Below are 140,791 nucleotides of genomic sequence, written 5' to 3'. Positions count from 1 at the left end.
CTCTTGAATCTTTTCTCTGACTTTCAATGAACTTAAGAAATTTAGATCACAGAACATGCATGACTATAAGGAAAAGAAATTGAAAGGAAGTGATCATAGCAAATTTAAAAGTCTTTTCTACAGAGAAAGTCAACTAAGGTTATGAAACCCAGTGTTCCCTCAAAATACTGAATAAGTAGGATTTTTACTCAAGGAAATACTTCACCTATAATAACACCATTAAATGCAAATCTCTTCTGACAGTAGCATTCAGTGTAATTTATTTCCTGGACTTCTTCAGCCACTGCTATGGGCTGGTGGAAGAATGGACTCTACTGTTTGGCTACAAAAGAAACCTAGGCCTCTCAGACTACTGAACCAGCCAGGGCCCTGGAAACACAGCTCATTTTAATGAAGTACATTATCAACCAGCCCTACTTTGCCCAACATTTTAAAAACAGAACCACTAAACTCATGTGACCTTCCTTAGGCCATTATTTTAAGTCAAGGAAAAGCTAGGGAAAAAATGAAGTTATGTTGAGGAAAGATGTGTCTAGGCCATCCAGAAATGATATGAGAAATACTAATGTTTTAAAGTTGACAACATCATCTATTGAAGTGAGTCTATATTAAGTGTTATTTTAACTGGGCTGTGATTAATACCATTCAGATAGAATTAGTCTTCTTAACTATAATTCTGTTATATTTTGCTTTTTAAAAAAAAATCTGACAATATCTGTTGTAAGAAAGTAAGAAGGAAAAAAATCCTTCAGCTCCTTTTGGCCAGAAAAGTGTAATAGGAAATAAATTGCCACTTTCAATTTGAATGTGTACTTAAGTGTTTATTATATTTGTTTTGTTTTGTTTTGTTTTTTTGGCCACACAGCTTGTGGGATCTTAGCTCCCCAACCAGGGATCGAACCCGAGCCTACGGCAGTGAAAGCACCAAGTCTTAACTACTGGACCACCAGGGAATTCCCAAAGTCTTTATTATATTTAGAATTAAATTTTTTTCAATTTCAAAAGCTCTATGAAGAAGACTTAGGTTACTAACCTAGTTCAAAATGAAATTATTTAGATACCAATTTTTAAAATACTGAAGAGAGAAATTATATCCCTTTTATCAGAATTCTGATGATAAGCTTTTGGAGTATATTTATTCCTCCAGAGAATTAAATGTATATTCAAGAAGTTTCTGTGTTTTTAAGACATTGGTAGAGCCTTCAATAATATTAAACACAAAACGAGGCAAAAATAACATTGCCTGCCTTGGTATCTGTGTATATCTGACTTATTTGTGTATCTTAGTGTATGTGGTATGATTGACATGACATAAATTCAACTTTAATTACTAAGGGTTTAATACTTTGTAATTGCTGTATTTCTTCCCTAATTAGTCCTAAATTCTTTACCAGGAAACACTTCCTATAAGAAAGACAGGACTAGCTAGTGACTAAAACATGTAAAAATGGAGAAACATACAAATCTAGGTATTGCTAGATTTCAGTAAATTGAGTGGGTCTGTGACCATGAAAAGATAGACTATGCTTGATCCCCATGTCCTGCTTTGTCCCTTTGTTCAAAAACCTCACTTCTTTACTTTCTATGAACACTTCTGAGGGAGGTCCTTATGCAGTTGAATATCACTTTTTTTTAATAAATTTATTTTATTTATATTTATTTTTGGCTGCGTTGGGTCTTCGTTGCTGTGCGCAGGCTTTCTCTAGTTGTGGTGAGCGGGGCCTACTCTTTGTTGCAGTGTGAGGGTTTCTCATTGCGGTGTCTTCTCTTGTTGCAGAGCACAGGCTCTAGGTGCGCGGGCTTCAGCAGTTGTGGCCCTTGGGCTCAGTAGTTGTGGCTCACGGTCTTAGTTGCTCTGCAGCATGTGGGATCCTCCCGGACCAGGGCTTGAACCCGTGTCCCCTGCATTAGCAGGTGGATTCTTAACCACTGTGCCACCAGGGAAGCGCCCTGAATATCACTTTTTTTTTTTTTTTTTTTTGGTACGCGGGCCTCTCACTCCTGTGGCCTCTCCCGTTGCGGATCACAGACTCGGGATGCGCAGGCTCAGCAGCCATGGCTCACGGGTCCAGCCGCTCCGCGGCACGTGGGATCTTCCCGGACCGGGGCACAAACCTGTGTCCCCTGCGTCGGCAGGCGGACTCTCAACCACTGCGCCACCAGGGAAGCCCCCTGAATATCACTTTTGATCACAGGTATATACACAAAGCTTTTTTGCTTTTCTATGTGTCCCACACTGTACCCATGTCATCAAAGGAACAAAGGGATTGAGCTGGGACTCTGCATGCATTTGTGTTAAGAGATCTAAAGGCCTTGCTGCCTTGTCAAGAATTCTTAGTGATCTTCTGGAATATGGGAGGTTGCTGCCCTGGATTTCTATCAAATGAAAAACATTTTATACCAGATGGAAAAAAAACCAAAGGGTTATCTGATAAGATAAAGAGGGGATTAACAGGTCAAATGGGAAAATAAGCAGCATGAGTAGATAAACCACTTTAAAACCAATTTTATCACCCTATGAAGAAGCAATCCCTTAGAAGAAAGAAGGAAATGCTGGGGGAGAAATATATATATATATACACACACATATATATATGTTTAAATATATAAATATGTATTTTAATATATATTGAAACGTGTATATATATGTAATTTATATACTATAGTTACAAATGAAATTTCATCTGAATAAAATATATAATGAAGGCACTGCATTGGAATGAGGAGGACTTCAGTACATGTGTACTTTGAACAAAGTTGCAGAAGACTTGAATCACAGAATCTGAGGATTAAGAGGGGATTTAGAGGGCATCTGGTCAAGTCCTCTTTAGAGTATCTTCTTGTATCATAAAAGACTCAGTTCTTATTAAAGTAACAGAGAAGAAAAACATGCAATCATTCATTCAACTAGTGCCTGACATGACCCTGTAACTGGCCTGTCTTCAGATTCAGTAACTGTTGCATTTCAATGTATTCGTTGTGGAAGTGAAAAAAGATTAAAAGGAAACAAACTCTTCAACACAAAGCTCAGCTTTAGATTTAATGTTTTATTTATAGTGGAAATGACAGTTTCATCTCTTATGAGATAAACTTCAACCCTTTAAGAACTGTAACTGAAAGGAAAACTCTCTTTTTATGATCTATTCAGAAAGAGAGACCAAAATGCCACACATTGGCATAGAAGTTGTTTAAAATATGTTAAGGGAGGGGCTTCCCTGGTGGCGCAGTGGTTGAGAGTCCGCCTGCTGATGCAGGGGACACGGGTTCGTGCCCCGGTCCGGGAAGATCCCACATGCCGTGGAGCGGCTGGGCCCGTGAGCCATGGCCGCTGAGCCTGCGCGTCCGGAGCCTGTGCTCCACACCGGGAGAGGCCACAACAGTGAGAGGCCCGCGTACCGCAAAAAAAAAAAAAAAATATATATATATATATATATATATATATATATATATATATATATATATGTTAAGGGAAAGCATTTTGAAAGTCATAGGGAGACACGAAGAACCCAGCAATATCCAGCCTGGAGGAAGGGTGTCGTGTTACCTGTCTTTAAATATCTGAGAGACCACGGCATAGAAGATGACACAGTCTTCCTCTGACAGAGTAGAGGACAGACCAGGGTCAGTAGGCAGAGGCTTGTGTGACTGGCTTTGACTGAACAAGAGTGGACATTTGTTGAGTACTTCTCACAGCCTCCTCATGAAGTATGTACTTCTTTTTTTTTTTTTTTTTAATACATGTTACACATGAAAATAACCTGAAGCAGAGAAAGGTTAGGTCACATTCCAAAGCTGCATAGCTAGAAAGTACAGAGGGGCCATGTAAACCCAGGTGGGATGGCTTCTCTCTGGGGTCCCTGGGAGGCAAGAATGCAAGACTCAGGTCTCTGTGCTGGGGAAACTTGGGGCTCTCTTTGGCTTGTCTCTTGGTGAGTTAAGAGGATAGTCTGATATAATGGTTAAGAGGATTGATTCTAGGACCAGCCAGCCTGAGCTCAAATTGTGACTGTTCTACTTACTGGGAGGGTAAGGGTAAAGGTTAGGGTTAAGGTTAGGGTTAGTTGGGGGAAGTTTCTCACTTCTCAGATAGGTTGGTTCAGTTAAAAGCCCGACCTTCCCCCCAGCCATGCATTTTGTACACCCACACATACACATACTGATCCATCCCTCAGAAGGCCAGGTAGAAATGAGGAAAATAAATATGGCCCAGACAAGTGTTGCTGAAAGTCTGTTCTTCAGAACACAAGTTCTTTGGGAGTATTTATAAGTGTTATGTGAAAAGAAATATCCCATACTTGAAGTCTGAAAAGGGCTGAGTTATACAAATATTGAAAGAATCTGGATTACAAGACTTCTCAGAGCCCCTAATATGCAGGGTACATTGTGAAATCTCCAAAAGGGGCTAGAGTATGCTGCATGTCACAAACCTTTGGTTGAATCAATTAACCCCTTTTTTCCTAGATGATTCTTGAAGCTGTGCTTCTGTTGTAAACACTGTGACCAGCAGTGATCTGAGCCATAGTCAAGAGGAAAAAAGGCATTTATCTTGTTCACAGTCTAGCCCAGTTCATCTTGCTAAAGCCTGGACTACTAGTAAACCATACCTGGGCTTAGTCATGATTTAGTAAAATCTGAAAATCAGTGACTTCAATAGATTTAGGGCTAGTTCCTGAACATTTTGTCTCATTCCCACCTGGAGTGCTGCAACTGTGGATGGGAAGGTAACTCAGGAGGTACGTATTAGCCCAGAGAAGCAGGTTGAGACAGTGATAAACATTCTTACATCTGGCTGATCAGACCTCCTCTTAAATCCCACTTCAAGAAGCAGTTAAATCTCTCAGAAGCCTGAACTTTGCTTGTAAACTGCTAACACACATCTGGCAAGGAAAAAAAATCAAGTCCAAATTGTTGCAGATTTTCTCAGAACCATTGCAGTATGTTCTTCCCAGTAACAGTGTTTTGGGTGTTTTCTTGTTTTGGATGTTTTCTTGTTTTGGAAAGGAAGTTAGGGGTATCCATTTTTAATTAGGGTATCTTTCAACATACATGTATTGAGCACTTGTTCCTGGAGCTGAGGACCAGTGAGATGTACCTTTCTGAGGAAGCACTCACAGCTCTTCGTGAAACTGACTTCACTGTGACAGTTTCACAGTTTACAGTGCCCTTTGCTTCACCTGGGAAATGAAAAGTCATCAACTGTGTGGTGAGGGTTAAGGCGCTCTAGAACTACACAGGTCTTCTGGAATAGATCTCTCTCATAAAACAAAAAATGGTTAGAGTGAGAAGCAGAGAATTATTAAGAAAATACCTTTGTTTTTAGCCAGAAGGGGTTAAGTCAGAATTGACACTCCTGTAATAAGAGTGCATGAAAATTCTAATATTTTGAAAATTGACAAAATTTATTTTCCTCAGGAACTTGTTTCTTGTACTCCTTGCTCTAATTAGAGATTTTTGCAGTCCTAAATTTAAAAGACATAAGTAATCTACTTTAGTGGTACTGTCAAAACAGCTTTTTTAAAAAGAATTAGGTGTGAACATATTAAATAGCATATTAACATACTCCAACTTTTGGTGGCTCATCTCTAAAATGACCCAATTCTTCATCTCATGTTGTGTTTCTCCTGTTTTAGTTTCTGTTTTAGTTTATCACTTAAGATGCTTCATTTGCAGTTGAGTAAGAAGAAAGTCCAACTCAAAATGGCTTAGGCAATAAATGATTTTTGCCTAAGGAACAGGAACATCAGGTTTAGGCTCAGGTTTGGTTATTTCAGCAGTTCATTGAGGTCATCAAGAACTCAGATTCTGGGACTTCCCTGGTGGTCCTGTGGGTAAGACTCTGCTCTCCCAATGAGGGGGGCTTGGGTTTGATCCCCAGTCAGGGAACTAGACCCCGCAGGCATACCAAAACTAAAGATCCCGCATGCTGCAACTAGGACCGGGCACAGCCAAAATAAATAAATGAATTTTTTTTTTAAAAAGAGAGAATTCAGATTCCTTTAATCTTTCTGCTGTCATCCTCACCATATTAGGTTTTGTCTCCAGGTTGATTTCTTCATGTTGACAAAATGGTTGCAGCAACTCCAAACATCTCATCTTCACAGAGCCATGTCCAAAGGCCAGAAAAGTAAACATTCCTTTCTTGCATCCTTTTTTTTTAAAACAAAGAAAAATTTCCCAGAAGCTTCCATCAGACATCCCTCATTTCATATTGCCCAGAATTACATCACACATCCATTCCTAAATCAATTCCTGGTGAGAAAAATGAAACTACTATTCCTTTCTCTTTTTTATAAATTTATTAGTTTTTTAAATATTTATTTATTTGGCTGTGCCAGGTCTTAGTTGCAGCACACGTGATCTTTTCTGTGGCATGCAAGATCTTTAGTTCTGGCATACGGGATCTTTTAGTTGCGGCATGCGGGATCTAGTTCCCTGACCAGGGAACGGAACCCCGGCCCCCTGCATTGGGAACGTGGAGTCTTAACCGCTGGATCACCAGGGAAGTCCCTACTATTCCTTTCTTAAACCAATCATATTTCACCGAAGGCAGGGGCTACCTTCCCTGAGACTCATGAATGGTGAATACTTGAACAAAGTCAGTGTATAATTGAGCAAGGAAAAAGGGGGCTGCAGAATAATCAACCAACATTGCCTGCCCTATGTAGAGACACTCAAAGAAAAAAGAATTAAACATTTTTTAGCAAACTGATTTCATTTGACTTATAAGACAACTGTTCTTTCAAATGCTGCAGATAAAAGAGCAAGTTTATCTACTATGGCTGTTGCATTGCATTTAGGACAAAGTCCTTGAAAGTTTATGGTTAAAGAATGATAGGAGAGGGCTTCCCTGGTGGCGCAGTGGTTGAGAGTCCGCCTGCCGATGCAGGGGACGCGGGTTCGTGCCCTGGTCCGGGAGGATCCCAAATGCCGTGGAGCGGCTGGGCCCGTGAGCCATGGCCCTTGGACCTGCGCGTCCGGAGCCTGTGCTCCGCAACGGGAGAGGCCGCAACAGTGAGAGGCCCGCGTACCGAAGAAAAAAAAAAAAAAAAAGAATGATAGGAGAACTGTAGTTAAGCAAATAATCATGATTTCAAGGAGAACAATAAAAGATGATGCTCAATTGAACTATAGAGGTAGAATAAAATCATTTCAGAAACGACTGTGCCTCTTTTTCATTCTCTCCTTTTTTTTTTTCATTCTCTCCTTTTCTTGACATATACTATTCCTCACCTTTAACTGCTAATTATGGAACAGAAGTTGTACCTTCATTGACCGAATTACCTTGGAAGAAAGTTGGCTTGAGCTTGAGGTGTTTGGATAACCTCCAGTTACTCCAATGAGACATTAGTTTAGCTGAGTAGAAGGAATTGGGTTTGGATTCTGACTACTTCTCAATGGCTCTGTGACTCCGGGGAGTTACTTTAACTTCCTGAGTGTCAATTTTACCTCATTGGTAAATGGAGTTGAAAATTATTGATTATAGGATTGTTGAGGGGATAAACTGAGATGATGTTTTCAAAATGACTGGCTCCTAGTGATTACTTCCTTTTTGTAGATCTGGCTGCTGCCCAGAGGTCCCCAGGCTTCAGTTTCTGCCTTCAGTTTTATTCCTCTGCTTTTCGGTGTCCCAGGGATCATCTTAAAGCAGAAAGCAAACTCCATAGTGGTAAAACAGGAAATGATAGAGGCGGGAAAACCTGTGTGTTGAATTTCCTTGCCCCCTCCAGCCCTTCCTCATGCCACCAGGTTTTGCTCACTGTTCTTCTGCTGACCTGAGATCCACAACCCCACAGTCCCTTATCCTGCCCATTTTTATACCAAACTCCATCCTCCTGAAGAATTCAAATCAGGGGAAACTTCGAGGGGCACAAAGTGAAACAATTCCCCTTTTTGCTGCTTAGGGGTGCAGCAGGAGACAATGTGTTCTCGCTAACCTAGGTGGAAATACTGAATACGTTTTTCTGTTAAAATAATTTGTTCTACCCAAGGTAAATAATGTGTCAGTTCAGCCAAATAGTGAAACTTAATTTCCTTTTCTGAAAAAATTGATTTTGCGAGGAGAGTATTCAGATAACCTTCAAGAGTAACTGTTTGTATGAAAGTTGGGTATGGCATAGACTTGACTTTTAACAGGACACATAGTGCCCAGCATAAAGACTACATTTCTCTGCCTCACTTGCAACTGAGTAAAGTCATATGACTAAGTGTTAGCCAGTGGGATGTAGGTGAAGTGTAACCCAACAGCTCCTCAAAACCTTCCTTAAGAGACAGTGGGCATGTGCCCTTTGCTCTTTTTGTCGCCTTTATCCATTCTTCCTGGAATGCTCACGATACCCACCTGGACCACGGGATGAAGGCCACGCTCTGGTATGGCAGCACGGTGACCTGAGTGGAGCCTGGTCACACTAGCTCTAGACCACTTATTTCAGACATTGCACACAAGAGAGAGAAATAAAATTTTATTGGGTTTATGCTATTATTATCTTAGTTTTTATAACTCACGATCAAACTTAATCCTAACTATTGCTTCTTGACACCATTATCTAGCACAAAATCAAATTTTTTTTTTTTTTTTTTTTTTTTTTTTTTTTTGCTGTACGCGGGCCTCTCACTGCTGTGGCCTCTCCCGTTGCGGAGCACAGGCTCCGGACACACAGGCTCCGCGGCCATGGCCCGCGGGCCCAGCCGCTCCGCGGCATGTGGGATCCTCCGGGATCGGGGCACGAACCCGTGTCCCCTGCATCGGCAGGCGGACTCTCAACCACTGCGCCACCAGGGAAGCCCCACAAAATCAAATTTTAAAAAAGTTTCAAACCAGAAGATATCAATACAATGCCTCTGTCCTAGATCAAAATGCAAACTACACAGTTAAACTGTTAGCAAGAATACAGAGAAAGGGAAGATAATTCAGTGAGTTAATTTTGGACGTCAGATCCCTTTAACCTGTTGATAACGTTCTTTATTTACAAAGCAGTCTTCAGCCGTGTTGTGGAATTAATTCTACTCAATGGAAAAATAAATAATGGTATCAGATTTCCTCAGAGAAGCATGTTCTGGAGCATATCGCCTAGGGGGGGTGAAAAGTAGTAGCTGAAATACAGTACATAAAGCTATGTGACTATAAAAGCTTATTTTCTATGATATATTTGCTGACAAATGTCAGGAGAAAATAATTTCTATGCAAAGAAAAGAGACTTAAGTAGACACCTAACTTAGGTCATAAACGTTTTTAAAATGTCAACTGGAAAACCATCGACAATTGTCTAATACCATGTGTCACACAGGGGCTCTGTTTGACAAAAGGCATCCAATATCTGACCTACATATCATGGTATTTAGGAAACATTACCAAGTCATGATAAATCGACCTATATAGATTTGTGGAATTTTTGCTTCACGGATCTTGTCTTTGGGCACTTAGCACCCACTCCCACCTTTTCTGAATTCCCTCCTGTGCCATAGGGGCTAGAAGGCAAAAAACTACATTTTTCAGACTGTCTTACAGCTGGGGTTTTAGATGCAGCTTAGGCTCCTCAAGGATGACACAGTTGGGTATGAATGTGGAGACCATTTTCCAGCTGCTGTTGTGTTTGGGAAGCGAGTCCCAACAGATATAAGTGTGCCAGTGTCCAGTTACCAGCTTTGTGAGATGTCAGCCGCGTCAGTGACACATGTGACAGCAGGAATAGCAGCAGCTGGCCTCCTGATTTCTGCTCCTCCAACTCTTTCACAAGTATGTAAACACCCAAATTCCTGTGTTAAGTCATCTCTACTCAAATATCTAGAGTGAATTCTGTTTTCTTCACTGAACCCCAATATGGTATTCCAGTCGCTTATGTTTTCTAGGGATTAGGGAAATTAGTTTCCCAGAAGAGCCTAATTTTGTTTGTTAACCGAGTTGTTTAATGTTAAAAAGGGATCTTTGGCATATCATAAATATTTGTATTTCTTAAACATAAGCGTAATTTAAATATCTGAATATCTGGTCGTTTTCAGTATAAATCTAGTAATTTTTCTATAAACCTTTTACTTGATCTTTGATTACTATTTTAATAACTGATAAGTTTAACAGAATAATTAATCCCAAATTAATTAACACCATCATTAATTATAAGCAGTTTAAACTACACTCACAAAATGTCAGTGTATCTCAGGGCCTTCATAGATCTAACAGGGTAGACCTAGACATTTAGCAAACTAAAAGCTATTGATTTGTTCTGTCTTTAGCTACTGGAAATTACATTGAAGGTCAAGGTTTCCTGTAGGAATTTCTTCTGCATCAGGAAAACGATTAGAGAAAGGTCATTTCCAGAAATGTTGTGCTTGGCAAATTAATCTTGTTTGAAAAGCTATTCACCACATTAGTACAATATGAAAACCCAAGCAATTAGCAGAATTCTTCATTCTTAGAGTTGTGGGCTTAAGTTCAACATTTCTTGATTCACTGCCCATGATTCATTATTTTGAATAGCTGTGTTCCAGGCTAAGACCCCATGTTTGACAATCACAGCAATAAAACTGAGAAATGATGTTCAGTATTATTCATGACGTGCCCATACACAAAATTTGTTTCTATATACCACAGTTATTTACTGACTCCTGGTTAACCTTTTGATCTCATTTTTTAAAATGAGACATCTTTTTTAAAGATGGTATTCCTGAATATAGTCTTTCAACTGTAAAGTCACAAAATGTTGAATTTTATAATGTTAGCTGTGCCCTGACAAAAATCAACCATCCTTTGTGGGTCAACAGAGTCTGATTAGGTGGTATAAGGAAGATATTTCTATCAAAATAAAAGGTTCCTACTTGAATAAGATATTTACATCTAGTTTGTCACAGTACTTGGAAGTCAACAATTAGAGATTAAGGCTTTGGTTACATTGGAAGCTCTTAAAATACAAATTCTCATAGGAAAGGTAGCACCAATAAAAAAATTTTTTTAATTAAAAAAATTTTTTAAATAAAAAGGAAAAAATTTAAAAAGGATGTCTATATGTGGATAACTGAGTCACTTTGCTGTACAGCAGAGATTGCCACAACATTGTAAATCAACTATACTTCCATTAAAATTTAAAAAAAAGAAAGGAAAGGTAGCCCCAAAAGTCCAACGAACAACAGAAGACCATATAAAAAAAATCAGTGGCATTACATAATAAATCATCATACAGTGAGATGATATACAGTAAAGAAGAATGAGCTACAGCTACAAGCATCCATAAAAATAAACCTAAATTAGATCATGTTAAGCAGAAAAAGGCAATATAAAGTGGGGTGATTCCATTTATATAAAGTTCTTAAACAAAACTAAACTAAAAAATATATTGATTAGGAATAGATACTTATAATGGCTTTAAAAAGCTATAAAAAAAGAGAATGGACTTGAGGACACAGGGAGGGGGAAGGGTAAGCTGGGACAAAGTGAGAGAGTGGCACTGACATAGGTACACTACCAAATGTAAAACCGATAGCTAGTGGGAAGCAGCTGCATAGCACAGGGAGGTCAGCTCAGTGCTTTGTGACCACCTAGAGGGGTGGGATAGGGAGGGTGGAAGGGAGGGAGACGCAAGAGGGAAGAGATACGGGGTTATATGTATATGTATAGCTGATTCACTTTGTTATAAAGCAGAAACTAACACACCATTGTAAAGCAATTATACTCCAATAAAAATGTTAAACAGAGTAGTGAAAACCAAAAAAACCCAAAAAGTTATAAAAAGAAAGCATGCAGAGAAGCTTTTAAGAACACATATAAGAAAGATGCTTGTAAGAGTGCTACTTGCTTGCCATGTTGAGAACAATCAGTACTGTATCAGTGAATGCATGAGGCAGCCTTTCTGTAATGCATGTACAGAAGGACTTAAGAACACATGTGGACTTCCGTGGTAGCACAGTGGTTAAGAATCCGCCTGTCGGGCCTCCCTGGTGGCGCAGTGGTTGAGAGTCCGCCTGCCGATGCAGGGGATACGGGTTCGTGCCCCGGTCTGGGAGGATCCCATATGCCGCGGAGCGGCTGGGCCCGTGAGCCATGGCCGCTGAGCCTGCGCGTCCGGAGCCTGCGCGTCCGGAGCCTGTGCTCCGCAGCGGGAGAGGCCACAGCAGTGAGAGGCCCGCATACCGAAAAAAGAAAAAAAAAAAAAGAATCCGCCTGTCAGTGCAGGGGACATAGGTTCGATCCCTGGTCTGTGAAGATCCCACATGCTGTGGAGCAACTAAGCCCATTCGTCACAACTACTGAGCCCACATGCCACAACTAGTGAAGCCCGCGCACCTAGAGCCTATGCTCCGCAGCAAGAGAAGCCACCGCAATGAGAAGCCCATCCACCACAATGAAAAGTAGCCCTCCTCGCCGCAACTAGAGAAAGCCCATGTGCAGCAAAAAGACCCAATGCAGCCAAAAAGGAAGGAAGGAAGGAAGGAAGGAAGGAAGGAAGAGAAGGAAGGAGGAAGGAAGGATTATTAACAAACAAACAAAAAAAAGAGCAGGCTTCCCTGGTGGCGCAGTGGTTGAGAATCTGCCTGCCAATGCAGGGGACACGGGTTCGAGCCCTGGTCTGGGAGGATCCCACATGCCGCGGAGCGGCTGGGCCCGTGAGCCACAACTACTGAGCCTGCGCATCTGGAGCCTGTGCTCCGCAATGAGAGGCCACGACAGTGAGAGGCCCGCGCACCGCGATGAAGAGTGGCCCCCACTTGCCACAACTAGAGATAGCCCTCGCATAGAAACAAAGACCCAACACAGCAAAAATAAATTAATTAATAAAAAAAGAGCACTTGTAATAAAGATGTTTGTAAGGAAAAAACAATCTTGTTATAGACTGAACTGTGTAGCCTAACCCAATCTGCCTGATGTTCCTTTTTTTTGTTTTTACAAATTTTTTATTAGTTTCTGCTATATAACAAAATGAATCAGTCATACATATACATCTGTTCCCACATCCCTTCCCTCTTGTGTCTCCCTCCCTCCCACCCTCCCTATCCCATCCCTCCAGGTGGTCACAAAGCACCGAGCTGATCTCCCTGTGCTTTGCGGCTGCTTCCCACTATCTATCTACCTTACGTTTGGTACTGTATATATGTCCATGTCCATGTCACAGCTTACCCTTCCCCCTCCCCATATACTCAAGTCCATTCTCAAGTAGGTCTGTGTCTTTATTCCTGTTTTACCCCTAGGTTCTTCATGACATTTTTTTTCTTAAATTCCATATATATGTGTTAGCATATGGTATTTGTCTTTCTCTTTCTGACTTACTTCACTCTGTATGACAGACTCTAGGTCTATCCAGCTCATTACAAATAGCTCAGTTTCGTTTCTTTTTATGGCTGAGTAATATTCCATTGTATATATGTGCCACATCTTCTTTATCCATTCATCGGATGATGGACACTTAGGTTGTTTCCATCTCCGGGCTATTGTGAATAGAGCTACAATGAACATTTTGGTACATGTCTCTTTCCGAATTATGGTTTTCTCAGGGTATATGCCTAGTAGTGTGATTACTGGGTCATATGGTAGTTCTATTTTTAGTTTTTTAAGGAACCTCCATACTGTTCTCCATAGGGGCTATACCAATTCACATTCCCACCAGCAGTGCAAGAGTGTTCCCTTTTCTCCACACCCTCTCCAGCATTTATTGTTTCTAGATTTTTTGATGATGGCCATTCTGACTGCTATGAGATGACATCTCATTGTAGTTTTGATTTGCATTTCTCTAATGATTAATGATGTTGAGCATTCTTTCATGTGTTTGTTGGCAGTCTGTATATCTTCTTTGGAGAAATGCCTATTTAAGTCTTCTGCCCATTTTTGGATTGGGTTGTTAGTTTTTTTGCTATTGAGCTGCATGAGCTGCTTATAAATTATGGAGATTAATCCTTTGTCAGTTGCTTCATTTGCAAATATTTTCCCCCATTCTGAGGTTTGTCTTTTGGTCTTGTTTATGGTTTCCTTTGCTGTGCAAAAGCTTTGAAGTTTCATTAGGTCCCATTTGTTTATCTTTGTTTTTATTTCCATTTCTCTAGGAGGTGGGTACCATACTGTCTTGATTACTGTAGCTTTGTAGTAGAGTCTGAAGTCAGGGACCCTAATTCCTCCAGCTCCGTTTCTCGTTCTCAAGATTGCTTTGGCTATTCAGGGTCTTTTTTGTTTCCATACAAATTCTGAAATTTTTTGTTCTAGTTCTGTGAAAAATGCCAGGGGTAGTTTGATAAGGATTGCATTGAATCTGTAGATTGCTTTGGGTAGTATATTATTCCTAGATATTTTATTCTTTTTGTTGCAGTGGTAAATGGGAGTGTTTTCTTAATTTCACTTTCAGATTTTTCATCATTAGTGTATAGGAATGCAAGAGATTTCTGTGCATTAATTTTGTATCCTGCTGCTGTACCAAATTCATTGATTAGCTCTAGTAGTTTTCTGGTTACATCTTTAGGACTCTGTAGGTATAGTGTCATGTCATCTGCAAAAGGTGACAGCTTTACTTCTTCTTTTCTGATTTGGATTCCTTTTATTTCTTTTTCTTCTCTGATTCCTGTGGTCAAAACTTCCAAAACTATGTTGAATTATAGTGGTGAGAGTAGGCAACCTTTTCTTGTTCCTGATCTTAGTGGAAATGCTTTCAGTTTTTCACCATTGAGGATGATGTTGGCTGTGGGTTTGTCATATACGGCCTTTATTATGTTGAGGAAAGTTCCCTCTGTGCCTACTTTCTGGAGGGTTTTTATCATAAATTGTGTTGAATTTTGTTGAAAGCTTTCTCTGAATCTATTGAGATCATCATATGTTTTTTCTTCTTCAATTTGTTAATATAGTGTATCACATTCATTGATTTGCATATATTGAAGAATCTTTGCATTCCTGGGATAAACCCCACTTGATCATGGTGTATGATCCTTTTAATGTGCTGTTGGATTCTGTTTGGTAGTATATTGTTGAGGATTTTTGCGTCTATGTTCATCAGTGATATTGGCCTGTGGTTTTCTTTCTTTGTGACATCTTTGTCTGGTTTTGGTACCAGGGTGATGGTGGCCTCATAGAATGAGTTTGGGAGTGTTCCTCCCTCTGCTATATTTTGGAAGAGTTTGAGAAGGATAGGTGTTAGCTCTTCACTAAAAGTTTGATAGAAGTCCCCTGTGAAGCCATCTGGTCCTGGGCTTTTGTTTGTTGGAAGATTTTTTTTTTTTTTTTTTTTTTTGTGGTACGCAGGCCTCTCACTGTTTGTGCTGCTCCCATTGTGGAGCACAGGCTCTGGACGTGCCAGCTCATCAGCCAAGGCTCACGGTCCCAGCCGCTCCGTGGCATGTGGCATCCTCCCAGACTTGGGCACGAACTCGCGTTCCGTGCATCGGCAGGTGGACTCTCAACCACTGCGCCACCAGGGAAGCCCTGTTGGAAGAATTTTAATCACAGTTTCAATTTCAGTGCTTGTGATCGGTGTACTTTTTTTGTGTGTGTGTGGTTTTGGGCCTCTCACTGTTGTGGCCGCTCCCGTTGCGGAGCACAGGCTCTGGACGCGCCAGCTCAGCAGCCATGGCTCACGGGCCTAGCCACTCCACGGCATGTGGGATCTTCCCAGAAGAGGGCACGTACCCACGTCCCCTGCATCGGCAGGCGGACTCTCAACCACTGCGCCACCAGGAAAGCCCTGGTGTGTTCTTATTTTCTATTTCTTCCTGGTTCAGTCTCGGAATGTTGTTCATTTCTAAGAATTTGTCCATTTCTTCCAGGTTGTCCATTTTATTGACATATAGTTGCTTGTAGTAATCTCTCATGATCCTTTGTATTTCTGCAGTGTCAATTGTTACTTCTCCTTTTTCATTTCTAATTCTATTGATTTGAGTCTTCTCCCTTTTTTTCTTGATGAATCTGGCTAATGGTTTATCAATTTTATCTCTCAAATAACCAGCTTTTAGGTTTATTGATCTTTGCTATAGTTTCTTTCATTTCTTTTTCGTTTATTTCTGATCTTATCTTCATGATTTCGTTCCTTCTGCTAATTTGGGGTTTTTTTTGTTGTTGTTCTTCTTTCTGTAATTGCTTTAGGTGTAAGGTTAGGTTGTTTATTTGAGATGTTTCTTGTTTCTTAAGGTATGACTGTATTGCTATAAACTTCCCTCTTAGAACTGCTTTTGCTGCATTCCATAATTTTTGGGTCATCGTGTTTTCATTGTCATTTGTTTCTAGCTATTTTTTGATTTCCTCTGTGATTTCTTCAGTGATGTCTTGGTTATTAAGTAGTGTATTGTTTAGCCTCCATGTGTTTGTATTTTTTACAGATCTTTTCCTGTAATTGATATCTAGTCTCATAGCATTGTGGTCAGAAAAGATACTTGATACAATTTCAATTTTCGTAAGCCTTTTACCAAGGCTTGATTTTTGACCCAAGATATGATCTATCCTGGACAATGTTCCATGAACACTTGAGAAGAAAGTGTATTCTGTTGTTTTTGGATGGAATGTACTGTAAATATCAATTAAGTCCATCTTGTTTAATGTATCATTTAAAGCTTGTGTTTCCTTATTTACTTTCATTTTGGATGATCTGTTCATTGGTGAAAGTGGGGTGTTAAAGTCCCATGCTATGATTGTGTTACTGTCGATTTCCCCTTTTATGGCTGTTAGTATTTGCCTTATGTACTGAGGTGCTCCTATGTTGGGTGCATAAATATTTACCATTGTCGTATCTTCTTCTTGGATTGATCCCTTGATCATTATGTAGTGTCCTTCTTTGTCTCCTGTAATAGTGTTTATTTTAAAGTCTATTTTGTCTGATATGAAAATTGCCACTCCAGCTTTCTTTTGATTTCCCTTTGCGTGGAATATCTTTTTCCATCCCCTCCCTCACTTTCAGTCTGTATGTGGCCCTAGGTCTGAAGTGGGTCTCTTGTAGACAGCATATATACGGGTCTTGTTTTTGTATCCGTTCAGCCAGTCTGTGTCTTTTGGTGGGATCATTTAATCCATTTACATTTAAGGTAATTATCGATATGTATTTTCCTATTACCATTTTCTTAATTGTTTTGGGTTTGTTATTGTACGTCTTTTCCTTCTCTTTGTCTCCTGCCTAGAGACGTTCCTTTAGCATTTGTTGTAAAGCTGATTTGGTGGTGCTTAATTCTCTTAGCTTTTGCTTGTCTTTAAAGGTTTTAATTTCTCCATCAAATCTGAATGAGATCCTTGCTGGGTAGCATGTATCTCTTCATATTAGAGTTTTCATCTTTTCTGGATATATGCCTAGGAGTGGTATTAGTGTATCATATGGTAACTTTATTTTTAGTTTTTTGAGAAACCTCCTTACTGTTCTCCATAGTGGCTGCAGTAATTTACATTCCCACCAACAGTGTAGGAGGGTTCCCTTTTCTCCACACTCTCTCTAACATTTATTATTTGCAGACTTTTTGATGATGGCCATTCTGACGAGTGTGAGGTGTATCACACCTCATTGTAGTTTTACTTTGCATCTCTCTAATGATTAGCAATGTTGAACATCTTTTCATGTGCGTGTTGGCCATCTGTATGTCTTCTTTGGAGAAATGTCTATTTAGGTCGTCTTCCCCCCCCCTTTTTTTTGTGGTACGTGGGCCTTTGACTGCCATGGCCTCTCCCATCGTGGAGCACAGGCTCCAGATGCGCAGGCCTAGTGGCCATGGCCCACGGGCCCAGCCACTACGTGGCATGTGGGATCCTCCTGGGCCGGGGCACGAACCTGTGTCCCCTGCTTCGGCAGGCAGACTCCCAACCACTGTGCCACCAGGGAAGCCCAATCTGTCCCTTTTTTGATTGCATTGTTTTTTTTTTTTTTTGATATTGAGGTGTATGGGCTGTTTATATGTTTTGGAAATCAATCTCTTGTCGGTTGCATCATTTGCAAATATTTTCTCCTGTCCCATAGGTTGTCTTTTTGTTGCCAATAAGTGGTGCCAGACAGTTACATAGAGAAGAATGAAACTAGAACATTCTCTAACACCATATACAAAATAAACTCAAAACCGATTAAAGACATAAATGTAAGACAGATACTATTAAAAACTCCTAGAGGAAAACACAGGTAGAACACTCTTTGACATCAATCACAGCAATATTTTTTTTCAATCTGTCTCCCATAATAATGGAAAAAATGCAAAAATAAACAAATGGGACCTAATTAAACTTAAGAGCTTTTGCACAACAAAGGAAACTAAACAAAATGAAGACAACTTTTGTTTTGTTTGGGAATGGGAGAAAATATATGTACTTCAATTTTGTGGGTGATATTGAGTCACCTGGAACCATCCTTGTCAGTCCAAATCCTTCTTTCAGAGTACTTTTGAGAGTAGATTTTCTTTTTTTAAATTTTTGTAGCACTCTAGGCCAAATAGCAAATATATGGATTTATAGCTTTCTTGGTCTGGCCATAAGTGTACATTCTGCATCTGCAGCTGTGCTACCAGGTTCTTCAGGTAGAAACTAATAAGAATGCTGCACCCACTTTAAAGGCTTAAGAGAGAGTTTTTCATTGAAATAGTTTTAGAACAAAGAAAAGGAAATTCTACTTTACATAGTGGGCAAATAATAAGTATGTGAAGCTTTTTACCAGTTAATGTTATATGGTGACTGCCAATTCTCAGTGAAATCACAGACCCTTGTAAGCCCCACAAGAGCTGGGTCATCTTCATCTTTTCATCATATCCCTAGTGCTGAGCACTGTATCTGACACATCACAGGCACCAAATAAATATCTGTTGAATAAATGAATGAAGGATGAATAGTATTGAAAAGGTTTAGGTATGCTCAAAGATGGCAGAGCCTTAACATAATCCGAGGGAAAGTTGATAAGTATATTTTGGGTATACCGGCTTGTTTATGTTGACACTGATGTAATAACTGTCATACTATCTCAGTAAATATTCCTTAGTACCATTTTCAGAGAGAGAATGTTTTGCTGGATGAATCCTTGAGCAGATGAAATTCTTGAGAATTCCAGGTGGGTAGGTTTAGAGACTTCATATCTGAATGGACATTGTTATACAAACAGACTGAAGAAAGGAATCAAAATGCTAATGAAGTTTTTACATTCCACTTTTAACCTGAAATCTAGGAGCCTTCAGATGATTTCTGTACTCTTTTGCATTTTAAGCCACAATAGATTCTTTCTGCCTCACTCAAAATTTCCCACTTGTTCTGTCATTTAGGAGGCCCCTTCAGAGCTTACCTTGTTGTTAAGCAGAACTGACCAAAGGTGATGTTTTTCTGTTTAATGCAGACCTTAGAAGTTACCACCTGATTCTCAAACAGGGCTGAAAGACAAATGCTGGTATCGTGTTCAAGATGCATTGTCCCTTAAATTCCTGTCTCTAAATATATCAGCCTTTCAACAGCAGCATGGTGATAACTAACATGGGATTACTTACATTGGTAATATTTCCTTAGAAGGCAAAATTACGCTTTTATATTTTGTTTTCATTACATTTAAGGAAGAGTCTCTCACATCCATATAAAGTAAAACTGGAAATTCCATTTTGGAGTTTTGTATTCAAAATGGTACAGCACCTTTGTTACTATAAGAGGTTTCTGATGAAAAACACCTCCTCAAGTTAAAGAGGTTCTGGACAGTATGCAACTTTGATAACTTGTCATTTTATAGAATGATACCTGTTTTCAATAATATGTAACTGGCATATTTTCTCAACGAACCTCAAATATTTCTAATGTTTTACATAACGATTTAGAGCATGTTTATGTCATCACATTTAAATTTTCTGAGGAAAAAAAGGAGCTAGACCTTTATAATCTCAATTTAACCGATCTGTGGATATGGGCTTTCCCTGGGAAGGGGATTTATGTATATATATGGCTGTCTCCAGCCAAAGTCAAGTCCCAAAGAGGGACTCGGCTGAGAGATGGTTGTCGACAACACTCCAAGGAGCTGGAAGTGTGTGTTTCAGACCCAGGGTAAGGGATCTTGGTGGTACACAATGGCCTCTACTAGAGATGGAGGTGCAAAAAGTGTGTGTGACTGCCCATAGCTCGGGCTTCCTCCATTTTTTAATCATGGAAGCCCATATTTAACTTTAAAATTAGTTTTAAACTTTTTAATCATGACATATATCATACTAGAGAACTTATAATACATGTATTACAAATAGACCATTTTCAATAACTTGGAAGCCCCCACATGAATCTCCTTAATTGTATTCTCTCCAGAGGTAACTGCTGACCTAAGTTTAATGGTTATCATTTACTGGCTACTCTTCACAGCTTTTTTTTTTTTTCTTAATAAGAACATCAGGAAGCAATTAGAGAAAGAAGAACAAAAAACACACAAAGTTAGCAGAAGGAAAGAGATCATAAAGATCAGAGCAGAATAAATGAAAAAGAAATGAAGGAAACAATAGCAAAGATCAATAAAACTAAAAGCTGGTTCCGTGAGAAGATAAATGAAATTGATAAACCATTAGGCAGACTCATCAAGAAAAAAAGGGAGAAGACCCAAATCAATAGAATTAGAAATGAAAACGGAGAAGTAACAACTGACACTGCAGAAATACAAAAGATCATGAGAGATTACTACAAGCAACTCTATGCCAATAAAATGGACAACCTGGAAGAAATGGACAAGTTCTTAGAAAAGCACAACCTGCCAAGACTGAATCAGGAAGAAATAGACAATATGAGCAGACCAATCGCAAGCATTGAAATTGAAACTGTGATTAAAAATCTTCCAACAAACAAATGTCAAGGAACAGATGGCCTCACAGGCAAATTCTATCAAACATTTAGAGAAGAGCTAACACATATCCTTCTCAAACTCTTCCAAAATATAGCAGAGGAAGGAACACTCCCAAACTCATTCTATGAGGCCACCATCACCCTGATACCAAAACCAGGCAAGGATGTCACAAAGAAAGAAAACTACAGGCCAATATCACTGATGAACATAGATGCAAAAATCCTCAACAAAATACTAGCAAACAGAATCCAACAGCACCTTAAAAGGATCATACACCATGATCAAGTGGGGTTTATTCCAGGAATGCAAGGATTCTTCAATATATGCAAATCAATCAATGTGATACACCATATTAACAAATTGAAGGAGAAAAACCATATGATCATCTCAATAGATGCAGAGAAAGCTTTCGACAAACTTCAACACCCATTTATGATAAAAACCCTCCAGAAAGTAGGCATAGAGGGAAGTTTCCTCAACATAATAAAGACCATATATGACAAACCCACAGCCAACATCGTCCTCAATGGTGAAAAACTGAAACCATTTCCACTAAAATGAGGAACAAGACAAGGCTGCCCACTCTCACCACTCTTGTTCAACTTAGTTTTGGAAGTTTTAGCCACAGCAATCAGAGAAGAAAAGGAAATAAAAGCAATCCAAATTGGAAAAGAAGAAGTAAAGCTGTCACTGTTTGCAGATGACATGATACTATACATAGAGAATCCTAAGGATGCTACCAGAAAACTACTAGAGCTAATTAATGAATTCAGTAAAGTAGCAGGATACAAAATTAATGCACAGAAATCTCTGGCATTCCTGTACACTAATGATGAAAAATCTGAAAGTGAAATCAAGAAAACACTCCCATTGACCATTGCAACACAAAGAATAAAATATCTAGGAATAAACCTACCTAAGGAGACAAAAGACCTGTATGCAGAAAATTATAAGACACTGATGAAAGAAATTAAAGATGATACAAATAGATGGAGAGATATACCATGTTCCCGGATTGGAAGAATCAATATTGTGAAAATGACTGTACTACCCAAAGCAATCTACAGATTCAATGCAATCCCTATCAAACTACCACTGGCATTTTTCACAGAACTAGAACAAAAAATTTCAAAATTTGTTTAGAAAAACAAAAGACCCCGAATAGCCAAAGCAATCTTGAGAACGAAAAACGGAGCTGGAGGAATCAGGCTCCCTGACTTCAGACTATACTATAAAACTACAGTAATCAAGACAATGTGGTACTGGCACAGAAACAGAAAGATAGATCAATGGAACAGGATAGAAAGCCCAGAGATAAACCCACACACATATGGTCAACTTATCTTTGATAAAGGAGGCAGGAACGTACAGTGGAGAAAGGACAGCCTCTTCAATAAGTGGTGCTGGGAAAACTGGACAGGGACATGTAAAAGTATGAGATTAGATCATTCCCTAACACCATACACAAAAATAAGCTCAAAATGGACTAAAGACCTAAATGTAAGGCCAGAAACTATCAAACTCTTAGAGGAAAACATAGGCAGAACACTCTATGACATAAATCACAGCAAGATCCTTTTGGACCCACCTCCTAGAGAAATGGAAATAAAAACAAAGATAAACAAATGGGACGTAATGAAACTTAAATCCTTTTGCACAGCAAAGGAAACCATAAACAAGACCAAAAGACAACCCTCAGAATGGGAGAAAATATTTCCAAATGAAGCTACTGAGAAAGGATTAATCTCCAAAATTTACAAGCAGCTCATGCAGCTCAATATCAAAAAAACAAACAACCCTATCCACAAATGGGCAGAAGACTTAAATAGACATTTCTCCAAAGAAGATATACAGATTGCCAGCAAACACATGAAAGAATGCTCAACATCATTATTCATTAGAGAAATGCAAATTAAAACTACAATGAGATATCATCTCACACTGGTCAGAATGGCCATCATCAAAAAATCTACAAACAATAAATGCTGGAGAGGGTGTGGAGAAAAGGGAACCCTCCTGCGCTGTTGATGGGAATGTAAATTGATACAGGCACTATGGAGAACAATATGGAAGTTCCTTAAAAAACTAAAAATAGAACTACCATACGACCCAGCAATCCCATTACTGGGCATATACCCTGAGAAAACCATAATTCAAAAAGAGTCATGTACCAAAATGTTCATTGCAGCTCTATTTACAATACAGGACATGGAAGCAACCTAAGTATCCATCAACAGACGAATGGATAAAGAAGATGTGGCACATATATACAATGGAATATTACTCAGCCATTAAAAGAAATGAAATTGTGTTAATTGCAGTGAGGTGGATGGACATCAAGTCTGTCATACACAGTGAAGTAAGTCAGAAAGAGAAAAACAAATACCGTATGCTAACACATATATATGGAATCTAAAAAACAAAAACATGGTCATGAAGAACCTAGGGGCCAGACGGGAATAAAGACACAGACCTACTAGAGAATGGTCTTGAGGATACAGGGAGGGGGAAGGGTAAGCTGGGACAAAGTGAGAGAGTGGCATGGACATACATACACTACCAAACGTAAAATAGATAGCTAGTGAGAAGCAGCCGCATAGCACAGGGAGATCAGCTCGGTGCTTTGTGACCACCTAGAGGGGTAGGATAGGGAGGGTGGGAGGGAGGGAGGAAGACGCTAGAGGGAAGAGATATGGGGACATATGTATATGTATAACTTATTCACTTTGCTGTAAAGCAGAAACTAACACACCATTTTAAATCAATTATACTCCAATAAAGATGTTTAAAAAAAAGACAGAGATACATGCACCCCAATGTTCATAGCAGCACTATTTACAATACCCAAGGCATGGAAGCAACCTAAATGTCCATGGACAGATGAATAGATAAAAAGAGATGTAGTTTATATATATAATGGAATATTAGTCAGCCATAAAAAAGAATGAAGTAATGTCATTTGTAGCAATGTGGGTGGACCTAGAGAATATCATACTAAGTGAAATACATCAGAGAAAGATAAATATCATATGCTATCACTTATAAGTGGAATCTAAAAAAATTATACAAGGAAACTTACTTACAAAACATAAATATACTCACAGACATAGAAAACAAACTTATGAATACCAAAGGGGAAATGGGGAGCAGATAAATTAGGAGTTTGGGATTAACAGATACACACTACTATAGTAAAATTGATAAGCAACGTGGACCTACTGTATAGCACAGGGAACTATATTCAATATCTTGTAATAAGCTATAATAGAAAAGAATCTGAAAAAGAATATGTATATTCTTTTTCATATATATATGAAAAAGAATTTATATATATTTGTATATATGTATACATATATATATATATACAACTTTGCTGTATACCTGAAACTAACAGAACATTGTCAATCAACTTTACTTCAATTTTTAAATATATATATATATTTATTTATTTATTTATTTGGTTGTACCAGGTCTTAGTTTTGCAGCAGGTGAGTTCCTTAGTTGCGGTTCAAGGGCTCCTTAGTTGTGGCATGTGAAATCTTTGTTGTGGCAAGCATATGGTATCTAGTTCCCTGACCAGTGATTGAACCCAGGCCCCCTGCATTGGGAGTGCAGAGTCTTAACCATTGGGCCACCAGGGAGGTGCCAACTTTACTTCAACTTTTTTTTTTTTTAAAGTGAAGTACAAACAAATACTTGTAGAGACCTTAGGTCAAAGCATTAATCGACACTGAACCCCAATTTTCAACACATGTATTCATCCCAATTTCATTCATATTTGCTCACCTATCCACAGACATATACCCTACAAATACAACCTTCCCACACAGATGGTTCATGGTGAATATAGCTTATTCCAAAGGGTTTACTCTATAGTTTTTTGAAGAAGACAGCAACTTCAGTCATGCCAGAGCAGTACCCCTGAGATCACAGCAATAATAACTCTCATGTTGGGAGTTCACATTGTGTGCCAAACACTGTGCTACATCTTTCACTGCATTATCTCTGCAAGGCACCTCTTTTTTTTTTTTAACATCTTTATTGGAGTATAATTGCTTTACAAGGTGTGTTAGTTTCTGCTTTATAACAAAGTGAATCAGCTCTACATATACATATATCCCCATATCTCTTCCCTCTTGTTGCTCCCTCCCTCTGACCCTCCCTATCCCACCCCTCTAGGTGGTCACAAAGCACCGAGCTGATCTCCCTGTGCTATGGGGCTACTTCCCACTAGCTATCGGTTTTACATTTTGTGGTGTAAATATGTCCATGCAATTGGATTCTTCCAATCCAAGAACATGACATATCTCTCCACCTATTTGTATCATCTTTAATTTCTTTCATCAGTGTCTTATAGTTTCCTGCATACAGGTCTTTTGTCTCCTTAGGTAGGTTTATTCCTAGGTATTTTATTCTTTTTGTTGCAATGGTAAATGGGAGTGTTTTCTTGATTTCACTTTCAGATTTTTCATCATTAGTGTATAGGAATGCCAGAGATTTCTGTGCATTAATTTTGTATCCTGCTACTTTACCAAATTCATTGATTAGCTCTAGTAGTTTTCTGGTGACATCTTTAGGATTCTCCATGTACAGTATCATGTCATCTGCAAACAGTGACAGCTTTAGTTTTCTTTTCCAATTTGGATTCCTTTTGTTTCTTTTTCTTCTCTGATTGCTGTGGCTAAAATTTCCAAAACAATGTTGAATAATAGTGCTGAGAGTGGGCAACCTTGTCTTGTTCCTGATCATAGTGGAAATGGTTTCAGTTTTTCACCATTGAGGATGATGTTGGCTGTGGGTTTGTCATATATGGCCTTTATTATGTTGCGGTAGGTTCCCTCTATACCGAATTTCTGGAGGGTTTTTATCATAAATGGTGTTGAATTTTGTCGAAAGCTTTCTCTGCATCTATTGAAATGATCATATGGTTTTTCTCCTTCAATTTGTTAATATGGTTTATCACACTGATTGATTTGCATATATTGAAGAATCCTTGCATTCCTGGGATAAACCCCACTTGATCATGGTGTATGATCCTTTTAAGGTGCTGTTGGATTCTGTTTGCTAGTATATCGTTGAGGATTTTTGCATCTATGTTCATCAGTGATATTGGCCTGTAGTTTTCTTTCTTTGTGACATCTTTGGTTTTGCTATCAGGTTTATGGTGGCCTCATAGAATGAGTTTGGGAGTGTTCCTCCCTGTGCTATATTTTGGAAGAGTTTGAGAAGGATAGGTGTTAGCTCTTCTCTAAATGTTTGATAGAATTTGCCTGTGAAGCCATCTGTTCCTTGGCTTTTGTTTGCTGGAAGATTTTTTTTTTTTTTTTTTTTTTTGCTGTACGCGGGCCTCTCACTGCTGTGGCCTCTCCCGTTGCGGAGCACAGGCTCCAGACACACAGGCTCCGCGGCCATGGCTCGCGGGCCCAGCCGCTCCGCGGCATGTGGGATCTTCTGGGATAGGGGCACGAACCCGTGTCCCCTGCATCGGCAGGCGGACTCTCAACCACTGCGCCACCATGGAAGCCCTGCTGGAAGATTTTTAATCACAGTTTCAATTTCAGTGCTTGTGATTGGTCTGTTTATATTTTCCCTTTCTTCCTCGTTCAGTTTCAGAAGGTTGTGTTTTTCTAAGAATTTTTCCATTTCTTCAAGATTGTCCATTTTATTGGCATATACTTGCTTGTAGTAATCTCTCATGATCCTTTGTATTTCTGCAGGGTCAGTTGTTACTTCTCCTTTTTCATTTCTAATTCTATTGATTTGAGTCTTCTCCCTTTTTTTTCTTGATGAGTCTGGCTAATGGCTTATCAATTTTGTTTATCTTCTCAAAGAACCAGGTTTTAGTTTTATTGATCTTTGCTATTGTTTCCTTCATTCTTTTTCATTTATTTCTAACCTGATCTTTAGATTTCTTTCCTTCTGCTAACTTTGGGGAGGGTTTTTTTCTTCTTTCTCTAATTGCTTTAGGTGTAAGGTTAGGTTGTTTATTTGAGATTCTTCTTGTTTCTTGAGGTAGGCCTCCATTCCTATAAACTTCCCTCTTAGAACTCCTTTTACTGCATCCCATAGGTTTTGGATCATCGTGTTTTCATTCTCATTTGTCTCCAGGTATTTTTTTATTTCCTCTTTGAATTCTCCAGTGATCTCTTGGTTATTTAGTAGTGTATTGTTTAGCCTCCATATGTTTGTTTTTGTTTTTTTTTTTTCTTTTTGCGGTATGTGGGCCTCTCACTGTTGTGGCCTCTCCCGTTGCGGAGCACAGGCTCCGGATGCGCAGGCCCAGCGGCCATGGCTCACGGGCCCAGCCGCTCCGCGGCATATGGGATCCTCCCAGACCGGGGCACGAACCCGTATCCCCTGCATCGGCAGGCGGACTCTTAACCACTGCGCCACCAGGGAGGCCCCCATATGTTTGTATTTTTTACAGTTTTTTCCTGTAATTGATATCTAGTCTCATAGCATTGTGGTCAGAAAAGATATTTGATAACAATTTTAATTTTCTTAAATTAACCAACACTTGATTTGAGACCCAAGATATGATCTGTCTTGGAGAATATTCCATGAGCACTTGAGAAGAAAGTGTAATCTGTTGTTTTTGGATGGAATATTCTACAAATATCAATTAAGTTCATCTTGTCTAATGTGTCATTTAAAACTTGTGTTTCCTTATTTATTTTCATTTTGGATGATCTGTCCATTGGTGAAAGGGGTGTGTTCCCTAGTGTTATTGTGTTACTGTTGATTTCCCCTCTTATGGCTGTTAGCATTTGCCTTATGTATTGAGGTGCTCTTATGTTGAGTGCATAAATATTTACAATTGTCATGTCTTTTTCTCAGATTGATCCCTTGATCATTAGGTAGTGTCCTTCTTTGTCTCTTGTAATAGTCTTTATTTTAAAGTCTATTTTGTCTGATATAAGAATTGCTACTCCAGCTTTCTTTTGATTTCCACTTGCATGGAATATCTTTTTCCATCCCCTCACTTTCAGTCTGTATGTGTCCTTAGGTGTGAAGTGCATCTCTTGAAGATAGCATATATACCGGGTCTTGTTTTTGTATCCATTCAGCCACTCTATGTCTTTTGGTTGGAGCATTTAATCCATGTGCATTTAAGGTAATTATAGATATGTATGCTCCTATTACCATTTTCTTAATTGTTTTGGGTTTGTTACTGTAGGTCTTTTCCTTCTCTTTGTTTCCTGACAAGAGAAGTTCCTTTAGCATTTGTTTTAAAGCTGGTTTTGTGGTGCTGAATTCTCTTAACTTTTGCTTGTCTGTAAAAGTTTCAATTTCTCCATTAAATCTGAATGAGATCCTTGCTGGGTGGAGTAATCTTGGTTGTAGGTTTTTCCCTTTCAGCACTTTAAGTATGTCCTGCCACTCCCTTCTGGCTTGCAGAGTTTCTGCTGAAAGATCTGCTGTTAACCTTATGGGGATTCCCTTGTATGTTATTTGCTGCTTTTCCCTTGCTTCTTTTAATATTTTTTCTTCATTTTTAATTTTTGATAGTTTGATTAATATGTGTCTTGGTGTGTTTCTCCTTGGCTTTATCCTGTATGGGACTCTCTGTGCTTCCTGGACTTGATTGACTATTTCCTTTCCCATGTTAGGGATATTTTCACCTATAATCTCTTCAAATATTTTCTCAGTCCCTTTCTTTTTCTCTTCATCTTCTGGGGCCCCTATAATTCGAATGTTGGTGCATTTAATGTTGTCCCAGAGGTCTCTGAGACTGTCCTCGATTCTTTTCATTCTTTTTCTTTATTCTGCTCTGCAGTAGTTATTTCCACTATTTTATCTTCCAGGTCACTTATTCACTCTTCTGCCTCATTTATTCTGCTATTGATTCCTTCTAGAGAATTTTCAGTTTCATTTATTCTGTTGTTCATCATTGTTTGCTCTTTAGTTCTTCTAGGTCTTTGTTAAACATTTCTTGTATTTTCTCCATTCTATTTCCAAGATTTTGGATAATCTTTACTAACATTACTCTGAATTCTTTTTTAGGTAGACTGCCTATTTCCTCTTCATTTGTTTGGTCTGGTGGGTTTTTACCTTGTTCCTTCATCTACTGCATATTTCTCTGTCTTCTTTTTTTGTTTAATTTACTGTGGTTGGGTTCTCCTTTCCCCAGGCTGTAGGTTCGTAGTTCCCATTGTTTTTGGTGTCTTTCCCCAGTGGGTGAGGTTGGTTCAGTGGCTTGTGTATTTTTCCTGGTGGAGGGGACTGTGCCTCTATTCTGGTGGGTGGGTCTGGATCTTGTCTTTCTGGTGGGCAGGACCGTGTCCAGTGGTGTGTTTTGGAGTATCTGTGAACTTAGTATGATTTTATGCAGCCTCTCTGCTAATGGAGGGGGGTTGTGTTCCTGTCTTGCTAGTTGTTTGGCATAGGTTGTCCAGCACTGGAGCTTGCTGGCCATGGGGTGGAGCTGGGTGTTAGCTTTGAGGCAGAGATCTCTGGGAGAACTCTCATCGTTTGATATTATGTGGGGCTTGGAGGTCTCTGGTGGTCCAATGTCCTGAACTTGGCTGTCCTACGTCAGAAGCTCAGGTCTGACACCACGCTGGAGCACCAAGACCCTGTCAGCCACACAGCAACAACAACTCTGTCAATATATCTTCATCCACCAAATGAGCAATGTCAATATGGGACCCAGGACCACTCACTCAGTGGAAGAATCTCAGGTTCAGGCAGGGGACAGGCAGAATGCAGGTAATATCTGGATATTGCTTGACATCATTCCTTCATTCATTCAGTCAGTATTTGTTGAGAACAAAGTGTTGGATTCTTTTCTAGGATGTTTACAGACTGTTCTCAATGGATTTACCTTCTTTGCTGAGCTTCAAAGCTTCCAAGATCTTGGCAGCTGGGAAGTGAAAGGCAGAGGGAGGGAGTGCAGGGCAGGAGCAACTCCTGGCCCTATGTCCACAGGGGTGGCTGCCTGAGGGACCCTCTTGCCCAATAGTTGCAACCACCGTCCACTCTTTAGCCTTTGTATATTTTCAGTTCAGAGCTCTGGACATACTGTTGCCATCATCCCTGCCAATAGGACTTCATTTAAACCCTAAATGTTTTCAACTGGAGAGAACACTGAACTATATCTTTGCTCAGTAGGTTGACTTCATTTGAGGCATTAACAGGAATATCTTTAAATCCAAAGAAGCACACCTGGAAGCTTTGTTCTTCATCTGAACAAACAAGTCCTATGAAAATGACTTATTCTTGCTTTTTGGTTTATAAAACCTAACATTACTCTTCTATCTTAAAGTGAATGTATTTTGAAGCCAAAGCCATTGCACTTAGTATGATCCAAGCTTATAGGCTTAGAGTGAAGTTTAGATGGAAGGCTCACTTCTGTTATCTCACTGTGCCCAGGCAAGGACAAGGAAGCAATAAATCCATAAATTCATTTGTCTAACAGGAGCTGATTTTGAATTTATTATTCAGAATAATCATAAAGCTTTAGTCTTAAAGATTATATATTTCACATTTCCACCACATATACTGCTTTATGTGGTTTTACAAAGGTTAGTTGGAGGTTAACTGAATCAACAAATGAATATGTGAGTTCCTCCTAACTATAAAGCACAATACCCAGTATCATTAAGGATGCATTATTCACTCTCATATTCCCGGGAAAAATTGCCAATACCTATAAAAGTTAAAATTACATATCCTTTGATCAGCAATTGAATTCCTAGGAATTCATACTACAGATGCATTAGTACATATATCAAATAGTGTGTGTGAGATGATTCATGTAGCAGGATTTGTACTAGCTAAAGATTAGTGCTATTAATCATCAGTAAGTATTGGTTAAACAAATTAAACAAAAGACAAGACATGGAAGCAACCTAAATGTCCATCAATAGATGAATGGATAAAGAAAATGTGGTATATATACACAATAGGATAATATTCAGCCATAAGAAAAAGAATGAGGTACTTCTCTGGTGGTCCAGTGGTTAAGACTCCATGCTTCTACTGCAGGGAGCACAGGTTTGATCCCTGGTCAGGTAACTAAGATCCCACATGCCATATGGTGTGGCCAAATTAAAAATAATAATAATAATAAAATAAAATAAATAAGTCATGGGAATATAATGTTCAGCAAGTGACTATAGTTAATAATACTGTATTGTGGGGACTTCCCTGGTGGTCCAGTGGTAAAGAATCCACCTTCCAATGCAGGGGATGCAGGTTCAATCCCTAGTCAGGGAACTAGATCCCCCATGCCGCGGGGAAACTAAGCCTGAGCACCACAACTACTGAGCTCGCACACCTCAACAAGAGAACACACCTGCCACTAACTGCAGAGCCCACGTGCCCTGGAGCCCATGCACCACAACTAGACAGAAGCCCACGCACCACAACAAAAAATATCCCGCGTGCCTCAATGAAGATTCCAAGTGCCTCAACTAAGACCTGGTGCAGCCAAAAAAAAGAAAAGAAAATTTAAAAAAGAAAAAAGAAAAACTATCACAAACAATTTTTTAATTAAAAAAATACTGTATTGCATATTTGAAATTTGCTAAGTAAGTAGATCTTGAGTTCTCATCACAAGAAAAAAACTTTGTAACTATGGTGATGGATGCTAACTAAACTTATTGTGGTAATCATGTCACAATATACAAATATCAAAACATTATGTGTACACCTGAAACTAATATAAAGTTATATGTCAATTATATTTCAACTAAAACAGAAAATAAATAAATTAAGTTACAGCTTTTCATGAGATTATAAAAAAGAATGAGGGTGCTCTTCCTGTACTGACTAGTAACTTTGCCAAGATATAATGTTAAATAAGAAAGAAAGATGCAGAACAGTCTGTATAGCATGTCATTATTAGTGTTATATATGATATATTTGAAAAGATAGGAAAGAAACTTATAGCAATGGTTGTCTTCTGGAAGAAAACTGGACCTATCTAAATGTCTCAAGTTTGATCCATAGGCTTTTGATGTTGATACTAGGATATGAGGGCCAAATAGCTGAGGTCATAGGTCTCATTATGTATTAAAGAGTTATCTTTCTCGTTCTCAGAGTTCCTGGTATGTGCCTCTTCCCTTGGGTGGATTCTTGGCTTCTCTCTCAGCATGGTCCCCAAACACGAGTCTTCACTTCCACCCCAAGCAAAGAAACCGAGACTGACTCCTGCCTCCAGGCCAGAGGAAACGTCTGCTTCTCTGAACTTGCTGATGGAAGAAAAAGAATGGCAAGAAGCAATTGAACGCATTGATGAAGTACAAAATGAAACAGACAGACTTAACGAACAAGCCAATGAGGAGATTTTGAAAGTAGAACAGTAATATAACACACTCTACCTACCATTTTTTCAGAAGAGGTCAAAATTGATCGGCAAAATCCCAAATTTGGGGGTAATGACATTTGTTAACCATCCACAAGTGTCTGCACTGCTTGGGGAGGAGGATGAAGTTTAAAATGACACTTTTAAAATAAAATTCTCTCCTAGTGAAAAAAGTAAAAATAATAGCTATGTTTCTAGTGAAAAGCAATAGATGTCTTATTTCTATTCATGTCTCTTTAATATTTTTTACATGTGGGAAATCCCAATTTACTTTCCAATGTTCCAGCCAATTGGCAATTTATCCAGTCTTTGAATGGCTTCCAGGTCCTTTCCATCTTGTGCTGAATCCCGGTGGTGTCTAAAAGAAATCATTCCCTTCTTGTTTGCATGTGCATCCTGTCAATTTTTCTGAGAACAATATTTTGTAAAACCAATGTAAGTGCAGGAATTCCCTGGCTGTCCAGTGGTTAGGACTCCACGCTTTCACTGCCAAGGGCCCAGGTTCAATCCCTGGTCGGGGAACTAAGATCCTGCAAGAGATGGCACGTGGCCAAAAAAAATCAATGTAAATCCATGTCCTTAAATGTTAAAATGTGATGGAAAATAGACTGCCTGAGAGAAAATAAGACTGCAAATAAGAAGACATACAGATGGCCAACAAACACATGAAAGGATGCTCAACGTCACTAATCATTAGAGAAATGAAAATCAAAACTACAATGAGGTATCACCTCACACCAGTCAGAATGGCCATCGTCAAAAAATCTACAAACAGTAAATGCTGGAGAGGGTGTGGAGAAAAGGGAACCCTCTTGCACTGTTGGTGGGAATGTAAATTGATACAGCCACTATGGAGAACAGTACAGAGGTTCCTTAAAAAACTACAAATAGAACTACCATACAACCCAGCAATCCCACTACTGGGCATATATCCTGAAAAAAACATAATTCAAAAAGAGTCATGTACCACAATGTTCATTGCAGCTCTATGCACAATAGCCAGGACATGGAAGCAACCTAAGTGTCTATCGACAGAGGTATGGATAAAGATGTGGCACATATATACAATGGAATATTACTCAGCCATAAAAGGAAATGAAATTGAGTTATCTGTAGTGAGATGGATGGACCTAGAGTCAGTCATACAGAGTGAAGTAAGTCAGAAAGAGAAAAACAAATAACGTATGCTAACACATATATATGGAATCTAAAAATAAAAAAGGTTATGAAGAACCTAGGAGCAGGACAGGAATAAATACGCAGGCGTAAAGAATGGACTTGAGGACACAGGGAGGGGGAAGCGTAAGCTGGGACGAAGTGAAAGAGTGGCATGGACTTATATATACTACCAAATGTAAAATAGATAGCTAGTGGGAAGCAGCCACATAGCACAGGGAGATCAGCTCAGTGCTTTGTGACCACCTAGAAGGGTGGGATAGGGAGGGTGGGAGGGAAATGCAAGAGGGAGGAGATATGGGGTTATATGTATATGTATAACTGATTCACTTTGTTATAAAGCAGAAACTAGCACACCATTGTAAAGCAATTATATTCCAATAAAGATGTTAAAAAAAAGTAGATTGCTAATAAGAAGAGTGAGCAAAAGAAAAGAAGTCAAAAAAGAATGAGAAAAATCAAGGATTAAGGTAGTTAAGGCTTGAAGTAAGAAGGATTACATGTATGCCTTAAGAAACTAAAAAGCCATTAAAAACTACCATGTGTGGTAAATTTAAAATTGTTTTTATCCTAAGAAACTTAGTGTCATCCTGGTGGTGATTTGGGATCCAAGACCTGCAGGGAAAAGATCAAAGGGACAAGAACTATAATCTTGACATTTTAGACCCAAAGGAAGAGCCATCTTCAGTGCCTGAGGAACCACAAAAGAAATTTGGTAGAAAAAAACAGAGATTATGTTCTAATAATTCCTCTCACATTTTATGATTCAATCAAAAATATTTATAGAGGCACTTCTACTTCCACCAAGATGAAATAACTGGTAGCAGACTTGTCTTCCCACTGTAAACAACTAGAAAACTAAACAAAAATATGTGAAACAACTGGCTTTAGACCTGAGACAACAGACATTCCAGGACTTTGATCACTGAGAGAAGAGAATAAAATGAAGCGAGCCCTACAATCACCTCAGCTTTCTGCTTGGAGACATTTTCCAATCCACAGCATAGTGAGGGGGGTCCAACCAGAGAACAGCAGTTGTCACCAGGTAAAGAGAGAAAATTATTCAGGAAAGTTGAGAAAATATCATCATCAGTTGAGCAGTGAGAAAATGGAAATGTGTAAAAGTTTGTGAATCAGTTTGCTTTTATTTAACAAATTATAGCATAAATTACAAATACATATATACATAGATGTATTGCAATAACCATGTCATCTTTGCTCATGTGAATTCTAACATGCTTTCTGGAATGAGAGGTAAAAGCAAAGGTCATGTGGTTTTCATGCATGTGAATGTCACCCATTTTGTATGTTGTGGAAAATTGTTCTAAAAATTATTTTAACGACTACAAAATATATCATCTTACAGATATATAGTAACAGTGATGTCTAAGAACAGGGCTTTGATTAGGTCATGAGGGCCTGTCCTCTGCTTTGAGAGTCCAAAGAAAGTGTGTGAAAGTCAGACACACATTAGTAATATCAACAACAATAACAATAGGAATAACACAACTGTCATTTATCAACTTTTATTATGTACAAAGCACTTATACAAGGTGGCATTTAATCTCCGTGACAACACTGTGAGGTACATTAGCATCACTATTAATATTTTACAGTAAGGAAACAGACTCCTAAAAGTTAAGTGACTTGCCTATGATCATTGCAGAAGATCTGATCCCAAATCTGATTCCAGAGATTATACTTAGCCATTACACAGACTGCCTATTAAATTATGATAGGATGGCTGCTAAGGGAGCATGAAACTAGAACCAGGAGAGTGAAGTGAGTCAAATGAGAATTGAGATGTCAGTCAATATTCAGTGCAGGAAACAAACAACTCCAGGTATTGAAGACAAGGGATTTAATAAGGAATCATGACTGCTGGAAGGAACAAAGGGGTAGGAGAAAAGGGCCTGTCACTGGAGCTTCCGTGGTTCAGTAATAGGGGGATCAGAAAGCTGGAACCAGCAAACTATAGCTGCTTCTACTACTTCCATAACTGCCTCTCAACACTAGACACCAAAACACTGAGTCTGGCCCCTACAGTCACCCTTTTCACCTCTTCACACATTTCCATGGCTTGTTTGCCAGCAGAAACAGCATCAGAAAGATGGCTTCGAAGACTAGACAATGGGGAAAGGATAATCTCTTTAATAAATGGTACTGGGAAAACTGGACAGCCACATGCACAAAAACTAAACTGGACCATTATCTTACACCATATGCAAAAATCAACTTAAAAATGGATTAAAGACTTTTTATGAATTGAAGCTCTATAAGGACAAGAGTCATCTGTCTTCCCCTCTGTTAAATTCTCATGAACCTAATACAGGTCTAATACATATCTCTTGAGTGAAAAACTACTTAAAAATATTATATGTTCTTTGTTGTCAGAAAGATCTGGATTCAAGTACTGATGTCTCTTCATCTGTGAACTAAATACAAATAATGAAATTTCTCTCAAGAGTTTTTGGTGAGAATTTAAAAATGCATGTAAAGCACTTACCACAAGGCCTAGCACATACCATTCAATGTTTGTTGTTAGTATTGGTATATCATTATTATTATTCCTGCCCCTTTTATATAACTCTACATTATGGATCAACTTGCCAGTCATCACCATGGATATATTCTAAGTCAGAAGGCTACATCTCCCTCTCTTCCCTGGACAGTGGCTGAGTGAGCATTACCAAGGTTCTTGTGGATCTTTTACTCTGTGCTTGCAAGGCTGCCCAATCCCTCATCTGAATAGTATTGCAGACTTATTTATATAGAGATATGCTTTAAATCTTCTATATCTTTAGTTTTATAAGATCAACTCCTGCTGCCTTATAAGTCAGTCAGTCACTTCAAACACTAAAACATTTTATGAGGAAAATATGGCTTTAAACTACAGTTCTTTGATAACTGGTGAGCCTGAGCATTTTCTAAATTTTTTTATTGGCCACTGGGCTTTCTGTGTATGTGTGTTGTGATTTCCTTGTTCATTTACCTATTAGAGTATTTGTCTTCTTCTCATTAATTACTAAGCATTCTTTACATATCTCAGATATGCTTAATAAGTTAGATGTTTCTTGTATGCATTATATTTTTATTTTTACCATTGTATTTTTTTACAAACATAAATTCTTAATCTCTTCATGTATGTTCCCACCATTATTTTTAATCTTAGAGAATTCATTCCCACCTTAATATGAAATATGTATACTTTTTTCTTTTGTCCGCACCACGCATGGCGTGCAGGATCTTAGTTCCCCGACAAAGGATCAAACCCATGCCCCCTGCAAAGGAAGCGCAGAATCTTAACCACTGAACATCCGAAGTCCCGAAATAGGTATACTTTTGTTTCTGATCTTACTTAACTTTTTTTTTTTACATCTTTATTGGAGTATAATTGCTTTACAATGGTGTGCTAGTTTCTGCTTTATGACAAAGTGAATCAGTTATACATATACATATATTCCCATATCTCTTCCCTCTTGCGTCTCCCTCACTCCCACCCTCCCTATCCCACCTCTCTAGGTGGTCACAAAGCACTGAGCTGATCTCCCTGTGCTACGCGGCTGCTTCCCACTAGCTATCTATTTTACGTTTGGTAGTGGATATATGTCCATGCCTCTCTCTCGCTTTGTCACAGCTTACCCTTCCCCCTTCTCATATCCTCAAGTCCATTCTCTAGTAGGTCTGTGTCTTTATTTCTGTCTTACCCATAGGTTCTTCATGACATAATTTTTTCTTAAATTCCATATATATGTGTTAGCATACAGTATTTGTCTTTCCCTTTCTGACTTACTTCACTCTGTGTGACAGACTCTAGGTCCATCCACCTCATTACAAATAGCTCAATTTCATTTCTTTTTATGGCTGAGTAATATTCCATTGTATATATGTGCCACATCTTCTTTATCCATTCATCTGTTGATGGACACTTAGGTTGTTTCCATCTCCTGGCTATTGTAAATAGAGCTACAATGAACATTTTGGAACATGACTCTTTTGGAATTATGGTTTTCTCAGGGTATATGCCCAGTAGTGGGATTGCTGGGTCATACGGTAGTTCTATTTGTAGTTTTTTAAGGAACTTCCATAATGTTCTCCATAGTGGCTGTACCAATTCACATTGCCACCAGCAGTGCAAGAGTGTTCCCTTTTCTCCACACCCTCTCCAGCATTTATTGTTTCTAGATTTTTTGATGATGGCCATTCTGACTGCTATGAGATGACATCTCATTGTAGTTTTGATTTGCATTTCTCTAATGATTAATAACATTGAGCACTCCTTTATGTGCTGGTTGGCAGTCTGTATACCTTCTTTGGAGAAATGTCTATTTAGGTCTTCTGCCCATTTTTGGATTGGGTTGTTTGTTTTTTTGTTATTGAGCTGCATGAGATGCTTGTAAATTTTGGAGATTAATCCTTTCTCAGTAGCTTCATTTGGAAATATTTTCTCCCATTCTGAGGGTTGTCTTTTGGTCTTGTTTATGGTTTCCTTTGCTGTGCAAAAGATTTGAAGTTTCATTAGGTCCCATTTGTTTATTTTTGTTTTTATTTCCATTTCTCTGGGAGGGGGGTCCAAAAGGATCTTGCTGTGATTTATATCATAGAGTGTTCTGCCTATGTTTTCCTCTAAGAGTTTGATAGTTTCTGGCCTTACATTTAGGTCTTTAATTCATTTTGAGCTTATTTTTGTGTATGGTGTTGGGGAGTGATCTAATCTCATACTTTTACAAGTACCTGTCCAGTTTTCCCAGCACCACTTATTGAAGAGGCTGTCCTTTCTCCACTGTACATTCCTGCCTCCTTTATCAAAGATAAGGTGACCATATGTGCGTGGGCTTATCTCTGGGCTTCCTATCCTGTTCCATTGATCTATATTTCTGTTTTTGGGCCAGTACCATACTCTCTTGATTATTATAGCTTTGTAGTTTAGTCTGAAGTCAGGGAGCCTGATTCCTCCAGCTCCGTTTTTCTTTCTCAAGATTGCTTTGGCTATTCGGGGTCTTTTGTGTTTCCATACAAATCGTGAAATTTTTTGTTCTAGGTCTGGATCGGGATTGCATTGAATCTGTAGATTGCTCTGGGTAGTAGAATCATTTTCACAATATTACTTCTTCCCATCCAAGAACATGGTATATCTCTTCATCTATTTGTATCATCTTTAATTTCTTTCATCAGTGTCTTATAATTTTCTGCATACAGGTCTTTTGTCTCCTTAGGTAGGTTTATTCCTAGATATTTTATTCTTTGTGTTGCAATGGTCAATGGGAGTGTTTTCTTGATTTCACTTTCAGATTTTTCATCATTAGTGTATAGGAATGTCAGAGACTTCTGTGCATTAATTTTGTATCCTGCTACTTTACCGAATTCATTGATTAGCTCTAGTAGTTTTCTGGTAGCATCTTTAGGATTCTCTCTATATAGTATCATATCATCTGCAAACAGTGACAGCAATATTTCTTCTTTTCCGATTTGGATTCCTTTTATTTCCTTTTCTTCTCTGATTGTCGTGGCTAAAACTTCCAAAACTATGTTGAATAAGAGTGGTGAGAGTGGACAACCTTGTGTTGCTCCTGATCTTAGGGGAAATGCTTTCACTTTTTCACCATTGAGGACAATGTTGGCTGTGGGTTTGTCATATATGGCCTTTATTATGTTGAGGAAACTTCCCTCTATGCCTACTTTCTGGAGGGTTTTTATCATAAATGGGTGTTGAATTTTGTCAAAAGATTTCTCTGCATCTATTGAGATAATCATATGGTTTTTCTCCTTCAATTTGTTAATATCATGTATCACGTTGATTGATTTGCATATATTGAAGAATCCTTGCATTCCTGGAATAAACCCCACTTGATCATGGTGTATGATCCTTTTAAGGTGCTGTTGGATTCTGTCTGCTAGTATTTTGTTGAAGATTTTTGCATCTATGTTCATCAGTGATATTGGCCTGTACTTTTCTTTCTTTGTGACATCCTTGTCTGGTTTTGGTATCAGGGTGATGGTGGCCTCGTAGAATGAGTTTGGGAGTGTTCCTCACTCTGCTATATTTTGGAAGAGTTTGAGAAGGATAGGTGTTAGCTCTTCTCTAAATGTTTGATAGAATTTGCCTGTGAGGCCATCTGTTCCTTGACATTTGTTTGTTGGAAGATTTTTAATCACAGTTGCAATTTCAATGCTTGCGATTGGTCTGCTCATATTGTCTATTTCTTCCTGATTCAGTCTTGGCAGGTTGTGCTTTTCTAAGAATTTGTCCATTTCTTCCAGGTTGTCCATTTTATTGGCATAGAGTTGCTTGTAGTAATCTCTCATGATCTTTTGTATTTCTGCAGTGTCAGTTGTTACTTCTCCGTTTTCATTTCTAATTCTATTGATTTGAGTCTTCTCCCTTTTTTTCTTGATGAGTCTGGCTAATGGTTTATCAATTTCATTTATCTTCTCAAAGAACCAGCTTTTAGTTTTATTGATCTTTGCTATTGTTTCCTTCATTTCTTTTTCATTTATTTCTGATCTGATCTTTATGATTTCTTTCCTTCTGCTAACTTTGGGATTTCTTTTGTTCTTCTTTCTCTAATTGCTTTAGGTGCAAGGTTAGGCTGTTTATTCGAGATGTTTCCTATTTCTTAAGGTAGTATCGTATTGCTATATACTTCCCTCTTAGAACTGCTTTTGCTGCATCCCATAGGTTTTGGGTCGTCGTGTCTCCATTGTCATTTGTTTCTAGGTATTTTTTGATTTCCTCTTTGATTTCTTCAGTGATCACTTCGTTATTAAGTAGTGTATTGTTTAGCCCCCATGTGTTAGTATTTTTTACAGTTCTTTTCCTGTAATTGTTATCTAGTCTCATAGCATTGTGGGCGGAAAAGTTACTTGATACAATTTCAATTTTCTTAAATTTACCAAGGCTTGATTTGTGACCCAAGATATGATCTATCCTGGAGAATGTTCCATGAGCACTTGAGAAAAATGTGTATTCTGTTGTTTTTGGATGGAATGTCCTATAAATATCAATTAAGTCCATCTTGTTTAATGTATCATTTAAAGCTTGTGTCTCCTTATTTATTTTCATTTTGGATGATCTGTTCATTGGTGAAAGTGGGTGTTAGAGTCTCCTACTATGAATGTGCTACTGTCGATTTCTCATTTTATGGCTGTTAGTATTTGCCTTATGTATTGAGGTGCTCCTATGTTGGGTGCATAAATATTTACAATTGTTATATCTTCTTCTTGGATCGATCCCTTGATCATTATGTAGTGTCCTTCCTTGTCTCTTGTAATAGTGTTTATTTTAAAGTCTATTTTCTCTGATATCAGAATTGCTACTCCAGCTTTCTTTTGGTTTCCATTTGCATGGAGTATCTTTTTCCATCTCCTCACTTTCAGTCTGTATGTGTCTCTAGGTCTGAAGTGGGTCTTTTGTAGACAGAATATATACGGGTCTTGTTTTTGTATCCATTCAGCCAGTCTGTGTCTTTTGGTGGGAGCATTTAGTCCATTTACATTTAAGGTAATTATCGATATGTATGTTCCTATTCTCATTTTCTTAATTGTTTTGGGTTTGTTATTGTAGGTCTTTTCCTTCTGTTGTGTTTCTTGCCTAGAGAAGATGCTTTAGCATTTGTTATAAGCTTTAGCATTTGTTATAAAGCTGGTTTGGTGGTGCTGAACTCTCTCAGCTTTTGCTTGTTTGTAAAGGTTTTAATTTCTTTATCAAATCTGAATGAGATCCTTGCTGGGTAGAGTAATCTTGGTTGTAGGTTTTTCTTCTTCATCACTTTAAATATGTCCTGCCATTCCCTTCTGGCTTGCAGATTTTCTGCTGAAAGATCAGCTGTTAACCTTATGGGGATTCCCCTGTGTGTTATTTGTTGTTTTTCTCTTGCTGCTTTTAATATGTTTTCTTTGTATTTAATTTTTGACAGCTTGATTAATATGTGTCTTGGCATGTTTCTCCTTGGGTTTATCCTGTATGGGACTCTCTGTGCTTCCTGGACTTGATTAACTATTTCCTTTCCTATATTAGGGAAGTTTTCAACTATAATCTCTTCAAATATTTTCTCAGTCCCTTTCTTTTTCTCTTCTTCTTCTGGGACCCCTATAATTCGAATGTTGGTGCATTTAATGTTGTCCCAGAGGTCTCTGTGACTGTCCTCGGTTCTTTTCATTCTTTTTTCTTTATTCTGCTCGGCAGGAGTTATTTCCACTATTTTATCTTCCAGGTCACTTATCCGTTCTTCTGCCTCATTTATTCTGCTATTGATCCCATCTTGAGTATTTTTAATTTCATTTATTGTGTTGTTCATCATTGCTTGTTTCATCTTTAGTTCTTCTAGGTCCTTGTTAAATGTTCCTTGCATTTTATCTATTCTATTTCCAAGATTTTGGATCATCTTTACTATCATTATTCTGAATTCTTTTTCAGGTAGACTGCCTATTTCCTCTTCATTTGTTAGGTCTGGTGCATTTTTATCTTGTTCCTTCATCTGCTGTGTGTTTTTCTGTCTTCTCATTTTGCTTATCTTACTGTGTTTGGGGTCTTCTTTTTGCAGGCTGCAGGTTCGTAGCTCCCGTTGTTTTTGGTTTCTCTCCGCAGTGGCTAAAGTTGTTTCAGTGGGTTGTGTAGGCTTCCTGTTGGAGGGGACTACTGCCTGTGTTCTGTTGGATGAGGCTGGATCTTGTCTCTCTGGTGGGCAGGTCCATGTCTGGTGGTGTGTTTTGGGGTGTCTGTGGACTTATTATGATTTTAGGCAGCCTCTCTGCTAATGGGTGGGATTCTGTTCCTGTCTTGCTAGTTGTTTGGCATAGAGTGTGCAGCACTGTAGCTTGCTGTTCATTGAATGAAGCTGGGTGTTGGTGTTGAGATGGATATCTCTGGGAGATTTTCGCCATTTGATATTTTGTGGAGCTGGGAGGTCTCTTGTGGACCAGTGTCCTGAAGTTGGCTCTTCCACCTCACAGGCACAGCACTGACTCCTGGCTGCAGCACCAAGGGCCTGTCATCCACACGGCCAGGTATGTGGGGGAGTTTCTTGCCTTTTGGGAGGTCTGAGGTCTTCTGCCAGCATTCAGTAGCTGTTCTGTAGGTGTTGTTCCACGTGTAGATGTATTCCTGGTGTATCTGTGGGAAGGAAGGTGATCTCCGCGTCTTACTCTTCTGCCATCTTCCTGATTCCCTACTTAATATTTTATAACCATAATTTTAGTGGCTACAAAACATACCAGTAGGGTTTATGCTGTGATATAATTAATCAGTCCTCTATCTTTAGATATTTCATTTTCTCCCAACAGTTCACTATTAAAATAATAACCTGATTCAATCCTTGTGCCCATCCTCTTGTATTCCATATGATCAAGACCAAAATATATAAACATTTCATTATTCTTTAATATTTATTTATTTTATTTATTTATTTGGCCACACCAAATCTTAGTTTTGGCATGTGGGATCTTCATGGCCATGTGCAGGATCTTCTTTGCAGCGTGTGGGACCGTTTTTTAGTTGTGGCATGCAAACTCTTAGTTGTGGCCTGTGGGATCCAGTTCCCTGGATCCAAGGATTGAATCCTGGCCCCCTGTTGGGAGTGCAGAGTCTTAGTCACTGGACCACCAGGGAAATCCCTCATTATTCTTTACACATGTTGCCATTTCTGTGTTGTAGGACTAACCTCAATGTTCCAGTTCTGTATGTCCATTCACCCTACCATTTTGACTATTAAAAACTCATATTAATATGGAGAATAAATTCATTATCCAAGAATCCTCCAAAAAATATATTAAAAACTCCTAACTGGGCTTCCCTGGTGGTGCAGTGGTTGAGAGTCCACCTGCCAATGCAGGAGACATGGGTTCGTGCCCCGGTCCGGGAAGATCCCACATGCCGTGGAGTGGCTGGGTCCGTGAGCCATGGCCCCTGGGCCTGCGTGTTCAGAGCCTGTGCTCTGCAGCAGGAGAGGCCGCAGCAGTGAGAGGCCCGCGTACCTAAAAACCAAAACAAACAAAAAAAAAACTCCTAACTAACAAAAAAATTTGGATTAATTGGTTTTCCAGGGTAGAATCTTTAGATAGAAATATCATATAATTTATTGTCAAAACAGCACACTTTTGAGAGTAAAAGGGCCATATTAAGAATTAGTCTGAGGTGACCAAGATGGCAGAGTAGGAAGACCTCCTCCCATGGGCACACCAAAATTACAACTATTTACAGAGCAAGTATCAATGAGAACAACCTAAAGACTAGCAGGAACAAAATTTCCACAACTAACACATAAAGAAGGAACCACAACAAGACAGGTAGGAAGGGCAGAGACATGGTATAGTTGAGACCCACACCCCCAGGGTAAGTGACTTACAAATGAGAGGATAGTCAGAAGTGCATACATTCTCCCTAAGGTGCGAGGGGTCCAGACTCCATATCAGGCTCCCCAGCCTGGGGGTTTTGCACCAGGAGGATGAGCCCCCTGGGAAAGCTGGCTTTGAAGGCCAGAGGGTGCGGGGTGTGGTGGGGCTACATATAGGAGAGCTGGAGGGCTATAGAAAACAGAGACTCCATTCTTTTTTTTTTTAATTTTTATTGGAGTACAGTTGATTTACAATGTTGTGTTAGTTTCAGGTGTACAGCAAAGTGAATCAGTTGCACATACACATATATCCACTCTCTCTCTTTTTCCTTTTTTTTTTTAGATTCTTTTCCCACATAGGCCATTACAGAGTATTGAGTAGAGTTCCCTGTGCTATCAGAGACTCCACTCTTAAAGGGCACATGCAAAATCTCACATGAAATTCTCACACACTCAAGACCCAGCACAGAGGGAATAATTTGAAAAAAGATTAGATGATAGTTGATTAGATGATACAGAGGAACAGATCAACAAACTGGAAGACAGAGTTGTGGAACTCATCCAAGCTGATGAGAAAAAATAAAATAGATTTAAAAAAAAATAAGGACAGTTTAAGAGACCTCTGGGACAACATCAAGCATACTAATATTCACATTGTAAGGGTCAGAAGGAGAAGAGAAAAAGGGGCAGATAACTTACTTTAAGAAATATTAGCTGAAAACTTACTTAACCTGGGAAAGGAAACAGACATCCAGGTCCAGGAAGTACAGAAAGAGTCATTTACAAAACAATCCCAGTTATAATTGCATTGAAAAGAATAAAATACTTAGGAATAAATCATATAAGACATTGAGAAAAGAAATTGAAGATGACACAAAGAAGTGGAAAGATAGACTGTGCTCATGGATTTGGAATAATTAATATAGTTAAAATGACCCTACTACTCAAGGCAATCTACAGATTCAATGACATCCCTATCAAAATACCAATGGCATTTCTCACAGAACTAGAACAAATAATCCTGAAATTTGTATGGAAACACAAAAGACCCCCAATAGTCAAAACAATATAGAGAAAGAAGAACAAAGCTGGAGGTATCATGCTCCTTGACTTCAAACTATTCTACAAAGCTACAGTAATCAAAACAGTATGATACTGGCACAAAAACAGATACATAGATCAATGGAAAAGAATAGAGAGCCCAGAAATGAATGCACACTTAGACTAGCAATTAACCTACATCAAAGGAGGCAAGAAAATACAATGCAGAAAAGGCAGCTTCTTCAATAAATGGGGTTGGGAAAACTGGACAGCTACATGCAAAAGAATCAAATTGACTACTCTCTCCCACCATGCAGAAAAACACATTTAAAGTGTATTAAAGACTTAATGTAAAACCTGAAACCATAAAACTACTGGAAGAAAACATAGGCTGTAAGCTCCCTGACATTGATCTTGGTGATGATTTTTTGGAAATGTCTCCTCAGGCAAGGGAAACAAAAGCACAAATAAACAAATGGGACTAAATCAAACTAAAAAGCTTTTGCACAGTAAAGGAACTACCAACAAAATAAAAAGGCTGCCTACTAAATAGGAGAAGATATTTGCAAACCATATATCTGATAAGAGGTTAATATCCAAAATTATACAACTCAACATTAAAAAAAACTTGATTAAAAAATGGGAAAAGGACATGAATAGACATTTTTTCAAAGAAAACATACAGACGGCCAGTAAACACATGAACATCACTAATCATCAGGGAAATGCAAAACAAAACCACAGTGAGATATCACCTCACATCTGTCAGAATGGCTATTATCCAAAAGACAAGAAATAACAAGTGTTGGTGAGGATGTGGAGAAAAAGGAACACTTGTACACTGTTGGTGGGAATGTAAGTTGGTGCAACCACTACGGAAAACAGCATGGAAGTTCCTGAAAAAATTAAAAATTGTACTATCATATGATCCAAGAATTCCACTCCTGGGTATTTTTCCGAATAAAAAGAAAACAGTAATTCAAAAAGATATACCCACCCCTATGTTCATTGCAGCACTATTTACAATAGCCAACATTTGGAAGCAACCTAAGTACACATTGATTGATGAATGGATAAAGAAACTGTGGAATGTGTGTGTGTGTGTGTGTGTGTGTGTGTGTGTGTGATGGAATCTTAAAAAAGAATAAAATCTTGCCACTTGCAACAACATGGATGGACCTAGAAGGTATTATGCTAAGTGAAATAAATCAGACAAAGACAAATACCATATGTTATCACTTTTATGTGGAATCTAAAAAACAAGGGAACAAATATAACAAACAGAAACAGACTCACATACAGAAAACAAATAAGTAGTTGGCAGAGGAGAGGGGAGTGGGGGATAAGTGAAATAGGTGAGGGAAATTAAGAGGTGCAAAATTCCAGTTACAAAATAAATGAGTCACAGGGATGAAATATACAGTGTGAGGAATATACTCAATAATGTTGTAATAACTTCGTATGGTGACAGATGGTAACTAGACTTATTGTGGTGATAATTTTGAAATGTATAGACATATCAAATCACTATGTTGTGCACCAGGAACTAACACAGTGTTGTAGGTCAATTGTACTTCAATAAGAAAGAGAGAAAAAGAGAAAGAATTAGGCTGAGACAAGAGGCCTCTAAACCAGGGCTTATGGTCACCTACCTACAGGATGCATTCTCAAGTGTGTAGTATAAAATAATATTAGGAGTTCATAGGGAAGGTGTCTCAATTAGTGTATATATTTGGTCACAATCTGACACCAACAAAAGTGTCCCTGATTCCCGCTACCTTAAATCTTCCTTAAACTCCATGCTTGGAGAAAAGTTTCATAAAATGCATAATGAAGAGGGGCATGGGTACCTAAGATTTCCTCTGGTTTCAGAAAAAATAGCTCTGAGCATACAGAGGAGTCACTCTCATTTACCTTCTCTGTTAGTGAGACCCTTCCAGTTTGGTTTCTCACCCATGGACAGCTCTGAATGAGATCACTGTGGACTAAAACTAAACATTTCTGCAAATATGATCCATGTTTCATTGGTTAATTGTCACTTTCTAAATCTTCATTTTTCAAATGTTATCATAAAACAATTTGACTCTAATTACAGCCATGTAGACATTGACTTAAACGTGCTTCTACTACTTAAGTAAATCAATAGGGGAGGAGATAGATGAACACACTTTTGACGTCCTCTCTAGTGTGGCAGCTTAAATAATGAAGATAAAGTTAAGAAACAATAAACAAGAACTTTGACTAATCTAATAGCAAACAGGCATCTCAGAATTTTAGAGCTGGATGGGATTTTAGAGATAACCTACTCTAGCCCTTTTATCTGTAAAATGAGGACACTAAGGCCTATAGTGTTAAGTGGCTTATCTAAGGAGTACAATTAGTGGAGGCTGAGCTGAGACAACTACCCAGTTCTATGACTCCTAGTCCTTTGTACCACAAATCAGAACCACGTTTTCTTGTTGTTCTGAGGATAAAGGAAGTGATGTTTGACTTTTCTGTTTGAGACAAGTAAATGTAAGGTATTTGTTCTCATTATAGACTAGTTAGAAGATGTTTCCAGACTTGCTTCTCATTCAATAATTGGCCATAGTGCTTACACAGAAACACATAAACCCTATACGGAAGACACTAAAAAGAAAAATACAAAAATAGATTGAATCAAAATGGAAATGCTCTACAAAACATAGACTGATTGCTTATTGTATTACTTCTTCTCTCATGGAGACATAAATTCAGTTGGCCATGATGGAAGGACAATGATGAGTTGATTGTCTCATTTGTACACTATGTCAAAGAGACCAGAAAATTACTAAGGTAAATTGAGAAATAGGAAAATTCAAAAATTATCTTGCCTGAAGACATTTTCTTTTTGCACTAATCTTTTCAAAATACAATCAAAACTGGTGTCTCCAAGATTCTGTTTCTAGGAGACAAGCTCACTTTGCCCGTCACATTGTCAAACAAATAAGTAGCTCCCGTGGCTTGCCAATAACCCCTGAAGCATGATCCTGTGAAACAAAATGTTGGTGTGGACTGCACCATCTATCACCAAACTCAGAGCAGAAAAGAAGGTGTTGGGGAAAGAGTTATTTTAGGAAAAAAATTCAGTGCTGCAATTGTGAAGGAAGACATAACTGCAGATTGAAAAGGGAAGAACAGTTTGAATTCTTTGGCCCCTTTAACTCTACATCACTCTTCCACAAGGGGTGTCCTTCTCTTGTCATATTCTCCACAATGCTTCTCTCCCATAGCCCCATCCTAACTTGCATGTTCCTGGAGCAATAACCTTGGAGTCATTCCCTCTCTCTGCTCCAAGGCCTAAGGGTGGAAAAGGACCCTGGATCAGAAAAAGGAAGTTGGTGAAGAATAGGACCACTCAGCGAAACATAACTTCATAAGCAATTTCTTCTCCACTAGGGCTGGGATCTTTCTTTGGTTCATGAATGTGTCTGAGCCATTAGAACAGTGCCTGAATACTTTTAATAAAAATTTATTAAGTGAATGAACAAACTTCTGAGTCCTTAACAACTAGAATGGTGGAAAATTGCTTCTCCATCATCACTGGGCTCCTTCCTTTCCCCTTCCAGGTTTTCATCAAAATTTGATCATCCTTCATGAGTCCCAGGAAATAATAATCTCCAACCTATTCTGATCACTCTAGCCATCTTCGTTGGTCAAGCCCAAGGCAGTTCTCTGAGACCTCCAGTTAGTGCTGAGGCACTACCCTGTCTCAAATGGAGCAGAGGCATCTTTGGTGAGGCCAGGAACCCCAGGCCTGAGGTACGCCAGGAACCCCAGGCCTGAGGTACACCAGGACCATCTCCTTGAGGCCAGGCAGCACTGCATAGCTCCTCTTGCAAGCAGGGTCAACAACCCAGGCTCTCCTGCCCAGGATGAGGGCCCTCCTTAACAAGGAGAATCCTGTCACTTTCTCCAAGCTTATTTCCTCAAACTTTAGCCTGTCTCTAGGTTTTTGACTTTTGGAAATAAAAGCCACAAAAATTCCAGACTTATTCTGCATTCCTCCCTGACTTCCCCCAGGCACTGACACACGGAACTTTCTGTCAGCTTAAATGGATAGAATAGAAAGGGGAAAATGAAGGATTAAAAAATATATATATATCTCAAAATATTATCCAGCCACATCAGTATGGGATCAGGTACATATACTTAAAGCAACTGTGAACCCTATACGTTATTCCACTGACTACGAAAGTAGCATAACAAAGAATGAACACCTGTTTGTGTCCTTTAAACTCCAGTACAGAAAGAAAATTCACATTTAGTAACAGGTTTTTTTTGTTTGTTTTGGGGTTTTTTTGGGGGGTTTTTTGGGTTTTTTTTTTTTTTTTTTTTTGCGGTACGCGGGCCTCTCACTGTTGCGGAGCACAGGCTCCGGACGCGCAGGCTCAGCGGCCATGGGTCACGGGCCCAGCCGCTCTGCGGCATATGGGATCTTCCCGAACCGGGGCACGAACCCGTGTCCCCTGCATCGGCAGGTGGACTCTCAACCACCACACCACCAGGGAAGCCCAGTAACAGGTTTTTTGGGGGGTTTGTTTTTTGGTCTAATATGCTCCTGCAACCAACAGCTTCAAAGAGCTAATCTCTTCTGAAAAATGTTTGGACGTTAAGATGACCACCAACTCAAAAAGCATCAGAGCCACTTCAATAAAAGGATGTAGAATAGGTTTCAAGGCACTTGATCTGCATAAATTTATACTTGTAATCAAATTTAATGGACTTTCTTGTGAGGAGGGTGAGCATTATTGATTTCACATTTTAATATATTTTAGGGACATGAAAACTTCGATAGTGAAAACATCCCACCTAATGCAAAGGAAAGTTCCTAGAAGGAATTTGTTTGGAATGAAATGGGAAGGGTTGGCTTGCAGGTAAGGGTGGACAGGGTGGGAGGATTCTTTAGGATTTATGGTGTTTCAAGAATATTGGCAACAGTGAAGCCATGAGAGAAGATGAAATTATGAGGCAGACTGACTTATTAATTACTATACAAAGGCTCAAAACCAGCCTTTAGAAATTATTTTTTTCTTTTTTCAAGTAGTAGGAAATAGAAATATCGTGGAAATACTTTATCTGGAAGGAAGGCCATCACTAAATACCTTACAATTTCTATTCCTTATTCCTAGCCACTTCTTTCTGCATCCTATGTCACCACTTTTGTTCCAGAACAAACCTATACTTGCAGTCTCCAGGAGAAAAAAGGAAACACAAGTAAGAACAATATTTTATAGTAATTATAATGATCAGAATTCCTCATCCTTCTTTCTGCTGTCATTTTGCTGTGACCTTTAGATAAGCTCATATTTCAGCCCCAGGCAGATCTCTGCTATAGTCTAAATATGTACCGTGTTACAGATAAACACTTCGGAATTAAGTAGGAGTGCCTAACTTTAAACTGTAGGGCATAACTTGTGAGAGGCCAGTTAAAACACTATTAATCTTTACTCTCTTTATGCTTTTTTTTTTTTTTTTTTTTTGCGGCATGCGGGCCTCTCACTGTTGTGGCCTCCCCCGTTGCGGAGCACAGGCTCCGGACGCGCAGGCTCCGGACGCGCAGGCTCAGCGGCCATGGCTCACGGGCCCAGCCGCTCCGCGGCATATGGGATCCTCCCAGACCGGGGCACGAACCCGTATCCCCTGCATCGGCAGGCGGACTCTCAACCACTTGCGCCACCAGGGAGGCCCTCTTTATGCTTTTTAAATGCTATTATATTTATAATTGTTTACGTTTTGAAAATCAAACCATATAAAACATAGATTCCTTCAAAATGAATATTTATATGGCATTTTGTTTCAGGAAAGAGTAATTATGAAATACATGTCCCCCTAATTCAAGGTTAGCTAACCTCAAGTTATCACAGTTGAGATAAACCATATTTTCTAAAATACTTTTTAACATTGTTCATTCACTTTTGAAGCCAAAAAACCCAGCAAGAATCAACTTGTGCCCCTTTACTTACCCCAGGCTCAAATCAAGTTCCAGCATCATAAAATTTCAGCCATGTATATAATTCCAAAGACTTAAAAGTCCCACCTTCTTCAATTGCTTCCATTTTTTAGACAAAGCTGCACTCTTCCTATTACACCAAGACAAATTATAAAAAGGAAATAACTTGCTGTTATTGAGCCACTGTCAAGTCTCACATAGCACCTGTTCTGATACTACCTTCTGTACCAGAGTTCACTACGGGTTCATGAAATACAACTAAATTTAAGAAGACACCAAGCAGAACTCAAATCTATAAAGACCTTATAATAAATTCTAATGTCAGATAAAATTTTTCTGTTTTTCATTGTACACAAAAGTTCTTCTCTATTAAGCACAGGCAATCAAGTAATGGTGAAACAGGTATAGGTCTATAAGAAGTATGATCTCCTGAAGTGACTAAGTAACTAAACCGCAATATGAAGTCATAGTTTCTGGTATAGAATTACTAACATACCTGTAAAAGTCACAGATAGTTACTTGTCATATTAACCAGAAACCTCAAGAATGAAAGATACTCCCTTGAAAATGTTCAAATCTTCCTGTGTGTTAGGTACTAAATAGGAAGCACCATCTGCTGTGTGCTCAGGAGAATGTCCTGCTACACATACTGAAATATGTCCCTGATCAAAGTGGTGTGAAACAAGACTGCAGCTAAACTGGTTATGATGGCAAATTTTAAGATATTTTGAATAGCAACATGAGAGTTAGAACATGCCCTGCTTATTTCCTTCAGGACCAGAAGGAATTGTAAATATTTTTTACTCTAGTATCTTTTAAACTGAGGCAGGAAGATAATGATAGACATTCAATGAATTACATTCAATGCAGTTTAAAATATCACTTTAATTGACAGAATGAAAATATAAATACAAAACCTTGTTGCAAGAGGCTGTCTTTTACAAATAAATTTTTTTTTAAAAAACAAACCACCGCACAGCTTCTTTTTTTTTTAATAAGCAGATACTCATTTTTAATTATTATTTATTTACTTACTTTTGGCTGTGTTGGGTCTTCCTTTCTGCATGATGGCTCGCTCCAGCTGTGGCAAGCAGGGGCCACTCCTCATCACGGTGCGCGGGCCCCTCACCATCGTGGCCTCTTTTGCTGCGGGGCACAGGCTCCAGACGTGCAGGCTCAGCAGTTGTGGCCCACGGGCCCAGCTGCTCCGCGGCATGCGGGATCCTCCCAGACCAGGGCTCGAACCCGTGTCCCCTGCATCGGCAGGCAGACCCCCAACCACTGCGCCACCAGGGAAGCCCAACTTTTTTTAAAGAAATGTTTCTTCCTTCAAATGTTCATTTTCTGGAGGAAAATATTGCTGTGTCTTCATTTTCAAGATTCAGTTTGGCTCTTGCTGATATTAAACTAAATCATTCAGTTTATGTGCTTTGGGGAAAAAAATTATGGGATTTGGGATACAAATACATAGCCTGATGAATAAGTATCTAAAATTCCTACTGAAGTTACTGTTTGGCAATGAGAAACTCACTTCATTGATAATCACATATACAAAGAAACTAATTTTTAACAATAATATTTCATTCTGTTAAGTCACTTTATAATGTTAAGAAATGGAAAAGATCCTTTAGGGAACGGTTTGGAGCATGGCCCAGATGCCTGCTTCAGGATCAAGGCACTTAATCTCCCAGCGCTGAGAGTACTGGTTGCTGACTCGCAGCGGGGCATTCCACATTTAAGGACAGGTCAATAACAGGGTACAAAGGCATGCCCCCTTGCCTCTAATCAGGATGACTCTGAAAGGAAATCCCAGCTCCAGAGCCCCCTATGGGGTTGCCTGAAGCCTCTATTGCAAAAGTGTTCATAGAGCAACTCCTTCCTCTGCTCAACCCTGCTTCCATCACTTCAGTACAGATGTCGTTTCCAAGGGCACATCCCAATAATTCTGCACACAAATCTCCCACTCGAGTCTCTTTCCCAGGAAACTTTATCTAAGACAGTTGGCATTGCAAGTGATCCCATAAATGATACTTTAAAAGGGAGTTTTGGAGTTGGATCCCTGCCAGCCAGCTGCCAGACAGACCCCCATCCCTAGTGCTTGGAGGACTGTTAGCACCTGGCTATTGCTGTGCCAATGTGATTACTAATTTGAATCCACTTATGCCAAAGCTGTGTCCCACTTGGTTACCTGTAATTGAAATAAATTAATAAAACAGGGCTTTCTGCATTTATTGAATTTTATCTCGTTATAGCTTGGACAAGACTGCCACCTCCTGGAGAGGCTAATAAATACTGGGGGCTGAGGTGTTCCCCTCCATTTGGAAATCAGTATTACGAAATTGCGTCTCGACGCCAACCCCGTTATCTCTCCATGAGGTTAAACCAATTCCTGACCCCTCACAACTTCTGTGAACAAATGTTTGCAGAGGACCGAGATTTCAAACAACTTGCGCAACACAACTTATTTTTACGTGAAAGTTTAAACAAAAGCTAATATTTTAGAACGCTCAATATGTGCCAGGTGCCTTAATTCTTAATTCTCACAACATCCATCTGAGATAGGAACTATTATCATAAACACAGCCAAATTACGGATGAGGAAATTAAGTTTTAAGGTACTTAAGGTGACCAGACTTTAAGCGGAAACTGCACCCAGGTAGTCAGAACTCCAAGGCTGCCGAGCTCCGTAACTAACCGCCCCGCCCTACGTGGGCATGCGCAGAAAAAAACACAACTAAATTCTGTAGGAATTGTAGGAGGCGGGCACTGAGGGGTGTGGTGGGCCTCTAAGATCCCAGCATTCCCTTCGTGCCGCCGCTAACATGGCGGCGTCCATCTTACGGTGCATTTCCCGTGGCCAGGGGCTTGGTACCCGAGGCCTGTCAGGAGTCTTACCCCTGGGGCTGCGTGAGGCCCACTCGGGCGCTCAGGGCTTGCTGGCGATGCAGAAGGCTCGGGGTCTGTTCAAGGAGTTCTTCCCTGAGAGGGGTACGAAGACAGAGCTCCCAGAGCTCTTCGACCGTGGCACGGCGGGCAGTTTTCCCCAGACCATCTACTGCGGCTTCGACCCCACGGCCGACTCGCTTCATGTGGGGCATCTGCTGGCGCTATTGGGCCTGTTTCACTTCCAGCGAGCGGGCCACAACGTGATCGCCCTGGTGGGAGGCGCCACGGCGCGCCTGGGAGACCCAAGCGGCCGTACCAAGGAGCGCGAGGCGCTGGAAGCAGAGCGAGTGCAAAGCAACGCGCGCGCCCTGCGCCAAGGGCTCAAAGCCTTGGCGGCTAATCACCAGCAGCTCTTCGCTAATGGGCGGACCTGGGGCAACTTCACCGTGCTGGACAACTCGGCGTGGTACCAGAAGCAGGACCTGGTGGACTTCCTAGCGGCAGTGGGCGGCCATTTCCGCATGGGTACGCTGCTAAGCCGGCTGAGCGTGCAGACTCGGCTCAAGAGCGCCGAAGGCATGAGTTTGGCCGAATTTCTATACCAGGTGCTCCAGGCCTATGATTTCTACTACCTGTTCCAGCATTATAGATGCCGGGTCCAGCTGGGTGGATCTGATCAGCTGGGCAATATCATGTCCGGATACGAGTTCATCCATAAGTAAGCGCCTTTAGACCTGAAGAAATCCTAGGCCAAATAATTTACACACGAACAGCCTGTGTTGCATTGTTAGGATTGTGAAATGACGCGCTTCGTTCCCGCCCTTGTCGGTTCTATCTCCATTAAGGGTCCGTAATGGGATTAATTTAATATCACTGGCTAATGAGAACTAAGGGCTGAAGTAATGGTATTAGGTATGGGACATATTATAGATCTGCAGGAAATAGACGCTGCTAGTCAGGATTCAGATTGTATGTGTTTGCTGCTTTTAAGAAGCTTCTTCTGTGTTTCGGATTTGAAAGGCTGCTTGTCTTCATTTATAACCTGAACGTGACTGGGCCTCCTTGAGGGGTCTCTGCTCTGCTCTGCGCCTTCCGTGAAACTTAAGTGTTAGTCATTGGTTGGCATCTCAAAAAAATTTGTTTCAGCACCAAATATTTGGCGAATAATGTAGATTTCAGTGGCACTTTCTTGAGGGAGATGAACTGCAGGACTAGCTCATGTGCTACTGATTTTTAAAATCCCTTTAAGACACCTCTTTTAGTGTCTCTACCTGACTCCTCTTTACCCAGTTTTCTCTCCCCTTCCTAGCCAACCTTTAAAAATGTCTAGGCCCCAGTTATGCAGCACTTCCCCTTGGCTTGCCCAGAGTCACTGGTTTAATTGCAGTTCAGAATGACAAATGTCAAAATAGAGTGCTGTGAAAGCAGTAAGATGGACAAGAGTCCAGGTTTAGGAGGTCAAGGAAGTTTTCTTAGAGCAAGAAACCAGACTGAAATCTGAGAATGATTAGCAGAACCTACCACCACTTGAGCTTAAAGCACATAATAAAGTTCTTCTTTATGCATAGGTTGACTGGAGAAGATGTATTTGGAATCTCCGTTCCTCTAATTACAAGTACAACTGGAGCGAAACTGGGAAAGTCTGCTGGCAATGCTGTGTGGCTAAACAGAGATAAGACATCTCCTTTTGAATTGTATCAATTTTTTGTCAGGCAGCAAGATGATTTGGTAGAAAGGTGAGTTCTTAACTGTGTGCTGAAAAATTAAGTTCTTTAAAGCTCATGATAAATTTTAGCCATTGAATCTCTCTGTACCCTTCATAGTTTTTTGGTTTTTTGGTTTGTTTTAACGTAGATTCTATTTAAGGCTAGTACATCACAGAACATTGGAGTTAAACACTTTTTGTTGGTTAAAGCAGAAAACCACTGTGGGTGCTAGAAAACTTAGAGCCAATTTTGTGATCTACATCTAGCAGGTTCTTAGGACATTATTGCTTGCATATTCTAGTTTTTTACTCCTTTCATCTTAAACTTGACTTCTATTTCACCTTTGTCTCTAAAGTTCCTTTTCTTTAACATACAGAAGATCCTTTTGAAGGTCCTTTTTTAAAGTGATTTTCTCATTAATTCACAATATCTTAAACTCTTAGAAGAATATAAATTAATGAGAAATACACCTGCAACAAAGAAGTGAATTTTTCAAAAAAAATATCATTTGACATAACTATCATCAAAATAACTTAGGAATAATTCTTAAAAATGTTTAAATGTATAATACCTGCCTGCAGAACATTAAAAACCACTACTGAGCAAAAATAAAGAACTCTACATGAATGGAGAGTCCTCTTGGAGGGTAAATGCTTGAGGATTGCCAGAGGTGACCAAAAGTGGGATTTGGATGTGTGCATAACAGTTGGTATATAGGGTAGGAAGGCCCAGGAGGCGAGAATTAAACAAGATGAGGGCCTGGAGCAAGAGTTCAGTCCATTTGGGGGACCACTTGCCTGAAACTAATTTCAGGAGTGTCTCTTTAATGATGCTCAGTGAGGCCAGCTGCCTGGGGCTATAGCCTAGATGGAAATTCCAAAGAATATTATGTTGGAGAGCCCTTTGTTTAATCTCAAAAAAAGTGGGTAAAGTGGGTCAGAGTCAGTAATGTCTGGCAATCCAAAGGGAACGAGAATAAATTTAGTGAGGAAAGAGATTTGGGAGTTGCCCAAAGGAGTCCCATATAAGTATTAATGACTGTGAAGGCATATCTGGAGGCCCCAGGAGAAGGGAGCAGTGGCCAGTGAAATCAGCCTGCCAATGGGAGCATGGTTGGTCTCCCCAGGGAATATGTCCCCATCTGGATATCCTCCATTGTTTGGTTTGGGAGCAGAGAATACAATCGTCTATCACAACTTTGGCTGCTGCTGAGGAGATGGGAAGTCCCCTCAATTAAGCCCAAGCTGTTAAGGCATTAATTCCTTGGTGACCCAAGGTTGTGTGGGCCCATTTTTCAAGCTGGTAGGAAGGGTCTGTGCTGGGCAGTGTGGTGGCTTAGTGAGGGAGTCTGCAGTACTGTTGAAAATGGCTTCCAGCATAGAGCAGGTAGTCTGAGCGGAAACATAAGTAACAATGATAGGAATTGGGGACTCCTTCCATGTCTGGGCCAAATGGGCTTGTCTTATATGAGAAAATTGTCCCTTAGCCATTGGCCAGACCAAATCGCGTGGCCATTAGCAATGGCCCAGGAGTCTGTGAAAATATGGATCTGCCAAAGGCCTCTTTATGGCTCCCTAAGGGCTAAGTGAACAGCTACAAGTTCTGCCAATTGGGTTGAGCCGGGACTGCCTTCTTCAATTAGAGTGGTGCCTGAGACCGGGGGAATGCTACAGCCCTCCAGCAAGCTGCAGTGCATACATGGTGGTGCTGCCATTGGTGAAGAATATGGATTCCCTGTCCATCTCAGACAGTTGGTCCCAAGGGGCTCCCCAAGCAGCTGATCATGAGGGAAGCTACACCTTCCTGTAATTTTTTTTGATTTTTCAGATATATAATTACAACTCTGAATCATAATAGAGTTTTCCCTACTTTTTAATTTATTTTTGGCTGTGTTGGGTCTTTGTTGCTGTGCATGGGCTTTCTGTAGTTGCAGCAAGCGGGGGATACTCTTCGTTGTGGTGCACGGGCTTCTCATTGTGGTGGCTTCTCTTGTGGAGCACGGGCTCTAGGCACACGGGCTTCAGTAATTGTGGCACGTGGGCTCAGTAGTTGTGGCTCCCGGGCTCTAGAGCACAGTCTCAGTAGTTGTGGTGCATGGGCTTAGCTGCTCCCTGGCATGTGGGATCTTCCCGGACCAGGGCTCAAACCCGTGTCCCCTGCATTGGCAGGTGGATTCTTAACCACTGCGCCACAAGGGAAGCCCCCTCCTGTAATTTTCAAAGGCTTTGACATCAAGGTTAGCCCTCTCCTGAAGGTACCATTTTCATTTTACCAAGGAGGCATCAGTTGTGGTATTAAGCTTCTGCCGGAGGCATCTTAACCCAGGGCGTTAGGGAGTAGTATTGATTGGGGGCCAGTTAGGGCCTCAGTTTCTAAAAGAACCCAGTAGAATTCTTTGGGGTTAGGCACTTAATCCAAAACCCCATAGGAAATCAGGTAGACTTACGTTTGGTCCAGAGACTCCAAGGGAGGATAGTCAGATATGGTCAAGCACTGACTTGGAATGTGGAGCCAGGTGGGACTAAAGGTAGGGCTTGTTGGACTGCCTGCTGGGCAGCTTCCAAAACACATTGTTGTGCCTCGCCCCAGTGGAAGGTGGCAGACTTGCATGTGATTGTGACTGTGGCAAAGAATTAGTGAGCGGTGAGGGTGTTGCCTCCAGAACATGAAAAGGCCTGGTACCTGTTATATCTGAGCACAGTGGTGGTTTAATGAGTCATTCCCTCCATGTATAGGAACACTGTCAGTGCTCTCCAGTGCCTTTTGAATGGTTTTGACAGACCCAGTAAAATGTAGGAGCACTACCCCGTGATTAGAGGGAGCACTTTGTAAAAAGAATTCTCTGGACTCAGGGTCAAATGGGACTTCTTCAGGGTTAGAATGAAGAGGGGGTCACTTGAGTGAGTCTGATCATAGAAGTGATAAACCCATTGGACCATGCCACTTTTGCACAGCAGGAGACAGGCCTAATCTCATGTTTTCCATTCACTGTGAGCCTTGGAATGTTGGTACTCAGCGACACTAAGCAACACCCAGGAAGCATCCATAGGGGTTCTGTATTATCAAGGAGATGGTGTACCTCCTCAGGGGTCTTACGAGGCATTGGCACAAGATGTTCAGGACATTTATATTTGTCCATTGTTTAGCAACATCACACCAGGTACTGGACCCATGATATCCCATCAAGTTTGGGGGACAAAGAGGGACAGCAAGCCTCGACTGTATTTCCCCTTTTGCTCTGCCAATAGTTTCCTGTTACAAGGCTGTTCCATTCATCCAGGTTAGGAAATGTAATCCCATTATGACCCACCAGTCCCAGGGGGAGGTCTCCCTCCTCCTTACCTATGGGAATTATCCTTTCCTCTTGCCTTTAGCTCAGAGCCTCAGCTTGGGCAGTGATAATAGCCTTGGGGTCCATTCCACCCTCATTAGCTTTCCTTGGCCTTGAGATGTGGAGGACCTTCATGTACATTAGTACTCAATCAAGGTCTGTATAATTTGTGGTCTGATCATCTCATTAGACCATATGGCCTTGATCACTGATCACACTGCTCTGCGGAGGTCGTTGAATTATGGCAGCAGTGACGTTTGGGGATGGATACCGCCGGCAGCACAGCAGAGGCGATATGCAAAGACATAGAATGGTAGACCTCCAGCATGCATTGCTGTCCTCCCAAATGGTGTTGCCCACCTGGGTTAGCCAGTTAGTAAACTAGTCAAAGCTAAAAGGCAATCATGCAGTCCTGCCAACCATGCCATTGCCAGTTGTTGTGTGGGCCTCAGCCTGTTGGTAGTGATACCATGAGCTAGAAATGCCTGGGGGTGCTCACCTCGGCCCATGCTACTTGTAGGAGCCCTCACAGACATTTCCTGGGCCAGAGCCAACCTTGTGGCTGGACCAGCGCTGTGGTCCTTATGATTGTAAGAGACATCTCAGCAATAATCATCAGAGAACTTTAAAAAAAGATTTGTTACTTACAGTTTCTGAAGGGCACATGGCACTACAGGGGCCACACAGTGAGTCAAGGATAGGGAAGGGGCTTCCCTGGTGGCGCAGTGGTTGAGAGTCCGCCTGCCGATGCAGGGGACACGGGTTCGTGCCCCGGTCCAGGAAGACCCCACATGCCACGGAGCGGCTGGGCCTGTGAACCATGGCCGCTGAGCCTGCACGTCCGGAGCCTGTGCTCCGCAACGGGAGAGGCCACAACAGTGAGAGGTCCGCGTACCACCAAAAAAAAAAAAAAAAGGATAGGGAAGGAGGGAGCATGGACCCGGAGCTCTGCCTTTATTGGGGTGCCTAGGATTTTGCAGGTTCACTCTTCACTGGCTAATTTAAAACGTAGAGTGAGAATTAGGGAGTGGGAAAGGTGAAGGGGGTCACTCAAGCAGTCAGTTATCTCGGCTACCTGGGGCTTTCTGAAAGGGGACTTTCATGAGTGGCGGCAGCCTGGTTCCTTATCTGGTTGGTTTGGTACTAGCTGTGTCATACATTTGGCAGTATTGCTTATTCGAGATCGATGTCTTTGAAATGGATACCTTGGCATTAAGCAATCAAAAGCTTAATGTCAAGCACATACATTACAGGTATAGAACCACTTGGAAAAATATGTGGCTGTGCCTACTCAGGTCAAATACTCATGACTTGTGATCAGCAGTCCCTCCCCCTGGGCACATCCCTAACGGATGAGTGCACATGTGCACCAAGAGAAATACATGGGAATAGTCATGGCAGCACCATCAATCACTGTCCAAGAGTAGGAACAACACAAATATCCACACTAGAATAAATAAATACATTACAAAGCATTCATAACATGGAATGTGTACTCAGCAGCTGTACACACAGCAACATGGGTGAATCACCAACATAATCATGTGCCAGAGTAACCAAAAAGAATATATTCTGTATGATTCTGTTTATATAAAGTCTAAAAAGAGGCAAAACTAAGTGATGCTGTTTAGGGAGGCATATTGAGATGGTAAAAATATAAAGAAAAACAAGGAAGTAATTACCATGGAAAGTCTGAGGAGTGGTTACCTTGGAGGGGTGAGGGGATTTGGGTAGGAGCAGTGTTGTATACCTAGACAGGTGATAGTTACACAGCTGTTTGCTTTATGATTCATTAAACTGTATGTCTGTTGTTTGTGTATTTCTCTATGCTTTTCACCAAAGATGAGATTTTAAAAGATGATACATATAAAATATTTTTCAGTTTTTAAATTACACAGTTTTTATTTATGGGTACATACACAGATAACAAAAATATAAAAACATGCTTGGGAAGGATGCCCACAAATTTAGATTAGTGGTTGTCTCTGGGGCAAGAAGGAGAATATATATGAGGTGGATGGGGCCCTCATCTATATCTATACTATTTTATGACTTTTTTAAAAAGGAAGGATTTGAAACAAAGATGGCAAAATAGTAACATCTTCAGTCAGGGTGGTGTGTGTATTATTGTCATTTTCGGTACATTTCTGTATGTTATATTTCATAATTAATAATAAATTCTAAAGTAAGCAGGATGTTCTTTAAAGCGTAAGGGAGCTGGAGATAAAAATTAGGTATGTTATATAAATCTAACGGGGTTTTTTTTTTTGTCCCAAAGGTACCTGAAGCTCTTCACTTTTCTGCCCCTTCCAGAGATTGACCACATAATGCAGCTGCATGTCAAAGAGCCAGAAAAGCGGGGTCCTCAGAAACGACTTGCTACAGAAGTAACAAAGCTTGTTCATGGACAAGAAGGGCTGGACTCTGCTAAAAGGTGGCCTCTTAGAATAATGAACACTTGATTAATTAGTTAAGAGACTGGAGAACATTTGGAGCCAATGTTTTAGAGTCATCTTTTACCACTAACAAGGACTGTCAGTGTTAACTGCTTTAAAGTACTAGCCTACATTTACTAGAAAGAACGATTATCCTGAATTAAGCTTATAAATTATACAAGATCAGTGTTGCTGTTTGAAAAACTTTCCATCTGGAGCATAATGGGTACTTCATAATTGGTTTTTGGGTGTTAGAACACATGTCTAAGTAAGCACTCAACATGATGTGGCTCTCAGAACACATATCTAAGTAAGCACTCAACATGATGTGGCTCTCAAAATGTGTTTTTCAGGTGTACACAAGCCCTTTATCATAGCAGCATAGAGGCACTGGAGGTCATGTCTGATCAAGAGTTAAAAGAATTGTTTAAAGAAGCTTCATTTTCTGAATTAGTTCTTGACCCTGGAACAAGCGTCCTAGATACGTGCCGCAAAGCAAATGCCATTCCAGGTGGTCCCCGAGGGTAAGATTATTTAACTTTTAGGTTCACAGTTATAATTCACAACCTGTGTTTCCAGAGGTGGTGTTTTTCCTGATAATGGCATCTCATTCCTTGTAGAAGTTAAGTTAGTCTTAGAATCAAGTGAAAACTGAGTACTTACTGCTGAAAATACCTTAAATTTTCTTTAAAATCTAGTATTACTATACTCTCTCTAGTTAAGTCTAACCTGGTCAGTTTTTTCTCCAGCATTGGAAAAGGCTTACATTTAAATGACCACTATTGTATAAATACACTGGGATCAGTCAGCTTAGGGATGGTCACAATTTGAGAAGATCACAAGAACAGAGGCCCTAAGTAAACAGATTCACACACCCCTGTCACATTCAGTCTGTATCCTCTTTTTTTTTTTTTTTTTTTTTTTTCTTTTTGCGGTATGTGGGCCTCTCACTGTTGTGGCCTCTCCCGTTGCGGAGCACAGGCTCCGGATGCGCAGGCCCAGCGGCCATGGCTCACGGGCCCAGCCGCTCCGCGGCATATGGGATCCTCCCAGACCGGGGCACGAACCCGTATCCCCTGCATCGGCAGGCGGACTCTCAACCACTTGCGCCACCAGGGAGGCCCTAGTCTGTATCCTCTTTATTCTGGGGAGTGGTGGGGTTGCCCAACCTATTTAAAATATTAGTTGAATTTCTCCTTTAGAACGTTAAAGGGGAGGCAGAATCTAATAAACATGAAGATAACAATTTAGTGCTAAATGGTTTCAATAGGAGAGCCTTTGAAATTTAAATGAAATAATGATGTATCTGTATTATTGGGAGTAGTCAACAGTGATTAGATTTATCTAGTTACTGAACATTTTTATTTTTCAGGTATCGGATGATAACAGAAGGTGGAGTCAGTATAAATCACAGACAAGTAACAAATCCTGAGAGTGTTTTAGTTGTTGGACAACATATTCTTAAGAATGGACTTTCGTTACTTAAAATAGGAAAAAGGAACTTCTACATTATAAAATGGCTTCAGCTATGATGAAAACTCCTTCCAGTGGTTCAAACTTATCCATCATTCATTCTCAAGATGTACGAATTTATATCTTCACTTATGCAACTCAAAGACAAAGAATGGAGTGTACTCTAGGCCTCACAGTGTGAGTAACTTCATTATTTATATAGGTTGGTTAAGTTTGTGTAATAGTGGGATATTTTATTTCCTGATCCTTAAACATTAAGGACTACCACAGAAAAGCATGATTTCTAGGGTTAATCTCTATTTTAATAATTATGCTTCATGAAAAACTAAATGCTGTCCTGTCCTTGCTGTTCTGGAGATGAGGAGGAACAATGAAAAAGAAGTAGTATAAGTAATTGTGGATACTTTTATGTTAGGTGTGTATCTCATTAGAGGTTTTTTGTTGTTTAGGAAGCAAATACAGCTCTCCGTAAAAAGGGAGAAAAGTTAGAGGAAGCCATAGCTGGCATTAGAAATTACAGTAGAAATAGTTTTCTTTTCAAGGAAAAGAAAAGTCAGTACTTGACTTTTCAGAAAGCTTCTAATTCAGTTTTCCGGTCCCTTGACTGTGTTTCCATAAAATTAAATTTACTCATAGTCTTGTTTTTTTAAATTCAGTAAAAAAAAAAAAGGTAGCAATGTCTTATAAATTTATCAACTTTTAAATTAGTTTTAAGTTTCAACTTATGTCCCCAAGCAGATTGCAGCTTGAGATGAACTGAAAAGTTAAGTAACCAACAAGATAAAATAGAGGCAAAAAATATATACTAAATATCTAATCATTTGAGAATATCAAAAGACATTCCAGTAAGGGAAGTTTTCAGGTCAAACTTAAAGGATTTGTAATCAAGACTTAGTTAAATTAAGCTCTACATTCTTTAGGCAAGTTGATTCTCCAGAACTATATTTCCAACATCTGAAATATCAAAGGTAATAGCACCCCTGTTTCCCCTGAGCATCAAGTGAAGCACAAACATACACACAAAATGGTTTGCAATCAAGATGTGTTCTAGAAAAATCTTACAGGCAGCAAAGCATGGCTTTAGAGTTCAAATTCTAGCTGTTTACTACCTGGATTACTTGGAGCAAGTCATTATTTCATATGCAAAAAATGGAGATGTAATAATACCTCAGTCAATTATGAAAATCTAAAAAGAAGAAAGTCATAAAACTTTCATACAGTATAAGCTGTATTGCTATGTTCCAAAGTAGATTTATATGTTAAAAAAGCTATAGTTTATCTAAACCTTCTTCTGGGAGTAAAGTTAGGAAGAATTCATTTATTGACAAACTTTAATGTCACTTCATACCAGCAACTTTATTTACATAGTAAGAACATACAGGTATCCATTATAAATGTCAGAGATCATCTCTGCATTTCAGAACTTTACTCAGTTTAAGTGTCAACAAAAAGAGGTTTTTCTCTTTGCATACCTCTTGTCTCTGTTTTTCTTTTACACAGTGTGTAGTACTAGCAAGTGCATTATCATAGCAGGTAATGTTTTCAATTTGAAATTTGCTGGAGAAAGGTGCATTGTAAGTTTTCTTCCCCCCCTTACAAATTAAAAAAGCTAGACTAGAATGGAAGTCATCTGACCTATCTGAAATAAGTAAAATAGGATGGCTATAATTTCAAAACTGATGTTTAACAATGGCAGAGTGATTTTAAAGTATGCTAATAAACATTCTGGAAGCATGTATTCTATGAAGATGGTACTGCTAAGTATAAGTAGTACCATATCATATCAGACTGAATCTGTTTTTTTATGTTTGAGATCAGTTGCTGAGTCTCTTGTCTCTTAGTACAGTAAATGGGTGCCATTAGCCAAGAGTAACAGACATATTCATATGTTCCTGCCGATAGTCCTTCATAAATGTCGTAACTTAAAAATAGACTTTAATATCTGCAATATGTAATTTATCATTTTAAAACTTATAATGTAATTCATATCAAGAATCACCTGGGGATTTTGGTAAAATGTGTATATGTTCTAAACCTTACTCCCAACCCCCTGAAAGCCTTTAGGAGTACGTGTGTGTGTCAGGATGTTTTTCTTTAAATAATGAAGCCCCACCATTACTTTCTATTCTAATGTACTTTGTTGGTGTGAAGCAAAAGTAACTATTAACAACTAATAGGAAGAAGATACACTTAAAATCACCACAGTATTTGGTTTTAAGTCCCACCTCCAAGTGAATCTTGAAGCATGGTCTGAGGGCTCCAGTTTAAAAATGTATCTGAATTATTACTATTATATTTGAAAACCAAGGGGAATTTATTAGGACTTCTGAAAACTAAAAGGGAAGATGATCATTACCAAGTCTTACTAGATAATCAAGGCTAGATGTTCTTAATGCAGGAAAACATAACTCATGCTTCCAGGTTTAAGTAAGATCAAAGATATTGTAATTTTTAACGCACCAGGGGAATGTGGACCCAGAAGTGGAAGGACTGTAGCTACACATATGCACATCACATCATTGTCAATGTTACAGATCCTCTCCTGTGTTCAGCTTTCTTACAAACACATCAAAGGTTTCTGAGAAGCTCAATAAAACTAAAGCAAAGAACAGGTGGAATAGTGACTGACTACTGAGTAACTTGTCACCCCACCTCTTTGAAAGCCAGTTCGGTTTAAATAATAGTGCATGCATTATAGTCGTATGACATGGTGTCTTGGTGCATTCTTGAAGGGCTATGGCAGCAGCTTTAAGACTACTAGCAGATTACACAGGTCATCTTATCCACAGACAAACTGCTTGTACAACTAGAACTATTAACAGTTCTTTTTAAGTTCAGATGAAACTGTCACAAGACAGACGATGTATTTTATATATACTAGGAAATTTTAGAAACAGCCATTTATTATTTGGATTAAATGTGTGATTCGTTCTGCAATACAGAGTATAATTTTCAGTTTATAGCCAGTCTTCACATGAGCAGCTTCATACCATTGCAATACACAGGAGTTCATAAATAAAATTCTACTCAAGTAGGCAGTAACTAGCAAGTCAGTGAAGTCTCAGTATGACATAGTTCTCTTCACCAAAGATGAGTCTCTCGGATTTCAGCAATAATTTGACTGGCTCCTTGTAATGCCTGCATTAAAGAAAATTATAAAAATTATAAATGCTTAAGTTATAATAACAAGGAATATCAAAGAAAGAATCTGAATTAATGTGGGATAACCTCTCCACTTTATATGTGGTTGATTTACACTAACCAGTATCTTCTCTGAAATTTGAATCTAAGTAAGTGCCAACATAAAAAAAGATTAGCCATCATACAAAGACTATATATATCTCCAAGGATCAGAATGCATTTTAAACAATAAATGTTTATACCTACAACCCAAGTAAGAAAATTCAAAAAAATTCACAGTAATACCTTTAGCATATCAGCTGCTTCTTTCCTGCGCTGTGCCATGTCCTCAGATTCAGTCAGAAGATCATCCAATAAGGATGATTTATACAGCTGTCCTACTAACTCACTCTGAAGAGTATCTTTTACATGATTAACCAAAAAATGCATTACTGCCTTTGGCACACTGCAAAACAATCAGATAATCCATTTGATTTAGAATAAAAACGTAAATTTTTAAAAATATGTATATTTTCAAAACAGATTATGAAATCATCTCGCAGTATTCTAGTCTGATTTATATAACATAGTACTAACCTGTCTTGAATATTCTTTCTGACAATAAGAAAATAAGATTTGATGAGTCGTTCAATAACTTCACAGTCTCGCTGTTCACGGGCAGATAGTTTTCGTGCAACAGGTACTGGCTAAATGGGGTGAGGGGGAGAAAAAAGTTACTTTTGTGCCATTTTGAAAGGGCAACATTTAACATTCAATAAGTTTTTGAGACTTCAGTTCCTTTTGTCTTTTAAAGTGTTTATCTGGTAATTGGTTATTTGTCCTCAAGCAAATTCTGCAGCTTACCACATCCAGCAAATTCACAGCATGGCCTTTTTGTGGACTGGCTGGCATAATTGGAATTGGTTTTGATTTTTCCTCAGCTAGTAACTCCTCAGCTTTTGAAGTTTTCAGCATTCCTCTCCAGTTGCCTGTTGTTGGTTCTTGAACACCATCTCCAACCCCACCACCTCCAGATGCAACCTGAAAAAAACATGTTCCAAAACCTATACCAACCATATCAAACTGATATTAACTAAACAAAGTTAATTTCCTTTGACAGCAGTCAAGGAGAATACACATCCAGTAACCACCTGGAGTTTAATCTATTCAGAGAGATGGCAGGGTCAGAAAGAGATGATGGGTGGCATGTATAACTGGAACCCTGAGCTGTCTAAATAAGAGGTTCAGACTTCCCTGGTGGTGCAATGGTTAAGAATCCACCCGCCAATGCAGGGGACACGGGTTCGAGCCCTGGTCCAGGATGATCCCACATGCCGCGAAGCAACTAAGCCTGTGCACCACAACTACTGAGCCTGAGCTCTAGAGCCCGCAAGCCACAACTACTGAGCCCTCGTGCCACAACTACTGAAGCCCATGATGCCTAGAGCCTGTGCTCCACAACAAAGAGAAGCCACCGCAGTGAGAAGCCCGCGCACTGCAACGAAGAGTAGCTCCCACTCGCCACAACTAGAGAAAGCCCACACGCAGCAACGAAGACACAACACAGCCCATAAAAAGTGTATTTGTAAAGGAAATAAAGAATGGCAGAAGTAACACTGTGGTTTATAAATAAATAAAAGGTTCTGTTGTAAACTGTTTGCAAGGCCTCAGCCAGTATATTTTAAATTCCTTTTTTATTATCTGCTAACTTCTCAAAATTTTTCCTCTTCTCCAACTCCTCTAACACTAGAGATTGTGGAAGAAGTAGAAGCTGCCCTTTACAACAGGACTGCTCATTAAAAGCACAAGAAAAACCAGAACTACTATTCACATTATTTCTTCGAAGTAACTTTAAACACTGTTGAACTATGATCTCTCTGAAAGTTCAATGAACTCATTCTCCAAAACTTAAGACTTTATATATTTCTCAAATCAGTTTATGTTCCTAATAGTCAATACCATAGGATAAAAGTAGAAATCCTTTACTTGAGAAAGGATCTGCTGAAAAAAATCTAGTGCTACCATTAACCACAAGTGCTCTTGCACCTTCTCTTTTAGGATATCTGTTAGTCTTGATTTCTAAAAGAAAAATAACTGTTTAGGATAATGGGGAAAACAGTAATTCATCAACATTTAAGAGATGTTTTTAGATGTTCTTTAAGATTTTACAATCTAAAATGGAGATAAAATGGCATCCAGAATTATAGATAGAAATAAAAATGGCTTATATAAATTTAACAGAGGAGTGTTACAGCAAATGTTAAAAAATGTTTTGGGTATCATTCTGAATCAAAACACTGGACAAAATTTGTCTCTAAAATGTAGTTAAGATAATGTATATCAATATACAGGTAGTATATTTATACGTTACTTTTAAAATGAGTGTATTTTTAAATGCGTGTTAACTATACGTGAATGATAGATCATATGAAATCTTAAGGAAAGTGAGCAAATTCAGAGTGATACCAGGAGTTAAATAAAAAGCAATGATTTAGATGGTTCTCTTAATACCTTAGCACAGTGGGCTGAGAGAAGATAAGACATTTATAAGGTTTTATTTGAGGTTCAGAATCTTAAACCTGGACAATAAGTAAGGAAAGGAGCTAAATGGCAAAAAAAAAAAGCTAAAAATAAGAATGGATCTGAATAACTTACAGATTATTTAATTTTTTTAAAGGTTATCAAGAATTGGCAACAATCTCAAACTCTCACAGTCCCCGTTCTGAATTTGCTTAATCTGTTGAGGCACATGTTAAACTACTAAATATATTTAGGGTGAAGAGAGCAAACTGAATGAAAGCATAAGAAAGAAGCCTTAGAGGATTCTCCATTAGCACTGGACAGATCTCAGAACCTTTAAAGAGGAAAAGTCCAAAAGTACAGTTTCCATCTCCACAATTTTAATTCCCTACCAAAATATTAAATTCAACACTATTCTTGAAGGTAATAGAAAACAGTGGGAAAGGCTTTTGTTATTATTTAAAACAATGTTGAAACTAGAATACCATCTTAGAAGTTAGTTAGATAAGAGAAACATTAAAAACATAACACAGACAACAAGAGATGGATGCCACTGTTACAAACAAGTTCTTCGGTGGTTTTGAAGACAGTGTTTTGGTGAGAACCAAAGGTACCAATGTTTTCATTCTGAAGCAAGACTCACATTTTTAGTTTCTCTTCTGCTGTCCTGAATTAACTGTTAAAAGATATGTTAAAACATGCAGTTTAACAAGCAAAATTTAAATACCAATGGCTTGAAAATTTCCTCTTTAAATTCTTTTTCTGTGTGCATCATTTATATTGCAAGCAAAAGCATGTCAACAATAATTTATTTTATGAAGTATACATTGTTAAATGATTTTAAATTTCTATCAGACTAAAATTTGACCTTAGCACAATATCCCATATTAATATTCTGCCGTTCAGTGTATTGTTTCCAGATGATTATGTTGCACCAAACTAGGCATGCAGGCTTAGATTAAGAATCAGAACAGACCTTGCCATCAGCCTCAGCAGAAGCAGCAGGGGAGGGCTCCTGGGAGGCAGGTGCCAAAGCACTTGGAACTTTAGAAGACTAAAGGCAAAAAATGCAGGGAAAAAAATCAAGGATGCCAAAAATGCATTCAGAAACATTCTATAAATATGTATTTTCCCCTCTGTATAAAAATAGTAAAATAACATGAAAAAAATGTAATGGGACATAAAATTAATGTTTATTTTGCCTTATTTCCTGTACTACTGTCACCTTTAAGGCTTTCTTCAGATGAATTCCTAAGAAAAATCCAAATCCAAAAACTTCATTTTGATTTTGGAAGTTGATAAGATCTTTTCTGGTAAAGAATTCAAGGTAACAGATTTTTACACAAAAACTTTAATATATGCAACTATTACAGGTAACTAAAACCTGGTATGTACATAATGTCATCTCTCTCCAAAAAAACCTTGTTATAATAAAGTCATTAGTCATTTCAACTAGTTTTACAGTTGATAAAGTCACTGAATTTCTGTTAAAGCCTTGATATTTAAAATCCACCTTTAAGCATTTATTCCTATGTATTCAAAATATTTTATCTTTAAATTACTCAAAGCCTATTTTTAAACTTGCATACCTTTACTCAAACAATGAAATAGTGCCAATGGAATATTAAAGTGAGAAGAAAATATTACTCCTAGAACTGAGTAATATTCTGAGGCTTACCAATCCATCTTTGCATATTGGGAATATGCTTTAAAAACATTTTTTACCTTGTCTCGTGATACAGCTGAAGGTAATTCTCTTGCTAGCCTGTTTCTCCTTTGTTCCTATAAAACACAACCAAGCAGAAGATTCACGATTATCAGAACACAGAAATGTAAGCCTACTTAAAAAAAATATTCAGCTTAATTGAAAAGTGTGAATAACTTACAGTATATCCTCTCACTGTTGGGACTCATGCCATAATTATATTTTAAAACAAACAAGAAATCATTTAACCCAATGCTTCTCAATCTTTTTTTCTGCCCCAACACACCTGAGGGATATAATACAACGTCAGTAACATTGGCTTCCTGTACCAGGGGTTCTCAAGCGGACCAACATCATCTCTGCCTTTCCCACCAAGTTAAGAATCACTGATTTAAATTGTTCCCACATTAAAGTGTACATAAGCCTTCAGCATACCATATAGAATTTGAAGTGCACAGATCACAGAAAAATTAAACAAAACCTTTAAAAATCATTCTAACCTGCACACGTTTGTGTTAAATTCACACAATTCTCACACACAAAACCATAAGAAATATCTATAAGACTGTTCTGTTTTCTTTATCCTTAACTATCTCCAGGAAATAAACGTAATGTTGAAAACTGACAGTCCTTTCTGTAACCTGGCTAATTGAACAGACTGATCACCTGCCCACTCTTCTAATCTGCTAATATTAGCAATGTAATTCTGATACTGAGCTAAAGCAACTGTAAATTCAAATTAATAGGTAATGAACACCTACTGTATGTCAAGCACCATGATAGGTGCAAGACTATGAAAATACAGAAGGATGTAGGTATTAATAGTGGCTCTCTCACAGGCAGCATCAAATACAGTAGGAAAGTATTTACATTAAATGAAGTCAAAATGCTCCTAAGCAGAAAGCATTTCATGAACACTCAAACTTGCAAAAAGGTGTAAATTAACAAAGCTTCACAATGATGTTTCTGGGTAAGAAAGTTTTTTAACAGAAATTTTACCCACTTTCCATTTATCCAGTGATTAAAAAAATAGCAGATAATAAAAATATATGGATTTTAACAATCTTCAGAATAAAAAGTTAGCATTTAAATATACATTTTGAAGAAGGACACAAAGCAAAAGGCAGAGGAATCTAGAGACCAGAAATTCTCACCCTAGTCTGTTACCAACCATTTATGACCTTAGCTGGCTGGCCCTGGAGACCTGGCTTACTTGCTTTGTTAACTTGTATGGGTTACCAACTCTCAAGCCCCGGTTTCCTAGTCTATTAACATTATCCTCATAGGGTTGCTATAAAGATTAAATGAGAGGGCTTCCCTGGTGGCGCAGTGGTTGAGAATCTACCTGCTAATGCAGGGGACACGGGTTCGAGCCCTGGTCTGGGAAGATCCCACATGCCGTGGAGCAACTAGGCCCGTGAGCCACAACTACTGAGCCTGCACGTCTGGAGCCTGTGCTCCGCAACAAGAGAGGCCACGATAGTGAGAGGCCCGCGCACTGCGATGAAGAGTGGCCCCCGCTTGCCACAACTAGAGAAAGCCCTTGCACAGAAATGAAGACCCAACACAGCAAAAATAAATTAATTAATTAATAAACTCCTACCCCCAACATCTTCTAAAAAAAAAAAGATTAAATGAGAATATCCACATAAAGTTCTTTGACACATAGTCTTAAAACCAGAGACATTCATTTGTAAGAAAAATACTGATCTGAAATCATATCATAAATGACCTTGTCAGTATTAGAAAAACTGTTCCAGACAAATTTTCCATGACGGCTTCATTGTTACAAGAACTAACTCATATCTTAAGATAGTGTCTGCATGCTAATTTTTAACATAATAACTATTACCTAGTCCACTTTCTGAGTGTTTTAAAGTGCCTTACTTATATGCATTTTGGAATTTTTTCCTTCTTTTTTTTTCTGGCTGTGCCACACAGCTTGCAAGATCTTAGTTCCCCAGCCAGAGATTGAACCTGGGCCACGGCAATTCCCTGGAATTTTTTCTGACAGTAGGAGTCACCTCAACTATGTAGCGAAAAAACAGTTCCCTGTACCTGTTAAAGAGAAGATGCCCAGCAAAATAAGCACTAAAGTAACAGCTGTTATCATCTGTGGGTCTCAGGTTCCTCATCTGTTTAACCAAAGGGTCCCTTCCAGTTTAAACCCAGGGTCCCTTCCAGTTCCCAAATTCCACGTTTACAATATTCTCCCCACCCATATGCATAAGAGGAAATTAGATAGAGAAGGGATTCAGGTCTTACTGGACTATGGAATTGCAGAAAATTTTACTGTTTTGGATAAAAGTGGCAGAGAAAAAACTGCATCCAGATAAATCGCTCTATCCACCAGCCTTCGCTCCATCTGAGCTATTATGCAACCTACAATGTTAGCCTCAAATGGAAAAAAAAAAGGAACCATGAAATGCAGGAACCACAGTAATGGTGAAACAGTACTGTCTTTCCAAATTTACTGTAAGTTAGGTAATTCTTGGAATGTTTCCTTCACAGCTTTCAGAGTCAAATGAAAACCATTTTAAACATCCACTTTGTTTTACATACTTCAGTCTAATAAACTGCAACAACAGTTACTGAAATGGAGCCAGGCAGTCCTTCAACACTAAATCAATGAGTCCCAGATCATTTCTGAGTTACAGTTTCACAAGCAGAAAATGAGAACAATGCCTCCAGGTGGTTTTGAGAATTAAATTTAAGAAAACAATGTAATGCCCTCAGCATACTTCTTAGCATATAACAGACAATAATATGGTGCATATATGTCTTATAGTTATTCCTTGCCCAGTAAACTTGATATAACTGAGCTAAAACATTTTCTCTCTCAAAAAAGACAAATTCAAATTGTATTTACCTCTATATTATTGTTCATTAACCCACAAGCATCAGCAAAGTCTGGATGTTTTGTGTTGATATAAGCCAATTCAATTGCCACTAAGTTATGGACCTAGAAAAAAATAAAATTAGGCTATATACAAAATGTGCCAACCTAATTTTACTTAAGGAAACATATAAACTTATTAAACAGATAATTCTAAAAGACAGTACAGGAAACTGATGCCTAAATAAATACTTGATAATTATACTCCAACTGACAGAGTTTATACCAAATAACAATTTGCTCTATCTTTTGAATTATCTATATTTTAGCATCTAAGATTGCATTTCTGACACTGAAGTAGTTAGAAGTATTTGTTAGGGAAAAAAAAAAAGTTATCTAGGGCCTCCCTGGTGGCGCAGTGGTTGAGAGTCCGCCTGCCGATGCAGGGGATACGGGTTCGTGCCCCGGTCTGGGAGGATCCCATATGCCGCGGAGCGGCTGGGCCCGTGAGCCATGGCCGCTGGGCCTGCGCATCCGGAGCCTGTGCTCCGCAACGGGAGAGGCCACAACAGTGAGAGGCCCACATAACGCAAAAAGGAAAAAAAAAAAAAAAAAAGTTATCTACCTGATGCATATCTAACTTCCAAGCAACTTTGCTATTAAAACCTTAGATCATCCACTACTCCATGTCAAAAGTTCAGGTTCAACAATAAGAAAACATTTCATAATCAGATGTAAGTTAAAGATGTTAACTTTATTAGGGTAAAGGATACATTTAATGACCTGAGATAATGATTGATTAGCCTTAATTATGAAGCACCTAGTTTAAATATATGTGGTTCAATTGGGACAATTGGGACAATAATCAAAAAGGAAAGTTGAAATTAATTTCTCTAGCGTTGTAGAGAGATTAAACTAACTCCTTCATTTGCACTGTCCTTACAAATCTTAGGTATTAGAACAGCATTAAAAGATCAAGAACCAGTGAAAATTATTTATTTAAATGAAATTCCAATGATTCTGATATCAGTGGGTAGAGTCTGAGATCAGGCTAACCACGTTCTTACTCATTTCAATCTGGTGGTTATGCTTGCTAGGGAAACAACTAAGTAGCAGCACTTACATTCTATACTTCCAAGGATGGTTTTGTACTCTTTAAGTAAATGTCCATTGGGGCTCACCATCCGGAGCCAAAGACCCAAATGCACTTTTAGAGACCAGAAAGGAAAAAAAGAAACCAGCCAACAATTAGAGGCATACGGACAATTTCAAATGCTTATTCCATATTTCTGCCAATTTCAGGATTTTTATTTTTAAGGATAGCAACCATGATATTATGGTATTAGGTCATCAAACAAGGAAACTGTACAAATGGCCAAATTACCCTGATATACATCAGAGTTAAAAAAAAAAAAAAGAGCTTGCTATATGAAGGCTCAGTTTACTGAGGCTAAAGATAAAACTAACTTTCCATTAAATCAGTGCTGCTATATAATAAAGCAAAACTATTCACAATCCTCAACAATAACTCCATTTTCAGGAAAATCTGTGGCTGCAGGCTAACAATGATTAAAATATGAAGAAAAATGCATTTTATACCAGAATTACTGAAGTTTCCTTTGAAATAAGACTGAAACTCGCTTCTTTTTCTTTTCAATACACTGGGAATCATTATGCCTAAATTCATAAAGCTGTACAAAATAACTTATTAACAGTGATTACAATGATTTATGAAATAATAGCTCACCATTTCATTTGTAACAGGCAACCGTTTACGAAGAAGACAAGTCACTACTTCAACTATGGCATCATGAAGTTTAGGGAACCGCAACAACTCCTATATGTGGTGGAAGAAACAGTCTGTTTTGTTTAAAGGAAAATTAAATAATCACTGAAGTACTGAATCAGATTTGGAAGCTACATTTCAAATCACTTTTAGATAAGGGAACTACATTTTAACTTTCAGCCCATCTTCTATATTTCCTCCTTCCCCTTGAAACCACCACCTCATGTCTTTTACTACTTAACCTGAAACCTGTTACATTTCTCAATTACCTGTGTACTGTAATTGCTACAGTGCTGAATGATCCTTTGCATTTCTTCATGAACCAGTTCCACACAACGGAGGCTGGGCTCTTCCAGACGTTTGATTTGCCGTTTGACTAGTAACTCAAATGAAACTTCAGGCACAAACAAAGCAGGACGAGGACCCTAAAAAAATAAAACTATGAGCTCTTATTATAGCCACATATAATTTTGGTTCTTCCCTAAGTTTAAAATAAATGACGTTTTTGGTATTTTTCATAAAAAAGCACTTCGTAGTTTCAAGAATGAGGGCAAAATAACAAAGTATACAATTCACTAAAAAAGGATAGAGTTATATGGATTAAAAAATAATCTTTAACCTCATTTCAAAAAATTCTAAAGGTTAAGCATACTCACAGTTGCATTTCTAATGGCAGTCAAAATGTCAATAGTGTTAAGGCCACCTAGTGGGTCAACAGATTCTAAGGTTCGCCCAAAAGTCTCATGGAAAATATAACATATTCTAGCACCACCGCATCTGAAAGGCAATGAAGTATATGACTTCTAGTATTACTAAAAGGGAGGAAGCTACAAGTTAGAAGTCTCTCTGTAAGCTTTAAGACTGTCTCAGATGAACAATCACACTTAGACCATTTCCATGTGTTCTCAACTCCATTATGAACCAGTTTCTCTAATTTTTTTAATGAGGAAAGGAGTCATTTCACAAAAGGCATTCACATATGCACGTGCACACTGAGTAACTATTCTTTCAGAAAACATCAGTTAACTAAGAACTACTAAACATTTTTCTCTGCCCTAGTTTTCTTCAACTAGACTATGAGCTCCTTAAAGATAAGAAACAATGTCTTATTTCTATTTATTCACAATCTAGAGTAGAGATCAGCAAACTTTTTCTGTAAAAGGCCAGATAATAACTACTTTAGACTTTTCACAACTCTGCCACAACTCGCCAATTCTGCCATTGAGCACAAAAGCAACCACAGACAGTATGTAAACAAATAAGCACAGCTATGTTCCAATAAAACTTATGCCCACTAAAATTTGAATTTTATATAATTTTCGCATTACAAAATATTCTTCTTTGAATTTTTTTTCAACCATTTAAAAGTGCAAAAATCATTCTTAGTCAATGGGCTATATATAGTTTGCCTATCCCTGCTTTAAACAAATTAAATCTCTGGGCCTATATACTGGACACCTTGTGTTTCCTATCTTAGTGACTAGAAACCCTGATTATTATCTTTTATTTTTTTCATTCAAGTCTAGTTGAAAATTTACAAGTACATTTATATCTCCCCAAATCATCCCATCTTCTCTGTTTTCACCATCACTATTCACTACTTTCTTACAGTAGTCTAGGCAGAAGATACCAGCCTAACATTATGCTAAGTGAAATAAGCCAGACACAAAAGGATAAATATTGTATGATTCTCGTTATATGAAATATCTAGAACAAGGAAATTCATAGACAGAAAGTAAGTCAGAGGTTACCATGGGCTGGGGGAAGAGGGGAACACAGAGATATTGCTTATTTGGATACAAAGTTTCTGTTGGGGTAATAAAAAATTTTGTAAATAGATACTATTTGATGGTTGTACAATACTGTGAATATACTTAGTGCTACGTATTATACTTTAAAATAGTTAAAATTACCAATAACTGGTCTCTCTGCCTCCAACTTTTCCCTTCTCCAAATAGTTTCCATAATGACCAGAATATCCTTCTAAAATGGGTTACTCCTGTGACCAAGTGTTTTATTTTTTTATAGTAGGAAGTTCTTCAAATTCTGAAGATACTAGACTTTCCCCAGTCTTGTTCTTAGACACCTTTCCTGCCTTACCTCCTGTTACATCCCGTCATTGTATATGCCATTCTCCAAATTCGCCCTGCGTTAATCTTTGCTGTTCCAAAGCCTAAAATACCCTTCTACTTACTGCCTTCCCATATTCTATTCAGAACCCAACCCAAATGCATTCCTAACTACGGAGCTCTCCCAATCCTTGAAAGAAATGAAAGTGGTCTCTCTTCAATGTTCTAATAAGGCTTGATTAGGTAATTACAAAGATATTGCTTAATTAACTACTTATAACACTGTCCATATATGTTACATGCACTTTTCTGGTTATGTATTATATTTAATAAGAAGTATTTAATTAAAAATTATACTCCTTTTACCACCTAATCAACCCTTGTGTTCCCTTGACCTACCTTACCCACTGAACTCTTTAAAGGTTTATCTTAGTAATCTTTATTTCCCTTAATATGCATACATTTAAAACCATTCAGTAATTAGTTTGTTAAATATTCTATGGCATTAACTCACATAGAAGGCTACCTGGGTCACATGAAAGTACATAGAACTTTATATACATACATACAAACACAGACATGAAGTATGTGTATAATTGGAGAAATCTGAATAAGCTGTGTGGATTGCACCAATGTCCATTTTCTTGCTTTTTATTGTACTACAGATATGCAGGATGTCAACGCTGGGGGAGACGGGGTGAAAGGTGAATGGGACCTCCCTGTACATTTAGTTGCAACTTCCTATAAGTCTATAATTATTTTTCAAAATTAAAAGATTTTTTTAAAGGTGAGAGTTTAGAGAAATGGATATTCTTTTATATTGCTAGTAGTAAAACAATACAATCGGGCTTCCCTGGTAGTGCAGTGGTTAAGAATCCGCCTGCCAATGCAGGGGACATGGGTTCGAGCCCTGGTCCGGGAAGACCCCACGTGCCGCGGAGCAACTAAGCCCATGCACAACTACTAAGCCTGCACTCTAGAGCTCGTGAGCCACAACTACTGAGGCCCACGCACCTAGAGCCTGTACTCTGCAACGAGAAGCCACCGCAATGAGAAGCCCACGCACCACAACGAAGAGAAGCCCCCGCTCGCCACAACTAGAGAAAGCCTGCACACAGCCAATGAAGAGCCAACATAGCCAAAAATAAACAAAATCAATAAATTTATTTAAAAAAATACAATCTACTAATAGTATAGCAATAATAAGAGACTTTGAGGATGTTATATACCCTTTCATCTAGTAATTCCACTTCTAGAAATTTAACCTAAGGGTTTACTTGGATACATGGCCCAAAGATAGTCCATCATAGCATTGTTTATATTTGTGTATAACTGAAAGCAAACTATCAATAGTAGGGGACTGGTTGAACAAATAAGAGTGTATGTCTAAAAAGTAAAATACTATGTAAATCTTAAGACTGAGAATACAAATATACAATTACTACTAGTTGTTTGTGACATGTTGATATACAGAAATGATTCCATAGCATCTGATTTTTAAAGATGTGTATTACAGGCAGTTATATGTTTTATAGAAGCATAGAAAAATGTCTAGATTAATGCCAAGGTAACAGGGATTATTTCTTAATGATGGAATTAAAAGCAATTTTGTCCTTATGTTTTACTCTTTTTACTTATCTGTATTTTTGTAGTTTTTCATGAACAATTATAGCGTGTATTAAAGAAACAACAAACATTTTTTTAAATTATGAAAATTTTATAAATGCTTATCAATTAAAGTCTTGTTTTTGAAGAAAGCCCTGAAACTTTTACCGTGCTTTACATAATTTATAAAGCATTTTACATACATATGAGACATTATCTATCATTTCTACAAAATGATATTCCTGTTTTACAGATAATAGATTACAATCAGATAATCTCAGAGTTAAGTCACTGTAACAAAAGATCTTTATCTTTTATCTTTATCTAACCTATCAATCAGGTAACCAAATCCATAGAGAAATTTCTTACTTACAGCTCTGAAGTTTCAATATATTTCGCAGTTCCTTCAATAGTGTTACAATATTCTGTGGCAAATTTGGTAATAAGCTGGAGTAAAGTAGCACTTTTATCATCCACAGGTTCACCATAGCTATTTAGAAGAGACTGATACTGAGCAGCTAGAACATTTATTCTTGTTTTCAACTCTGGTAAGCAATCTCTGATGTGATGCATCAGTAGCCTAACAAAGATTAGAAAGGAAGGATTTTAAAGTAATTGTGTATTTTGAAGACCCAGGCAGGTCAAATTTTAAAATGCAAATAATAGGGAAACCTGTCCATTTGTCCTGATCGGAAATAATGCAATCTTAGACTAGAAGGTAAATATGTAGCCTGAAAAAAATGACATGAAGGAAACCATCTTAGTAAATGGTTTTTAAATGTGCCTTCAACCCATCAAATTGTAGCAACTGCTAGAGAATCAAATATAAATTAAAAAAAATTTTTTTATATTATTGCAGTTACCTCAAAGAAAGTAAGCTACTCAATCCAATTCTACCTACATGATTTTGGTTTCTGACTTATCTTTTACGATGGGTACTCAGCATAGTGAAAATCAATCTTGTTAAGATACATATCCATCAGCCTTTAATTTATTTAGGGAATAAGCCAAAAGTAAAAGAAAATAGCTTTTACTTCAGTCATTTATAAATTGTTTAGAAAGGTCTTCTAATCCCTCTACCATCAGTGCATACTCAGAATTCAAGGTATATAGTTTACATTCTTTTTATGAATAGGAATAGAAGACATCCTAAATTAAGAATAGGTTATGTGAAAATTATAAATCTTAATTCAGTTCCTGAAATACAAAATGGAAATGAAGTCATCTGCCATCTAGTTCTATCATCAAAAGTAAAATGACTGTCAAGAATTACACGATTAAGGTATTTTAAAATTCACTTGAGCATTCCTAGACTACACGATGATTTAATGCCAACCACCTCAATAAAAATAAATATCTACATTATAAGAACCTACTTTACAAGAAACAAAAAGTGAAATTTTACAGACAAGGACATTATAAAAATGTAAGGAACTGATAATCAAAGGTCTCAGACACCTACTGGCAACCCAGAAACATCTCATTTTCCAAAAGGTAAAAAATGTTACCTGTTTAAAGTCCTGGCAAGATACTTTGTTCCATTTCTATTGGCCAGAGATGGGTATTTCTTTTGAAGGAAAGCATATTCATCACGGATTGAATCAGTTACACTCTTCTTATTATTAATATCTAGCTGGCTCCTAAGGTTGAAAAATAACAAAACTGTTCAACTAAAGTCAACTGTGGTATGGTACTAAGTACTCTGGATAGTGAGGATGATGATGATGATGATGATGATGGCACCAGGCACTGTCTATAATGCCTGACGTGAATTGTTAATTCTCACAATCAGTCTATGCAATAGGTATTATCCCATTTTATAGCAAAGTGACTAAGGCCCAGGGAGATTAACTAACTTACCCAAAGTCACATATTAAGTAGTTCAGCCAAGATTCAAACTGTGTGACTTTTAAGTAAGCAATGCCTGAATAATTTAGGCCTCATTATTACCATTAACTACAGTCAAAAGCAGTACTCTTAAGTAACAGGGATAAACAGGTGAAAATATATGTGTCTTAATCAACTGTATATTTTATCCATGGACAGGCAACTAAATTGAAGAGTAGCCATCTACAAATACAACAAACAGTTTTATACCACCTGCTTGCCTGAAAAGAGATAATAGGAATTAAAAAGAGTAGGGGTGAGGGAGAAGGACATGTGATAAGAAGCAGACAACTGTAAAGACATCACTTAGTAACATTTTCATTTTAAAAGGTCTGAGACCAAAGATGTTAGGAGCCATTTAAACCCACATTATATCTAGTTTGTAGATGAACTAGGAGTAGAACCCAGATCTCATGACAATTTCAGTGCTTCCTATTTTATAAAGGCTTTGGACTAAGATCTCCATTTGAATCTGGCTCTGCTTTCACCAGCCATGTGACTTTGGTAAATGTATAACTTAAGTTTTCTGATTATAAAACAGACCAATATACATATCTCACAGGGATGTTGTAAGGGTTCAAAGAGATACCCTTAAAAACTTCTCACAGTAGAGCCTCTAAAACTTAAGTAGACACTCAACTGTAGTTAGTTTCCTTTCCACAATTTTTAATTTCACCTACTTATAATTAGGATACCTTTAATAAAATTTCTCCAAGTCACCTCCTGGCAATTACATAGAATCACTAATGCTAGGGGTTAAATCGATCTATTAAAATACTACCACCTTAAGAACTCTTGACTGGGTGTAAACTAAATAATACGTTTTTTTATCCAGTGCCCTCCTCATACATAACATAATAGACAGGGATTTTTTAAGCCTAGCCATTAAATTTTCTTCCATTTTGTGCCACTGCTTACTTTAGAAACACTTTCTATTTAAAAATATCTACAGGAGGCTTTAGTGAATCTCTTCCTTTAGAGCAATGAATTCTTTAGCAATACCAAGATTACAGTAAAAGGGGAAAAAGTAGGGACACCATCACATTTCAGACTGATTCAAAAAATTCAGATTTGCTTTGAAATGAGAATGCTGCAATTCTTATCCCATTGTTGATTGCTAACCTGTTAACTATTCCAATTATTCCCAGTTTGACTGGTATAACCCTTCCCATCAATACATCCATGGCATCAGTACCCGCATCCATGAGATCGAGTTTAGTGATTACAGCTAGGGTTCTGCGACCTGGTAAATGCAAAAAAGAAAAGAAATGACCCATTAAATTAAGCTATTAAGTATTAATAAAGGAAAAATCCTAATCTATAATCCCACCTAACATTACCGTTGCCATCATTTTGGTAATGTTTTTCTAACCTTTGCTTACAAATACTTTTTCAAAACTACTTTTAATCATCATGTTTAATTTAAAAAATTTTTCACATGTAATTTTTTATTAGCTCTTCGGGCTAACTTTTTTATTAGCATTTTAAAAATTTGTTTGAAATTCACTCATGCCTAGTGAGTGAATTTTTGCAGAGCACAAATTCACTAATTTTTTTTTTTTTTTGCTCATTACAATTTATTCTTTCTTTCTGCCCACCCCTCGGCATCTCTTGCCACATAACCAGCCCACCCAACACAGTCTTGGGTTCAGGGCTGCTTCACAGAGGTACACAGCTCCACTGGCTCCAATCACAAGGCATGGGATATGATGCAGACTGTGACTAATTTTCTGTATGACTTTGTTGGCTCTGTATGGTTATATACGGGGAAGCCAAGTTTGTCCAGAGCCTGGGTGTGGACAAACAACATATGGGAGACGAGACCCTGGCCCCGGTACTCAGGCAGCGTGACCCCCAACCGCACTTCTCCTGTCTAGTCCATCAGGGACCAGGACACAGGGGTCCCCTCAGGCCCCAGCAGGCAGAAGGTGGGGAAGGCCCGGATACAGCGCTCAATGAATCGCTGGCTCCTCTCATTGCCACCAAAATGCCAGAATTTATTCACCATGCCAGCGTGGACAGGATCCAGGGATGAGAGTTTAAACATCTCTTGGTTAATGGCTTTTTTTCAGCTCTATGAGTTTTGAAAAATGCAATGTCACCACTACCTCAAAACAAAACAGTTCCATTGCCCCCCAACCCCCACCAAAATTTCCTTGTACTATCCCATTCCTAGTTTTGTCTTTTCCAGAATGCTATATAAATGGAATCATATATATAGCCTTTTGGGTCTGGCTTCTTTCACTTGGCATAATGCTTGTGAGAGTCATCTATTTTGTTGCATGTATCAATAGTTCATTCCTTTTTACTGCTGAGTAGTATTCCACAGTGTGGACACACTATAGTCTAGTTATTCATTCCCCATTTGAGAAACATCTCTGTTGTTCTCAGTTTTAGGAGATTAAGAATAAAGCTACTATAGATATTTGCATACAGGTTCTTTATACGAACATAGGTTTTCATTTAACATTGGTAATAACCTAAGAGTGGAATTACAGATTTAACTGTTTAAGAAACTGAGAAACTGTTTCCCAAAGTGGCTATACCATTCCCACCAGCAATGTATGAGAGTTCCAGCTGCTCTGCATAATGTCCAATTTTACATATGGCATTTTTCAATTAGAAGCAATTTTGTATTTTGGTCCAAATCTACAAAATCATCCTTTTTAATGATTCCATATTCTATTATTATCTTATCATTCCTACTGTGGGCCATATATTGATTCTAATTTTTTATAAATAATACTGGATTGGATTATTTCCTTATACTATATTACTAGATTAAGATCACTAGATCAAAAGTATGATTATATTTATGGCTCAAGGGTCAGTTTAAAATAGAATTAATGTGGGCTTCTCTGGTGGCGCAGTGGTTGAGAGTCCGCCTACCGATGCAGGGGACACGGGTTCATGCCCCGGTCCGGGAAGATCCCACATGCCGCGGAGCGGCTGGGCCCGTGAGCCATGGCCGCTGAGCCTGGGCGTCCAGAGCCTGTGCTCCGCAATGGGAGAGGCCACAACAGTGAGAGGCCCGCATACCGCAAAAAAAAAAAAAGAAAAAAAAATAGAATTAATGTATATAAAATGCCTAACAGTTTACTTTATATAATAAAAATAAAACTTAGATAAACATTTTGATATAGTTTATCTTTAAATCTAAAATGAACATTAATTACTCATATAATAAAAGTTTCTTAAAAACTTGAAATAAAAAATTTTAAGAAATGACCCCGTTTATAGGAATTTTAATTAGCAGTCCTAGCACTAACATTTCCTACCAAGTTTTTATTTTAGATTTTTATTCAAAGTAGGAAATAAGAAACATGACACTGCCCACAGACCCTCAATACTCAGATGAAAAAAAAATGGCTCCTGTATACAGCAAAACATACATTTATTAGCAGCAATAATAACTTACAGTCTGGCATCTTATATAAGATGCACACTGCAGCATTAGTCAGGTATCATATACTGACTCACAGTATGAACTATATTTCGAAGAATCCCCTCTGCCTTGAGCCTCTGCAGAATGTAGATACCATAATTATCTACTATACTATAATAGTCTACAATGATTACCTACCATGACAGTTATTCTTAGAAATCAGCCATTCAAAAACCTAAATCATTTTATTTATACAAAACAAACTTTTTGCAAAGCCATCTTCTTATTTTAAAATCATTAGGTAATCATTACAAATATGGACATCATGTGAAGTATTTTTGCCTAGCCTGTACAACAATTTATCCATTTCCACCAAAATTTCTAGTTGATAATATAAGTAAAATAGAAAAGCATTATTTTTAAAATGTGTACTAACAGCTAGAGATATTCTTTTTAAAAATGAAATCTCTCGAGGGTAGATTTACCATGTTAACCAAGCATCTCATTAAAAATTAACATCTGTCCTTACCATCTGGATCTACCTCTCTTGAAATTTTAAGTGCCTCTGATGTTGCCATATCTGTATTAGCAGCAGTGACAGCAAGGATAATGGAATTTGGATTACTGATGAACCGAAGAATGAGCTCTCTGATTTGAAGCTCAATATCCTTAGGTTGATCACCTACAGGTACCTGGACCAAAAAGAGATGATCAAGGAACTAGTAATAAAAATCAACTCAGCTTTTTTTCCCCCCCATTTAATCCAAAGAATATAGGTATTACTCCATTTACAGATAATTAAAATGAAATTATATACTACAGTATATGTGAATTTGGTAATATGTAAAAGTCTCAAAATGTAATCTTGCAAATATCAAAAGTCTACCATGTTAAGGATTGGTCGATATTAATTGCCTAGAGACAAATTCATTCATTCACTCAATTAGCAAGTATTTATTGGCAACCTTTATTTCAGGCACTGTTCTACATACCAGATTTTATCACAGTAGTGGATAAGAAAAAGAAATTCCTGCCTTCACTGAGCTTTAGTGATGAGAAGCAGATAATAAACGCATATATACATAGTATCTAGGTGGTGGTAGGGCTATGGAAAAAATAAAGGCAAACAGGAGGCTAAGGAATACTTAGTTAAAGCTTATACTTCTAGGGATTTCCCTGGTGGTCCAGTGGCTAAGACTCCACGTTCCCAATGCAGGAGACCGGGCTTTGATCCCTGGTCAGGGAACTAGATCCCACAGGCCGCAACTAGAAGATCCTGCATGCCGCAACTAAGACCCGATGCAGCCAAATAAATAAATATTAAAGAAAAAAAGCTTATACTTTTAAATCATTATTTTAAATGGGATTATGCTTTTAAATTGAGTAATCAGGGGAGACCTCACCCAGATAATGACATTTGAGAGAATGACCACAAACTGAAAGAGATAAGGGAGAGGTACAAGCAGATACCTGGGGGAAGAACATTCCAGTAAAGTGAACAAAATGGCAGAAGTCTGGAGCAGAAGGAGCTAGAAGAGTAATAGAGACAGATCAAGTAGATACTTTAGATCTCTTTAAGAACTTAAGCTTTTACTCTGAGTGAAGTGGGAAGCCACTACAAAGATTCTGAGCCAACGAATGACACAATCTAATTTTCACTTTAATAATATCACTCTGGCTGCTTAGTTAATAAATTATGAGGAAGACCTCTTAGGAGACTATGGTGGTAATCCAGCTGAGATGATAGTGGCTAGCTCAGGATGGTAGCTATGAGTTTGTAAGATGTGACAGCGTTCCAGATATACAGGCACACCTTGTTTTATTGCACTTTGCAGATATTGCATTTTTTACAAATTGAAGGTTCGTGGCAACCCTGTGAGAAGGAAGTCTATTGGCACTAATTTTTCCAAGAGCATTTGCTTGCTCTGTGTCTCTATATCACATTTTAATAATTCTTGAAATATTTCAAACCCTCCACCAGCAGAAAGATGACATACGACTACTGAACATTCAGATGATGGTTAGCATTTTTCAGCAATAAAGTATTTTTAATTAAGGTATGTACATTGCTTTTTTAGACATAGTGCTATTACACACCTAACAGACCAAAGTACAGTTGACCCTTGAAAAACACAGTGTTGGGGCACTGACCCCCTCAGTCAAAAATATGCTTTTGACTCCCCAAAAATTTAACTACGAATAGCCTCCTGTTGACTGGAAGCCTTACCAACAACAGGCAATTAACACATATTTTATATGTTATATGTATTACATACTGTATTCTTACAATAAGTAAAGAAAATGTTAATAAGAAAATCGTAAGGAAGAGAAAATACATTTACAATACTGTACTCTATCAATATTTTATGTCATCTGTTTACAAGATAAATCTTCTGTCAGTACCTACATCAATATTGTCTTATATGATAACAAAACACTGTAGATGTTATATGTTATTACTGACACTAGATATCAAAAATGAAAAGATAACGTAAAAAAGAAATTCATATTTATTTACATATATAACAATTCATGCATTGATAACAAAGAAGCAGCAATACGATTGCTTTATGGTAGCCTAGTGTAATCGATATGATTGCTTCACAGTAGCCTAGCCTATACACTAATGAGTGAATCGTTATAAAATTTTTATAGCACAGTGTTAAAGTCATATCCATAATACAGTATGGAAACCACTTACTTGTGATAGGCTGATACGCAGTTTCTCCAATTACAAAAGAAAGGCATACTGCATGGTAATATAATTCTTTGAAAGCAAAGTTATAAAACAGTAAGAAAACACATTATTAATTTTACATTAAATATCACTCACCTTATACCTATATAAAGACAGGCTATCCATTTCAATACAAGTCTTGTACACGATGTTCTACATAATGAGTACTTAGGCAATGATGACAAAAAGGACACAAAAACATCTCATACAGTTCTTTTTTTATTTTTTTTAAAGGAACTAATTTTTTTTTTTTTTTTTTTGGCTGCATTGGGTCTTTGTTGCTGCACGCAGGCTTTCTCTAGTTGTGGCGAGCAGGGATGACTCTGCATTGCCGTGCGCAGGCTTCTCATTGCGGTGGCTTCTCTTGTTGCGGAGCATGGGCTCTAGGCACACAGGCTTCAGTAGTTGTGGCACACGGGCTCAGTAGTTGTGGCTCGCGGGCTCTGGAGTGCAGTCTCAGTAGTTGTGGCGCACGGGCTTAGTTGTTCCGCGGCATGTGGGATCTTCCCATACCAGGGCTCGAACCCATGTCCCCTTCATTGTTAGGTGGATTCTTAACCACTGCGCCACCAGGGAAGCCCTCTCATACAGTTCTTGCCATACAGTTACTAGATTTCACAAGAAGACATACACATATACAACAGAACTCTATGGCATGATGGTTATTTGCTATTCATTAAGTGGAAGTGGATCATCCTCATCATCTTCATGTGAAGTAGATGGAAGAAGAGGCGGATCTGGTCTTGCTATGTTAGGAGTGGCAGAGGCAGAAAAAGCAGAGGAGGCAGAAGGGAAGGCAGGAAAGGCAGGCACACCCAGTGTAGTTTGACGGAAATACATCATAATTTCTGTCTGACTGTTGTTTTTTCACTCTAAAAATGTTTCTATATGGTGCCAATCCTTCTTCCACCAAGTCAAAATCAGTCTTGAATAACTGGAACTCTTTGACAGATCGTGTAATGTCAATTTGTTTGGGGGTACTGCTTCTTTTACATCTTCTTCCTCATCATCTGGCACTGTTTCAGAAGTACTCATTTCCATCAAGTCATCTTCTGTTAATTCCTCCCATGCACTGTCTACATTAGCTCTTGAATTTCTACAAGATTCATATCTTGAAACCCTTCACCCACCCAACCACTCTTTTTTGGACCTGTCCACAGTCTCTTTCATGATTTCTTTGATTGGCTCTGTCGTAAATCCTGAAGTCTTACACAACACCTGGACACAGCTTTCTCCAGCAGGAATTTATTATTTCAGACTTAATGCCTTTCATGGCTTTTTCAATAACAACAACATCTTTAATAGTATAATCCTCCCAGACTTTCATGATGTTCTCTCTAACAGGGTTCTCCTCCATAGTACTGACAATCCTTTCCATAGAGTTCCATGTGTAATAAGCCTTAAAGGTCCATAGGACCTCCTGATTTAGAGGGTGAGTAAGAGACATTGTGTTTGGAGACAAGTAGACCACTTCAACACCTGTGGCCAGGGGCACTGTCTAATACCAAAAGAACTTTAAAAGGCAGTCCCTTACTGGAAAGGTACTTCCTGCTTCAGGGACAAGGCATTGATGGAACCAGTCCAGGAAAAGGGTTCTCTTTGTCCAGGCCTTCTTTCGGGGCAACCAAAAGACTGACAGCTGGTGTTTCTCTTTTGCCTTCAAGGCTTGGGGGTTAGCAGCTTAATAGATAAGGGCAGTCCTGATCATGAACCCAACTGCATTTGCACTAGACGGTAGAGCTGGCCTATCCCTTCCTTCCTTACATCCTGGTGCCTGCTTCTCTTCCTTACTAGTAAATGTCCTTTGTGGCATTTTTTTTCCAGAATAGGGCACTTTCATCTGCATTAAAAACCTGTTCAGGCAGATATCCTTTCTCCTTAATGATTTTCTTAAGAGCATCTGAGAACTTGTCTGCTGCCTCCTGTTATCTTGACATTTTTTAAGCCAAACCTCTTTCTGAAATTATCAAACTATCCTTTGTTGGCAATAAATTACACAGCTTTAGATCCTTCACCTTGCTTTTGCTTTAAGTTGTCATATGTTGACTTTGCTTTTTCTCAAATAATGTTATAGTCTATAGGTATGCCTTTCCTACAGCAATCCAGCACCCACATAAAAGTTGAAATTTCAATACAAGATATAAAGGCATTGCTCATAAAGTGCAAGGTTTTCATGCCTTCTGGCATAGCTGCAGCACTGCCTTCATGAATTTCCTTTTCTTTTTCTTTTACAATGGTTCTTAAGCTGGATTCATTTATCTTGAAATGGTGGGCAACTGCAGACCTCAATCTACAATGCATATCAAGCAATTCAATTTTTTCTTGTAACATCATGACTTTTCACTGCTTCTTGGGAGCACTTCCAGCATCACTAGTGGCACTTCATACGTGTCTCATGGTGTTATTCAAGGTTTACGGTATTACACTAAACATGATGAAAAATATGCAAGAACCACAGAGATCACCTTTTACCATGATTTACTGGAGAGATGAACTGCTCAAGCAGAGATGATTAGCAACAAACGGCATTTTAATGGGCTATTCACAACACTTGAGCTCAGCACAACAGCAACAGAAGGTGGCTATGAAATTATTACAGTAGTACAGTATGTGCTACAGTTCATCTTATGCAGTTATGATTAAATACTGCATCTTTACATTTGTTTACATTTCTTTCTGCTTCAAACGGCACCATGTACAGTCTGTGTGCATAGGTTTTGATAAATTTTAACTTTTTATAATAGATTTGTATGTTCATTTTTATTAATTTTTTCAGTATTTCTAGGCTATGCAGTTGTCTACAAGTTTTTTCAAATTGTCACAAATCTCCAAAAAAATTTTCCAATATATTTATTGAAAAAAATCCACATATAAGTGGACCTATGCAGTTCAAACCCTTGTTCAAGGGTTGACTGTATAGTGTAAACATAACTTTTTTGTGTGTGTGTGTGGTACGCGGGCCTCTCACTTTTGTGGCCTCTCCCATTGCAGAGCACAGGCTCTGGATGTGCAGGCCCCGTGGCCATGGCTCACGGGCTCAGCCGCTCCGCGGCATGTGGGATCCTCCCGGATCGGGGCACGAACCCGTGTCCCCTGAATCAGCAGGCGGACTCTCAACCACTGTGCCACCAGGGAAGCCCTAAACATAACTTTTATATGCACTGGATAAACAAAAAATTTGTGTGATTTGCTTTATTGTGATATTCACTTTATTGCAATATTCACTTTATTGTCGTGGTCTGGAACCAAACCTGCAATATCTCCAAGGTATGCCTGTATTTTAAAGGTAAGGAGAGCTAGAGGATTTGCTGACACAGAAAGTAGGGTGTAGGATAAGAAGTGTCAAGGATGACTACAAACATTTTGGCTAAGCAACTGGTAGAACAGAGTTGCCATTTATTGAGATGGAGGAGACTGTAGAAAGATCAAGTCAGGTTGAGGGACAGATCAGGCATTTGGTATTAGACACATCAAGTTTGAAATGCCTATTAGACATCTGAAGTGTGTATGTCAAGCAGACAGTGGATATACAAGATGAATATACAAGTCTGGAGATATTTGAGTGTTGTCAGCATACAGACACTCATATTTAAAGTCATAAGACCGGATGAAATCATCAAGAGGTTAGGTGTACCCTTTTGACAAGAGGTCCAAAAACTTAGCTTTGGGGCACTCACTGTTTAGACATTGAGAAGATAAGAAACCAGCAAAAGAGACTGAGAAGGAGTGACCAGTACTATCAGAAATAATCCTCTAGAGTGTGGTACCCTGGAAGCAGAGTAAAGAAAGTGTTTCAAGGAGAAAGAAGGGCTCAACTATGTCAAATGCTGCTAATAAATCAAGGTAGTTGCAAAAAAAAGCTGATTAATCCATATGAGGTTAAGGAAAAACTACATTTGTTCAAGTGAAAACAAACATGACCATACCCACAATGAGTAACAACTATTCTTTACCTTAGTCATTCCTGGCAAATCCACAAGTGTCAGATTGACAACATTAGGTGAAAAAATCTTAAGATGAATTGGTTCAGGGCTTACTCCCTAAAAATAAGTTTTAAAATATCATATTAAAATACATTAAAATTTCAATGAATAAAAATGCTAAAGTAAACCTCTTTTAAGTATTATACATTAGATGCTTTTAATTATTAAATAAACCATGATTTCTAAAGCATTTCAACAATCAAAACCCGATGAAACATATAGGAAATAAGGCAGCTAGCCATAGGTTATAATCCCATCCAACGTTATACTATTAATATACACAATTTATTTCCCCTATATTATTTCACATTCTTTTCTCCAGATTCTCAGCAGATAACGTTTCTTAAATATGCTTAATAGACTTAGTGCTGAACAAAAGAATAACGTATCACTATCCAAATTTATGAAGTTCTTGAGTTCAGGGAGTGAGACATAGGTAACAAGTTATCCAAATCAGGGAAGTATGGCGGCAGTAGCAGTAACTAAAAGGTAACCTGCCCAGAGATCAATAATAAACAAAGCTTAGTAAATCACTAAAACAGAGACAAATATCTGAATAGGCATAAAGAAATTAACATGGCTCCAAAAATGCCTTTTTGTCAGGAAAAATCTCTCCAGCACAGCATCCGGCAGATAAAAGGACTCAATAAATATTTTTTTAATATTAGTACTTAGCTAAGGCCCACTTGTGGGATTAAATGTGCCCATATAAGAATGGAGGTAGGGCCTCCCTGGTGGCGCAGTGGTTAAGAGTCCGCCTGCCGATGCAGGGGATACGGGTTCGTGCCCCGGTCTGGGAGGATCCCATATGCCGCGGAGCGGCTGGGCCCGTGAGCCATGGCTGCTGGGCCTGCGCATCCGGAGCCTGTGCTCCGCAACGGGAGAGGCCACAACAGTGAGAGGCCCGCATACCGCAAAAAGAAAAAAAAAAAAAAAAAAGAATGGAGGTAACAACAAAAGGGAAGGGAACAGAAAAGTAATAAGAATAAAGAAAGAAAAGAGAGAAAACAGAAGCATTTAAGGGAGTCAGTGATAGCGCCTCGTGTCAAAATTAATCGTATCTTAGACACCTAATTTACTTTAAATTCTCAGAATCTGAGAAGACAATTCAGCTGTTAACATTACTTTTCATTTTCACTGAAAAAAAAACCCTTAATTTCCCTCTGTTTGCTTTCATAAGTCAATCTAGCCTTACTCAGGTAAGAAAAAGAGCTCTTCAAAATAAATGGATCTTGTAAGTTATATATTGCTTCTTAAATTAGAATACAGTCAATCCAGCAGAAAAAGATAACACTGTAGGAAGTATTTTAAAAAGTTACATAATAAAGTGATATATACATCTCAAGATTGAGAATAAACACCTAAATGAAATATCTGATAGCATATAAAAACTCTAAGAAACAAAAGGTATTAAATAAAGTTTTTATATATTTGGGAAAATACTCCATTAGTTTCAAAGACCAGAATACTCTCGATGATATATTTACCAATGGTTATAATTTCCAGCTCTAAAGAGATGCCTACCTTATTATTTCCTGAAATCCTTTCTGTTTCATTTTCAATTTCTTGTCGAATTTCATCAAAATCTGTGTAAAGCTAAAAATTATTGAAACAAAAAACATGGTATTCAAAATAAGATTAAAAGTTCTTAAGCGGGGTTTGATAAATTACAAGGATGTCTATGGATCTGCTTCAGAGAATTAGTAAACAAACTCTAATATACACATATTTTTTCTGAGCCAAAGAGTGATAGTTTATATGAGTTTTTCAAAGCTGCCTGAGCCCACAACAGTTAAGAGTCTCAGAGAGAACAGGGCTCAACTTAAATGTTTTCCAAATAAACTACTACGGTTAGAAATGCTAAAATAAGATTTATTTTATAAGGAACAGCTGCTTCAAGATAACAATGCTACATTGCCAATCATAAGAAACTAAATTATCAACTACTTGTACCCCCAAAAAATGTTTTCGACATGTTACTTCTTCACCATATTCTTGTACAATTACCTTATTTTTGGTGTGAAGAAATTTACCCCATTCTTCTGCTTCAACCCCTGGAAAAAGAAAGACTCCATTTATTGGAAATTATGGAAATTACTTTTTATCTTTATTTAGGGATTCAAAAAGGCAGTACAATATTATTTTTTCCTATTTTTCCATTAACTACAAGTTAACTTATATTTTAAGATCTGCTAAATTATACTCTCACATTTTAAAAATTGTACCAGGTATTTCAGAAACGACTAATTTCAGAGCTGCTCACAGGTCTTCCCACTATTTGAAATCTAGATTTTAACAAATAAAACTGTTTACCTCTCCTCATATTATAGTAAAATATGTATACTTTATTTTTAAATATCTTACACATAAAAAGCAGTTTATCTCATGAAAATACTCAAGCTAATGGCTAAAAGAAGAAAACTTATGAGTCATACTGAATAATAATGCAAAAGGCATATATAATAGATTTACACATAACTCACAAAAATTTGCAATATGTGAATGAAACAGCTAACTTTTCATTGCTTTGTCGTTTTTATTTTAATTTGGTTCCTTGTTGGTAACCCATAAAATCACAATTTGTTGTTACTGTAAAGAGCTCTCTCAGTAGTGTGAAGCTATTCCATAATTTACATGCATTTTCAACGTGATTTTTCCCCCCCAGGAACAAGATTATGTTCTCCCTTGGAATTGAAGGTAGGTAAGAAATGAAATGGCATGGGGTGTGGGGAACCTGGCATATGCCCTGTATGGAGTTGCTACTCGCCAGTAGTTTCCAATAATAGGTCTGTTCCTCTTGCACTTGCTGAAAAAAGGAAAAATTATTCACTGCAGGTACTGTTTTGAGTGGTCTGAGACTTGGAGAGCAAATTTTGTTCTGATTTTTCCAGAGAAGCTAGAAATGCTTAATTGTAGAAAGGTAAACTAACTTTGCCGCCCCCAAGCACAGCTATTCTGCTTTTGCCAAATTCAGAGTTTTAAATGTCTTAATGATTAAGTTTATGAATAACACATATCAGCCACCTGAGATCAAAATAAAAATGACTGAAAAGGTGGATCAATTTCTTTGGTGGGATAAAGGTAAATAAACTGGATCCTTTTTGCAAGTAAAATGCTCACCTACTTGAAGCTTAGTACCTTCTTCCAAGAAGTCTCATTGGAGGACTGGAGTAATCTAGATGAATAGAACTCAGAGGCAGGTACTATATACCAAAGGGGTGTTCTTAATTTACCTTATCATATAGAAGAGGCCTGGCTTCACAAGCATGTTTTTAAAAATAAAATAAATTACATTCACCACCAAAAAAAGCCTGCATTCTGATGCAATGCCAAAAGGTAACAAGAACCACTAACACCTGCAGTCAATCAATGTGGATAGGCAAATAAAAATGGAAAAAAAAATGCACACAGCCTGTAAGAGTACAAAAGCACACATGCAGGCACAATAGGAAAAGAAGGGCCAAAAACAAATGGATAAAGGAAACCTTTAGAAAGGTGTCTTGAGTTTTTCCATGTAGCAGGGTCTGTAGTTAAAGAGAAACAGCACAGAATGATAAGTTTAGTGCTTATCCCTAATATTTCAAACCTTTCTAAAAAATCAAGTGTGCAAAAATCCTGAACACATTTCAAATGCCATTTCAAATGCATTCAATTATTCCAAATTTACAACTATAAAACTTCCATTACAATTAGTTATAGTTAGAGGGATGTATATAATATTTTAAATGACATAAATGAAGTATACAGTGTGCCATAATTTATTTTTATTTTCCATTATACCTAATTATATCACCTCTGGTTTCTAATTCTAACAAAATAGATTAAAATTAATTTACTATTCAAAAATTTGTCTTAGATATCTGATAACTATGGGTAAAGATAAATTACCTAGTGGGAAAAATCTACAAAACATATCAAACACATCTTTCAAAACCTTGAAAGTAAATATGAAAGTATTTACCAATTGAGCTTTCTAAGGGATTATTTTCTTTGAAATATATATTGAATTTAACAGAACACCACAGAAACAGTTTTGGTCTTTAGTCAGCATGCTACTTTTGGATTTAGTCTACAAGGAGATCTGAGGAAAACTTGATTTATTTCTTACAAATATATGAAAGGTAATCATAGAGTTCAAAGTTCAAACTAAACCACCATCTCACTTGAAAACAGTTTTTGTTTTTAATAAGATTTTATCAGAAAATTCTTTTACATTGGCAGAAGTGGGGGGGCAAGATGAGAAATACTATAAATCTATATACTGACACCTCAATTATCCTATGTAGTTGGCAGAATGAGGTATCTCATGTTAAATAAATTTTCCTGATAGTTGAATTATACATAGTAATACTTAAATAGTTTAGCCAGTTTTGATGGACCTATATTTAAAATGGATTATACTGCTCCATGTCGTGTTAGAATCCACTGCTCTTAAACTTACCTATTAATGGTAACTTATGCCTTTGTTACATAATAAAGCCCTTTGAGGCTACAAATCCCTATACAAAATGGTTAGAGACTGATTTTTTCTTTTTTTGAAGTTCTCCTGTCTTTATGTTTTCCTCCCCTTTCTCCTGTATGGTTGCCAGGCTGTCAGGTAGTTCATACTCTTCTGGCTGTCTCCTGCTTCACTGTTTCTAATTTCCTCTAGGGTAGAATGATTTGTGGTAAGGTAGAACTGTTTATCCTAAGGATAAATAGGTTCTGATGAGAAGTCAAAGAACTATTCTAGTTATTAATAAGATACATGACATTTAGTACTCAAAATTTACAAAATCTATTTTGTGTTCTGGGTGGCTGAGTTGTCATTTTAAGTGAGGCTTTATGTTTTTTAATATAAAAAATAAGCACTAAGCTTGGGGGGGGGAAAATATATATATATATATATATATAGGTAAAGATATGCAGATTTACTGACCAACCACCAAGAAGAGACATCAGCAAAACAGAGTGGACATACAAACAAAGAGATACCAAGGAACTGACACTTCTATAGCTGAAATGTATACCCCTTCCAGAAACACTGCCCACATCTGCAAATAGTTTCTGAGAGACAGGATATCATCTGCCCTTTTCAAGGTGACTGAAGAAAATGAAGAGTTAAAAGAAACAGACTTAACACCATACAGTTTCTTGAAGTCTTAGTTTAAGGTATTTGGTAAAATTGATGATGTTAGTTAGTGAAAATGAAATTTTTAAAGAGTTATTCCATACATTTGAAGCTGGACCATAAATTAGTCCAAAATGATTAAATTCAAGGTTCAGAATTTCAATAATAAAGAAATATTACAGAAAAGCAAAGCGATGAATAATATACCAAGAAGCTACCTAATATAATTAAAAGACTCCTACATATCCTCTGGCAGTCTATCCAAAAATATTTATCATTATATCATTATATGTTAACATCTACAACTTCATTAACTTGCTTTAGTGATTAACTTTCTGTAGTCATTCTAGATGCTCATGACAGGTCTTTTTTACTTCCCCTTTAAAAAAAAAAATCAAGCTATCACAACAATGCTCCTATAATAAGTAAAGGAAAAGATCAGATACAGAAATTAAAGTAACTTCAATTGAATCAAATTATCATCCCATCTTAGATTAGGACATAAGAAACAGAATGAAACTCCATTGAAAACAGATCTCTGCAGAATGAGAAACAAACATGGTACTCTGCTGCAAATACAATTTAATACTTAGAACATTTTATAGGCTTTTATAAATAAGACAAAATGTGAACCAAACACTGAAGATTAAACATATTACTCTCATCAAACATTCCAAATCTCACTAATGTAAAAGTATGATCAACAGAGGATACACATTTAATAGGCAATTTAAAACATGCTAATAAAGATAGTGTGTCTTAAAATATTTTCAGTTTAACCAAAGAAGAACTGCTATAAAGGATGGTGCATATTTTATCATGATACTCCATGCTTATTATTTGGGTGAGGGAGGAATCTAAAAAGTATGTGTTATATAGGTAAGCCTTAGCAAGAGAAGGATAGTAAAAAAAATAATAATAATTAGGGACCTCCCTGGCAGTCCAGTGGTTAAGACACCATGCTTCCACTGTAGGTAGCACAGGTTCGATCCCTAGTCGGGGAACTAAGATACCTCATGCCACGCGGAGTGGAAAAAATAATAATAATTTTTTTTTAAAAAACTCTTTCTAAAAATAATATTCATCTTAGATTGAAGGGCCAAAGATTCAAAATTAGCAGACACATGGCAAGACCAGAAAAGGGAAGGTAAGATAACATTGCCATGCTGAAAAGCTAAATCATTTTAATTTTATTTAAAAGTAAATCTTTAAACTAGAATCTAAAATATTTAATTTCTAGGGACTTCCCTGGTGGTCCAGTGGTTAAGACTCCACGCTTCCGCTACAGGGGGCGCAGGTTTGATCCCTGGTCGGGGAACTAAGATCCCACGTGCCACGTGGCGTGGCAAAAAAAAGAAAATATTTAAATTCTAAAACAAAGTGAAAAGGCAAGAACATTGTTTTAAACACAAGGAAAAAAAGTTTAAAACACTCCAAAAGACACAAAAACTTTTAAAAATAACTGATTCTCATTTACCAAGTAGCTCACTAGATCCTCCACTAAATAGCATTAACAACAGTTTACTAAACTGAATTACCAAAAAGGTTCTCTTTCAAACAAGTTGACTCATGGTCCTCAAAAACAACAAAAATTACTCTTTTTTTAACATGAGAAAAGATGCATACCACTTTTCTTTACAAGCCTTCTGATTTTGCTACAGTCACTAATTTCTAATTAGCTCGTGTCTTTTGAAGATTGGACCAAAAATGAAGAATTTTTAAATAATTTATATTCCAATTCTAAAATTTACCATTTTCTTCTCCTGTTGTTTTTCGTTTATCTTCGGGTGAAACATGGACTAGCTGCAGAATGAGAGGTCTCCGGGTGACAATACCAGTGCCTCTGGGAAGCAGGTCCCTCCCCACTAGGCTTTCTAGCACTGAGCTCTTTCCACTGCTCTGAAAATGGAATACACAAGAGCAAAATGAGTTTCTTAACAGATTTTTTGTAACTCAGTAAGACTATGCTATATAATTACTTTAAAAAAATTACTGCCAAGTCTTTTAAAATGAAAGTTTAGTTACATTTTCTATTATACGATCTTTATTTCTTTAAAATAAAAAAGTACAAAAAGAGAAAATATATACCCTAGTGTAAAATCAATTAGTTATGTGGTAACAATATCTATGATTATTTCATGGGATATATAAAAATTTATAACTCAAACAAAAGGAGAGAGAAAATATAAAAGCCCCAATTCCCCATAATTTTCCTATCTTTTCTGATACTCTCAACCATATAATATTAGGTATTTTCAAAACCTATATAATATTGGTATACACAAAATTATGCCCAGAATATATAGATATTTTACTTTAAATGGGATAGTAGTACTATGTGTATTTTTCTCTAACCCACTTTTATTTTTAATATAACAATTAGGGATATCATTCCATATCAATATATTTACTTCTGTGCTTAATAGTTAAATAGTATTCTGTATGTAAAACCAAACCCCAACTGATGGACATTTAAATGGTCCTTGCCACTATTAACAATGCTGCAATGAACATACTTTGTACATATAACCTTACTTACTTATCCTATTACCTCATTAGATTTACTTAGTTCACTAAATGAAACTGCTGTGATTAAAGAGCATACAGATTTTATGCATTCAGATACTACCAGACTGCACACTACAAGATGGGAGGCACCAAGCTATGCTTCATGTTCAATCTGCTGCATCCCCATCAGCATTGGGCATTACCACTTTTTTGAGTCTTTGCTACTTTTTTTGGTAGATAAACACTGACAGTTCATTTAAATTTGCATTTCTTTATTATTCAGTCTAGTATCACTTTGTTTAAGGGCCTTCTGTATTTCTCCTTCAGTGATTTGCTTGTTCAAATGCTGGTATATTATGCATCTTATTAGTTTATAAAGATCTTTATCCATATAAGTATTTATTTTTTGTTGTTTTGAATATTTCCCCCAAATTTTTATTTTGAAAATTTCAAAGCCACAAGAGTTGCAAGAATATTAACAGTGAATACCCATATACCACAACAAAAGTACCATATACCTTAACTAATTATTAGTATTTTGACACATTTGCTTTATGTCTCTTCTTACACACACACATATTTTCTTTTCATTTGCTGTTCCTTTTGAGAGTTGGTTAATATGTCATGACATTTCATCCCTAAATAAAGTGGCATATCTCTAAGAATAAGGGCATTCTACTATATAACCACACTACAATGATCACACTAAGCAAATTTAACATAGACACAATACTAATAAACAGTATATCAAATAATAATCAAATAATCAGTAATCAAATAATATATAAACTTGTCTCTATTATGCATTTTTATATTATACATACATGTTTACAAATTTGCTATTTTTTTCAACTTTGTAATTCATATTTTTCGGTAACAGAGTATGTTTTCCTTACTGTATTTTTTCTTAGTCAAAACTAGTACATCTTCTAATTTCATACTTTCTACAAAAGCAAACACCCTAAACTCATCTACTGTATCAGAAAGGGTCTACAAGAAACAGATGACCCATTCAAGTTAGAATAATTTAAGGATAGTATTTACAAGTAGACTATTTACAGAGTTTTGGAAGAGGGGGATCACAAGGGATAGAGCAATAACGTGGGCTGGTAATGACAGAGCAGCTCTTATCACTCACAAGCTCCAAAAGATGGATGAGAACTTTCAGAGAGCCAGCCTAAGGCACCTACACATAGGAAGTAAGCCAGGGGAATAAATACCCAGACTTTAGTCTCCTCCTTTGTCTAAGTCCTGCCAAGACTCCCCATTTCCAAACCCAATAGGCAGAGGACATAGGGCCCCATTCCTGTTGTCCAGAAAGGTCCCCTATGATGGAGAAAAGTAATGTTGAGTGGATAAGGGGTGTTAAATTTAAGATTATTTGGCACATCCGGCTTTGCTAGGTTTTGAAGCCCAGGTTTGCCCCTCTCATAAGTAAAATGGGTGCTTCCCCCATTTCTTTTCTGTACTCTAAAATAATTTAAACAACACGGAAGGGGGACCTTCAAGATGGCAGAGGAGTAAGACATGGAGATCAGCTTCCTCCCCACAGATACATCAAAAATACATCTACATGTGGAACAACTCCTATAGAACACCTACTGAACGCTGGCAGAGGACCTCAGACTTCCCAAAAGGCAAGAAAATCCCCACATACCTGGCCATGTGGCAGACAGGGTCTTGGTGCTCCAGCCTGGTGTCAGGCCTGAGCCTCCTTAGTGGGAAACCGAGTTCAGGACATTGGACCAACAGAGACCACCCAGCCCCATGTAACATCAATCTGTGAGAGCTCTCCCAGAGATCTCTGTCTCAACGCAAAGACCCAGCTCCAGCCAACGGCCAGCAAGCTCCAATACTGATGCCCCATGACAAACAACTAGCAAAACAAGAACACAACCCTACCCATTACACAGAGGCTGCCTAAAATCATATTAAGCTCACAGACACCCCAAAACACACCAACAGACACGGCCCTACCCACTAGAAAGACAAGATCCAGCCCCACCGACCACAACACAGGCACCAGTCCCCTCCACCAGGAAGCCTAAACAAGCCACTAAACCAACCTCACCCAAAGAAGGCAGACACCAAAAACAACGGGAACTACGAACCTGCAGCCTGTGATAAGGAGATCACAAACACAGTAAGCTAAGCAAAATGAGAAGACAAAGAAACACAGAGCAGATGAAGGAGCAGGGTAAAAACCCAGCAGACCAAACAAATGAAGAGGAAATAGGCACTCTACCTAAAAAATAATTCAGAGAGTAATGGTAAAGATATCCAAAATCTTGGAAATAGAATGGAGAAAATAAAAGAAACGTTTAACAAGGAACTAGAAGAACTAAAGAGCAAACAAACAATGATGAACAACACAATAAATGGAACTGAAAATTCTCTAGAAGGAATCAATAGCAGAATAACTGAGGCAGAAGAACAGATAAGTGACCAGGAAAATAAAACAGTGGAAATAACTACCGCAGAGCAGAATAAAGAAAAAAGAATGAAAAGAATCGAGGACAGTCTCAGAGACCTCTGGGACGACATTAAACGCACCAACATTCAAATTATATGGGTCCCAGAAGAAGAAGAGAAAAAGAAAGGGTCTGAGAAAATATTTGAAGAGATTTTAATTGAAAACTTCCCTAACATGGTAAAGGAAATAGTCAATCAAGTTCAGGAGGCACAGAGAGTCCCATACAGGATAAATCCCAGAAGAAACACACCAAGACACATATTAATCAAACTATCAAAAATTAGATACAAAGAAAAAATATTAAAAGCAGCAAGGGGGCTTCCCTGGTGGCGCAGTGGTTGAGAGTCCGCCTGCCGATGCAGGGGACACGGGTTCGTGCCCCGGTCCGGGAAGATCCCACATGCCGCTCTGCCTGTGCGTTCGGAGCCTATGCTCCGCTACGGGAGAGGCCACAGCAGTGAGAGGCCCGTGTGCGGCAAAAAAAAAAAAAAAGCAGCAAGGGAAAAACAAAAAATAACATACAAGGTAATCCCCATAAGGCTAACAGCTGATCTTTCAGCAGATACTCTGCAGACCAGAAGGGAGTGGCAGGACATATTTAAAGTGATAAAAGGGAAAAACCTACAACAAAGAGTACTCTACACAGCAAGGATCTCATTCAGAGTCCACGGAGAAATTAAAAACCTTACAGACAAACAAAAGTTAAGAGAATTCAGCACCACCAAACCAGCTTAAAGGAACTGCTCTAGGCAGGAAACACAAGAAAAGGAAAAGACCTACAATTACAAACCCAAAACAATTAAGAAAATGGTAATAAGAACATACATATCGATAATTACCTTTAATGTAAATGGATTAAATGCTCCAACCGAAAGACACAGACTGGCTGAATAGATACAAAAACAAGACCTGTATATATGCTGTCTACAAGAGACCCACTTCAGACCTAGGGACATATACAGACTGAAAGTGAGCAGATGGAAAAAGATATTTCATGCAAATGGAAATCAAAAGAAAGCTGGAGTAGCAATTCTCCCATCAGACAAAATGCACTTTAAAATAAAGACTATTACAAGAGACAAAGAAGGACACTACATAATGATCAACGGATCAATCCAAGAAGTAAATCCAATTGTAAATATTTATGCACCCAACATAGGAGCACCTTGATACATAAAGCAAATGCTAACAGCCACAAAACGGGAAACCGACAGTAACATAATCACAGTAGGGGACTTTAACACCCCACTTTCACCAATGGACAGATCAACCAAAATGAAAATAAATAAGGAAACACAAGCTTTAAATGACACATTAAACAAGATGAATTTAATTGATGTTTATAGGACATTCCATCCAAAAACAACAGAATACACTTTCTTCTCAGTGCTCATGGAACATTCTCCAGACTAGATCATACCTTGGGTCACAAATGAAGCCTTGGTAAATTTAAGAAAAATGAAATCGTAGCAAGTGTCTTTTCCAACAACAACGCTATGAGACTAGATATCAATTACAGGAAAAAAACTTAAAAAAAAAAAAACACATGGAGGCTAAACAATACACTACTTAATAACCAAGAGAGCACTGAAGAAATAAAAGAGGAAACCAAAAAATACCTAGAAACAAATGACAACAAAAACAGGATGACCCAAAACCTATGGGATGCAGCAAAAGCAGTTCTAAGAGGGAAGTTTATAGCAATACAATCCTACCTCAAGAAACAAGAAAAATCTCAAATAAACCACCTAATCTTACACCTAAAGCAATTAGAGAAAGAACAAAAAAACCCAAAGTTAGCAGAAGGAAAGAAATCATAAAGATCAGATCAGAAATAAATGAAAAAGAAATGAAGGAAACAGTAGCAAAGATCAATAAAACTAAAAGCTGGTTCTTTGAGACGATAAACAAAATTGATCAACCTTTAGCCAGACTCATCAAGAAGAAAAGGGAGAAGACTCAAATCAACAGAATTAGAAATGAAAATGGAGAAGTAACAACAGGCACTACAGAAATACAAAGGATCATGAGAGATTACAAGCAACTATATGCCAATAAAATGGAAAACCTGGAAGAAATGGACAAATTCTTAGAAAAGCACAACCTTCTGAGACTTAACCAGGAGAAAATAGAAAATATAAACAGATGAATCACAAGCACTGAAATTGACACCGTGATTAAAACTCTTCCAACAAACAAAAGCCCAGGACCTGATAGCTTTACAGGTGAATTCTATCAAACATTTCGAGAAGAACTAACATCAATCCTTCTCAAACTCTTCCAAAAAACTGCAGAGGAGCGTCTGGACCCTGTGCTCCGCAACGGGAGAGGTCGCGATAGTGAGAGGCCCGCGCACCGCGATGAAGAGTGGCCCCCACTTGCCACAACTGGAGAAAGCCCTCTCACAGAAACGAAGAGCCAACGCAGCAAAAATAAATAAATAAAAAATTAAAAAAAAAAAAAAAAAAACTGCAGAGGAAGGAACACTCCCAAACTCATTCTACAAGGCCACCATCACCCTGATACCATAACCAGACAAAGATGTCACAAAAAAAGAACAGTACAGGCCAATATCACTGATGAACATGGAGGCAAACATCCTCAACAAAACACTAGCAGACAGAATCCAACAGCACATTAAAAGAATCACACACCATGATCAAGTTGGGTTTATCCCAGGAATGCAAGGAGTCTTCAATATACGCAAATCAATCAAGGCAATACACCATATTAACAAACTGAAGGATAACAACCATATGATAATCTCAAAGATGCAGAAAAAGCTTTCAAAAAAATTCAACACCCATTTATGATAAAAAAAAACTCCAGAAAGCAGTCAGAGAGGGAACCTACCTCAACATAATAAAGGCCATATATGACAAACCCACAGCCAACATCATCCTCAGTGGTGAAAAATTGAAACCATTTCCTCTAAGATCAGGAACAAGACACAGTTGCCCACTCTCACCACTATTATTCAACATAGTTTTGGAAGTTTTAGCCACAGCAATCAGAGAAGAAAAAGAAATAAAAGGAATCCAAATCAGAAAAGAAGACTAGAGCTGTCACTGTTTGGAGATGACATGATACTTATACATAGAGAATCCTAAAGATGGTACCAGAAAACTACTAGAGCTAATCAATGAATTTGGTTAAGTGGCAGGATACAAAATTAATGCACAAAAATCTCATGCATTCCTATACACTAACAATGAAAAATCTGAAAAAGAAATTAAGGAAATACTCCCATTTACCACTGCAACAAAAAGAATAAAATACATAGGAATAAACCTACTAAGGAGACAAAAGACCTGTAAGCAGAAAAGTATAACACATCGATGAAAGAAAGATGATACAAACAGATAGAGATATACCATGTTTTTGGATTGGAAAAATCAACATTGTGAAAATGACTATACTACCCAAAGCAATCTATAGATTCAAGGCATTCCCCATCTAACTACCAATGGCATTTTTCACAGAACTAGAACAAAAAATTTCACAATTTGTATGGAAACACAAAAGACCCCGAATAGCCAAAGCAATCTTGAGAAAGAAAAATAGAGCTGGAGGAATCTGGCTCCTGGACTTCAGACTATATGACAAAGCTACAGTAATCAAGACAGTATGGTACTGGCACAAAAACAGAAATATAGATCAATGAACAGGATAGAGAGCCCAGAGATAAACCCACACACATATAGTCACCTTATCTTTGATAGAGGAGGCAAGAATATACAACGGAGGAAAGACAGCCTCTTCAATAAGTGGTGCTGGGAAAACTACATGTAAAAGAATAAAATTAGAACACTTCCTAATACCATACACAAAAATAAACTCAAAATGGATTAAGGACCTAAATGTAAGGCCAGACTCTTAGAGGAAAACATAGGCAGGACACTCTATGACATAAATCACAGCAAGATCCTTTTGACCCACCTCCTACAGAAATGGAAATAAAGACAAAAATAAACACATGGGACCTAATGAAACTTAAAAGCTTTTGCACAGCAAAAGAAACCATAAACAGGACAAAAAGATGACCCTCAGAATGGCAGAAAATATTTGCAAATGAAGCCACTGACAAAGGATTAATCTCCAAAATATACAAGCAGGTCATGCAGCTCAATATCAAAAAAAAAAAAAAAAAAAAAACAATCCAAAAATGGGCAGAGAAGCTAAATAGACATTTCTCCAAAGAAGATATACAGATTGCCAACAACACATGAAAGGATGCTCTACATCACTAATCATTAGAGAAATGCAAATCAAAACTAGAATGAGGTATCACCTCACACCAGTCAGAATGGCCATCATCAAAAAATCTAGAAACGATAAATGCTGGAGAGGGTGTGGAGAAAAGGGAACCCTGTTGCACTGTTGGTGGGAATGTAAATTGATATAGTCACTATAGAGAACAGTATGGAGGTTCCTTAAAAAACTAAAAATAGGGCTTCCCTGGTGGCGCAGTGGTTGAGAGTCCGCCTGCCAATGCAGGGGACACGGGTTCGTGCCCCAGTCCGGGAAGATCCCACATGCCGTGGAATGGCTAGGCCCGTGAGCCATGGCTGCTGAGCCTCTGCATCCGGAGCCTGTGCTCTGCAACAGGAGAGGCCACAACAGTGAGAAGCCCATGTACAGATAAAAAAAAAAAAAAAAAAAAAAAAAAACTAAAAATAGAACTACCATACGACCCAGCAATCCCACTACTGGGCATATACCCTTAGAAAGTTATAATTCAAAAAGAGGCATGTACCACAGTGTTCACTGCAGCACTGTTTACAATAGTCAGGACATGAGAGCAACCTAAGTGTCCATCGACAGAAGAATCAATAAGGAAGATGTGGCACATATATATAATGGAATATTATTCAGCCATTAAAGAAACAAAATTGAGTTATTTGTAGTTAGGTGGATGGACTCAGAGTCTGTCATACAGAGTGAAGTAAGTCAGAAAAAGAAAAATACTGTATGCTAACACACATATATGGAATCTAAAAAAAAAGGGTTCTCATGAACCTGGGGCAAGACAGGAATAAAGATGCAGACGTAGAGAATGGACTTGAGGACACAGGGAGAGGGAGGGGTAAGCTGGGACGAAGTGAGAGAGTAGCACTGACATATATACACGACCAAATGTAAAATAGATAGCTAGTGGGGAGCAGCTGCATCGCACAGGGAGATCAGCTCGGTGCTTTGTGAACACCTAGGGGGGTGGGATAGGGAGGGTGGGAGGGAGACGCAAGAGGGCGGGGATATGGGGATATATGTATACATATAGCTGATTCACTGTTATACAGCAGAAACTAACACAACATTGTAAAGCAATTATACTCTAATAAAGATGTTTTAAAAAAAACAGAAATTTCCTGTTCTTTATGTGTTTGATTAAAAATCTATCCACAAAAGTCAAGTGATTCTCCTGGATTTTCAAATTTATAAGCATAACTACTTATAATATTCTTAGAAATTGTTCACTTTTCTTATTTCTAGTATTTTATCTTTTTTCCCCCATGTAAAAAAAAAAATTTTTTTTAATTGGGGTATAGTTGCTTTACAATGTTGTGCTAGCTCCTGCTGCACAGCAAAGTGAACCAGCCATATGTATACACATATCCCCTCCTTTTTGGATTTCCTTCCCATATAGGTCACCACAGAGCACTGAGTAGAGTTCCCTATGCTATACCTCAGGTCCTCATTAGTTACTTTATACCTAGGCATATATATATGTCAATCCCAATCTCCCAAGTCATCCCACCCACCCACCCCTTTTCCCCCTGGTGTCCACACGTTTGTTCTCTACATCTATGTCTCTATTTCAGCTTTGCAAATAGGTTCATCTTCACCATTTTTATAGATTCCACATATATGCATTAATATATGATATTTGTTTTTCTCTTTCTGGCTTACTTCAATCTATATGACAGTCTCTAGGTCCTCTAATATTTTATCTTTATGTTCTTTTTTCTGACCAGATTTCCCAATTGACTATTATATTGATTTTATTGGTCAAATCTGTATTTTATTGATTTCATTTTGTAATTATTTATTTTTAATACTGTTAATTTCTTCTTGCTGGATTTGTTTTCTGGGGAAGAGGGTTATTTGGCCCATCCACCCTACACACACACATATATCTCTCAGTATGAGTCATCTCTATCTTCATTCTTCTATACTGAGAATCTTGGTTCTCAAGGACACAATTTGTGGCCGAATTAAAAGAAAACACTCATTTGCTTTTTATTTCACATTACACACAGTCTCCAAATCATAATGCCAATTCTACCACCACCAATATGATTACTGAAAATAGTTTCTTAAAATATTTTGCACATATTCCTCTATTCTCCTTCTCATCTGTTTACAGACCATACTTCCTCCTTTTTTTAACCCCACTAAGTCTTGTTTCTACAAGTATATGTACAGTACTAACTGTCAGTCCTTATATTAATGTCTCTCTAGTCATTTTGATTCTCTTCCTGAAGATTCCTCAGGAAGAGCCAATGGGAACAATATTCTTCAGTTCTAGCACACTGATAACAGTTTGTGACTTTTATACTTGAAAATCAGTTTGGTTATATGTAAAATATTGGGCTCATGCTTTCCTGAGTATCTTAAATATGGAATTCCATAATAAATTGTGTCTTTTCTCATAAATTCTTTCATTATAAGAATAGATCTTCTCTCATAAATTTTTTACTGTTGAAAAATATAATAATCTGATTTTCCTTCCCTGATTTTGCTTAAAAGTCTGAAGAATTTTTATTTTTCCTTTAAAGTTCAATAATTTTACTAGACTGTGTCTTAGTGTTGGTCTTGCTGTGTCAGTGTTCTCAGGCATGTGCTGAGCTCTTTCAAGATGGAGTTCCAAGTCTGTTTTTAAGTTAGTTAAATTGTAAGTTTTAGTATCTGTTCTGCTCCCTTGCCATCATTTTTTTCTTCTTTGGGGATTCCTATTATACATATGTTGGATCTTCCTTGCCTGTTTTCAATATGTCAATTTCTATCAAATTCTTTTTACAGCTCCTTTTTATCCCGTCTTTAAAAATGTCTTCCTCCTTTTCAACATCTTTCTCTTTCAAAGGTATTATATGTTATGTTTATACGCCCTGGTGTTTTCCTTCTAATTTGTCGTTTCTAAAATAAATTTTCTTTCAATTCTAATATTTCACAAAGTTCTACCACCTAGCATTTAAAAAACTTTTTTCTTATGCAAACTTTTTTTTGAAATGCCTTATTCTGATTATAATGTCTTTTGTCTTGCCTTCTGTCTTAATATCTAATGGTTTTCATCTGTTTTGTGGACGTCTTTCTGGTGTGCTTTCATTGTCTATAGGAATATTATTTAGAGTCCCATTTCTCTTCAGATACTTTGTAAACTTTTGAAAACAATCATTTCATATTGTTGATATTTAAATGAAGTTCATTTTCCTGAAGTTTCAGGAGTTTTGGCCTAGAATAGCTATTCTAATTTCACTCTAAAACTCCTTCTTGTTTTTGTACAGTGTTTGGAAATAAAGTTCTTTGTTTTCTGAGATATCTTGATTCTGTTCCTCTCCACTTTTATCTGGACCTTCTCTTTTCTTTGTATTCTTCAGGGGATGTTTAATTGTAATGTCAGTTCCTTCTCATGTGCAGATTGGTCCTGGAAGGCAGCTTTGGTTGGTTTTAGAAGTTTCAAGGTCCTCCAGTCCCTTAAGGCTTTACAAAAGACCTCTTTCACTCACCCATTATCAGTGTGTGCAAAACCCCTCCCAGTTTCAGCTGGTATTCGTAAACTGGCCCTCCAGGCTTTCCAGTGATTGTCTTTTGGCTATTTTTCAATTCTCACATTCATTTGAAGTTCCACTGCTTCCTTCTTCTTCCTTCATAGATAATAATACACAGGTCTTGGAGCTGTTAGTGGTCTATCCCCAAACTACTGGTGTTTGAGCATTTGTAGACAGAAACATACTCAACTAATTTTCTTCTGTATGTTGTTCATGGATTTTGGGTTTTCCTATTTTATTTGTTGTTTTCATGGGAAAGTCATACAAGGATTAGGAAACTATTCTACCACTACTGTCATCTTCCCAGAATCCCCAATACAGAAATTTAACCCACTTTGAAATACTTAAAGTTTAGTTTTATGTAAGTTTTTAAATATTATTCAGTCATAAAAAGGAATAAAGTACTGATACATGCTATAATATGGATGAACCCCAGAAAATTTATGCTATGTGAAAGACGCCAGTCACAAAAGACCATATATTATTTGATCCTGTTTACATGAAATGTCCAGAAGAAGCAAGAAAGTAGATTAAGTGGCTGCCTAACATTGGGGGCAGAGGAGAGCAGGGAGTGACTGCTAATGGATACAAGCTTTCCTTTTGGGATGATACAATATATAATTAGATTATGGTGATGGTTGCACAACTCTATGGACATGCTAAAAACCATTTAACTATACATTTCACAAATTCCAGAACAATTATAAACAAATGTTAAAAATCATGACTTTATACATTAGAGAACATAAGAATACTTTCATGACTTTGAGAAAGAAAGTACAAACTAGAGAAGAAAAGATTGTTAATTCAACTACAGCAAAATTAAAATTTATTTTACTCATACAAAATAATTGGGGGAAATATTTCTTTTTTTAAATTTTTTAATTTATTTTTTGGCTGCGTTGGGTCTTCCTTGCTGTGCATGGGCTTTCTCTCTAGTTGCGGTGAGCAGGGGCTACTCTTCATTGTGGTGCACGGGCTTCTCATTGCAGTGGCTTCTCTTGTTGCAGAGCATGGGCTCTAGAGTGTGCAGGCTTCAGTAGATGCGGCACATGGGCTCAGTAGTTGTGGCTTGTGGGCTCTAGAGCGCAGGCTCAGTAGTTGTGGTACATGGGCTTAGTTGCTCTGCGGCATGTGGGATCTTCCCAGACCAGGGTTTGAACCCGTGTCCTCTGCATTGGCAGGTGGATTCCCAACCACTGCACCACCAGGGAAGCCCCGATAATTGGGGGAAAACATTTGTGACTCATGTAACTGACAAAAAATTAGCAACCAAAATGTAAAAGTGACTCCTACAAATCATTAAGAAAAAGATGAATACTATAATAGAAAATCATGTGCAGAGATATGAACAGAAACTCACAACAGAACCACAAAGAGCCAAGAAGTAAGTTCCTCCAACTTATTAGTAATCGAGGAACTGCAATAAAAATGACAATGAAATACCATAAATTTAAAATGTGACAATACAAAGCATAGGTATAAACAAATAAACAAACTCCACTCTGTACATGGGAATGTAAATGGTTACAAACATTCTGAGGAGCAAGTAGGAATATCAAGTAAAAATGAAAATACATATACCCTACAGTCTAGTAATTCCGCTACTTGACACTTTAGAGAAATTCTCAAACGTGTACAATGAAGCATTCATAGGAATGTTTCCAGCACTGTTGTTTACTAAAACTGCTATAGCAAACAAGGGCAAACACTCAAATGTTCAAGGAGAGGAGAAATTTTGATATATTCATAGACTAGATTACAGCAGTTTAAGTGAGCAAACTAGGAATATATATGTGTACATATGGGTAAATCTCACATGTATGACTGTGTAAAAATAACACTGAAGAGGAATATATACTATTTGACATCATTTACTTCAGGTAAGTGTAAAACATGTAAAACAATATATATTACTTATGTTATCTACATAGGTACTATATGTAAAATGAAATGCATAGGTGTGATAAACACTAAATTCAGGAAATTGGTTATGTCTCTGTGGGAAGAAGGAAAATTCATCTAGATAGTTAATATTTTTTTTCTTAAACTGGGAAGTAGATACAATGGTGTCCTAAAATTATCCTTTGTACCTTTTCGATGTTTTCAATATTTCAAAATAATTTTTAATGCCTCAAATGTGGTACGGGATTTCATATTGATAAGGTAATTAAAGAAGCTCCATTTCCACCACCCTCCCATACCCTAAGCAGACACTTGGTATAGCCACACACAGCTTGGATATAGGTTATGGACTAGTCCCTTTGTCCACCCTGGCCTTCTGTACAAGTGATCTATACTAGCTTAAGTGTCCAACTCTGCTAGAAAGTTCCAAGTACTATATTCAAGCTACAACAGAGATCTGGAAGCAATTCAGGGAATATTTGAATTTTATTTCACAATATCCTGGATGGGAAATGAAGGAATTTTTTTTTAATTTTTCTGTTCTCTTGTTCAGTATGTTTCACTGCATTTAAATAATGGTTATAGTATAGATGGATACAGAATTTTATAATCACAATTAATTCCCCTAAGAACTCTAAATTTTAAATATTTCTCCATGGCATCTAACATTTACTGTTGCAGATTGAAAGTCTGATGCCAGTCTGATTCTTTCCCTTTTAGGAAATCTTTTTTTCCTCCTTCCTTCTATTTTGACACTTGGAGAATTCTGGGGTTTTGTAAAAGTTTGGATTTCAGAAATTTACCCAGGGTATGTCAATCCTTTCAATATTTGTGCCCAGCAATTGAAATCTGAAGATGTGGGGGACGTTGGCTTACTGTTTGATTATTCTTTGTCCATCCAAGTCTTCTTTCTCAATCAACTATGAAAAGGATTTTGGCTCTCTTAGCTCTCACCATCAAGTCTCTCATCTCTAATAAATTTCATAACATACAGTTTTGATTTGTCTTTTAATAGAATTCCTCAAGTTGTTTTTCTATTTCATAAATTAGGTTTTCAACAATGTGAGTGTGACTGTTGTTCCCCATCACCCCCACCCACTATGCCATTTTGTTCTTCCTTCTTAAATATGTCACAAAAAATACTTTTTAAATTTCTCTCCTAAATTCTGTATTAACCTCATTTTGTTACTGTGATTATCTACATTAGTCTCCTTTATGGCTACTGATTTTCAGTTAGTTGTATGTTTTTATGTATCTACATATAGGTTTTTTTAAGACGGGTTATTGTGGACTGAACTGCATCTCTCCAAAATTCGTATGTTGAAGCTCTAAGCCCCTTAGAAGGTGTACCTCATACCTCAATATGTGACCATATTTGGAGACAATCTTCAAATAGGTGATTAAGTTAAAACAAGGTGATTAGGGTGGGCCCTAGTCCAATCTGACTGGTGTCTTTACTAAAAAAGAAAATTTTGGGACAACAGAGAGACATTAGGGATGTGACACACAGATGAAAGAGCATGTGAGGACACAGAGAGAAGGCAGCCATCTGCAAGCCAAGGAGAGAGGCCTCAAAAGAAACCAAACCTGCCTACATCTTGTTATTGGACTTCTAGACTCCAGAACTGTAAGAAAATAAATTTCTGTTGCTTCTGTGCACATGTTGTTTATGTGCCACCCAGTCTTCTGTGGTATTTTGTTATGGCAGCCCTAGCAAACTAACAAACATGGGTTACAAACTCAACTGCCCCCACAAACAAAGCAGATAACCTGAATGGGTAAAATCAACTCAGACTTCAGTCAAACTGACATCAAATTGTATTCTTCTGACATTCTGTTTGCGTATTAAAAATATAAGATCTCACATCTCACAAAGTAAAAGAATGTCTCTCAGGAATAGTAAAAATATAAGAATATTTCCCAGGTAGTCTTTAACTTTCCCCTTTTTATAGAAACATGGAAACATGTTAACATTTCATTGCCCTCTTCAGACTATAAAAAAGAGCAACACATATATTATGATAAGGAAGGAAGTCTAACTAAATACAGCCTGACCATCTAAAGCAGGCATTTTTCAAATCCATTGTAAATGTGGGTGTAGTGTTATCAGATTTTCTGATTTTTTTAAAGGAAAAACCAGAAACCTGGCCCTTTCCATTAAATCCACCAATTTTTAAACATTGGCAACTCTTTTTTTTTTTTTTTTTTAAACATATTGTGTGTATCAGTTCCAGTTCAAGATGGCAACATAGGAGGATCCTGAACTCACCTCCTACCATGGACACACACAATTTACAGCTAGAAATGGAACAATTCCCTCTGAAAGAAACTAAAAAATTAGCTGAGCAACTCCTACATATCAGGCAAATGACAAAAACCCATATCAAAACAGGCTGGCGAGGCTAAGACACAATCTCACCATAAACCTCACCCCACATGCAGTGACCCACAATTACGAGGGAACTCACAACACCTGCAAGACTTGGAGAGGTGGCTGTTTATTCTAATGCATACAAACCAACACAGAGAGTCCAGGAAAATAAAGAAACAGAGGAATATATTCCAAACAAAAGAACAAGGTAAAACTTCAGGAAAAAACTTTAATGAAATGGAGATAATATATCTGATAAAGTTCAAATTAACAGTCATAAAAATGCTAAACTAGCTCAAAAAAATGAATGAACAAAGAGAGACTTTCAACAGAAAGAAAATACAAGAAAGTACCAAACAGAGGTTCAACAGCAGACTACATGAAGCAAAGGACCAGTGAACTTGAAGAGAGGCCACTGGAACTCATCTAATCAGCAGTAAAAAGACATTTTAAGGGACTTACAGGACAACATCAAATGGACCAACATTCACATTATAGGAGTTTCAGAAGAAGAAAAAGAGAAAGGGCAGAAAACTTATTTGAAGAAATAACGGCTGAAAATGTCCCTAACCCAGGGAAAATAACACTCAGATCCAGGAAGTTCACAGAGTTCCAAAAAAGATGAACCCAAAGAGACCCTCACCATTTATAATTAAAATGTCAAAAGTTAAAGACAAGGAGAGAATTTTAAAAGCAACAGCAAAAAAACAACTTGTTATGTATAAGGAAAATCCCCCATAAAATCATCAGCAGATTTTGGGATAGAAACATTGCAGTCCAGAAGGGAATGAGTGGCATGACATATTCAAAGTGCTGAAAGAAAAAAAACTGCCAACCAAGAAATCTCTACCCAGGAAAGTTGTCCTTCACTATGGAAGGAAAGATAAGAGTTTTCCAGACAAGCAAAAGCTGAAGGGGTTCATCACCACTAGACTGGCCTTACAGGAAATGTTAAAGGGATTCCTTTAGGCTGAAACAAAAGAGAGCTAATTAGTAACAGGGAAACATTAAACTATAAATTTCACTAGTAAAGATAAATATGTAGGGCTTCCCTGGTGGCACAGTGGTTGAGAATCTGCCTGCCAATGCAGGGGACAAGGGTTCGAGCCCTGGTCTGGGAAGATCCCACATACCGTGGGGCAACTGGGCCCATGAGCCACAATTACTGAGCCTGCGCATCTGGAGCCTGTGTCCCGCAACAAGAGAGACCGCGATAGTGAGAGGCCCGCGCATTGCGATGAAGAGCGGCCCCTGCTTGCCGCAACTAGAGAAAGCCCTCGCACAGAAACGAAGACCCAACACAGCCATAAATAAATAAATTAATTAAAAGATACATATGTAGTAAAATTCAGAATAATCTAACACAAAGATGGTAGGTTAATCACTTCTAAATCTAGTATGAAGAGTAAAAGACAAAAGTAGTAAAAATAATTATAACTGCAGTACTTGTTAATAGATACATAAGATTAGAAAGATGTAAGTTATAACATCAAAAACATAAAATGTGCAAGGTAGGGGAGTAAAATGTAGAGCTTTAAAATGCACTGTACTGATGTCATCAACTTAAAATAGACTGTTATAAATAAGGGCTGGTTTAAGTAAGCCTCACGGTAACCATGAACCAAAAACCTATAGTAGAAATGTAAAAGATAAAGAAAAGGAACCTAAAAATACCATTACAGAAAATCATCAAATCACAAAGAAAAAGAATAAGAGAAGAAAAAAACAAAGGAATTACAAAACAGCCAGAAAAAAATTAACAAAGTGGCAATAAGCATTTACATACCTATCAAAAATTACTTCAACTGTAAATGGGCTAAATTCTCCAAATAAAAGATACAGAGTACCCTGAAAGGATTAAAAAAAAAAACAAGAGCCATCTCTACACAGCCTACAAGAGACTCACTTCAGATGTAAGGAAACACACACATTGAAAGTGAAAGGATGGAAAAAGATATTCCTATTCAAATGGAAACCAAAGAAAGCTGGGGTGGCCATACTTACATCAGACAAAATAGACTTTAAAACAAAGAATACATTAAGAGAAAAAAAGGAATTATATAATGATAAAGGGGTCAATCTAACAAGAGGATATAACATTTGCAAATATTTGTGCACACAATATAGGAGCACAGAATATATAAAGCAAATATTAACAGGCATGTAAGGAGAAGTACACAGCAATACAATAAGGGTAGGGGACCTTCATAGATCATACAGATAGAAAATCAATCAACATTGGCCTTAAATGACATGTTAGACCAGATGCACTATACATATACAGAACATTCCACCCAAAAGCAAGAGTACACATTCTTCTCAAGCACACATGGAACATTCTTCAGGATACATCACATGTTAGGCCACAGGACAAGTCTTAATAAATTTAAGAAGACTGAAATCGTATAAAGGACCTTTTCCAACCATCATGGTATGAAATTAGAAATCAATTTTAAGAAGAAAACTGGAAAATGCATGGGACTAAACAATATGCTACTGAACAACCAATGGATGAAAGAAGAAGTCAAAACAGAAATCAAAAAATATCTTGAGGCAAATGAAAATAGAAAAACCACGTACCAGAACTTATGGAATGCAGCAAAAATAGTTTTTAGAAGGAAGTTCACAGCAATAAATGTCTACATGTAGAAACAAGAAAGATCTCAAATAAAGAAACTAACTTTACACCTCCAGGAACTATTAAAAAACAAACAAAGCAAGTCCAAAGTAAGTAGTAAAGAAAGGATATATCAAAGATCAGATCAGATAATAATGAGATAGAGACTAAAAAGAAACACCAATTAGAAAAGATCACTGAAACTAAGAGCTGGTTCTTTAAAATGATAAAATGGACATACATTTAGCTAGACTCACCAAGGAAAACAGAGGACTCAAATAAATAAAATGAGAAATGAAAGAGAGGTCACAACGGATACCACAAAAATACAAAAGATCATGAGAAACTAGAATGCAAAATTATACACCAAGAAGTTGGACAAAACAGACAAATTCCTATCATATAACCTACCAAGCCTGATTCATGAAGAAAAAGAAAATCTAAACATACCAATTACTAGCAAGGAGACTGAATCAGTAATTAAAACCACCCAATAAACAAAAGTCTAGGAGCAGACAACTTCACCAGTGAATCCAAACACTCAAAGAAGAATTAACACCACTCCTTCCCAAACTCTTCCAAAAAAGAAGAGGAGGGAACAATTCCAAACTCATTTTACAAGGCCAGCATTACCCTGATACCAAAACCAGACAAGGACAATACAAGAAAAGAAAATTACAGGCCGATATCCCTCACGAACATAGATGCAAAAATCCTCAACAAAATTATAGCAAACTGAATTCAACAATACATTATAAGGATCACACACCATGATCGAGTGGGATTTATTCCAGGGATGCAAGGATGACTCAACATCTGCAAATGAATGTTATACACCACATTAACAAAATGAAGGGGACTTCCCTGGTGGCACAGTGGTTAAGAATCCACCTGCCAATGCAGGGGACACGGGTTCGATACCTTGTCCAGGAAGATACCACATGCCACGGAGCAACTAAGCCTGTGCACCACAACTACTGAGCATGTGCTCTAGAGCCCATGAGCCACAACTACTGAGCCCACATGCCACAACAACTGAAGCCCGTGCGCCTAGAGACTGTGCTCATCAACAAGAAAAGCCACTGCAATGAGAAGCCCAGGTACCTCAATGAAGAGTAGTCCCCGCTCGCCTCAACTAGAGAAAGCCCACATGCAGCAGTGAAGACCCAACGCAGCCAAAAAAAACAAACAAACAAAATGAAGGATAAAAATCTGATGATTATCTTAATAGATGCAGGAAATTGATTTGACAAAATTCAACATCCATTCATGATTAAAAAAAAAAACTCTCAACAAAGTGAGTAAAATAGGGGACATACCTCAACATGATAAAGGCCACATATGACAAGCCCACTACTCAATGGTGAAAAGCTGAAAGCTTTTCCTCTAAGATTAGAAAAAAGACAAGGTTGCCCACTCCTGCCACTTCTATTCAACATAATATTGGAAGTTCTAGCCAGAGCATTAGGTAAGAAAAACAAAAGGCATCTAAGTCAGAAAGGAAAAGTAAAACTGTTACTATTTGCCTATGACATGATATTATGTGTAGAAAACACTAAAGACTCCACAAAAAAACTGTCAGAACTAATCAACAAATTCAGTAAAGTTGTAGGATACAAAATCAATATGCAAAAGTAGGTTGTAATAACAAACTATCAGAAAGAGAAATTAAGAAAATGATCCCATTTAGATTGCATCAAAAGAATAAAATAGGGCTTCCCTGGTGGCGCAGTGGTTGAGAGTCCGCCTGCCGATGCAGGGGACGCGGGTTCGTGCCCCGGTCCGGGAGGATCCCACATGCCGCAGAGCGGCTGGGCCCGAGAGCCATGGCCGCTGGGCCTGCGCGTCCGGAGCCTGTGCTCCACGACGGGAGAGGCCACGACAGTGAGAGGCCCGCGTACCGCAAAAAAAAAAAAAAAAAAGAATAAAATACCTGAGAATAAATTTAACCAAGAAGGTTAACCAAGACCTGTACACTGACAACTATAGAATACTAATGAAAGAAATTGAAGGGCCTCCCTGGTGGCGCAGTGGTTGAGAGTCCGCCTGCCGATGCAGGGGATACGGGTTCGTGCCCCGGTCTGGGAGGATCCCATATGCCGCGGAGCGGCTGGGCCCGTGAGCCATGGCCGCTGGGCCTGTGCATCCGGAGCCTGTGCTCCGCAACGGGAGAGACCACAACAGTGAGAGGCCCGCATACCGCAAAAAGAAAAAAAAAAAAAGAAATTGAAGACACAAATAAATGGAAAGATATTCTGTGCTCATGGATTGAAAGAATCAAGATTGTTAAAATGTCCATATTAACCAAAGCAATCTACAAATTCAGTACAATGCCTATCAAAATTCCAATGGCATTTTTCAAATAAACAAAGCAAATAATCCTAAAATTTGTATGGAACCACATAAATAAATAAATAAATAGCCAAAGCAATTGTGAGAACGAAGAACAAAGCTAGAGGCATCATGCTTCCTGATTTCAAACTGTAAAAAAGCTATAATAATCTGGGAGTTCCCTGGTGGCCTAGTGGTTAGGATTCTGGGCTTTCACTGCCATGGCCCGGCTTCAATCCCTGGTCAAGGAATTGAGATCCCACAAGCCACGTGGTGCAGCCAAGAAAAAAAAAGCTAATAGTATGGTACTGGCATAAAAACAGACACATAGACCAGTGGAACAGAGAGCTCAGAAATAAACCTACACATATATGGACAATTAATTTACAACAAAGGGGTCAAGAATATAAAATGGGGAAAGGGCAGTCTCTTCAATAAATGGTGTTGGGAAACTGGACAGCCCACATGCAAAAGTATGATCTGGACCACTATCTTACACTATACCAAAAAAAAAGTCAGCTGAAAATGCGTTAAAAACTTGAATATAAGCCCCGAAAATATAAAACTCCTAGAAGAAAAAAACATAGGTTGTAAGCTCCTTGACATTGGTTTGGGTGATGATTTTTTGGATTTGACACCAAATCAAAGACAACTAAAGTAAAAATAAACAAGGGGGAGTACATCAAACTAAAAAGCTTCTGCACTGCAAAGGAAACCATCAACAAAGTGAAAAAGCAACCCATGGAATGGGAAAAAATATTTTCAAACCACTTATCCAATAAGGGGCTAACATACAAAATATACAAAGAACTCAGACAACTCAAGAGCAAAAAACAAACATACACACACACACACACACACACACACACACAAATAACCTGATTTAAAAATGGACTTAAGAGGGGCTTCCCTGGTGGCGCAGCGGTTGGGAGCCCGCCTGCCGATGCGGGGGACACGGGTTCGTGCCCCGGTCCGGGGGGATCCCACATGCCACGGAGCGGCTGGGCCCATGAGCCATGGCCACTGAGCCTGCACGTCTGGAGCCTGTGCTCCGCAACAAGAGAGGCCACAGCAGTGAGAGGCCCGCGTACCACAAAAAAAAAAAAAAAAAATTGAACTTAAGGGAATTCCCTGGTGGTCCAGTGGTTAGAACTCCCAGCTTTCACTGCCGAGGGCCCAGGTTTGATCCCTGGTTGGGGAACTTAAGATCCTACAAGCTGCATGGCCAAAATAAATAAATAAATAAAAATTAAAATAAAAATGAACTTAGGACCCAAGTAGCCATTTTTCCAAAGAAGACATACAAATGGCCAACAGGTGCATGAAAAGATGCTCAACATCACTAATCACCCGGGAAATGCAAATCAAGGCCACAATGAGATATCACCTCACACCTGTTATAATGGCTTTTACTAAAAAGACAAGAAATAAGTGTTGTTGAGGATGTGGAGGAAAGGAAACCCTCATACACTGTTGGTGGGAATGTATATTGGTGCAGCCACTATAAAATCAGTATGGAGGTTCCTCTAAAAATTAAAAATAGAGCTACCATATGATCCAGCAATTCCACCTCTGGGTATTTATTTGAAGGAAACAAAAACACTAAATTGAAAAGGTATATGCATCCTTATGTTCGTTGCAGCATTATTTCAAAAAGCCAAGAAATGGAAATAACCTAACAGTCCACCAGTGGATGAATAAAGTAAATGTGGTGTGTACATCACACACACACACACACACACACACACACACACAGGAGTATCATTCAGCCATAAAAAAAGATGGAAATCCTGCTATTTGCAACAACATAAATGGACCTTGCTAAGTAAAATAAGTCAGACAGAGAAAAGCAAATACCACATGATCTCATTTATATGTGGAATCTAAAACAAAAACAAAACAAACAAACAACAAAAAAACCAAACTCATAAATATAGAGAACAAACTGGTGGTTGCCAGAGGTGGGGGTGTGGGTGAAATGGGTAAAAGTGGCCAAAAGGTACAATCTTCCAGTTATAAAGTAAGTCCTGGGGATGTAATGTATAGCATAGTGACTATAGATAATAATACTGTGGTGTATATTTGAAAGTTACTAAGAGAGTAAATCTTAATAGTTCTCATTATAAGAAAAAGAACTGTGGGACTTCCCTGGTAGTCCAGTGGTAAAGAATCCACCTTCCAACGCAGGTGATGCGGGTTCAATCTCTGGTCAGGGAACTAAGATCCCACATTCCACAGGTCAACTAAGCCCACACGCCACAACTACCGAACTCACACATCTCAACTAGAGAGCCTGTGTGCCACAAACTACAGAGCTCACACACTGTGGAACCCGCACACCACAACTATACAGCCCTCGTGCCCTGGAGCCTGTGCACAACTAGAGAGAGAAAACCCACATGCCACAACTAGAGAGAAGCCCGTGCACTGCAACCAAAAAAAAATTAAAATAAAAGAATTGTTACTATGTGTGGTGATGGACTACTAGACTTATTGGTACTCTAGACTTATTGGCATTCTAGACTTATTGTGGTGATTGTTTCCCAATGTTTAGACTTGTCAAATCGTTATGTTATACAACTGAAACTAATGTGTCAATTATATCACAATTTTTTAAAAATTTTATGTGTCAACACACATAGACCAAACAAAACATGTCTGTGCACTCCCAATTTTTACCTCAGTATTCTAAATGGCCATAGGTTTCTTCAACAATTGTTTAATTAGATCAGTGCTTGTTTCTCCCTGGTGATTTACACACTCCATGTCTGCACTCTTTCCAGGAAGGTGAGTGGCTACAGCAGTTCCAAAGTGGCAAAAGTCACAGCCGGCATGCTCTGAAAATAGGGCTCTCTTGGCACTGCAACGTCTTCTGCTTTTTTCATCTCCACATACTCCCTAAATCAATTTAATATCCTGTATATTTAGGGGCTAAAAATTTGTGTGTATGCTTTCAGTGTCATCTTTTAGTTTCTTCCAAATTGCACTGTACTGAGATTTATAGTGTTTTGAATTTATATTCTGAGATGGAGCCTTAACGTTTTGTCATATTTTTAGCTCTATGTGATACCTAACATCAACTGGGAGCAGGGAGTTGTATTCTTTTGATGCAATTGAAAATGGGATCATTGTAAATATTCATGGATGCCACATTAACCAAGGCTGATTCAGTTTTTCACTTCTAAATGTTTACTTTTCATTGTATAAAGCAGACCTGTCAATTATTTATTTTGATATTAATATAACAGATAAAGATGTACATTTCCTAATTTTTTAACTTTTTATTTTGAAGTAGTTTTAGATTTATGGTTTCTTTAATATTTGTCTTGTTTTTTTTTTTAATTTATTTTATTTATTTATTTTTGGCTGCTTTGGGTCTTTGCTGCTGCACACGGGTTTTCTCTAGTTGTGGCGAGCAGGGGCTACTCTTCGTTGTGGTGCGTGGGCTTCTCATTGCGGTGGCTTCTCTTGTTGCGGAGCACAGGCTCTAGGCACACGGGCTCAGTAGTTGTGGTACGCGGGCTCTAAAGTGCAGGCTCAGTAGTTGTGGCGCACAGGCTTAGCTGCTCCGCAGCATGTGGGATCTTCCCAGACCAGGGATCGAACCCATGTCCCCTGTATATTAAGGGGCTAAAAATTTGTGAGTATTGGCAGGCAGATTCTTAACCACTGTGCCACCAGGGAAGTCCCTGTCTTATTTATTTTAAATAAAATATTTCTGAGTATCCTTAGAAATATTAACTTAATGGTATTTTAAATAAATTAATTAACAAGTTTTTACTGCAGAGCTCAAACACTCCACGTATTGGCAAAATATAAATCTAAAATTTAAACCACTTCAATTATCCAGGATCCAAACTTGCTAAAATGCTAGAGACCTAACAGTCCTTAGGGAGGAATTTTTTTCTTGGTTATAAAATACAGGCCCAGTTCTATCTGGAACATAAAATTAAAAGAGTGAGATCTGGATACCTGAAAAGCAAAAGTAATATCCATAAAAATCCCCACTTTTTCCATAAAAGCAGGAAAACATGGGGAAAGTGACATGAATCTACATATTAAAGAACTCAACTCCACCATGCAGGATAAACACAAAGAGATCCACATGGAGACAAATAATAATCAAACTGTTAAAAGACAAACACAAACACTGAAAGCAGCAAGGGAGAAGCAGAGAATCAATTCAAATACAAGAGATCCTCAATAAGACCAATAATAACACAATAGATTTCTCACCAGAAATCTTGGAAGCCAGAGGCAATAGCATGACTTATTTAAAGATGGGAAAGAAAAAAACCTATCAACCAAGAATTCTAGATCTGATTTAATATTTAGATGCCAATACTCCTCAAAGCAATGTACAGATTCAATACAATCCCTACCAAAATCCCAACAACCTCGCTTGCAGAAATGGAAATACCAATTCTAAAACTGCTATGGAATGAATGGCAGGGGACTCCTAACTGCAAAAACAATCTTGAAAAAAAAAAAGAACAAAGTTGGGAGACTCATACTTTCTGGTTTCAAAATATACTACAAAACTACAGTAATCAAAACTGTGTGTGGTACTGGCATAAGAACAGACCTATAGACCAATGGAAAATAACTGAGAGTCCAGAAATAAACCTACCACCTATATTCAACTGATTTTCAACAATAGAGCCAAGACCATTCAATGGGGGAAAGAATAGTCTCCAACAAATAGTCCTGGATCAACTGGACAGGCACATGGAAAAGAATGAAGGTGAACCCCTACTTCATACCAAAGACAAAAATTTACTCAAAATGGATCAAAACCTTAAATGTAAGAGCTGAAACTAGAAGAAAACACAAAATAATAATAATAAATTTTCATGACCTTGGATTTGATGTGTTAGATATGATACTAAAATCACAAGCAACAAAAGAAAAAATAGATAAATTGGACTTTATCAAAATTTAAAACTTTTGTGCATCAAAGGACATGATCATGAAAGTAAAAAGACAACCTACAGAATGGGAGAAAATATGTGCAAATCATATACTGATAATGGTATGGTATCCAAAATATATAAAAAAACTCTTACAACTCAACAATAAAAAGACAAATAACCCCAACAAGCACCTAAAAAGATATTCACATCATTAGTCATTAGGGAAATACAAATCAAAATCATAATGAGATACCACCTCACACTCTCATCAGGATAGCTATAATAAAAAACACAATGACAAGTTTTGACAAGGATATAAAGAACTGGAACCCTAGTATGTTGCTGGGGGAATGTAAAATGGTACAGCCACTGTGAAAAAGTTTGGTGGTTCCTCAAAAAGTTAAACATAGAATTACCATATGACCCAGCATTTCACTTGTAGGTATATACCCAAAAGAACTGAAAAGAGGTATTCAAATACTTGTACACAAATATTCACAGCAGCACTACTCACAACAACCAAAATATAGAAACAATCCAAATATCCATCAGTAGATGAATGATAAAACATGGTATGTATACACAGTAGAATATTAGTCAGCAATTAAAAGGAAGTACTGATACATGCTACAATATGAATGAACCATGTTATACTAAGTCAAAGAAGTCAAACATAAATGGCCACATACTGTGTGATTCTGTTTCTATAAAATATCCAGGGCTTCCCTGGTGGTGCAGTGGTTGAGAGTCCGCCTGCCGATGCAGGGGACACGGGTTCGTGCCCTGGTCTGGGAAGATCCCACATGCCGTGGAGCGGCTGGGCCCGTGAGCCATGGCCGCTGAGCCTGCGCGTCCGGAGCCTGTGCTCCACAACGGGAGAGGCCACAACAGTGAGAGGCCTGCGTACCGCATAAAAAAAAAAAAAAAAAAAAAATCCAGAATAGGTAAATCTATAAAGAAGGAAAGAAAGCGGAGCCCAGAGACGGGCGTGGGACGCTGGGGCTGCTGCTGCCGCCGCCAAGAAGCCTGTGTGCGAGCGCAGGTCACTGTCCACACCGCCCTTCCGGGAGCCTGTGCAGCCTGCCACTGCCGGGGTCCCGGGATCCAGGGGCGGCTTCCCTGGGAGAACGCACGGCGCGCCTCGGGCTGGTGCAACGTCACGCCGACCTCTGCCGCTGCAGGCTCGCCCCGCACTCCGTCCCCCTCCCTCCCGCCCGGCCTGAGTGAGCCAGAGTCCCCGAAGAGGCTGCTCCTTTAACCCTGTCCTGTCTGAGCGAAGAACAGACGCCCTCCGGCGACCTACACGCAGAGGCGGGGCCAAATCCAAAGCTGAGACCCAGGAGCTGTGAGAACAAAGAAGAGAAAGGGAAACCTCTCCCAGCAGCCTCAGAAGCAGCGGATTAAAGCTCCACAATCAACTTGATGTACCCTGCATCTGTGGAATACATGAATAGACAACAAATCATCCCAAATTGAGGAGCCAGGAGTCAGTGCTGTGCCTCTGAGGTGGGAGAGCCAACTTCAGGACACTGGTCCACAAGAGACCTCCCAGCTCCACACAATATCAAACGGCGAAAATCTTCCAGAGATCTCCATCTCAACACCAGCACCCAGCTTCACTCAACGACCAGCAAGCTATAGTGCTGGACACCCTATGCCAAACAACTAGCAAGACAGGAACACAACGCCACCCATTAGCAGAGAGGTGGCCTCAAATCATAAAAAGTCTGCAGACACCCCAAAACACACCACCAAACGTGGACCTGCCCACCAGAAAGACAAGATCCAGCCTCATCCACCAGAACACAGGCAGTAGTCCCCTCCACCAAGAAGCCTATACAGCCCACTAAACCAACCTTAGCTACTGGGGACAGACACCAAAAACAACGGGAACTACGAACCTGCAGCCTGCAAAAAGGAGACCCCAAACACAGTAACATAAGCAAAATGAGAAGACAGAAAAACACACAGCAGGAGAAGGAGCAAGATAAAAACCCACCAGACCTAACAAATGAAGAGGTAATAGGCAGTCTACCTGAAAAAGAATTCAGAATAATGATGGTAAAGATGATCCAAAATCTTGGAAATAGAATAGACAAAATGCAAGAAACAGTTAACAAGGACCTAGAAGAACTAAAGATGAATCAAGCATCGATTAAAAACACAATAAATGAAATAAAAAATACTCTAGATGGGATCAATAGCAGAATAACTGAGGCAGAAGAACGGATAAGTGAGGTGGAAGATAAAATAGTGGAAATAACTGCTGCAGAGCAAAATAAAGAAAAAAGAATGAAAAGAACAGAGGACAGTCTCAGAGACCTCTGGGACAACATTAAACACACCAACATTCGAATTATAGGGGTTCCAGAAGAAGAAGAGAAAAAGAAAGGGACTGAGAAAATATTTGAAGAGATTATAGTTGAAAACTTCCCTAATATGGGAAAGGAAATAGTTAATCAAGTCCAGGAGGCACAGAGAGTCCCATACAGAATAAATCCAAGGAGAAATACACCAAGACACATATTAATCAAACTGTCAAAAATTAAACACAAAGAAATCATATTAAAAGCAGCAAGGCAAAAACAACAAATAACACACAAGGGAATCCCCATCAGGATAACAGCTGATCTCTCAGCAGAAACTCTACAAGCCAGAAGGGAGTGGCAGGACATAATTAAAGTGATGAAGGAGAAAAACCTGCAACCAAGATTACTCTACCCAGCAAGGATCTCATTCAGATTTGATGGAGAAATTAAAACGTTTACAGACAAGCAAAAGCTGAGAGAGTTCAGCACCACCAAACCAGCTTTACAACAAATGCTAAAGGAACTTCTCTAGGCAAGAAACACAACAGAAGGAAAAGAACTACAATAACGAACCCAAAACAATTAAGAAAATGGGAATAGGAACATACATATCAATAATTACCTTAAATGTAAATGGACTAAATGCTCCCACCAAAAGACACAGAGTGGTTGAATGGATACAAAAACAAGACCCATATATATGCTGTCTACAAGAGACCCACTTCAGACCTAGAGACACATACAGACTGAAAGTAAGGGGATGGAAAAAGATATTCCATGCAAATGGAAACCAAAAGAAAGCTGGAGTAGCAATTCTCATATAAGACAAAATAGACTTTAAAATAAAGACTACTAGAAGAGACAAAGAAGGACACTACATAATGATCAAGGGATCAATCCAAGAAGAAGATATAACAATTGTAAATATTTATGCACCAAACAAAGGAGCACCTCAATACATAAGGGAAATATTAACAGCCATAAAAGGAGAAATCGACAGTAACACAATCATAGTAGGGGACTTTAACACCCCACTTTCACCAATGGACAGGTCATCCAAAATGAAAATAAATAAGGAAACACAAGCTTTAAATGATACATTAAACAAGATGGACTTAATTCATATTTATAGGACATTCCATCCAAAAACAACAGAATACACATTTTTCTCAAGTGCTCATGGAACATTCTCCAGGATAGATCATATCTTGGGTCACAAATCAAGCCTTGGTAAATTTAAGAAAATTGAAATTGTATCAAGTATCTTTTCCGACCACAATGCTATGAGACTAGATATCAATTACGGGAAAAGAGCTGTAAAAAATACAAACACATGGAGGCTAAACAATACACTACTTAATAACAAAGTGATCACTGAAGAAATCAAAGAGGAAATTAAAAAATACCTAGAAACAAATGACAATGGAGACACGACGACCCAAAACCTATGGGATGCAGCAAAAGCAGTTCTAAGAGGGAAGTTTATGGCAATACAATCCCACCTTAAGAAACAGGAAACATCTCGAATAAACAACCTAACCTTGCACCTAAAGCAATTAGAGAAAGAAGAACAAAAACATCCCAAAGTTAGCAGAAGGAAAGAAATCATAAAAATCAGATCAGAAATCAATGGAAAAGAAATGAAGGAAACGATAGCAAAGATCAATAAAACCAAAAGCTGGTTCTTTGAGAAGATAAACAAAATTGATAAACCATTAGCCAGACTCATCAAGAAAAAAAGGGAGAAGACTCAAATCAATAGAATTAGAAATGAAAAAGGAGAAGTAACAACTGACACTGCAGAAATACAAAAGATCATGAGAGATTACTATAAGCAACTCTATGCCAATAAAATGGACAACCTGGAAGAAATGGACAAATTCTTAGAAATGCACAACCTGCCAAGACTGAATCAGGAAGAAATAGAAAATATGAACAGACCAATCACAAGCACTGAAATTGAAACTGTGATCAAAAATCTTCCAACAAACAAAAGCCCAGGACCAGATGGCTTCACAGGCGAATTCTATCAAGCATTTAGAGAAGAGCTAACACCTATCCTTCTCAAACTCTTCCAAAATATAGCAGAGGGAGGAACACTCCCAAACTCATTCTACGAGGCCACCATCACCTTGATACCAAAACCAGACAAGGATGTCACAAAGAAAGAAAACTACAGGCCAATATCACTGATGAACATAGATGCAAAAATCCTCAACAAAATACTAGCAAACAGAATCCAACAGCACATTAAAAGGATCATACACCATGATCAAGTGGGGTTTATTCCAGGAATGCAAGGATTCTTCAATATACGCAAATCAATCAATGTGATACACCATATTAACAAACTGAAGGAGAAAAACCATATGATCATCTCAATAGATGCAGAGAAAGCTTTTGACAAAATTCAACACCCATTTATGATAAAAACCCTGCAGAAAGTAGGCATAGAGGGAACTTTCCTCAACATAATAAAGGCCATATATGACAAACCCACAGCCAGCATCGTCCTCAATGGTGAAAAATTGAAACCATTTCCACTAAGATCAGGAACAAGACAAGGTTGCCCACTCTCACCACTCTTATTCAACATAGTTTTGGAAGTTTTAGCCACAGCAATCAGAGAAGAAAAGGAAATAAAAGGAATCCAAATGGGAAAAGAAGAAGTAAAGCTGTCACTGTTTGCAGATGACATGATACTATACATAGAGAATCCTAAAGATGCTACCAGAAAACTACTAGAGCTAATCAATGAATTTGGTAAAGTTGCAGGCTACAAAATTAATGCACAGAAATCTCTGGCATTCCTATATACTAATGATGAAAAATCTGAAAGTGAAATCAAGGAAACACTCCCATTTACCATTGCAACAAAAAGAATAAAATATCTAGGAATAAACCTACCTAAGGAGACAAAAGACCTGTATGCAGAAAATTATAAGACACTGATGAAAGAAATTAAAGATGATACAAATAGATGGAGAGATGTACCATGTTCTTGGATTGGAAGAATCAACATTGTGAAAATGACTCTACTACCCAAAGCAATCTACAGATTCAATGCAATCCCTATCAAACTACCAATGGCATTTTTCACAGAGCTAGAACAAAAAATTTCACAATTTGTATGGAAACACAAAAGACCCCGAATAGCCAAAGCAATCTTGAGAACGAAAAATGGAGCTGGAGGAATCAGGCTCCCTGACTTCAGACTATACTACAAAGCTACAGTAATCAAGACAGTATGGTACTGGCACAAAAACAGAAAGATAGATCAATGGAACAGGATAGAAAGCCCAGAGATAAACCCACGGACATATGGTCACCTTATCTTTGATAAAGGAGGCAGGAATGTACAGTGGAGAAAGGACAGTCTCTTTAATAAGTGGTGCTGGGAAAACTGGACAGGGACATGTAAAAGTATGAGATTAGATCACTCCCTAACACCATACACAAAAATAAGCTCAAAATGGATTAAAGACCTAAATGTAAGGCCAGACACTATCAAACTCCTAGAGGAAAACATAGGCAGAACACTCTATGACATAAATCACAGCAAGATCCTTTTTGACCCACCTCCTAGAGAAATGGAAATAAAGACAAAAATAAACACATGGGACCTAATGAAACTTCAAAGCTTTTGCACAGCAAAGGAAACCATAAACAAGACGAAAAGACAACCCTCAGAATGGGAGAAAATATTTGCAAATGAAGCAACTGACAAAGGATTAATCTCCAAAATTTATAAGCAGCTCATGCAGCTCAATAGCAAAAAAAACAAACAACCCAATCCAAAAATGGGCAGAAGACCTAAGTAGACTTTTCTCCACAGAAGATATACAGACAGCCAACAAACACATGAAAGGATGCTCAACATCTTTACTCATTAGAGAAATGCAAATCAAAACTACAATGAGATATCATCTCACACCAGTCAGAATGGCCATCATCAAAAAATCTAGAAACAATAAATGCTGGAGAGGGTGTGGAAAAAAGGGAACACTCTTGCACTGCTGGTGGGAATGTGAATTGGTACAGCCACTATGGAGAACGGTATGAAGGTTCCTTAAAAAACTACAAATAGAACTACCATATGACCCAGCAATCCCACTACTGGGCATATACCCTGAGAAAACCATAATTCAAAAAGAGACATGTAGGGCTTCCCTGGTGGCGCAGTGGTTGAGAGTCCGCCTGCCGATGCAGGGGACACGGGTTCGTGCTCCGGTCCTGGAGGATCCCACATGCCGCGGAGCGGCTGGGCCCGCGAGCCATGGCCGCGGAGCCTGTGTGTCCGGAGCCTGTGCTCCGCAACGGGAGAGGCCACAGCAGTGATAGGCCCGCATACAGCAAAAAAAAAAAAAAAAAAAGAGACATGTACCAAAATGTTCATAGCAGCCCTATTTACAATAGCCCGGAAATGGAAACAACCTAAGTGTCCATCATCGGATGAATGGGTAAAGAAGATGTGGCACATATATACAATGGAATATTACTCAGCCATAAAAAGAAATGAAATTGAGCTATTTGTAATGAGGTGGATGGACCTAGAGTCTGTCATACAGAGTGAAGTAAGTCAGAAAGAGAAAGACAAATACTGTATGCTGACACATATATATGGAATTTAAGAAAAAAAATGTCATCAAGAACCTAGGAGTAAGACAGGAATAAAGACACAGACCTACTAGAGCATGGACTTGAGGATATGGGGAGGGGGAAGGGTAAGCTGTGACAAAGTGAAAGAGCGGCATGGACATATATACACTACCAAACGTAAGGTAGATAGCTAGTGGGAAGCAGCCGCATAGCACAGGGAGATCAGCTCGGTTCTTTGTGACTGCCTGGAGGGGTGGGATAGGGAGGGTGGGAGGGAGACGCAAAAGGGAGGGGCTATGGGAACATATGTATATGTATAACTGATTAAATTTGTAAAATAAAAATATATATATATATTAAAAAAAAAAAAAAAAAAAAGAAGGAAAGAAGATTGGTGGTTGCCAGGGACTGGGGGGGAAAGGAGAATTACAAAATGACTGCTTAATGGATACAGAGTTTTCTTTTGGGGTGATGAAAATGTTTTGGACCTAGAAAGAGGTGGTGGTTGCACAACATTATGAATGTACTAAATGCCACGGAATTGTACACTTTAAAATGACTAATTTTTATGTTATATAAATTTCACTTCAGTGCTTTAAAAAAAATTTTTTTAAGTAAGCAGCACACGATCTACACAGAAAACTAGTAAAAAAGAAAAGGAAAGGGAAAAACATAAGTTTACTTAAGAGTACTCACAAGAAAACACTGAAGGAATGAAACTAAGATCAATATTTGGCACCAAATTACTAAACTTAATGAAGCCATCATCTCTACAAACACAAGACAAATGTAGGCATATCAGGCAGGAGAGGGCAAGATTTCAGAAGGAGCTAATAAAATGTAGATAACAGTGCTGCAGAATGCAGGAGGAGGGGATGTGTGGGGGGGGGGGGGCTTTTTTAAAAATAAACAATTCCAGAATGATTTAGCACTTTCTAAAAAAGACAATAACAAGAGTTGGTGAGGGTGAATAGAAACGGAAACCCTCATATAGCAGATAAAGGTTTGTAAAATGGTGCAGCCGCTGTGGAAAAGTGTGCAGTTCTTTCAAGAGTTAAATAAGAGTTACCAAATGAACCAGCAATTCCACTCCTAGGTACAGATGACCCCTGAAGAGCACAGGTGGTTAGAGGCACTGACTCCAGTGTGGTCAAAAATCTGCATATAATTATACAGTTGGCCCTCTGGAGCCACAGTTCCACATCCACAGATTCAACCAACCACAGATCATGTAGTAGTGCAGTATTCATTGAAAACAATCTTCATATAAGTGGGTAGTACTGTAGTATTTACTGAAAAAAGTCTGCATGTAAGTGGACCTGCGCAGTTCAAACCCATGTTGCTCAAGTGTCAACTATACATATCCAAGAGAATTGAAAACACATGTTCACACAAAAACTTGTAAACGAATGCTCATGACAGCGTCATTCAATATAACTAAAAAGTGGAAATAACCCAAATGTCCATCAACTAATAAATGGATAAACAAAAACTGTGGCATATCTATACAAGGGAATATTATTCATCCATAAAAAGTAATGAAGTATTAATACATGCTACAACATGGATGATCCTAAAAAAACAGAGCAAAAGAAGCCAGACACAAAAGACCACATATTGTATGATTCCATTTATATGAAATGTCCAGAATAGGCAAATCCATAGAGACAGAAATCAGTAGCTGCCAGGGGGCAGGAACGGTGTGGGGGGGCGGATAAAATGGGGAGTGACTACTAATGGATACAGAGTTTCTTTCTGGGGTAATGAAAATGCTCTGGAATTAGATAGTGGCAATGGTTGCATAACCTTGTGAATATACTAAAAACCACTGAATTGAACACTTTATAATGTTGGGGTTTATGTTATATGGATTATATTTTAATTTTTTAAATGTTAAATTTGAACAGTTGGTTTGCAGATTGGTCATTTAAAATCCAAGATTCCTTTTCCTCCTGTATTTGTCTGAATTACTGAAAGTGGAGTGCTGAAATTACCAAAATAAAAGGCAAAGTGAAAAGCACAGGGCTTCCCTGGTGGCACAGTGGTTAAGAATCCTCCTGCCAATGCAGGGGACACGGTTTCGAGCCCTAGTCCGGGAAGATCCCACATGCCACAGAGCAACTAAGCCCATGCGCCACAACTACTGAGGCTGAGCTCTAGAGCCTGCAAGCCACAACTACTGAGCCCGCAGGCCTAGAGCCCGTGCTCTGCAACAAGAGAAGCCACCGCAATGAGAAGCCCATGCACCACAACGAAGAGTAGCCCCCACTTACCTCAACTAGAGAAAAGCCCGCACGCAGCAACAAAGACCCAGTGCAGCCAAAAATAAAATAAAACAAACAAACAAACAAAAAAGCACAATACTAGCAGCACTGAGCCAGAGTCTCAGGTTAATGTCATCTGTATTGAGATTCCTATACTAGGTTGTGGTTTGGATTACATACCTGGAGGGCTCCCCCTTCCAATTCTCAACTTAAGAAACACTGATTAAATTTCCCAAGTTGAGTCACAAATGTCATTGAAATCTTATCTCCTTCTCCACCTGCAAAGTACACCAAGGTCTAAAAGTATCAACCTTCTCTCTCCCCATTTTCTGTTCTTTCCACACAGAGGATCTCGGCTAGAGAAAAAGGAAAGCAATATATTCAGCTAAATCATAAAAACTGTGAATGATCGACAGCTGTAAACATCTCTCTCCTCGACTTCTCCAACTCTCTGGGCCCCCAAAACAGTATTATTTGGGCAATTTGAGAAATCAAAGTTTAAAATATTTAGGGGTCAGCAAAGGTTGCCTGGCAGTTGATACTTTGGAGCAAGAATGCCACCAAAACCAACCTACTACTTAACAGCAGTACGCCCTTAGACTAGGCTTCCCTGCTTTTTCCAGTTTCATGCACTATAAAATCAAAGACTCACTAATATACTATACACATCTATGAACCATCTGCATCAGAATCGGCTATGGTGCCTGGAGCACCCCAGACTTATAAAATCAAAATCTTTGGGGATGGGGTCCAGGAAACTTATTTTCAAAGTAATTCTTATATACACTCAAGTTTGAGAATCACTGTTATAAAAAGTTCCCAAAAATGGGACCTGTAGCCATTTAAAGTACAGGTAAAGCGTAAGACAGAGACATGATCACTGCCACTGAGAAATTTACCAGTTGAACTACGTACAGAACATTTACTACATCTGGAACTCACTCACTGTACACTACTCCATTAAATATGAATGTGAAGTGCTGTATATATACATGTTACACAACATTAACTAGCCTAGATGACAAAGTAGTGGTGTATTCAAATCAAGAAGAGGTTTTTTTCCCACCATATTGAGGAAACTATAGGAGAAAAGACATTGCGTCTATTCTTATTTATTTCTTCTGTACCTGAATAATAAAGGACTGAATTTCAGCTAATAAGGACATAAATGGAGATAACCCTCATTAAATCAAGTCTAAAAACTGAATATTTCCCTTCAGAGTAATTCCAAACATCAACATGCAAAAGTGGCATATAATTATCACTACTAGGATGGTTTTTGCTGGCATGTTAATGGCTTTCACAATGGTGAAATCTTTACTTTTCTACCCTGTCCCCTCCTCAATTTTGCGAACAGGTGTACTCACTGAAATAAATTCTATTTCATGTAAGAAAAATCCTTCTTGATTTTAAACTATTTATACTGACACACTATAGCTCTGATTCTTTTACTGCTTCATGCTTAAAAAGCATTGAGACTCTCTTAAAAGTATATGGAAAGTTTCTGGTCCTACAGCTAGGAAACACTTCCAAATTACTACCCAAGAACATTTAATTTATATAATCTCCTCTAATTTTATTTACAAAAACAGATCGGTTTTGATGATAAAAGCCCCAGTGTTTTAAAAATACTATCTAGTAACTCATTCAAAATATTTATGGAGCATCTCCTACATACCCCAGACTGTTCCAAGAGCTAGGAATAGGAACACAGCAGTAAACAAAATATACTCAAAAAATATATTTCTCATAATTTATTATGTTGATGACCCAGAGTCTCTAGTCATTACAAATATTAAGGCAGGATTGGGCAGAATCTATACCAATCCCATGGCCAACCAAGGAAATGTGTTTCTGAAACAATTTCTATTGCTTTAACTATTTAGAAGTCCCTCCCGCCCACCTTAGGATATCTATGGTTTCCAAGGTTTCCAGTGTCTGGACATACTCTATTATATTTTTAAGTTCCCTCTCAAAATAGTTATACCCTACACATCAATTTTGTAGCGATGAACCTCGTGGAAAGTGAGGAAACCGTCCCCTTTCCAATAGAAAACATCATTAAAAAAGGAAAGCACTAAAATCAATATACTAAGTAATCTCTAAAATGCGTTTCTCTGAACTCTAATAAAAAAAAGGCCTATGGTTGATTACTCTTCAACCAAGAAAAGCAGCAGGCAGAAAAAATGAAACTTATACTTCTCTGTCACTTCTAGAAATAACATTTATTTCTTCAATATTTCCGCATATAAAAATGTGTTATCTATAAGAAATGCCAACATGAAAGGACCAGAGAACCTTGATGCCCAATTTAGATGGAAGACAAAAACCACAGCCTATGCAGAAAAATCGGATATCCCTCCTAACACCCACAAACTCCAAGTACAAGTTGGTTTGGGGTTTTTATTGTTTTTAACTGCTTTCGCGTTCTTACACTGCAGGAAAACACTCAGGTGCACACAGTAGCGGCCTTCTCGGCCCCGACTCCTCAGTTCCAAAACTGACTCCGCAGCCCCTGAGCAAGGCAAGGAGGGAAATAAAACACCCCGCCGCCCTGAAACCAATCAAGAAAGGGCTACCGTCCCCGCGCGCCCAGTGCGGCCCGAGTGCCCCGCGCGTCCCCCAGGCGCCCTTGGAAGCAGCGGCCCGCGGGCGAGGCCGCGCCCGGTCCCGACGGACTCCAGTTCGGCCCGCCCGCCCGTCCGTCCCGCCCCTGGGACCCGCGGGACCGCCGCGCCGGCTCCGCCCCTCGCCTCCGGGCCGGGCCCTGGACTACCAGCCCCAAGAGGAACGCCCAGGCGCAACAGCGCCCTCCTTCCACAGGCCGCGACAGCCAGTCTGGGAGCAAGCGCTGCCGCAGTCCCGTCCAGGCCCGCGCCCCGGGCTCTGGCCTGGGCGGAAGCCATCCTCGTCTCTCACCTGCGTTCCCACCACCACAATCTGAGGCAACTGGATGATGTCGGCGCCCACCGTATTGAATACGTCCTGGAGCTTGTTGATTACAGGAATTAGCGCCTCCATAACTCGTAAAATACTGAACCCCCGCCCGGCCGGCCGCGGCAATGAATGGGGCCGCGGCCCAGAGTCCGCCTCCTTCCTCCTCCCCTCCGCCCTCTCCTCGGGAGCCAGCACCCATTGGACCCCGCCCCCCCGCTACCTGCCCCCTCCCGACAGGCCATGCGCCAAGAGGGAGGTGTGGGGAAACAAAGGCTGCCGGGAGTTGTAGTTCTGACGCGGAGGACCTCTGGGGCCTACAGCTTCCAGAAGGCTGCGCGGCGCGGGCGAGTGGCCTACGGGGAGAGAGGGGTTCTTGGGCGAGGATGCTTCCTTGGCTCCTGTCAAAAGATTAGGGAGCGAGGCCCAGAGAGTCGGAAGGAAGAGATACATTTATGCCTATCCTCGAGGCAAAACCAGTGTGAAAATTCCGGATAGGAATATGTGTTAAGTATAACGGAGTCTCTTGATATCCAGGACGTCATTTCCTGATAAGGACACTTTCTCAAGTAGGGTGGTTTAGAAAGGCTTAGAGAAGAGCTCTATAGCCTCAGACACCCTAGCCACGTACAAAAGGTCTGTAGGCTGATACTAAAAGATGTGCTGTTTTGCAACAATGCAAAACCAGCTCAAGTTAGAACACGAGGGTTCTCCAGGATGTTTGTTAAAATGTGTTTAGAAAGAATCTGAAAGTGTCAGAGTTTTAGAGGGGAAGGGCTGGGCCCTCATTCTCTATATTCTATATAAGTCTTTATTCACTGTGACCTGATTGCTGGCAAAGTGGAGAGCTGATAACTGCCTTACTAGCTGTTTGCTAAGTGTACTTACTGTTCTATTCCTAAATGTTTTTCTTTTTAGACAGATAGTATCTCTCCTCTACTGTGAACCTCCAAAGGTTTCCTCTCTCAAAATAAAAAAAGGTGACATCTGTGCAAAGATCCAAAGTAAAGGAGGAGAAAGACCCGTTCCCTACTTGATTTTTTTTCCACAGTGTGTATCTCCATCTAACATGCTATATACTGAACTTGTTTACTCTCTCTCTCTACTAGATTATCAGCTCCTAGATGCCAGGGATTTTTTGACTGTTTAATTCACTGATGCATCCCTAGCCCCTGGAAAGGGACAAACAAGATAGTCCCAAACTCAGTACCCTCTGAGTTTACAATCTAACAGAGGATGACACCATTATAGACAAACGGATAAAGTGCTATGACTGGGTTTATTATGGACTGCTTTTTCTAGTCCGAGAGGGGAGTGAAAGTTCAAGCAAGACTTCCTAGAAGTCACTAGATATAATCTCCTTGAGAGTGAGGACTACCTCCAGTAGTGGAAGTTGTGCCCTGCACAACTTCACTGGGTACCATTAACCACAGCCATACACAGTGGCCCTGGGGAATATGCTTGATTTGTTCAACAGAACACATGATAGACACTCAATAAATACTTTTTTAAGCTTTATTTATTTTATTTATTTATTTTTGACTGTGTTGGGTCTTTGTTGCTGTGCACGTGCTCTCTCTAGTTATGGTGAGTGAGGGCTACTCTTTGTTGCAGTGTGTGGGCTTCTCACTGCGGTGGCTTCTCTTGTTGCAGAGTATGGGCTCTAGGTGTGCAGACTTCAGTAGTTGTGGCACGTGGGCTCAGTAGTTGTGGCTCACTGGCTCTAGAGCACAGGCTCAGTAGTTGTGGCACACGGGCTTAGCTGCTCCGTGGCATGTGAGATCTTCCCGGACCAGGGATTGAACCTGTGTCCCCTGCATTGGCAGGTGGATTCCTAACCAGTGAGCCACCAGGGGAGTCCCTCAATAAACACTTTTGAACAAATGAATTAAATATCATCTAAGCTAAGATCTGAAGGTCCACTAGTGGTGTTTTGGCATCAAGTTTTACGAACATTTCTTTCTCTCTAATTCTTTTGTTTGTTTGTTTTAATTTCAGAGACAAAAATGAAACAAGAACTTCAGAACTCCAAAAACAGAAAGCAGACCAAAGAGATTTATTCCAAGTCCTTTTATTTTCTACCAAAGATAATATTATATAACAGTCAGATGTTACCCACTTTGTTTCTCAGCCCTCCATTGCTGGAACTTTTGTTCTCTTCTTTTTCTCTGAGCAGTCTATATTCCTTCCAAGAAGAAAAGGCAGACAAAAGGAGAGGGTGGGTTCACAGTGAAGCTCCATGGGCATAACCAGTAACTGCTTCATAGGGGCAAGGTGCCCTGAGGCAACAACGATGCAACTGCTTTTCCTTTATTTGTGGCACCAAAGGACGTAGTCTTTTTTTTTATTTGCTAATGGCAAAGTTTAAAGAGCAAGCATACATATATTCAAAAAGTGAAATGTCATGAATTTTGGATGGCATTATATATTTCCATTTAAATTATAAAATATCTGTTGGGATGGAACATACAAAGCCTTGTATTAACATACCTCAGGAACAATAGGGACTGCTCTTTAATTCTCTTTTTTTAGGGGAAGGAAGAATGATCAAATGGCCAGTGCTCAAAAGTCCTCCTGTCACCCCCACCATCACTTAGGTTAAAGCAGGATTGTCCAGTACTTGTCTAGACTCTAGAGCATTGAGCTCATCGCTCACAGAGGAAAGAAAAGTGTTTGAGGCTGCAGAAACAGGAAGCGGCGAGGCCCCGAAAAAGAGTGGCTCTAATTTGATGACTTTTTTTTAACATAAGGCGGGCACACTAAGTGCAGTGTGTTTCATTGGAAGCAAACAACGCAAACCTATTTGGATTTTCACATTTTAATTTCAGAACACTTGCTTGTGGGAAAGCCACTTAGCCAATTAGTATGTCTTTCCTCATCTAAAGTAGAATAATGTGTTTTTGAGTGGGTTGCTATGAAATCACATTAAGCTGTTATCAGATTCTGTCTCCAAAGTCTTTTTATTTTTATTTATTTGGTTGCACTGGGTGTTAGTTGTGGCACACGGGCTCCTTAGTTGTGGCGTGTGAACTCTTAGTTGCGGCATGCATGTGGGATCTAGTTCCCTGACCAGGGATTGAACCTGGGTCCCCTGCATTGGGAGCACAGAGTCTTATCCACTGTGCCACCAGGGAAATCCCTCCAAAGGCTTTTTAAAAAATTCTCCTTCAGCCATCCCTCCCTCACTTTAGGTTTGTGATTTAGGAAGGACAGTTTAGTTGCAAGTCACAGAAATTTAACTCAAACTAACTAATTTAACTCAAAAAGAGGAATTAACTAACTTGTATAACCATAGTGCTGACATGGCCTTGGCCTCAAAAAATAACTGGAACCAGGGGCTCAGGTAGCATCAGAACTCTCTACCTCTTATCTCTGCTTCTCTCTGCATCATCTACCTCATTATCTCAAACCCCTGTATTCTTGTGAATGAAGAGGGCAGGCAGTCGTGGAGGCTGTTGGGAGATCTCACTGAGCAAGCTTCCTCAGGGCAGATGAGGTTGAGTGAATCTGGGGAGGAACTGAAACTAAGTTTCCACCCTATTTCCCTGGCATAGGAGTTTCCTATTGTTGTTTTAACAAATTACCACAAACTTAGTGGCTTAAAACAACAAAAATGTATTATCTTACATCTCTGTAGGTCAGAAGTCCAACATGGATCTCACTGGGCTAAAATCATAGTATCATCAGGGTTGCATTCCTTCTGGAGCCTCTATGGAAGAGTCAATATCCTTGCCCTTTCCAGATTTCAGACCTCTCACATTCCTAGCTCTTGACCCGCTACGAACATCTTCAAAGCTAACAATGTCACATCTCTTTGACCCTGACCCTTCTTCTGGTCATCACATGTCCCTCTGACCACAGCAAAGATAGATAGGTTCTCTGCTTTTTAAGGACTCCTGATTAGATTGTCCCACCTGGATAACCCAGGACAATCTCCCCATAGCAAGGTCTGTACCTTTAGTCCTATCTACAAATCCTATCTTTTGCCATGTAAAATTCACAGGTTCCAGGGATTAGGTCATGGACATGTCTGAGGGGCCATTATTCTGCCTGCCACACCACGTTAAGATGATTGGTCTAGGGATGGACCTGACCCAAAGAGGGCCTTTGACCTGACCCAAAGAGGGCCTTCTCTGAGAATTTTTTAACTTGAGTTAGCCAGATAATTTTCTCTCTCTCTGGTTATGGAACTGTAAGTATGTGAGTCACTGACTCCAGAGATCATTTTTCCTACCACTTGGTTTTAGAGAATAAAGTAGAATCCTCATTCAGCATAAAAAAATTCCCCAAACCCAACAATTGTTCCGTACTTCTAAATGTACATATACAGTACATAATCTTAGATTCTAATCTCCATAGTTAATCACTCCCTCTTTTCCTTGTTGCCCTTTTCACACGATATTATCTATTGAGTACTTACTGTATGTGAGGCACTGTGCTAAGCATTTTATGATGTAGAAACTAAGGCTCAAAGGGTTTAAGTAAAGTAGTACGTTTACATAGCTAGTATGTGGCAGAGCTGGGATCAAAACAGGCTATTTGGGGGGCTTCCCTGGTGGCGCAGTGGTTGAGAGTCCGCCTGCCGATGCAGGGGACACGGGTTCATGCCCCGGTCCGGGAAGATCCCACGTGCCGCAGAGCGGCTGGGCCCGTGAGCCATGGCCGCTGAGCCTGCGCGTCTGGAGCCTGTGCTCCGCAATGGGAGAGGCCACAGTAGTGGGAGGCCCGCGTACCGCGAAAAAACAAAAACAAAACCAAAAACAGGCTATTTAGCAAACTCTTAACCTATACACATGTTTGTTCATTCATTCCCTCATTTATTCAACACATATTCATCAAGTACCATTAGGCATATGGATCTTAGCCAGACACTCTATTTGCTAAAGGGAGGGGGTACTGTGGACATGACAGTAACATGCCTTTCCCCCTTAGCCAACACTGAGCTCACTGAAGGTGGTAGTGGTGTCTTATTTAGCTAGTTATCTCTACAACCTAGTCTGATGCTTGTTACATAGTACCACTCTAGTGGACTTGGAGTTTCCTTTTCTTTCACTTGGAAAAGCTGGAGTAGCAAGGATTTAACCAGCTCTGAATAGGTACAATTGCAATCAGGATTTGCAGTCAAACCCAACAAAAACATAATGAAGCTGGCCTGGCATAGGACTCCTCATCATCTTAGCTGCCAAGTTACTTTGCTAGGGTGTAGGCTGGCTTCACTCTAACTTAAAATCCCTAAAGAGAGAGTTTATTTTGAATTAATAACTGGAAATTATTTTAATAGTTCTTGCAAAATATCATTCAAACTATTTTTAATAGCATAAGCATCCAATATCATTTTATGCCAACATTTTGATCATCAGTCATAGCAAAGCTGCCATCATTAGTGCCTTCAAATCATAGTGGAATGTGCAGATCTAATGTTAATATAAAATACACAACTCTGATGGGGAAGCCTCTTTGTCATATTTTGGAAACTGTCCATATTTTGCAAAGACAATAAGGTAAGCAGCTTTTATCAATTTGCGCTATTCCCCAGGCCTCAAGCTTAAGACAAACTTTGTCAGCAAGTGCGGGGAAACTGTCTGCAGATGGCAGAGTCAAGTGGTTCAGAAGCCAGCAACTGAATCTGGCAAGATACTGACAGCCCGTTAGAGGGCAGTGTGACAACACAATTAATAGTAAAGTCTTGTTTCTTCTCCCTAGACTGTTTTCTTCCCTTTACTCCACACCCATACACCAGTGGAATTTAGCCCTTCCTTTAATCCTCCCACCCCCAAAACATGTGGCATATTTTATTAACTATTTGAGATAATAGAGTGATTTTACATCACAATAATGCCAACAACAAAATAGTACATGTTAGGCATCCCTGTTCTTAAACTACTTCACCTACCCTGTCACTGGGAATTTCTCATTAGCCTCTTTACAGCTGCACTCCAGGTTCCCAAAATGTTGTTTGGCATTCTTAGAAACTCTTCAAACCTCCTTTCTCCTCTGTTTTTCAGGATTCATCTCCCCTATACCAGCTCAGAGCCCACACTTTATGACGAAGAGAAATGTAGCTTTTCAGCCCTTGGTTAGCTGCCTTTGCATATCCAAAGGCTCACTGATACACTGTGGTAAACAGAAGGGACACCTATTCAGGATTTCTTCCTTCAGCAGCCAGGCCTAGGAGAGACTTTGAACATCTCTCCTTTCTAATTCCCAACCAGTCCATCTAATCAGTAGTGGGCAGCATGAGTCAATTTGAGTTTTAAGAAGCAGTTTTCGGGCTTCCCTGGTGGCGCAGTTGTTGAGAGTCCGCCTGCCAATGCAGGGGATGAGGGTTCGTGCCCCGGTCCGGTAAGACCCCACATGCCGCGGAGCGGCTAGGCCCGTGAGCCATGGCCGCTGAGCCTGTGCATCCGGAGCCTGTGCATCCAGAGCCTGTGCTCCACAATGGGAGAGGCCACAACAGTGAGAGGCCCGCGTACTGCAAACAAACAAACAAAAGAACCAGTTTTCTAGAAATGCCATACAGTTGTGATGGATGATAAAACTTACACATCAATGACACAGCAAAATTAGTGAATAAGGCAGCATATCATAAGTACTAAGTATATTATATATAATATGTATAAAGGTTTATCCAACAGTTGACTTTTTGTTTCTTTCTGATGGCTTTTATTTATTCTCATTCCTCTTCAGTT

At 38.5% G+C, this 140,791-nt stretch overlaps 2 protein-coding genes across 8 annotated transcripts; one reads left to right on the top strand and one right to left on the bottom strand.

The window, feature by feature from the left end:
• Positions 1-53,320: 53,320 nt before the first annotated feature.
• On the top strand, positions 53,321-67,266 carry YARS2 (tyrosyl-tRNA synthetase 2). 2 transcript variants are annotated; one of them, XM_060113724.1, is made up of 5 exons: positions 53,321-54,139; positions 54,990-55,157; positions 60,737-60,892; positions 61,247-61,417; positions 62,266-67,265. In XM_060113724.1, exons 1-5 carry the CDS (start codon positions 53,358-53,360, stop codon positions 62,423-62,425), a joined length of 1,437 nt encoding a protein of 478 aa, XP_059969707.1. In that variant the 5' UTR covers positions 53,321-53,357; the 3' UTR covers positions 62,426-67,265. The 2 variants fall into 2 exon arrangements, with proteins under 2 accessions (XP_059969707.1, XP_059969708.1); XM_060113725.1 differs by lacking the exon at positions 61,247-61,417 and having other exon boundaries at positions 62,266-67,266.
• DNM1L (dynamin 1 like) lies at positions 65,252-134,276 on the bottom strand. 6 transcript variants are annotated; one of them, XM_060113721.1, is made up of 21 exons: positions 134,088-134,263; positions 96,861-97,008; positions 93,485-93,523; positions 92,007-92,053; positions 91,524-91,595; positions 89,970-90,056; positions 83,809-83,971; positions 81,017-81,137; positions 79,516-79,647; positions 78,381-78,587; positions 74,990-75,110; positions 74,603-74,758; positions 74,295-74,384; positions 72,581-72,673; positions 69,732-69,788; positions 68,983-69,060; positions 68,650-68,682; positions 66,351-66,527; positions 66,084-66,193; positions 65,793-65,952; positions 65,252-65,504 (listed from the first exon to the last, which is right to left on the bottom strand). In XM_060113721.1, exons 1-21 carry the CDS (start codon positions 134,187-134,189, stop codon positions 65,448-65,450), a joined length of 2,250 nt encoding a protein of 749 aa, XP_059969704.1. In that variant the 5' UTR covers positions 134,190-134,263; the 3' UTR covers positions 65,252-65,447. The 6 variants fall into 6 exon arrangements, with proteins under 6 accessions (XP_059969704.1, XP_059969705.1, XP_059969701.1 ...); XM_060113722.1 differs by lacking the exon at positions 68,650-68,682 and having other exon boundaries at positions 134,088-134,273; XM_060113718.1 differs by lacking the exon at positions 93,485-93,523.
• Positions 134,277-140,791: the final 6,515 nt, after the last annotated feature.

The sequence above is a fragment of the Mesoplodon densirostris genome, chromosome 11 (genome assembly GCF_025265405.1).
Source record: "Mesoplodon densirostris isolate mMesDen1 chromosome 11, mMesDen1 primary haplotype, whole genome shotgun sequence".
Classification (NCBI taxonomy): Eukaryota; Metazoa; Chordata; class Mammalia; order Artiodactyla; family Ziphiidae; genus Mesoplodon; species Mesoplodon densirostris.
The sequence above is the reverse complement of the archived record's forward strand: the minus strand, read 5'-3'. Positions and strand labels throughout refer to the sequence as shown.

Coding starts and splice junctions, on each gene's coding strand:
- YARS2 (XM_060113724.1), top strand. CDS start 53,358: ATGGCGGCGTCCATCTTACGGTGCATTTCCCGTGGCCAGGGGCTTGGT. Junction 54,140..54,989: donor GGATACGAGTTCATCCATAA/GTAAGCGCCTTT, acceptor CTTTATGCATAG/GTTGACTGGAGAAGATGTAT. Junction 55,158..60,736: donor CAAGATGATTTGGTAGAAAG/GTGAGTTCTTAA, acceptor TTTGTCCCAAAG/GTACCTGAAGCTCTTCACTT.
- DNM1L (XM_060113721.1), bottom strand. CDS start 134,189: ATGGAGGCGCTAATTCCTGTAATCAACAAGCTCCAGGACGTATTCAAT. Junction 78,588..79,515: donor CTTGCCAGGACTTTAAACAG/GTAACATTTTTT, acceptor AATCTTTGTTAG/GCTACTGATGCATCACATCA. Junction 65,505..65,792: donor AAGCAGCTGATATGCTAAAG/GTATTACTGTGA, acceptor TCTTTAATGCAG/GCATTACAAGGAGCCAGTCA.